At 37.7% G+C, this 121,896-nt stretch overlaps 3 protein-coding genes across 9 annotated transcripts; all 3 read right to left on the bottom strand.

Annotated features, from left to right (window-relative positions):
• Window positions 1-4,987: 4,987 nt before the first annotated feature.
• On the bottom strand, window positions 4,988-99,576 carry LOC306865040 (septin-9-like). 6 transcript variants are annotated; one of them, XM_079409384.1, is made up of 15 exons: window positions 99,449-99,576; window positions 98,418-98,726; window positions 97,674-97,819; window positions 97,309-97,409; window positions 86,735-86,812; window positions 58,989-59,669; window positions 21,558-21,758; window positions 17,711-17,839; window positions 17,402-17,483; window positions 16,927-17,064; window positions 14,733-14,850; window positions 9,736-9,831; window positions 9,554-9,650; window positions 8,398-8,449; window positions 4,988-7,471 (listed from the first exon to the last, which is right to left on the bottom strand). In XM_079409384.1, the coding sequence occupies exons 6-15, from the start codon at window positions 59,548-59,550 to the stop codon at window positions 7,339-7,341; spliced, it is 1,608 nt and encodes a 535-aa protein (XP_079265510.1). In that variant the 5' UTR covers window positions 59,551-59,669; window positions 86,735-86,812; window positions 97,309-97,409; window positions 97,674-97,819; window positions 98,418-98,726; window positions 99,449-99,576; the 3' UTR covers window positions 4,988-7,338. The 6 variants fall into 6 exon arrangements, with proteins under 6 accessions (XP_079265510.1, XP_079265506.1, XP_079265509.1 ...); XM_079409380.1 differs by lacking the exons at window positions 97,309-97,409; window positions 97,674-97,819; window positions 98,418-98,726; window positions 99,449-99,576 and adding an exon at window positions 94,015-94,311; XM_079409383.1 differs by lacking the exons at window positions 86,735-86,812; window positions 97,309-97,409; window positions 97,674-97,819; window positions 98,418-98,726; window positions 99,449-99,576 and adding an exon at window positions 80,337-80,709.
• Window positions 99,577-102,581: 3,005 nt separating this feature from the next.
• Window positions 102,582-107,269, bottom strand: LOC306868896 (uncharacterized protein). Of its 2 annotated transcripts, none has more exons than XM_079415358.1 (4): window positions 106,988-107,269; window positions 105,914-106,222; window positions 104,885-105,026; window positions 102,582-104,644 (listed from the first exon to the last, which is right to left on the bottom strand). In XM_079415358.1, exons 1-3 carry the CDS (start codon window positions 107,100-107,102, stop codon window positions 104,914-104,916), a joined length of 537 nt encoding a protein of 178 aa, XP_079271484.1. In that variant the 5' UTR covers window positions 107,103-107,269; the 3' UTR covers window positions 102,582-104,644; window positions 104,885-104,913. The 2 variants fall into 2 exon arrangements, with proteins under 2 accessions (XP_079271484.1, XP_079271483.1); XM_079415357.1 differs by having other exon boundaries at window positions 102,588-104,647; window positions 106,988-107,205.
• Window positions 107,270-117,899: 10,630 nt separating this feature from the next.
• LOC306861314 (nicotinamide riboside kinase 1-like) lies at window positions 117,900-121,827 on the bottom strand (the record flags this gene model as incomplete). Its single annotated transcript, XM_079403511.1, is given in 10 exon segments — window positions 117,900-117,962; window positions 118,047-118,144; window positions 118,234-118,273; window positions 118,275-118,286; window positions 118,290-118,341; window positions 118,428-118,499; window positions 121,166-121,331; window positions 121,461-121,509; window positions 121,625-121,715; window positions 121,799-121,827. Coding segments are annotated over 10 exon segments (672 nt in total).
• Window positions 121,828-121,896: the final 69 nt, after the last annotated feature.

Here is a 121,896-nt window from a genome sequence, read left to right as displayed (position 1 = left end):
AATCACATTATGCAAATATATCAAACTATTTGCATGATTCAGTTTGAGTGTTGCAGTTCATTAGTGTGGTCCAAACAAATGCTGGCTGCCTACAACATGACTGAGGCGGTTTCCCACAGTTAATCAAACAAATAGATATACAAAATGGAGAAAGTTTAGGGGAAACGGTAGAACGGTGAATGTCTAATTCTAGTAATATTTTGAAATATGCACATATTCACTCTTGCTGTTGTAAAGTTATACAGCTACAGTTATGTTGCTGGGTTTTTAAAGCAGGTTTGATTTTTTTTCTTCCTTATCACTCTGTATTTACAGGATTTCACTGTCCACTCTGTTCAAATGTGGATGAATGGCTACACATAGATGTGTGCACACTGTCAGAGCTGTGCGAGATCACTACCATCCTGCTTTTGTGGGGGTGGGTAGGGGTGTTAAATAATATTTTTTGTTTGTTGTTTTGTTTTTTTCCCCACAGGTTTTTAACATTCTAAAAGCTCTTTACTCCAAAGATACTACAAGCTAGTCAGTGTTTTCAGTCGGTGTAATGTATTGTAAGTTGCTTCAGCGGTATTGCAAGTATTGCATACAGGTGCATCTCAAAAAATTTGAATATCGTGAAAAAGTTCATTTATTTTTGGTAACTTATTTCAAAAAGTGACATTTTAATATTTTCTAGATTCATTGCATGTAAAGTAAAACATTTCAAAAGTTTTGTTTTAATTTTGATGATTCGAGCTTACAGCTCATGAAAGACAAAAATCCAGTATCTCAAAATATTTGAATATTTACATTTGAGTTTCAATTCCAGGTATCTCTTGTTCTTTGAGACCACAATAATGGGGAAGACTGCTGACTTGGCAATGATCCAGAAGACGAATATTGACACCCTCCACAAAGAGGGTAAGTGACAGGGGGTCATTATTGAAAGGGTGGCTGTTTACAGAGTGCTGTATCAAAGCATATTAAATGCAAAGTTGACTGGAAGGAAGAAATTGTGTAAGAAAAGGTTCACAAGCAACAGGGATGACCACAAGCTTGAGAATACGGTCAAGAAAAGCTGATTCAAACACTTGGAAGAGCTTCACAAGGAGTGGACTGAAGCTGGAGTCAGTGCATCAAGAGTCACCACGCTCAGACGTCTTCAGGAAAAGGGCTACCAAGCCACTTCTGAACCAGAGACAACGTCAGACGCGTCTTACCTGGGCTGTGGAGAAAAAGAACTGGACTGTTGCTCAGTGGTCCAAAATTCTCTTTTCAGATAAAAGTAAATTTTGCATTTCATTTGGAAATCAATGTCTGGAGTCTGGAGGAAGATTGGAGAGGCACAGAATCAAAGCTGCTTGAAGTCCAGTGTGAAGTTTCTGAAGTGCCGTGACGTCTGCTGGTGTTGGTCCATTGTGTTTTATCAAGTCCAGAGTCAATGCAGCCATCTACCAGGAAATTTTGGAGCACTTTATGCTTCCATCTGCTGACAAGCTTTATGGAGATGCTGATTTCATTTTCCAGCATGACTTTAGCACAAAGTGCTTTGCTGACCATGATATTACAGTGCTTGATTGGTCAGCTAACATGCCTGACCTGAACCCCATATGGAATCTATGGGATATTTTCAAGGGAAAGATGAGAAACAGTCGATCAAATACTGACGAGCTGAAGTCTCAGTAGTGCCTCAGCAGAGCCACAGGCTGATCGCTTCCATGCCATTCCTCACTGATGCTTGAGTTTGTGCTAAAGGAGCCCTGACAAAGTATTGAGTGCAGAAATTAACATACTTTAAAGAACTTGAACTTTTCTGTTTTGCAAATCCTTTTTTTTGATTGATCTTAGGAAATATTCTAATATTTTGAGATACTGGATTTTTGACTTTCATGAGCTGTAAGCTCTAATCATCAAAATGAAAACAAAAAAAACTTTTGAAATGTTTTACTTTACATGTAATGTATCTAGAAAATATGAAAGTTTCACTTTTTGAAATAAGTTAGCAAAAAAACCTTTTTCACAACATTCAAATTTTTTGAGATGCACCTGTACAACAATAATAAAAAAGGAAATACTTTTGGTACTTAAGTACTTTTAAAAGCAAGTACTTCTGTACTTTTACCCAAGTAAATATGTGTCTTCACAACTTTCACTTGTAATGGAGTAATATTTGACCTGCAGGATCTGTACTTTCACTCAAGTCATGGATTGTGTACTTTGTCCGCCTCTGTGCTGTTGACATACAAACTGAAAGTAGAAGACAAACAAGTGGAGTTACTTGGGTCTATATACATTGATGGTTCTCAACTGGTTTGGCTTCATGACCTACAGTACATAACACACACACTGCAGGCTACTTAAAATCAGCGATGTAATGTATTAATAGATGCGCAATTATAGGCCTATCAGTAGCCTACCATATGTTACATTGTATATGTAATAGTTCATATTTCTTTCGTTAGATCACCTTTGCCATCACGTAATCTTAAAAAACACAAATTTAATAACATCGTTAAGTGTGACCTTTAGCGAATCTTTTTTCATACCGAATATTATAATGTTATGATGCCTAAATTCACTGGTCGCATTTATTTTAGATGATTCTATTTTTAATTTTAGACATAATGTAGCATTTTATTGTTATTAGCCATAACATTAAATTGATTGAACTTTTATTGGGACTGTGCAGAATTTTTATATTGGCTCATCCTTAATAGGCCTGTTACAGTGGCCTTAATAAGCCCAAAATACGCTAAATTACTAGCATTTTATTAACATTAACACAAATATAAATATTATGTTAGCATTAGCCACAGATGAATTGGCAAATGACATGAATTTTGCATCATGGTAAGAGTTTGATGGCATTCGACCTCAACAATAGATATGGGCAGTGTTATTTTATTATCATTTATACAGTATACTAGTATTTATTAATATTTTGAATTAGCTTTTATTTTCATTTCATACAGTAATTTATTGTACAATGTTTTGTAATTTTTACCTTTTTTATTTTAAGTTTTAGCAATTTTAATACTTGTTTCAATTAATCGCCAAAGCATAATTAAAAAAAAAAAAAATGTATCTAATATTTATCTTTTATTTCAACTAATGAAATTTACTCTAAAGTGCTGTAGTGTTTGACATCAACACAGAAAGCAAAAAGGAATCTTCAGATTTTTAGCAGATTTTTATATAAAAATATAAAAAGCAGATTTTTATATTTATTTATTTATTATTTTCCAAAATGTAGATGAGACAAGACAGCATATAATTAGAGTGACAGCAAATACAAACATGCGTGATCATGCCCCCCCGATAAAGTAAAACTGCACATTTTAGAGTGGCCTTTTATTGTGGCCAGCCTAAGGCACACCTGTGCAATAATCATGCTGTTTAATCAGCATGTTGATATGCCACACCTGTGAGGTGGATGGATTATCTCGGCAAAGTGCTCACTAACACAGATTTAGACAGATTTGTGAACAATATTTGAGAGAAATAGGCCTTGTGTACATAGAAAAAATCTTAGATCTTTGAGTTCAGCTCATGAAAAATGGGGGCAAAAACAAAAGTGTTGCGTTTATAATTTTGTTAAATGTAGTTATCAAGGGTGAAATAAATGTGCCATCTTTAGAGCTTAGTGACATGTAAACAGTGGGGGCTTTTCCCACTAATAAGTGCACTCCAAGGGCTCTCTCGTCCTCATGAAGAGGGCATCCAGAGACAAACTATGCTCATTCAAATGGCAAATTAATTTAATTACAGCAACATGCAAAAGCGGTGCCACACATAAAGGGAGGAGCAGGAGGGAGGGAGAGCAAACAGACACAGTGGATAACAGATGCCTCGCCATCTTATTCCTTGGGAAACAGGAGATAAGGAATCTGGGAAAGAGTTTTGTTAGCTGAGAGGCAGAGGTGTAGACATAAGGTTCAAGCAAAACAGGGCACCATCTGTTTCTTGAAAGGTGAGAAAACAGGGCGCCATTTTAAGAGTGATAAGAACACATCTCCATTTTGAGATGATAGCAAGGGAGATACAGTAAATACAGACATGCAACATCACAATGAAGTGAAGTGTGGCCAAGTATGGTGACCCATACTCAGAATTTGTGCTCTGCATTTAACCCATCCAAGTGCACACACACAGCAGTGAACACAGCCAATGAAGCAGTGGACAGCCAATGCTTCGGCGCCCGGGGAGCAGTTGGGGGTCTCACCTCAGTCGTGGTATTGAGGGTGGAGAGAGTGCTGGTTATTCACTCCCCCCACCGACAATCCCTTCCGGACCTGAGACTCGAACTTCAGGTTACAAGTCCGACTCGCTATCCATTAGGCCACAACTGCCCCTGTAACTGTGTAACTGTGATGACAAAGATGTTAGTGAGGACATTCCTTTAGCCTGATGATACTTGGGGCAACTTTTTCTTTTTTTTTCCCACTTTAATCGTATTGAATCTCAATCTTATTCCTATAACACTTGAGTCTCATACCTACCGGTATACGGATCTCATATTCACAAACTCGTCAGTCTTGGTCATTAGACAGAGGTGACTGACTAATATTCTAGACGGCTCGTGCAATACTTTGCTCATTCCAGAATACTTTTTCAAGTCCCCAGAGATCCGTACGCACCTAAAGTAAGACTATCTAACCAGAGGTCATGACCATTAGCCAACTATAGAACCAAGTTGACCAACTTAACTTCCTCTAATGTAACTTTATATAATCATGCCGTGACGTCTCACCTACACTTAGTTAGAATAATATTGCAACAACCAGAGGTTGAGGGTGACCCAAATTTAGGTTGGTCAACAACACACTGTTGCTCTAAACGGAAAACCCCAATAGCCTCTATGGTCTAAGTATACGTAATTAATGGCAATGTGTTAGTCGGAGCTCTAAAACATAATTTTAGTCCGTTACTAACCTGAGCGCAGAGACTAACCTGAGTGTTGTAGACTTAACAATTAACTAGAGTCAATAACCTCAGAAAAAGTCAGAATAAAATCAGATGTAACAATTTATTATCAGTCAGGTAATGTATTAGTCTATCCAATTACATAGCCAATTCAAAGATATTAAATCAATACAAGACATCAAATTCTCAAAGATGAATCTAAGAGTAAGATGCATACCTGACATTTAGAAAAATACATAGTATGAAGTATGCGGACACATTCTGGCTGCAGAATCTTCTTGCAAGATTTCCTCAAGTACTCAGCCCAAGACAAAACATCCCCCGAAATGGAGACCGGAACTAACAGTTTGAATTTGTATTGATCAAGCCGAATTAACACCATTTGGGACAGATGGTAATTTGCATTGAATGCCACACCCTTTACAGTAATCAAACTCTCTCTTAACTATTAAGATATGCATTATCTTTTAGTCTACTTTTGTAAGATTGAGACCATTGTCCCACTCGCCCTGAGACAATTCAAATCATACCAAACATGACTGTAAATATTACTTGCATTCATGTATTGACCATTCTGAGTGAACCAAGTGGAGGGAGGATGGGTGAGGGGAAGCAAGGGGGTGGAAAGGAACTGATGCATATGTGAGATGCGTTTTCCCACATTTTTTTTCTCAGTGGGATGTGGAAACAGATGTCTGTATATTAATGCACTGTGTGTATTGTTCGTTTCAGAAGATAAAAGTGTCTGAGGTTGTGTAAATCTTACAATCTTCAAAAAAAAAAAGTATGTATGAAACAGCTATTTAAATATCATCATCATGGTATAAAGAGCATTGCAATATATATGATCAGTACTCATACAGATACAAATAATGTATTAGTATCTCCGATGTATTTACTGTAATACACAATATCCTTGTTAATAGAATTAGAAAATAAGCAATTTTCACATACTTCTAGAAGAGCAAATGTCAAATGATTGTCAAAATTAAATGCCTTTAATAAAAGCAGTTTATTTAACATGAATGACAATTTAATTTAACACCTAGATGGAAAAAGTTGCACAAAAACAGTCATGAATCATGGAGTGGAAAACAGGACTCATTATTAAATGTTTCCCATTACCACAAAATGTGTGCAATTACAAAGTCTAGACACATTTAGGAGTCAATTAATCATTTATAAAAAAAAAAGTCAAAGTAATTATTTACCATTTAAATCTTTATTTCTTTAAAATAACAGGATATCAAAGTTATTTGTGTTACTCTGAATACCAATACAAAAATTTAAATCACTATGAATATACAGCACAGGACAAAACAAAGATATTTTCCCAATGACGAGCATATATAAAGGGGCTTGCAGACAAGAACAAAGACTGAGGAATCTGACCATTCTTAAAAGTGGCTCCTCATCAGATGTGGCAGGCAGCTTCAAGGCACTTTAAGTTCCCTCTCCTGTAGGCCTTTTCCTCGAGGCTAAGACAAAACAAGACACTTAAACTGCCTGGAAGGTTTAAGATAAACGGCACTGAATACTGCCTGATAAAAACTGTGTACCGGGTTTATACGCAAAATTAAATGATTCATTAAAAGCCTATTGAACCCACTGCGATTCTCCTTCCAGTTCAGGTCACATTCTGCAATAAATAAGATCGTTTATGTAAAGTACATAACAATCCCATTTAATCGACATAAATACTATTCAGTTTGCATAATCTTTCCAACACAAATCCCAAAGCTGTAATTTCAATCATTACTGTTTTTATATTGTACCAGGGATCCAATGAGTCAGTTTTCCTGTAATTATTTGCACAGATGTGATAAAACAAATAGCAGGAACAATGGCACACCAGGTTCTCCACAATGCTGTAGGCAACCAGTATTAATTTTGTAGGGAAAGACATCAGATCACCTGTAGTTTTATAATGGTGCTGCCACATCAGCTCTGGTTTCAGAAGATGACTCACCCTTGTTTCTTATCTGTCTCACTCAAAATTAAGTATAAATATTAAGAGAGCATTCAACAAATCACATAAAAAGGAGCCTTCTGAGCAATCTCCTGTAAAAAATCAAAAGGAAGAGTGATGCATGTGAAGAGCTTTTCGCACAGCTTGACCAATCAGAAACCTGCCTCATAATCAACCTCTGCACACAGACCTGGAGAATCAACAGAGCGAGTCAAACGCATGCAGTATATGGAGAAGCTCTTTAGCAGTTGTATTTCTGACCTCTTCGGCCCTCCAGTGCCCATGCAGCGGGCGTGAGGGTTTAAGGGCACTGTGCTGGAGTTTCTGGGAGGTAAAGTCATTATGTGCTTCTCTAGATGGACCTCTTCACCTCAGTCCATGGCTGATGGAAGGGGTCGGGACAGATGGAGGGTTGGGGATTGGAGAGGAGTGAGGAATGGGGGTGGAGGGGTTGTTTGGATGGGGAGCTAGATTTCGTGGCAGGCCGGGTGGTGCTCGCCGACGCCGTTGGCCTGGGTGTTGTTCTCGTTGAGCCGACGGACGCGGTACATCTCGTAGTGGATGCTGCTGGTGATGTCTTTAATGTTCTGCATGTGGGTTCTGCAGGACATGAGCCAATCACACGTTAGAATGCCAAAAACAAGCTCAGCATGATGGACAATGAATAATGCAGATGTCACTAACACATTCACTTAGAATTAAAGTGACAGTTCGCCCAAAAAAGACAATCATCATTTACTTGAATAAGATTTTGACTTTCACTGTATGGATAAAACAAGGGTGACAAGAAAATAGCAAATGATGACAGAATTACATTCTTGGATAAATCATCTAGAATTTAGTGACATAGCTGTTCACTTGTGAAAAAGAAGTACACTTTAGCATACTTTTAAAAAGAGTAGTTACGGAAATAATATACTTTCAAACAATATACAGTAATGTTTTCTGACACTTAAATCCATGTTAATTTCAATTAAATGTATTATAGTTTAAATTTATAGTAAATGCATTTAGCTGAACTTTAGAGTGCCCTTTTGACCATCTTAACTGGGACTTCATTTGGACAAAATAACCTTTACAGTATATGCAAATTCATAATTATTTCTAATGTCTTTGAAATATGGTTAAAGTGTACTGTTGAATATCCTGATTAGGATTTAAACTAAAATATAATTTAATGTCATTTCTATTGAAACCTGTATATCACATATTTAAATATATTTGTAATAAAACATTTATAATGAAGTTGCAATTTAGTACATCAAAAATATACTAAATTTAAATGTCAAATAACACTTCAGTTAAAATTATAAATCAAGTACATGTGCTTTTAGTATGTTAGTCGACAAAAAAGTAGTGTACATCTTTGAAGCATGATTATTAAACCATTTAAAATCTACTTTTAATAAAACTAATTTGACACATTGCAAAGAAAAAATTTGCAGTTAGCAATTAACACCACTTTTTTTTTTTTGTCACAAGTGTATACTTGTAATACTGTTTGTTAACCACAGACACAGACTGACCTTATGAGGAGGTCCCGCAGGTAGGCAAACTCACAGTGGGCAATATTCTCAACTATAGACACCAAAACAAAGCAGAAAAATGAGTTACAAACAGAAGACAAAGAGCAATAAACAGATCAATTCAGTTCTTCCTCTCTAGCCATTTGGAGCAGCATAAAGCAATAACCGCTTGTTCACTAGGTGGAGTTGTTGCAGGTATACTCAGGGGGAGGTGGACAGAGATGAGACACAATCACCTCAATCTCTAGTAATTCAATTTAAACCGAAGCTTTCCAGAAAGATAACCCTGAGAGCCTGACAAATTCGCTGTGACAAATCCACAGCTGCAGGGATGTGAAAAAATGTTTATGAATTATAGATCACATCAAACTACATGAAATAGAACAAGAAAGTCTCCACGGAGTAGACATCCAGTACAGGAAATGAAAGGTTTTCAAAGAGAGACTTTGATAAGAGGAGTCAAGCTCTTCAGAAAGATTACAGGATAATTACAGAGTCATTTGATTCTCAAAACCTCTCACCAAAAATGAAAGAGTTTTTACTATGTGAGCTGCTAAGTACATCAACCGCCCAGATAGTTACTATTCAAACAAGGTTGTATTTTACTCTACAATGGCAAGTCAACAAGTAGCAAGCTTCTGACAGCTTCAGTGGCATAATGTTGATTATAACAGAAAATAACTAAGACTTTAGTCTGTATAAATTATATAACATAATACATCATTTTAACAATACTATAATCTAAAATTCGACATGATATTTATAATGTTACAAAAGATTTCTATTCCAAATAAATGCTTTTTCATCTTTCTATTCATCAAAGAATCCTGAGGTAATAAGGAATATTATTATATGTAATTAATTACTTGAGGAACTGGGGAAATGGTGAAGTCCCCATCAACGAGGCTCGGTGATAAAGGCATTTAACTGTCCAGCAGTACGCTGACTCACAGGCAATATGACGCACTCATAATGGTCTTCTGAGTGGGTCCTCATTTACCGAGGATAAGGCTTTCTGATGTTTGACTCATAGCCGTGCATCTGCGGTTAATGAGCTCCCTTGATGTGCTTCTGGAAAGTTGCTGTCTGCATAGTCTGCTAATCACTTTCTCTCTCTCTTCTCTAAAGAGGTTTAGAGAGCAAAGAGTCACAATACCTTCAATGGTTCCCCATTTTGTTTTCCTTCCCAATAGCCTTCTCCCATTGACCTGGTACTCCTGGTCACTTCCTACTACTGCAAAAGGAATCATCTCCTAATGGACAGAGGAAAGAAACCGATAATATCAGCATGTTCTTTAATGAACTACGGGTGTTTTTCTGAATGTACTGCAAACTCACTCTTATTTTCTCATTGATTGTTCTGTCCTCTGCATCCTCATCGAACTCTTTTTGTGGATAGACGTCAATGCCATTGGCCCGAAGCTCTTCCCTGATCTATAAAAAAAAATGACAGTCCTTCAGGAGCAAAGTAACCTATGTATATATTATGGATAAATAATTAAAAATCATGTTCTCTTTAGAAACACTTCATTTGAACCATTCATCAAGGACATTTCAAATAGCAACATAAACAAATTTATTATGAATGCATCAACTCTGTGCAATACTGGAAGTGACATCAATGTAATACTTTTCCTGAAAAATAAAAAAAATACCCATATTTTTTGTCCCTAACTGGTTAGAGAAGAAATGCTTTTGGAATCTGTCAGGAGCTTTTTCCAAAACTGAGAAAGATCTATGTCTGTGCTCCAAACAGCATGTGTTCCTGCTGTAAGAGGCACGCCAGCACAAGGAGCCGTTGAGGTTGGCGAGTACTTTCTTACTGCTATGTGAAACGCAACTAACAACCCCAGAACAGATGTTGCTTACCTACACTTCATCATGCCATGTGTCTTGGACTCATACCAGTGCTCTACAACGGCATAAACAAGTCCACTGCGGCATTGTTTCAGAATAATCAAAAGCAAAGAATAAGTTTGAGACATTCAAGGTCCTTGTTTTTTTTAGCCATGCCCTTAAGTAGTCTTAAGTAATACACCATCATATCGTAAATAAAACTGCATTAGTGCTTAGACAGGGCAGTAGTGTTTCTGTTGAAGCTGTAGAGACACCACCATCTGCAGTCTTGGAAATCTCTTAGAGAAGAAAGAGACTCAGTTTGCCAGCTACAGCTAGAATAACAGCATGACAGCATGTACTAGTTCTTCCACACATCAATGCACCGGTTTGTAGTATTCACATTATTCCACCGGGGCTTGCCGCACAAAGATCCACATTGTATTTCATCTGAGTCTATCTCATACAACATGCCTGGCACAAAAATAAAATATGAGTGTCCACGATAAAGGAAATGAATACCCTGAAAAATAAATATACTTCATTGCATTTAAAATATATTTATTTCATGATAAGTATACTAAATATAGATTGACATGTCTATACTAACTGAAAATACATTCTAAGTAAGGAATAATTGACTCCGGGCCATTGAATTATTAGAAAAATAATGCACACCCGAGGTGTTGATGCGGCCACGACGCAAAGTGTCATCAAATAATTGGTCGTCAATTATTCCTTACTTATTTCATGCTTTCATCAGGCACAAACTTAGTGTACTACAAATTCATTTGTAAAATACTATAAATGCATTTGGGGAAGGATGAAATATATATATATATATTTGTGTGTATATTTGTGTGTATATATTTATTCATCTTTAAGAAAGTACACTGGCTAGGTTGTTAATTCCATCTACAATATGTTTGAAACTTAAGTGATTTTCACACACATACCCATATACACTGACTGTTGTCATATAATTTAAGTAAACAAGGCCGCTGTATGAGGTCTCACCTAAGACTATGGCACAAGAGACAATATCACATTCTGTGTAGTGATATTTGTTTGTTCCTTCACCCCTTAAAAGTGTCTTAAGTATTTTAATAATGTGATTTTAACATCGGCCTTAATATAGGCTACAGTATGTTCAGTGAAAGGAGCTTGATAAGTCAGTCTCTCCTCACCTTATACTTTCATGAGCTCTGAAATTCACCAACAACCGGTTTTGCTGTACTTTAGCTAAACATCTGAACTCGGTAGAGTGCACACTATTGGGAATCTGTGTTTCAGATTTGGCACTCTTTTTGGGCAAGTCAAAGAAAATGTGAGGTATGAATTGAAACATCCAGTATGTTCCTGCTACTGTAAGGGCAGAGTTTCCAAACACAACTTTTGCCTACAGCACAAATGTAACAATGGGGGATTTGCAAATAAAACAATTTAATTTGTTAAATATTGAAGTAATACTTCAGTAATTTATTTTAGTTGAATCCTCCGTTGGCCGGTTATGATTAAATGTGCAATACAATACACTGTATTTCAGTTCTACTTGAGTATAAAAATGGTTTAGATAAAAATAGATGTTTTGAGTTGCAAATAATTATAATAATAATTCATAATGATGCAGTACTTTGTATAGTTATTAACTTTACCTTTTCAATAATTAAACCACACTTCAAATAGTGAACTCAATTTTTTGCATAATTTTGCATGGTTGCAAAGCAGCTTTACATACATATGTGACCCTGGAGCACAAAACCAGTCATAAGTAGCATGGGTATATTTGTAGCAATAGAAAAAAATACATTGCATGGGTTAAAATTATTAATTTTTCTTATATGCCAAAAATCATTAGGATAATAAGTAAAGATCATGTTCCATGAAGATATTTTGTAAATTTCCTACCGTGAAAAAAAATAAAAATAATAATATATATATAAAACTTCATTTTGAATAGTAATATGCATTGCTAAGGACTTAATTTGGACAAATTTGAAGGCGATTTTCTCAATATTTGGATTTTTTTGCACCCTCAGATTCCAGATTTTTAAATAGTTGTATCTCGGCAAAATATTGTCCCATCCTAACAAACCATACATCAACGGAAAGCTTATTTAAAAACATTGACCCTTATGACTGGTTTTGTGGTCCATGGTCACATATAGAAAGTACTTACAAAAGTAAAGATACGTAAACAACATATAGTCATGGATTTGAAATGGTGAAAGAAATTCACGAACTTAATCAGAAGGTTTATTACTTTAGTATTTTCCAAATACACTCCAATACACCTGTACCAACACACTTTTTTCCATCAATGGTTCTTTAATGTCCTATACGGACAACGACAATGTTGCACTTGGAAATGTGGACTGCAGCTCTTTGGGCTGTCAAAATATTATGACTTATTAAACAAATTATTAAAATAATCCTGACCAGCCCTCAAAACTACACAAAAAGTTAAAATGTCAAATAAATTCAGAGACGTTAACTACATGAAAAGTAACAAAATGTATTAAAATAATTTCAATTCATACGTCACATATAAATCTGCAGCGTACTGCGAGACCGTCAAACCGCCAAAACATTTCATTGCATTTTACATTAATATTTGTGCAGTGCATTGAGAGTTGAAGCGTGCCGTGACAATGGGCAGAGATGTTACGGATGGTTTTATTCCTTCCACATGCACTGAAACATAAGCAATTCTGCACGTTCACATTCTTCCTCCAACTAATGGAACTGTCTGTGTTTTAGTGCATGTGCAAGAATAAAACTAATGTTATGCCTGTTTATCCAATTGTTTCCTGCTGCGTTAATGACAAATCATGTCGGGTAAAAGGGAAGCAAAACATTCTGCAGATGAAATTTAATATTGTGTCCGCTGACTAACGGCTTCTAGTTTAACGCACTTTCGTGTTTTACAGGCACGTTTATTTCCACGTACCGCTTCCTGCACCTATATTAAGACTTTTCATATAATTTGTGCTGTCATTAATGGAAAAAAACTGTTTACTTATAGTAGTATTTGTAACAATAGCCTATAGAAAGACTACAAAGTAACCGTAGTTTATCACAGTTCATGTCTGCTTTGGTGGCGCATCTGGTAAAGTGAGTACTTGTGTGTGGCAGTGACACAGGTTCGAATCCAGTCTGCAGTGTTTCCTTCAGCTAATGTTCAAATGTCTGTGTCCAATGTTCCACTGATGTTCTCTGGATAACTGAGTTGGCAGGTATGCTGGGAGTGTTAGTAAAAGGCAATTTCTTAAGCTGTGCCATTATTTATAAAAGTTAATTTATTGCATTAGAAGCACACAATAATTGTGCCATTAGCACACTTCACGGTTACTTGGAATGCCATTGCAATGCATTTTAAAATCACTAAAAGTAAGTGATAGTATGACCTCAGTTTGTTATTAGTATAATATTAATGTTCAACACTCTTTCAGTGTAATTGAAATGCAATCGTAACGTCACCAAAATACATTTGAAGTTTATGTTGAATGAATTCTGCATTTTAAAAATGAAAGAGTAGATATTTAAAGTGTACTTAAGTATACTTGGAATAGTTCCACTTTAGCACAAACAAGTATATTTAATACAACTTTAGTTGAACTTCAGCACTGTTTGTACATAAGTATACTATTTTTTCACAAGGGTAATCTTTTAAAAATATATGTGGCAAGTTTTTAGAAATGCACACCGAAACAGAGTTTTGAAAAACAAAGAAAATGTCAGTTTAATGACTCAAAAAGTCGCGTGTAATGTACTATTAAAATATTTTCCTTACACCTTGAATACATGCGAGTGTACAATCCTTATTTCATTATTTTCGACAAAGTATTAATAAAATATATGCAAATATTTATTTATTTTCCCTATATTCAATAAAGAAAAATGTAGTGTGGCCAACATACCAACCAAATCATGACGTGACATTTTAAAACCTGAACTAACTTTGTCTTATCATAAAAATGTTATTTAAATATACTCTGCACCACTTCTATTTGATTTGAAAGCGTTTTTCAAAGATTAATATGCAGTGAAGCGGTTCTGTTGAAGCTTTTCATTTTTGAGAAATAATAACATGCTAAAAGGATATTCATATAAAGAAGAAAAGATTGTCAAACTACTTAAGGATTTCTTTTTAAGAATTTCATTCGGTTCATTTTTTCTTTCGATTTGTGATATTGGGACAGTTGTACCATTCTGACATTTTTGACTACAAAAAGATTTAGCAAATCAGTCACTTTTGTATGAATGGAATTTTTAAATGTCTTTTTAAAATAAATGAATAAATCATGACAATAAAGTCATGTCACTGAGCCATCTAACAAAGACCAGCAACACAACATGGCAGTCAGTAAAATTAACTTCTTATTCTACAGTATCTACAACATTTTGTCAAAAAAAAAAAAAAAACAGCACATGAACTTGAACTCTGTAAAGAAGAAAGCAACAACAATTGTTCATTTGTAAGTCAAACTTTAGCTAACCTTCTTTTTGAAGAAGTCCCTCTCCTCCAGAGTCAGGGTGTCAGCCTTAGCGATGACAGGAACGATGTTCACCACCTTACTAAGACGTCTCATGAACTCCACATCCAAAGGCCTAAGACTGAGGAAAATTACAAAGGAGAAAGAGATGTGATGGAGTGCACTTCTTAAAAGCACAGTTGTGAAACCTGTTACTACCACCAGAGGGCGAAAACCACCAAAAATACACTTGCCTTGAGATGTGACACACACAGACACTCTAAAGATGCTTGGGCATGGAAAGATTATTCACGCAATGCTTTTACAGAGGTGTAAGGAGACCTTTGAAAGTGAAATGGAAAAAAAAGTGAAAAGGAAAAGGCAGATTTTTAGAACTGAACAAATGTCCTGCCGGCGTGACTGCAGCAGACCCAGTCTGTAGTCTCTGTGGCTGACTGTTTGACTCTAACTAACAGAGCTGTTCAAAGTCAGAATGCAGCTGCTGAGCAGTGATGTCTGCAGAGCTGGATGGACATGAAACAGTCAGTCATCCACAGCGGCCCACAGAAAGACCTGCACCACACACTCTGGACCATCAAGACACCGAATCCATGGGTGTGTGGTTGGCATGTGTGCTCAGGGTCCTTAGATCTTTTTCAAAATAGGTTGGAGAGATGGATGGTGTAATGTCTCATACACTGACATCTCAAATTGATCAGAAGTGACAGTAAAGGTATTTATTACAAAATATACAAAATATCTAAATATTTCTATTTCAAATAAATTGTTGAAATTTCTGTTCATCAAAAAAATAAAAAAATAAAAAAAATAAAATCCTAAAACAATGCATCAAAGTGTCCATACAAATATTAAGCAGAACAATTGTTTTAAGATTCATGTTTCTTGAGCAGCAAAAACTATTCAAATAGAAAACAGTTATTTAGAATTGTAATAATATTTCATAATATTACTGTTTTATTGTATTTTTCAACAAATAAACACAGCCCTAGTGAGCATTAGAGACCTCTAGTGTGTATATATATAATATTCAATTCATATATTCATGCTTTTATTAATCTTATGTACAGGTCATATACTACACTGTATTTCTGCTGACACAAATTAAGCCCGGAGAAGGCCGATTTTGTGGTATAAACTCTATTTAGGTGGTCTGCTTTACACTTCTTAGTCCAGAAGTCTCTTAATATTTACTCTGCTATCAGATGTTAGACAGACAGAAAGCATCTTGGCTAATGCGTGTCTTGCCTCTGTCAGGATAACTGAGCATGTGTACATGTGCATATACACATTTTATTGTAAAGGCCACTAAAAACTATCCTGCAGTATGTGAAGATGAATGCAGAAAGCCTGGAAAATCATGCTGGCCAACAGCAGCTATAAAAACAAGCATACACAAAGATTCTCCATCAGAGAGAAACAACAGCACAGACCACCCACCTAATCTGGCACTAAGATATTATTAGATGTAACAAGGAAATGTGCTAATGGTAAACAGTGAAGACAAATCCCTGATGTAAACAGTAGCTGCTCAGGAGGGCAAAGCGCATTTCGATCTATAAAATGTTTTAAAATCCCAAAGAACTACATACTGAAATGAAGATGGAAAAAATGCTTTTTGGCTTGTTAAATGTTTCTGTAAGAGTCAAATTGTTAAAAGCCTGCCCTTCCAGCCAAGGTCAAGCAGTAATGTGTTATACAAGGCCTTGTTAAAATAAGTGTGGTGACTCTACTCAACACCAATTTTACAAGCAGGTCAGGTTTTAAATCTAAAATTATTAAAATAAAAAATGTCCAGCCAGTTCCTTTTTCTAAAAAAGGTCATGAGAACAAGTCTTAGGTGGTATTTATATCTGGTCACAGTTAGCGTGTTCAAGTGTAAATTGAATGTGCAAAAATGAGAAATCAAGACACCTTGTATAGTTCTACACACTGTGTAGAACTATACAAGTTCTATACACTGAACATCGCCCTTATTCTACATGCACTGACACATTCCTAGTTTTCCCCTTTTATTGTACATAATCGTTAGGCAGGAAATGTACAACACTTTCATGCTGACAGAGCTGATATTAGTTACTAGATATTAGGTATATGCAGCACAAGTCCTTTAGAGTGATCCAAAGTGCACTTATGTTCACATGGATGTTTAGGTAAATAAGAATCTGTTTCAAGTCACTTCTAAAGTACATTTACTAACCAGTGTCCTGTGGGTGGTATGAAGTATATGCAGCAGTGCACCCGTGAGTCTGGGATCCTCTTCTTCCTGTCAATATTGATCTCTTCCTGCAAGTACTGTTCATACTGGTCATTGATGAACTTCATTATGGGCTGCCAACTGTTGAAAGAAGATAGAATGAGAGAGAAATGTAATCCTCAAAATATCTTTAGACTAAGAGTGTTTAACGCTATATTGATCTCTCAGGATTTTCCAATCAATGAAGTGTTGATCAGGATCACTTTGATGGTTGGGGATGTTGGCATGCGGGTTTATTTTGGCGAGTTTGATTGTTGTTCTCCAAGCATTGCTTCACAGACGGCGCAGAGCGTGCCCAGAACAACTATACCAGCCAACACTGACAGAACTGATTTAGAATGTCATTTATATTTCACAGAAGAGGACCTGAGTGAACTAAGCGCATTTTAGTCAATATCAAAACTGGGGGCTACTTTACCAATTCTCGTTGCTGATCTGGTCACCAAACCCCGGTGTGTCTATGACCGTCAGCTTCATTCGAACTCCTTTCTCCTCGATATCTGTGTAAAAGATGACCAACAATATTAACACACACACACACACACACACACACACACACACAATAAAGCACGTGCACTTAAGCTTGATGAAATTAAGATTTTATTAAATTCTAGTGAATTTTAGTCTCTTTTAACTTAAGATCAGTACGGGTGATGGCCATGCATGAATGTATAAATGACACATTAATCAAAAATGACAGAAAATGGATCTAGCTGTGCAGCTTTACCATGACTGATGGACTTGATCTCGATGGTTTTGGGAATCTTTTCCTCAGCTGTGCCCAGGAAAGACTTACGGCTCACCTTAGACTTGAAGAGCGTGTTCATCAGTGTGGACTTCCCCAAACCACTCTGACCTGTACACATGTACAACAATTATAGCAACATAAGGCTGGAATACACTACAGTAATTCTGCCCAGATGAAAAATCAGAGCCAATCTACAGATTTTTGTCAGTCAGAATTGACAATTTCATAGAAATCACAATGTATGATGGGAACAGACTGATTGTTTTTGAACTTCAGACTTTGTTGGAGGAAAACATACATGTTTGATATTTTTTAGCCAATTTTATAACACATTGTTTTCATTGTTAATTTGTCTCACAGCAACAAGGTGCGTTTCTGCTTTAGTTTGATGTGTTAAGAACAACTTCAAAGTCTGGGAGTCTGTGATTCTTGATCGTTTAGTGTATGATGCCCACATTTTTGTTACAGTAGGAAAGTGTATGATGGCCAGTGTTTTAAAATTTTCTCAAATTTTTAAAAGTCATGTAGTGCACTATTCCAACCCTAAGATGAATGCATGAGAGCACAGACTGAGAAACAGATAAAAGAATATTCACTTCAGGCGTTTCAAAATGGCACTAGCATTTGCCGAATTACTGATCTTTAATGTCAAAGTTAAAACGTATCTATACAAAAATATCTAAAATAATTACAAAAATAATTACATTTGGCAAACTCAATTAAATATCCCTTTGAGTATATGAGTAAATCAATCATTAAGGAACAGAAAGAGCATGGCAGAGCTGCAAATCTTCTCCAAAAACTGAGACTAATGAGACTCTGAAAAGAGCTCAGCTTCAGTGGCTGAGACAGCTTTATGGGAGAGTGGCAAAGAGAAAGCCACTGTTCAAAAATGTCACATGGCATCTCAGCTACAGAGTGCCAGAAGGCATGTGGGAGACTCTGCAGCCAGCTGGAAGATGCTTCTACGGTTTCATGAGACCAAAATTGAGCCATTTTTTGGCTGTCAGACTAAACAAGCCAAACGCTGTCCATCATCACAAACACACCGTCCCCACTGTGAAGAGCAGCGCTGGCGACATCATTCTGTGGGGATGAAAGATGATGCCTGCACATTAACACAAAGCTATAGTACATAATAATGGCTTACAAACAACATTAATGAGCCATTAAAATACATTAAAGTCAGAGTCTAGATCTCAATCCAATTGAGAATTTATGGTTGGATGCCTATATTGACTAAAAGGGCGTGAATACTTACGCATATATTTTTTGTTTTTAATAAATGCAAATCAATCTTAACAAATTTGTGGAATTTCACTTAGACATAAAACAATGTAAATTTACATTACACAGAAGATGGTTTTATATAACAAGACTTACAATTGAACCAATAATATTCATTAGTAAAAATATACTTATATATTAAAAATATACTAGTAAAAGTTTAAATTAGAATGTATTTTTGTACACAAGCTAGAGCAAAGGTAAAATGCATTTTTATTTTTAAATAAATAGTTACATTATTTATTTGATCACTGCCAAAAGACTAAATAAATCAATGTAAAACATCAAAACACAAAAACCTCCAAGGATGTTGAATACTGTTTAAATGGCCTTCTTCATTCACAGATCACGAGTAATGCTTCCACTCGAGCTGTCCTGAGGGTTGAATGAAACTATCATTTCATTGGCTCTTGCTAACAGAAGCTTGTGTTTAACTGTGGTTTTCTTCAACCTCGCTAGCTCAAATCCGTCAGCCTTGGTCTCATCACACTGTAGTAATGAGGGCCTGCTCCTTTCGGCAAGAAGCAGGGCTGCTAATTCTCTCTCTCTAAACACCCTGTCATCCAATCCCACAATTGACATTGGATTCAGATGTGCCTTGCTGCCTTCCTTTCCCTGTATACTGCCTACAAAGGCAACACTTTTCAACTTACTGACACTTGTTGAATGGAGTCAGAACAAACGGGCTGTAGCTGGGAACGGGTGAGGGTTGGTTCTCTAAGCTCTGACTGGGTTAAGTCAACAGCAGGTTTGGCCACACTGACCCAAAGAGCCACGTGAGAAACCAGCTGCAGCCTTGCGCAAGTACAGGTTCATTTTGCTGTCTTCAATGGAGCTTGTAATTATTTCCTCTTGTAAACACTACATAAATCATTCAAGGTTTAAACAAGGACTGCGTCCTCTGGGATGCTAATGCTGAAATGGAAAAATACCACCATGTGATGCCCTAAACGTTTTGCCCTATCAGATTACTCAAAACACACATTGTTCCTTACTTTACATTCTTATTTCCTCATTCCAAACTCCACTTGTCTTAAGTTATTAACCCATTTTTCACAAGCGAACTGCAAGACTTCAGCAACTTAATTTCAAAATCTAAACAACAGAATTCTGTAAAATCAAACTGGATGTTTGCCTGTTCACATTTTTTTTTTTTCAGATTCGAGTGTAAACTGATCACGATCCTGAACTGACTCCTATGTGCAAAAGAACAATAAGAAAGATGGCACACAGCATGCTGTTATACGGAGGTAAATTATATGAAGGCCACTGAAATCAGTGTTTATGCAAGCCAGCAAATTCATGCACATGAAAAAAGTAGGATACAGGCGAGGATGTGCGCATTCCGACTCATTTTGCCAGCATGGGTCACATATGCATGATATTTTTCCCAAAACCATTTAAATGGAAATTGCAGCCAATTCTAAAGATTTCATTGGTTGTATCAATCACAGTGCTGATTACCTACTCAATGCTGAAACAAATAATAAACCCTAACCTAGTTAGTATAGAATTGGTAGCCCATCCTGACCGACAGCATTACTGTTTGTCACTCTGAACTCTTAGCTGAATTCCTGAAGTCTGAAATTTTCTTGACAGGTGACTATGTGAGTGAGTAGACCAATGAAATTGGCTGCGAGCGTTATTTGCAAAAACAACACAAGAGTCATACCACTATTAATCAATGCACCACATCAAACCATCATTTCAAATTACAAATATTTCAGTCTCCTAAATTACTGTATGTGGCATGTCAAGTATTGCTGACTATTACCATTTCTGAGAATGTACTGTAAGCTAACACTAAATGACACATTCAGTGCACTACAAAGATTATGTAATCACTGAATATGTCAGTTCATGAATGTCAGTTTAATTACAGCAGGTTTTATTTTTAATCTTCTGAAGATGTGAATGTAATTAAACTCATTAACAGACTAATGCATCTAACAGATTAAAAACAGAAACTGCAACAGATATGCAACCTCATGAGTCTAAAGATAAAACATGAACAAGCGCACACAGGAACACACTAACATGTAAAAATGAACATAAAAATACACATGAAATAACACAGCCTGACTGGTGGCATTTAATTGAGCACTGCTTATGAAAGCCTGCGTGTAATTGCCTCGCGTAGGTGTGTGGTTGGAAGCGTTATGGACAATTGAAGCTTTGATTACCATAAGATTGTTTTATTAAAGGTTGAAGTATTTAAATGCTTCTCTACAATTATAATTTATGGCACTTTCACTTAATATAAAAAAAAAAAAAAAAAAAAAAAAAAACTTTCACCAAATGCCTAAATTACAGAGTATTTTTTATAGCAAGGCTATTACTGAAATTACCAATGCGGGGAGAAAATGACACAAAATTTGATTAAAATACAATTTTAGACTTTAAAATATCTGAAATAAAGCTACTAGGTTATCAGAAAAAAGAACACTCTACTGATCCAGCACCACATAATAGTGCAAGCATTTAATAGAAACGTATCTGACTGATTTCTCAGAGATCAATGCTTGAAATGTTGACTCACCCACTACCATGATGTTGAGTTCAAAGCCCTGTTTCATGGCCTTCCTCCTCATCTGCTCCAGGATGGCATCGATGCCCACATAGCTGAAGTCAACGCTGGGCTTCTCCAGGCACATGGCTGGGGGCATCTCTGGTATGACAGACTCTGCCATGATGCTATTACTGCTGCTACTGCTGCTGTAGCTGGAAATGACCTCTGACCCTGCAGACATGAAGAGAAGATAATATATCATGGGGTATTGTGTTTTAATGCTCATATGCACTCAACAGAATTACACTGCAGGGTATTTTATAAGCTGTTATAGACACTCTTGGAGAGAATTTGCTTCTACACAGCTGGAGAATAGACATAATAAACAGGGGACTCTTCTCCAGCCTGGAGCCAGCTAGCACATTTTTACTTCTCGATTTAAATAAATATCCATTTATTTGAGGCGTATTATTGGGCCAAAAATGTTCTCATCTCTCTTCAAATGCATCCATCATGTGAAAGAGCCCCTCTCCAAATCATCTAAATGACATTAGAGTACAACAATCTCATGACCCCTCAAAAATCAGGTTGGGATCACACTACATTACGCCAAAAGCCAAGGCGCATTGCGTCTGGAATATGATCGGATCGCGTAAACCACATGGAACAGATTTTGACCACATTTAAATGAGGGTGTAAATGCATATGCATTGTCGTTCAGCTACGAAAGTAATATGTAACAAGGTTGCACTGATGAATAAATCACGTCACCCTGACAGACTTGGAATGAGAAATGACATTTCTTATCTTTTCTGAGGGGTTGAAATGAAAGGAAATGCAAAACATGACAAAGTATTTTGAATGCATTCCTTCAATGTTTTTAAAGTTCCGTAAATTACAGAGATGCTTCAGTTAAACGCAACCCGAAATCAAGTGCGACAAGAACGATCAGATTTCCACCCAATCATGCTGCAGACACACTGGAAAAATATCCACACATTATCTGAATAAGAAATGCTCATCAACTCCAGGTCTAAAAGGCACCATTATGACAGATGCTAAACTATAGGTCTCAATAGATACATTTTAAACCAAAAGCATTTTATTTATTTTTTATTTACAATTAAAAAAAGCATTTTTTCTTCCATACAACAAGATTGTGTCACATGTGACTTCACAAGAACTAGATAAGAAATACCTGACATTTAAAACAGAAACTTCCACCAGCCTCCTTCATGATGAAAAAGACAGGAAGCACTTCCTTTGTGTGAGAAACATCCATAATCAGTGAAAAGGCACTCATGTAGAGATGATAACACTGGTAGCAGAGAAAATTCAGGCTAAACAAAAGATGTTTGTACAACTTTCTTGTTTTAGGCAGAAGATGCAAACGGAAGTCAAAAGAGCCCCATCTTAAAGCCTGCAGCCCCACAGTGAGCCCCATAGATCAGTGGGTCCTTCCAGCAGACAAAGCAGTTAAAAATTCTTCAAGTCAGTAACCTGATCCACTGGCAGCTCTCAGGGCTCGGTACAGTTATTCAGAAAGTCTATCGGCTTCTCTCCTCCCTGACAGGGCGTCAAGCCGACAAACCCGCAGCCACTGGATTCCTAGCTTCACAAAAGACCCGCTCTGCCCCAGAGACTCTCCAATGTTACATTACCTTACGTTACAGGTACGGCAGGGAAGCCGTCAGCACAGAAACTTGATCTGAATAGTAATTGATATGTTTAGAATGCATGTTCACAGTTGACAGGGTGACAAAACTGAACCAGTGAGTAGAAAGAGATGCTTATGTCTCACCTTGACTGTAATGAGAGAGAGGAGGACATCCGTCTTTTATGACACAGAGAACAGACAAGCAACTATTCAAGTTATTTGGAAAAATGATGTGCAATAATAGCACAGTCATTTGATGATAACATTGATGCACAGATATTAAAATAGTTCAATAACCAATAAATGTCAGATATAAGAATTTTATAATGTTTTTCCCTCTATAAAATAATGTCTAAAATAAAACAAATAAATATAAATAGATATACAGTGCACAGCATAAATGAGTACACCCCCTCTAAAACTTAAATCCAGCAATTACTCTTTACTTAGATGATGACATGTTAGAGTTCTTTGGAGATATAATGTTCCGTCAAGCCTGCTTGATCATTTACCAAAGAAGAATGTCAAAATTATTCAGCAAAATAAGATTTTATCATCAAAGTGATAAAATGCTGTGTTGCAAAATGAGTACACCCTCCTGAACGTTACTAAAAAAGAAAAAAAGTGTATAGGTTTAAGGTTATTTTTGATCAACAGGTAAGTATATTGAACGAAAAATGTTAAAGACAAGTAATTTCCTGACAATTAAAAGTGTTATATAGCACACTGAATCATACTCAGACTTAATGCTGGCAGCAGTGGAACCACTTAGGAGAGAACTGCCAGGTGACTTATTTCTTAGCATAAAAGAGGACAATGGTACAAGAGGAATACCAAATTATTGTTTTAAGTGTGAAAATATAGCAGATGTAGCACCAACATTCAAAAACAGTGGATTGGTGACAAGGCTCCTGAAATAATCAGGTCTTCACTTTAAGTTTTCATTTAGTGATTAGAATTTTTGTTAGAAAAAGAGCATGAGAAATAACATGCAAGTGTCTCAGAGCCAGCAAAAGCTCTGAAAAGAGTGACACTTTATCTCACAGAGTATGATCAGCCTGCAGAAGTGACATGCATGGTTGTTGTCACCACTAGAATTACCTACTGTAGCCAAAGCAAAATAAACTCATTTAACCTCTTCCAAGGCCAATATTCACAAAATAGAGACTTCTGGAAATCCATACTCTGGTCTCAAGAGACCAAGTCAATCATTTCGGATCCAAAAGTATCCAAAATGTTCTGGTGTTGCAAGAGGAGGAGTACAGTGAGAAGTGCTTGGTACCCACATTGACGTTCAGTGATAGTAAAGCTATTATATAGGAATGAATGAGTGCTAAAGTTGCATGAAATTACTCTTTACTCTCCACTCACTAAATTGTTCTATTCAGCGTCTTTAGTCAAATATCTCCATGTACAATTCTTCCCAGACAGCTGATCTAGCTCTTTCTGCTCTGATTAAGTATTCTGAAAACAGATGGCAGGCATGTGGCAACAACGCTTTTCCTATGAAGAAGGCTGTATGAATAGAGAGTCATATTTCCCTTACACTGTTTATATTGCAGTTACACTGCAGCCGGTGAGGAGACACACCTAGCTTCCACCTCTAATGACCAACAGACCACTTCCTCAGTTCATTTAGATCCGTTCACATTCCCTCTTACTCTACATTCAGTCAGGTCAAGGCAGGAATCACCTTCCCCTTTACATTTCACTTCTTGGCATCTGCCCCAACATCCTCCTCCTGGGTAAATACAAAGTGATGAATGCAGAGAGTGAAAGAGCACTTTGCTGGTGGACTTTACAATGAAAAAGTCATCTCTAGCCTCTTTATACCATTGTCAATAGAAGTTAAACTGAGGTAAAGCAGCATCAAAATGGCCCATGCTGACTTTGGCCGAAGCCACTGTATTGTCAGTAAGCATAAATGACCAATACAAAAACCTCCCTCAATGGGAACAAAGGACAAACAGTTCCAGTACCAGAACAGTATTTAGGCCTATTCCTGACTAAAATGAATTGATCTAATATACATTACAACATGCCTTTAAGAAAAAAGAAAGCAGTTCCTGGCAGGGTGCCGGAAGCAGGGTGCCGGAGCCCAATCTAAAGCCTTCTCACACATTTCCACCACAGAAAAGTTCTGGGCCAGAGAAATCGGCTACCAGAAACCACAAACATAAAAAAAAATAGATACACACATCCTGCCTTTACATCTGTCATTTTAAATATATGGCATGTGTAAATATATATATATATATATATATATATATATATATATATATATATATATATATATTTATTTATTTATATTTATATATACACCTGTGTTGCATTTATTTGACCAAAAATATAGTAAAGACAGTAACCGTAGTAAGGACCTATTCTCACTATTAACTAGTTGCTTATTAGCAATCATATTACTAGCATATTGACTGTTTATTAGTAATAATAAAGCACATATTAATGCCTTGTTCTGCATGACCACATTTTAGATCTTTTAAACCTACCAAATACCTAAACTTAACAACTACATTACTAACTAACTATAAATAAGCAGCAAACTAGGAGTTTATTGAGGGAAACCTCTCAGTTAATAGCGAATGTGTGTTTGCTATTCTAAAGTGTTACCATAAAGACAGTAAGATTACTCCAGTCTTCAGTGTCACCTGAATTTTCAGAAATCATTCTTATTTACGGATTTGCCGCTCAAGAAACATCTATATCAACTTTAAAAACAGTACTGCTCACTATTTTTGTGAAGATGGTGATACATTTTATTTCAGGATTCTTTGATAGAAATCTTTAACATTATAAATGTCTTTACTGTCTCTTTTGATCAATTTAATGCATCCTTGTTGAACAAAACAAAAAAAGTATCTTGCAAATGAATAAAGATGCAGAATCAAATTATGTGTTCAATGTTTAAATATGTTGATGATATTTTATTTGGTTCAGAGTGCAGCTAGTATCTACAAATGGGATCTTCTAGAATGCAGTTCTAGACAAGAGCATTCACTGCCCTAAGGGTGATTTGGAGGAGATCCTCTTTGGCTCACAATAATGTCCGGCATCTTAATACCCTCAATCAAGGAGAGTGTTTTACAATAGCTGGATGTCTCTAGAAAGCCCACCTGTATTGACGAAGGAATCTACAAACAGCATAAAGCCTGATCAAACACAAACATTGGGTTGTTTTCTCATCACTGAACACACTCAAGTAAGCAATTTAAAACCTTTTTTCACTTACGTTTTTCCCTATACAGAGAAGAACTTATGCAAGTTTATCAAGGATTTCTTGGCAACGTACTAGAAGTTCTTCAGAACTGTTTTGTAGAAATTATTGCCTGTGACACATTTTTGTACCCATCTGTTCTTGGATCAGCTTCAGCATCTAAAGTAAAAAAAAAGTAAAGTATCTAATGGAATAAACCCATCAGCCATCACTATGACACATATTGAAAGCGTATAAACTCCCTGACAACAGACAGTCACAACAGAGGAAAAAAGCTGACCAACGAATCTATGATTTCCCTTCATCCAGGACCACGTGCGATGTCTTTCCTGAGTGATACTGTGCAACTCAGAAAAGTAAATTGACCCCACGTCCTGTCACACAGAATGGAAATCTATGCCTGTAAAAGGAGCTGTGAACACAGGTGCTTGCACACAATCAGAGTGACCCCATAAATCTCCAGTGCCATTAGCCTGAGAGTTACAAACTTGCCAAATTAGCAAAACAGCTGGAAGACATTAAAATCCCATTATAATAGAGCAAAAAACCCACTAAATGAAGGCTAAAATGGAATATTAGAGCCTGCTTGTGTAGATTATGTCCCAACAGAAATTTATTAGACAAACTAACCTTCAGTTCCTGGTTGCAACAAACCCCGTCTTAAGTCTCCCCTCAGTTCTTAATTATAATATTAAGGGATTATCACTATGGGAATTATTAATTTATAGGCTCTGTACAAATAGCTGCAGTAAGTTAAATGAACATTTTACTCAAAAATATACATTTTGCCACCATTCACACCAGTGGCAGAGCGGCCACCCTGGGTACCACCCCAAAAATGTATATACTATGATTTCATTTTCTTTGTTTAATCGTACTGAAATAAGCGTTTATTTTAGCCTCGAACTCAAGGATGTGACGCGTTTGGTGTGTTATTATATGCTCTCGCGCCACACATTTATTTACGGAGTGAAAAACATCGCAGAGCAGAAAGGACCGAGACAACGAGTTGACGGACACGACAGAACAGGTCACTTATAATAACATGAAACAGTCTCAGCATTCAAATTCTGTTAGTTTTATTAGGAATTTCAAACGATAAAAAACAGTTTTGGGGCTGTTTAGTGGCTGGCGTGTTTTTAAGTTCAAGCGAAGCAGGAGTGCATTCTTATTAGGGGTGTAAGAAAATATTGATACACGTATCGCGATATTTTGTTTGGCGATACTGTATCGATTCTCCAAAACGGCATATCGATATTAAAAAATAAATAAATAAAAATCATACAAGATTCATGGCAGTTGTTTCGTTTTGAGTTCATATCCCGACCGCTAGATATCAGTCTTCATCTCTGAACTTAAACAGTGACAGGAAATACTAGCATCAGGGCACTCCACTAATGTTAGCGTTAATATGGTTCGCTGTCAGTAATGGAGGATGAAAGAATTGTTCCAGCTCTCGTTTCGGTGTACAAAGCTGAAGTGTGGCGCCATTTGGGCTTTTGTGGTAATGTCCGCCCCGGGACGGCGGTGCGAGTGCAACCCTGGTTCTGCCACTTGCTGCGTCCCGTGTTGAAGAGCCTTTGCGCAGGGTGCAGCGGGCGTTAGAGTCGCCGCGCGGCTGCAGCTTTCTCCCGTAATTCGGGGGCATTTTGTGCAGTTGGGGCGTTTCTCGCGTCGCAGTCTTGGCGATTCCACGCAGAACATAAACACAAACTGAAAAACCTGTGAAATCCAAGTTGAAAAGTTCTGAGAATGTTTAACATCTGTATTTATTTGATTGTTTTACAATTGTTTTCTTTAGGAATCCTGCAAGCACTTTATTTTTCATTGATATTAAGCAGATGTAATTTTTTGTTCAGATCAAATGTTATGACATTGTATGTCACAATTGTAAACTTAAACTGTGAACCTTTAAAGTAGAGTCTATAAATATACATTTTTCTTTTTATAAAATACATTTTATACATACATTTAACTGAAGAATCATGCAAGCACTTGAATATTTCCCCCTTTACTCGTAATGCATAAAAAGTGGTTCAATAATGTTGAATGTTATAGGGACTGATTATTGCAAATGCAGATCCCAGTGTGTTCTATTTTTTTTTTATTTTTTGCTAAGGTTTTCCTAAAAATATATATATCCTATTCCTAAAATAAGAGATATCCCAATATATCGCCTTGCTTACAGTATCACAATGTATCGCAATATATCGTATCACAACCCCTGTATCGTGATACGTATCGTATCGCCAGATTCTTGCCAATACACAGCCCTAATGTGAGTCCAGTGGTTTAACCTCAGTTTTATGAAATAACTTAAGTGTTATTTGAGCAAAAAACATACTTGACCACTTTATTCTCTAAAAATATTGATCTGCAACATGCACTCACAAGAGCATCATGACGCATGTGTGTGGTGTTCACGCTAGAGTTGACATTGTAGCATGAACAAGCTTTGAATAAAATTGTATTGTAAATAAAGTGGTAAATATGTTTATTTAATTATTTTTGCACAAACAAAGCACTCGAGTTGCTTCATAAAATTGAGGTTAAATCACAGGAGTCACATGGATTACTTAAATTATGTCTTTCCTACCGTTCTGGACCTTGAACGTGTCAGTTGTGTTGCTGCCAATGAAGGGTCAGACAGCTCTCGGATTTCATCAAAAATATCCTCATTTGTGTTCTGAAGATAGACTAAGGTCTTATGGGTTTGAAATTATATGAGGGTGAGTAATTGATGACATTTAATTTTTGGTTGAACAAATCCTTTATAACATTGTACGTGTATTTACACACAGTTTTTGTTTTGTTTGTTTCCACCTCATCGCGTTTATTTATAGTAATCAGAAAGCCAAACCTCTGTCACACCTCATCAACAATCTACCCTGCCACTGCTGCCATCATGTTTACTACTATTTATTAACTTGGCGAAATGTTTGCCGCCATAGCGCTTGTAAAGTGCGGTCATACAGCTTCAGCGGCCCTTGTTGTTTAAACCGTATATCTTGATTTGTTTACCATCTCAATCAACTTGAATCACATATTTGCATCGATATTCAACCGACTTTGAGTAAGTGGTTACATCCCTGTTACTCACAAAAGCAGCATAGGGACATTTTAAACCAGAGGTGTCTAAAATCGGGTCTTGGATGGCCACTTTCCTGCAGAATTTAGCAACAACTTGCCTCAACTCACCTGCCTGGAAGATTCTGGTATGCCTAGTAAGACCTTAGTTAACTGACTCAGATGTGTTTAATTAAAGGAGGAGCTAAACAATGAAGGACAGTGAGCCTCAGAGCAGAATTCGACACCCCTGCTTTAAACCATTACTTTTTTTTTATTCAAAATATTGAATGTGTTTAAAGTATTTGTGTAATTTGAAGTTTGTCAGTGTGTAATATATATAGAATAACCAACTGTTAGTAATTTTTACTCCCGTTATTTTCTGATTTTAAAGGCTCATGGTGAGACACTTCATACACACAAGAAGGGCATGCAAGCTGGTCTCCTAATACGAAGAATACGATGGTGCACTGCAGGACCTTTCTCCTTTTTATGTGCAAGAAAAGACTGTTATGGACATTTGTGGGTTGGGGGGGTGTAGCAAGCTTTTCTCAGTGGCTGTTTCCCATGAGGTATGAGTATATTTTCAGCTTTGTATGACAGTTCTTAGGCAGTTTTTTGCAACTTTTGTGTCCTTGTTGTATACATATACTGGCATTCACAGGCAGGTTGTGTACTGTTCTTAATATTAAAAAACTGTTTATAAACACTGCAAGAAAAAAAAAATTAAATGTTTCAAACAAATGTAGTGTATTTTGTTTATCTGTATCTAAAATAAAGTTTACATTATTATAACTAGAAAATTAATGTTAAAACTTTTTTGAACTTAAGTTGAAACGGCAAATATTGTGAAATCAAATGAACTTCAATAAAGCAATTCAGCAAAGGCAAGATTTAAAATGGTGAGTTGAAACGACTTGTACTTTTAAGTTGATTTATCTTCAAATATGTCATGCAGCTTCAAACAATGGCATAAATCTGTTCAAAAATTATTAATATTCACAATTACAATCTCAAGGGAATAATCGACAATTATGATTTTTGTCAAAATCGTGCAGCCCTAATATATATATGCATGCACACATTAGACAATTACTTTTGTATTTTAAAGAAAAGCAACCTGACAGTGAATAAATTATGTTGTTTCTCATTTTCAGATTAACACGTAAAAATGTTAAAAAGGCACTTTAATAACTCAAGATCAAAGGCCGTAGTGAAAAAGAATGCAATCCTCTCTCATTCCAATGAGTCATCACTAAGTGAACTGCTATGACAGACACGGTGTCGACAGACAGGTTTGGGGGCCTCCACCGCTAACAGCCTCTATGCCTGAGGAGATAACAGTTAGACGGGCCTACTGAACACTGAAACTCCCGCAGAAAAAAACAATGTAAGGGTGAGAGGAGAGGTGAACACAATAGCTGTTTCCTGGATTGGAGAATGTTGGAACGCCGAGACTTGTTTTTAACCAACATATGATCCCTACAAATAACAAATCTGTTTCCAAGCCATCACCAGAACAGCATTTTACATTTTTGACGTAATGAGAACCAAATCACAGTTCCGGTCATTACAAACAACACAAGCAGCTATTATCAACAACAGTGAAAATCCAACTACGGTTTACATTGTTATTTTTTAAATTAGCCTTTTGTACAACACAGTGATTTGTTAAAAACAATCCAACAAGATACCAAGATCTCAACGGACAAAAACAAAACTTTCCATCAGAAACTCGAGAGTTGGACGGTATTAGTCCCTCTCTGTTTTCAATTACAGGCAAAAAACATCTCTCTTCTAACGCTGTCAAGTCTCCAAGCATTCAATAGCTTTGTAAATAGTTGCCAGTAAAGAGAGTACGAAGAGAGGAAGTCAGACTGAGCGACTGATTTATTCCTCCCAGCCTGAGGTAAAGGTTGCAAATCACGGACTGTGTCCATGGTGGGACACTTGTAAAGCGGTCCCAGAGGATTTGCAAGAGCATACGGAGAAAGAAACGGTCTCATCCCAGACTAAGCGGAGTCCACTGTGCTCAGATCAAGCTGTGAGACCATATTTCATGAATTAGCAGCAACTTCCTGTTTGGGCCATCTGTAAAGAAAGGCATCTTTACAAGCACGAGTGGTCTTCTAACTATCAAGACTAACCGATTATATTTAGCCGAAGAGGATTAAGACAGTCTGTTAGTAAGGAAAATTATGTTCAATACTGATAAGCTCAAAATTATTTTCATGTTAACTGCTGAGCTAAAATTATACACTATTTATTCTACTTGTCAAAATAAATAAAAAAAATATACTTTTATTCTCGAGAATGCATTAAATTGTCCAAAAGTGATAGCAAAATACATTTATAATGTTACATAAGAATGACTTCATTTTTTAATGAGGTATTTAATATTTTAATATTATTTCACAGTATTACTGATTTTACTAAATAAATGCAGCCTTGGTGAGCATATAGAGACTTCTTTCCAAAAATAAAAAGACAAGAATAATGTACTGACCTTTTAAACAGTAGTGTGTATCCAATACTGAGCCACAGATTAATTTACAATATCTAATATATGTTGATAACCAATATAGTACAAATATGTGGTGCACCTCTAGCCCTAATTGAAGGACCTGTATGATTTGTCAGAATCAAGCAGCCATCACTGGAGAGGAACCCCAGATGGCCAGACAGGCATGAGCTGTATAAGAAACCCATATATACTGTGTGTAAAATATATAAATTAACTTTAGCTGATAAGACATTTCCTGTGAGCTCTGGAAAAAATGGTCACAACTCGTTCAATATGTCTGTTCTTCTCCTTACACATTCCCCAACATTATTCCAAAGAAATAAAAATAAAATGGCAAGATGATTCATATATCTTGTCTTCTACACTATATTTTTGTCAAACGGTACCATTACCATTTCAAAGATTGCGGGGAGAAAAAACGCCATTACTCAGGAGAGCCAGTCACTTTGCTAAAGCCTTTACTTCTCAGAAGTAAATGATTCCAGAAAAAAACAAAAAAAACAACCACTAAGTACTGCCTGGAAGATACCCGAGGATATGCAATATACAACGAGATACATACAGTTATCTGAAAGATTATGATCAAGCTCCGGAAAACTACAAAAGAAACACAGAGGCAAGATCCAGCCAGTTAGAGACTTACAGAACGATTCAAGCAAGGTCATAGTGGGAAGATCAACGAGAGAGAGAGAGAGAGGAGAGAGAGAGAGAGAGAGAGAGAGAGAGAGAGAGAGAGAGACAAAAGGAGAGAGGGCATAAGCAAACTGTGGCCTCCCACAGAGAGCAGCTCAATGCAGAAGGGAAATTGATGTTAACTCTACACAAACACAGTGTTAGACCACAGAGTGTTGGGGCGGTGAGGATGACCTCTGATGCTCGGGGTTGTAAAAGCAGATGGTGTCATGCACACAAAAGGAAAAACGTCTGGAAGTGAGGGATATCGTACTCCCAAACTGGCAAAGGACAGCAGAAGTGTGAGTGAGCGATAAGGACGGTGGATAAACAATATGGAACAGGAAACATTCCTAAATGGTATGCTCATCCACTTTTACGTTTGATGAAACCAACTCCCAATGTTGGTATAGTATGCGTATTAACATTCCTGACTGCCAAAATATTAAATGCGCAAAGAGGAAATGTTCTGCCAACAAGCTTTTAGTCGAAATGAAGTCATCTGCAATCTGTTCCTCTGGCTAAACAGATATGAGCCACCTGTACAGCATAGCTGGAGTGATAGGACCTTTGGAAATCTGTCCCTAGCATTCTTAACACATGATCCAACGGTAGTCTTGAGGGGTTAAAGTGTATCTGTGGAATGACTGGAATGACCTTTGAAAGATGGATCATGGATCTGACCTCAAGGTGAACGAACCGGATTTGATGACAACCAGGAAAAACACAACACCTGGGAATCGAGGCAAAGCTAATACAGCACAGTGACCTCACTTCTGCAATGTGGAAGATCAGTGAAGATCACATGAGAGATCAGATGAGAGCTAGAACGTGAGCGATTCCTCAGCATTCCTGTTGCAAAAGGGACTTTTAAATTCTTCAGTTCTTCAGAAACAGGCTCAAATAGAGATTCCTGCACGCTATCTGTATTGAGATAAATGAACACATTCACATAGCTCAGTCATATGATTGTCCAAATATGCTCAGAAACCATCTTGAGTTGTCGATCCTTGAAATAGGTCTCATGACCAATGTGATCAAGTACAGTAAAACCGCCAGATAATACTTCGTGAACAGACCAGAAAAGCAAGCTACTGTTTATGAAAAAATGAATGTTTACTTATGCTTAAATAGCCTAAGGTGACTTTTATTGTTTATCTTGAAATAATTCTCACTCATAATTAGGACTGTGTATCGAGTTCAATACTTTTTAGGCACTGACCGAATTGCCTCAATACCATCGAGTATCGAAAAATGCCTCGTCGTTCGGTACCAAATTTCGATACCTAAGGGGTTAATCTCATCAGCGTCAGTGAGCCAATAAGCCTGCAGCACTAGGTGTGTTTGACTAGAAGCGGCGCGGCGTAGATCGATCAGTGTTTGACATCCGCAAGAGCGATTCGAAAGTGTACAGAGCAGTCTGCTCTCTATAGTTCTCGTGGTAATGTAATACACTGATCGGTCTGCACAGTCGGTCCGCATCAAGTCGAACACACCTACTAGTTTACACCGGTTACAGTCAGAGATGTGGCTGTAGTGTGAATGCGTCCCAGCCCCCCTTAGATGTAAAGCTACATTTACACTGGTGCGTTTTTGTTTTAAAAGGAAAACAATCCTCGTCATACTTGTGCTTCCACTGCGTTTCAAGCGGGCTTTCCACTATCTCAGACAAACGACAGACCGGAAGTAATTTATTTCCAATGGAGAGTAGTGCAGGAGCTGCGTGGAGTTCTGATCGTATGGAGATGTCCGTTCATACTACATGACCGAAAGTGTGTGTTACGTGACCATTCATTGACACTGTAACATCATGCTACATAAGACAATAAATAAGATTTATATTCCGCTTTTACTCAAAACTCACTTTAAACCACCATCGAGTGTTTGTAATAACTTCCGATTGCCATCTGTGTGTTTTGCGTGTCAGAAGAGCGATCATGGAAGAGAGAACACAGGCAGACACCGCTGGAAGCTGCTAATGCTCATCAGTAAATCAGTGGAAGATGAATAGAAATGATGATTCTGTCTGAGCTATGCGTTTTAAAACAATCACGCACTAGTGTAAATGTAGCCTAACAGATGTGTAAACTTAAGACTATTTGAGCTTAATTAAAACTTTTACTTTTTAAATAATGTAATCTTGTTAAAATTGATTTCATAAAATTGGTATCATTCAGGAACCAGTATCGAAGTCAAGGTATCGGTATCAAAAATGTTTAAATGATACCCAACCTTACTCATAATGATGGTAAACAGGATTCAGTTGTTCACAGGAACAAGAATGACCACTGAAAGAGTACACTGAAAGAAATAATTACAGTTGGAGGCATGAATTTCATTTCTTACCACCCATTAAATCTAGACATTCCCCAATACTTTGCATTGCAAATCAGTACTGGCTATACAGGTGTGATGACAGACACTAGCAGTGCCTATGAAAGCATGTTTGTGATAACCTCATGTGCCGGGCAGGTGTTTATGACACTTAACCACGTGGCTCTCCTCACCACAGAAGGTACAGGGTGACCACGCTTCATTACTGCCAAAGACCGAAGGGTTTAATGCTAGCAGACATATACAGGAAAGCAGAAACACACACACCATGAATATTCCCAACAAAGCCAATTATGGAAAACATTTCCATCCCGCAAGAATCCTTCTAAAAGGCCTGTGGAGTTTTCAGTGGAAGTGGGCTGAAACCCTCAGAGGTCTGCTGCTCTGGGTTTGGGAGAGTATGAGTATGTCAACTGTATAAATAGAGAAAGGGCAGCGAGGAGTTTGAGATGACTCATCAAAATGAGGAAATTCTCCCAAACGAGGAACGAAATGTGCTGTAGGAAAGACAGTAGAAGTGGTTTCACTTTGTTAGCAGTGAACACCTCTGGCTTTCAAACAGTCTCTGACATGCTCCAAATGGCCACCTACAATGAGACATAGAGAGTGTGCTAACGATTCTTGGCCTAAACTATTTATTTTTAGTGTTAGTGACTATTTCATATCAAGCTCTGGCTGTATGTCAAACCTGTTGACAACAGAATCAAATGCTGACTTTGCTGTTACTCTAGACAGCTCTTCCCATATTTTTAACACCACAACAAATAGTGACATGTCTGTGAAAGTGTCATTGGTAGCAAATGAAATGGGCTGAAGTAAATGGATGAGAAAAACACCTGGGGGATTTTCACACACAAACAAACAGATAATAACAGACATGACAGGATGGAGAGGCAGAGAGTGTGTGGATTTCCTCCTGGACCACTGCAGGAAATATTCCTGGTCCACTGCAGGAAATATATTTTTAAGAAAACGAAGCCTGTTTTTAGGATTAAGTTTTTTTGCATTGTTATTACATATTTCTTTGAGTCAATTAAGCAAATTTACCCAATTTCTCATATATATATATATATATATATATATATATAAATTATAGAATATGTTTCCATTTAAATCAGCATGAATAAAAATATTATAATGGCACCCAAATACAATCAATCAAACATGCAAATAAAAAAAAAAAAAATAAACAGTGCTAAAAAGGCTTCTCTTCCTATAAGCAAAAAAATTAAATAATATTAATTATATATATATATATATATATTTTTTTTTTTTTTTTTTTTTTTTTTTTTTTAATTCTGGGGTGAAATAAAACCCTCCTACCTACAGAAAAATTACAGGAAAAATGAGTCTTTGAGGAGGTGAAATTACACAGGCCTAGTGTGTCTGGGTCTCATGCAGCCCTGTAACCTGCACACGTTTAATTACAGGGCCAAGACAGAAGGTGCAGACAGGGAGTAAAGGATGAAAAAGGAGAGCAGAACAGGCAAACACGCCCCCTCTGCAAACTCACAGATGCCTAAAGAGACCTAATAAATCTTCCCTGCTCAGAACTTTCTAGTTTAAACATCCGTGAAGCTCTAACATGGAAAACAGGCCGAGTCTCAGGCGTGAACAAGGAAAAATCATACTTACACAGACATGTATTTACAGACACACCTCCATATACACACACACTAAAGTCCACCTTGTTTTTAACTTAACTTTTCTACAATGTTAGTCAATGCTTGTAAAGAAGCAAGAGGCAGCAATACACAAACAGAATGGGAGATATTGAGTGAAAGAAAAGGAAAAAGCGAGGAAGAGAGAGTGAAAGTGTGTTGACCTACCCTCTGCTCGTCCCTGCTCAGCCTTAAACCTCCAGTGTGAGCCTCAGCTGGAGTCTCTGGGCTTCTCTCTGGCTCCACCTACACAGTGTCATGTGACACTAGCTCACCACACCTCTCTGCAACTCCAGAGAACTCAGTGAAAAGAGATGGCCAGAGGAAAGAGAGAGAGAGAGAGAGAGAAAGAAAACAGGAGGCCTATCTGCCTGACAAAGCGTGCAAACAGACACACACACACACACAAAGCTAAGCGGACGCCTGTCTATCCCTCCCCAGTCCTGAATCGAGAGAAAACAGAGCAAGAGTTTAGACTGTCCAGCACCAATGATTTATGAGTTCTGAATTACCTGAGCTGAGCTTTTGTTCTTCTAATTCTTCCAAGAATTTGTGGGATCTCAATTATTCAGTGAGAAATATTGAGAGATATTATATTATTTACACACACGTCTGGTTTACTATCCTTGTGGGGACTCTCCATAGGCGTAATGGTTTTTATACTGTACAAACCATACACTCTATCGCATGGAAAACTTACAGAAAACTGTCTGCATTTTTACATTCTCAAAAAAACTCATTCTGTATGATTTACAAGCTTTTTTATAAGATGATTTATAAGCTCAATTTATTGTGTGCACGCATGTTATACATATTCACATTATTTACTTAAATAATATTGAAATAAATCTGAAATGATAAACACTTTAGGATTTTATGAAATTCACGTCATAACTAATAAAATCAATTCTACAACTTTTTTTTAATGAGATTTATTTCCAGCAATGCATTATTAAACCGATTTAAAAATTGTGCACTATTTGAGGCCACTAATCAAATTGTTGTTTCCAATTTCCAGCACAAGATCTCAACCCTAATAATATAATTTGTAAAAAAATAAATATATTTTATACATTTAATAAATAAATACATTTTATAACCCCACTGTATCTTTTTATTTTTGTTTAGTCTTGATCCAAACCCCGCTAAAAAACACATGCTTGTCGATCAGTGTCCCTAAATCAAAAGCAGATCTCTCGTCATTCCTCACTGAGAGTTTAGAAGGAAAACCACACCTTAACTTTTACAGAATCCATCGACAGTACAGGGAGGCTTAGATTACACTCTTAATCTATGAGTCCATCTGTCCTCTTTTCAATGACCCATGTATGGAAAATTACTGTGCATTTCTATTTCATGTCTAGTCTCATGCTGCAAGTTGTATGTTGGAGGGAAAATGAGTAAGACTAATAATAACCTTGTTTACTTCATCGAATCAGACGTGCCAGATTATTGTGGTCACTCCAAACGTGTACCATGAAACTGAACAGGCAGCATTCATGGCAAATCCTGGGCGTCATAAATTGCAGGCCGGGGCTCTTGACAATAAGCCACTTCACTTCTTTCCCCCACCAGAGGGGGGGCTCGAGTTTCAACATCAGTTTTTATTAACACAGAGCGAAAATAAACCCTTCTGATGTTTGGCTGGGTTTACAACAATTTCAAGAGCCAGCGTTCCCGTTCTCTGAGGGCAAATCCTTCGCTCTCTGCGCTTTTTCGGGAAGCCTCCTTTTTGCTTTTCTTCTGAAGTGCTTGTGAAAGCAACAAACTCTGTGTTTAAAAGGAGACCGCATACTAGATAAACCGCTCAAACCTGTGGTTAGAACAGCACAGGCATTTGCTTAATTGTTTGAGCATTTTCTCCCCAAATAAAAAAAGAAACCCACTCATTTGCCAAAGTTTTCCCAGATGCTACTTGTGGGAACCCATCGAGATCTGCTCCTCTCCTCCAACATAAGAAAGCAGGAAATCTTGTGAACATGCAGCCATCATGCAATGATTGATCAAGCTCAACATGCACCCATCTCCAGTGTTTCTGTCAGACAAACAGCATCTACTGAATTTCTCCAACTACGTTCCCTTTTCAGTTTCTGGAAAGCCCTGCATGCAGATGTCAGAAGGAGAGAAAGAAGCTGGAGGGGAGAGTGAGACATTTGTTCCCTTGCTAGGAGGTCTTACAGCAGATAAACAATGGAGCTGCGCCATCTTTGTTCCCCAGTGCTGAGAAAGAAGGGCTGATTTATTCTTCTCCTAGACTAATGCAAACCATTTGTCTTAAGGCTGCACTTTTACAGTGGTCACAAGTGCACAGTTTACATGGCTGTGAGAGTATGTAATACATGAGCCCCTCTGAGATTGTGTTATGACCAAAACACCTCACAGAGCACATGGAGAAGCAACTTTCAATACAAAGTCACCTGTGAATTCTAGCTAGTAAACAAATTCCAATCAGGAATTTTCAGTCTCACTATAATAAAGGTGGGGTATGTAATTTTTCAAAAACGCTTTAGAAAACTGAGTCGGGGCAGAGTACCAAAACAAACTTGTAGCCAATCAGCAGTAAGGGGCGTGTCTACTCATGATGTGGAGGAGAGAGCGTTCAGTGAACAGCCGAGCCGGGCGACAGAAAGATAGAGATGGCGGATAAAAAAACAAAAGAGGAAAACTTCTGCGGAACGATAAGGAAAGAAGTAGGACCCGTGTAAATATCTGATCAGCTTTTCAGCACTGGAGAGAACTCAAGGAGCGGAAGGCCTGTGATCGGACGCTGAGGTTGCTTTGTTTATTCTCGATAGGTGAGTAACATCTAAAAAAAAGTCTGCTTACACTGGACGTGATAAAACGACCGTTGAAAATCATTTGAAATTTGTGTCAGCATGTCATAAAAAGAACGCAACAGCAGTTTTCTGTCGGGGATTTGTCGTGTGGAACCGTGCAGCATCCAGTGTAGTAGACAGCATCAGTGTTGGGGGTAACGCATTACAAGTAACGCGAGTTACGTAATCAGATTACTTTTTCAAGTAACTAGTAAAGTAACACATTACTTTTTAATTTACAAGAAAATATCTGAGTTACTTTTAAAAAAGTAACGCCAGTTACTTTATTTTCTCATTTATTGACTGACAGCTCTCATGTCCCCATGTTGGGAGAAATCGGAAGTACAGAGGCGTTGTGTGCGCTGTGTGAACATGATGTTACTGAAGTTCTAGACTAAATGTGAATGTGCATTAATTCATCTTACTCGCAAAAAAAAAAAAACAAACAGATTTAGTATTCATCAAAATAAATTAAATCAGTGAAATGCCAACTCAATGACGAAAACCTGCAATAATTAAATATGTTAAATAACACAAATGTATCTAATCCCATTTTATTAATGTCTTTGCTGCTGACCTTTGACGATCCAGTTCAACCATACTAATAAGCAAAACTAACAATTGTGCTTCATTTTTATTTATTTTTTATTGCTGAAGAGTATTTAACTTTCTTCTCCTGCATTCTACTATACAGACGTGAATTTACTTTTCCTTCAGCCTGAGGTTTATTCATTACACTTTTTGGTGTGAAAGGGCTTTTACATTTGCTATAAATAGAACGTCTTATATTAAAAACAAACAATCAAGCCCTGCTCATATTTAAACAGTAACGTGAAAGTAACGCAAATGTAACGTAACATTACCTTCCATAAAAAGTAACGTAATTAGTTACTTTTTTAGGGAGTAACACAATATTGTAATGCATTACTTTTAAAAGTAACTTTCCCCAACACTGGACAGCATCACTGATTATAATGACTTACCTCCGTGAAGTTGGCACCCCATAAAAATAAATAATCACAAAACTATGCCATTCGTTTGTGCTGATTTGTGCCGCAAAAATGAGTTTGTTCTGGTTTGGTGTTCGAGATATTAAACATTCTTTTTTTGACCCTGTGACGTCACTCTCCACCCCATGCCGTCCCGGTGCCATTCGTTTGTGCTCGATTTGTGCTCGTTTGTGCCGTTAAAAGAAGCCCTGTAACTATGACCGCTTCTTTTATATAACGAAAATAAACTTTTTACGAACAGTGACGTCACTCTCCACCCCAGTTCGTCTAAATCGCACAAAACTGGTGTTCAAATTTACATTGTATTAATTTCCCATCCTCAGAAATAACAACTACAAAACGGGCCAGTGACGTCACTCTCCACCCCATGCAGAAATCTCTCCAAAAAGGTGTCATTCGTTTGTGCTGTGGAAAGAAACACAATAACTTATTCACTTCTTGAGAAATTATAAAATCTCTGGAGAAGTGACGTCATGCAAGCCGTTCTCCATCCATCCATCTCATCTACATACCCGTCGCGCTCTTTAGTTGCTCACGCGGTGCTGGTTTCTGTCATTGGACAAAGCTCGTCAGTGACTTAATCAAGCTCAAAATCAAACGAAGGTGGTCAGTATTTGTTGACGTTTATCACATTTATTCACATTGTGCGTCACAATGTTTAAACTAGTCCTACTTACTATAACGCCTTTCGTTTGTTTGTGATGAGGTTTATCGTTGAAACAAATATTTAATCTCCTTTGTTATCATTATTCACCTTTTTCTTTCTTTCTTTTTTTTTCTTGGTCTAACTTTATTTAACGGACTAGTCTAGTTTAATTTACTGTATTAACATCTGTTGTCAGGTAGGTTTGTTTTAAATGTTTGCCTATTGCTTTACTAAAATTATAAAATAATAGAAGCATAAACATTCTGCAAGATACAAAGACAGCTACAACATTTTTCTCTGAAGAAGATGCATAACCAGTGAAGCAAGCAAGGACAGGTGAGGTGTGTTTCTTTTTGTTCAAAATATTTTTAAAGCAATACCTGGAAGAATTGTTTAATTACCTGTCGACTTGATAGTGTTCTGGTTTGTTGTCAGCATGATTAACCTTGCCAACATAACATTGTACAGACAAACCAGTTAAAGGAAGAGATATACCCAACAACGAGAATTCTGTAATTGTGTACTTGCCCTCATGTCATCCTAAAATGTCTGTGCATTTCTTTGTTCCCAGCAATTGTTATTTATAAGAAGGGGAAATATATTTGACGTTCATTTCAACAGCACAAATCAGCACAAACCTAGCACAAACGAATGACACCAGTTTTGTGCGATTTAGACGAACTGGGGTGAAAGTGATGTCACCGCTCCCGAAAATATTTAGTTATATCTAAGGAAGGGAAATAGATACAGTGTTCGTTTTAATGGCACAAACCAGCACAAACGAACTGCGCTGGTTTGGAGCGATTTGGACGGCATGGGGTGGAGAGTGACGTCACACGGTCAAAAAAAGAACGCAAAAAAAGAGCACAAACGTAGCACAAACGAATGGCATAGTTTTGGTGATTATTTCTTTTTATGGGGTGCCAACTTCACGGAGGTTAATGACTTCTATAGTATTTTGTTGCGCCGCTTGCGTCCGGTGTAGACAGTGTAACATCGGTTTTGCTTTGTTTCACAGAACTAATTGTTGCCTGAGTTGCGTAGGCTACGTATATGTGGGGTGGAGCTATCAAAATAGGGGCGAGACCCTTTTGGGATAGGGGCGTGTTTGTTTTGGTGATTTCAAATATCAACACTGGCTTCCAGAAATCGCTTACCCCACCTTTAAAACCATGCTTAAAGCTAGTTTCCTTCATTGTAACATTATTAACCATCTTAAGTGAACTAAATCATCTGCTCAAATAATTATTATTTATTTGCATCTTTGTTGCAGTGGGAAACCCCAGTCCACATGAAACAAACAAGAGCTTGGAATCAGATCATTATTAGCTCCTGATTTGGCATGGATTACTCACTCACATCAGGGTCCCACTGGTTATTTTAGATTTCTTCCTACTTAAACCACAAGAGTAAACAGAGGGAGTACAATTACTTTATATAAAGTCAAACAGATAAGATAACCATAAACCACTCTGCATTTGATAACCGGGTCTGCTGGGAGCTGTGCTGAGAAAGCAGGTCATATGCATTACTGTAGGCAAGGTAAAGGGCTGCTACAGGATGAGGATAAATTCCCTTTAGGATTTTTCCCAAAACCTTTGCCAGGTTACTGAAATCTTTAAAAAATATTTGGTGCTTGTCTCTTAGTAGCAAGTAAACTAGATATCATAAGAACAGAAGTGTGTATTCTGCTTCCATTTTGCATCAAGTTTTGTCTGTCAAACAGCCAGCATGTATTAGTCTTACACAGAAATTCTGTCTACACACGTCTACCAATTTCTTTCGTGTATAGCCTTTAACAAAGTAAAATGTTTTACAACAGTTTATTATTGTGTTGTCTAGGGGTGTGCAATATAGAGTAGTCAACATTTGAAGTGGATCAAAAAAGTGAATCAAAGTTGTCCTAAGACAAGAACGCATTTTGGTTTTAGAACAACTTTGATGAAAGGTTCCTGAATGGATCAACAGTTTGAATGATTCGGTTCAATTGCAACGACTCACTTATTTACAGTGACTTGCTGCCACCTACTGGGGGTTTTAATTTCACATTTAAAGTATCTTTTTATTATTTAAATAAATTTCAATTATCAGCATTCAACATTTCGTGCTTAATATATCAAAACATTATTTAGGCATTTGTTACTGCAGGTGAAATGCATTCATGTCCTGCATTAAACAGTGTGTAAATGATCAAGATCAAGCCTCTTTTGCATTATCTGATTCACTGATTAAATATAAGAATTTGACTCTATAAAAGTGTCCAAGATAATGGACACTTTTAGAAAAAAAAAGGCTTTATAAAGGTAAAAAAGCCCATAAAACTTAAAAATCATTTTAAACTTATTGAAAAAGATTCATTTCTATCAGTGTGTGAAATGACCAAAAATATCAAAAACCTTAGGAGTCAGTTCAAGAAACCAGCACAATATCACACTCAGCAAAAGTCTAATTATCGTAATCTATAAAATCTATAAAAATATCATGATTTTCTTTGTAAATATCGCACACCCTAGTGTTCATATTCACCTGCAGCAAAACGACACATAATGCTCACTTTATCTTTAAAAACACTTAATTTAATAACACTTCAAAATTAATATACTTTTTCATACTGTACCTTATAATGTTGTGATCAATTATTTTAGTGTATAATTATATTTCTGTCATGACAACTCTCAGAGGGATTGGCGTGGTAATCAGGGCCGGCACCACGTCGCCCCCTCACTCGAGATGAGTGTGAAAATAGATTTTATTTCTATGAATAAATCTCTGTCAGAGACCCCTATCAGCTAATCACTGTGTGCATAGTTAGTAAGCATGCTGATGTCATGCATAGCAACAAGGTCAAGCCCACCCCTTACTCTTAGCTTAAGACTTCTCTCTAAGACTCTATTCCTTAGTAAAAGTTTGTCTCAGCAGCTTTGTGAATAGGTTTTTCTACATATTTCATATTTCCTTTCACAATAATGTTAGAAAACTCTTAGATAAAAACTTTTACTGCTATTTAGGAGAACTCTTAGTGATAAGATAACATGTTTTGTGAATACGGGCCCTGATCTCAAAAACAGGTTTGTCAAACCTGTAATATCTTCACCTGATGGAAAAAGGTAAGACTCGTGTAGAACAGTGACTCCTACTGGTCCTCAAAGCAGCTGCAGAGAGGGAGAGAGAGAGAGAGAGAGAGAGAGAGAGAAAAGAGAAAGCGAGCAAGTGAGAGGTCCTTTGATAACATAGCTTACAACTCTAATAGGAATTCAGCAGAAATGTAACAGCACACAATAGCCATCAAAACCCCATCCTGCATTTATTACTTCCTCTCACAGGCAAGTGGTTCTCGATTTCACTCTTTCTTTCACTTATTCTTATATATATATATATATATATATATATATATATATATTTTTTTTTTTTTTTTTTTTTTTTTTTTTTTTTTTTATATATGTACATCTGGATCCAGGCTAAGCCTAAAGTTGGTCTAAATGAACTTGATGTGGATGTAGCTGGAAAATATTGCCAGCACCTTTTTTAAAGAGATGCAAAATGTTATCACAAAAGGGGACTATTGACAGGAATAGTTCTGGACTTAGTAATAACCAGTGTTGGGGGTAACGCATTACAAGTAATGTGAGTTACGTAATATTACTTTTTTCAAGTAACTAGTATATCTGAGTTTATTTTTTTCCCATTTATTGACTGACAGTGCGCTGTGTGAGCATGCTGTTACTGTAGTTCTAGACTCAACGTGAATGTGCATTAATTCATCCCACTCGCAAAAAACAGATTTAAAATTCATCAAAATTAATTAAAACAGTGAAATGCAAACTCAGAATATGACACAAATCTGCCATAATTAAATATTAAATAACACAAATATATCTAATCCCATTTTATTAACCAATGTGTTTGCTGCTGACCTTTGATGATCCAGTTCAACCATACTAATAAGCAAAAATGACTTTAGATAAACTAACAATTGTGCTTCATTGTTTTTTTTTTTTTATTGCTGAAGAGGTTTATTCATTACACATTTTGGTGTGAAAGCGCTTTTACATTTGCTATAATTAGAACTTCTTGTATTAAAAACAATCAAGCCCTGCTCATATTTAAAAAGTAACGCAAAAGTAACGTAACGCATTACTTTCCATAAAAAGTAGCTAAGTAACAGTTACTTTTTTAGGGAGTAATGCAATATTGTAATGCATTACTTTTAAAAGTAACTTTCCCCAACACTGGTAATAACTACCTAGCAAAGCCAACTCAGACATCCAACACTGTGTCTGTGTGTGTGTGTGTGTGTGTGTGTGTGAGACTAGTGGAAAGTTTGCTGATGTGACGAAGCCTCAAAATTAGATCAATATGAATGGTTCAAGAATCCTAACATATAAGAAGTAACTTTTCATTTTCAATCTACTCGTCTCTGGCCAAAGAGCAGGAGAGATGCAGCTGAAAATGTGACACACAAAGGCCTGAAAGCACAGATGTGGTCAGATACTGTGATCGCTTGACAAACCATGACATTAACCGCTGCATCAATAAGCAGCGCTAACCTCCAGATCAACCTTTCTTGCTCTCTTTTGTTTCTCAGTCTCCTCTGTAACATCTCACTCAAGAAAAAAGAAACAACAAAAAAAAAGGCTGGAAACTTCTACATCAGGCATCCTCAAATCTGGCCCACTGCTGCAGAGTTTAGCTCTAACCCTAATCAAACACACCTGAGCATTCTAATCAGAGTCTTCAAGATCATTAGAAAATCACAGGTAGGTGAGTTTAATCAGGGTTGGAGCTAAGATTTGAGGAACCCTGTTCTAGATCATCCCATCGCTGACATTCACAGGGCTCTCTGAGGAGAATGCATGTGCCAAATACAGTAAAATTAAGAGCGCTTCTAGCATTCCACTCCTCTCAGGAACTCACTCCTTCAGCCCCCCTAGAAAAGTTGCATGGTCTTCTAGTGTACTTAAAGGGTTAGTTCATCCAAAAATTTAAATTAGCCTGTGATATACTCGCCCTCAAGGCATCCTAGGTGTATATGACTTTCTTCTTTCAGATGAATCCAATGGGAGTTATATTAAAAACTGCCATGGCACTTCTAAGCTCTATCATTCAGGCATGTGATCAGCCAGAGACAAGAAAAGAGGGAAAATCTGACCCTGCCCCAAGCCACACCCCCCAGCACTTATTAAAAATATATATTTTAGCACATTAAAAGATACATCTTATATTGTAATAATACATACTATTGTTCTGTAAAAACTAAAAAGCAGCATTTAATAATCATGATAACAATATTATAGTAAAGTATATAGAATTATTATTATTATTAAAGTACCTGCCAAAAGTTTGAAAACATTACAATCATTAATGATTTTGAAATAAATATGTTCTGCTCATCAAGGCTGACTTTATTTGATCAAAATAAAGTAAAACAAAGCAATATTGTGAAATATTACTATAAAAAAAGGTTTCAATTTTAATATATTATAAAATCTAATGTTATTCCTGTGATGCAAAGCAGAATTTTCTTAAATTAATAAGCCCGATATGAAAAATTATGCTGATATGTCTTGCCAATAAGAGGAATGGGTTAACTCACATGTGCTAGTGATTAGATTATGTCAGCAGTGTGGCTCATTCTTGAAGCAAAGTTTTGTCTGAATGATGATTGGATTCACTGATTTGGATCGCTGCATTTAAAATGAGAATGCATGTACAGAATGACGCGTTCAGTGTGTGATAGACTAGAGTAAACAGTAATAGCACTTGTAGTGACAGCAGCGGCAGCCTCCCCGGGTCCTAATGCCCGTTCGGTAACACCGTGTCTACACCGGACGCAACAGTTGTCGTGCCGCAACAGCTAAAGTCTGCCTAGACTGGATGCGAAAAAGCGACTGTTGAAAATCATTTGAAATTTGTGTCAATACGTCATAAATAGAACCTAGCAGCAGTTTTCTGTCAGGGATTTGTAGTGTTGCGCCACACTGACAGCAGAATAGGTTCTATTGTATTTTTGTCGTGCCGAGCTACGCAGCGCCTCTTGCTTCAGGTGTAGACAATGGCTGCGTCCGAAATCGCATACTTCCCTACTATATAGTATGCGAAAAACAGTATGCGAGGCGAGTAGTATGTCCGAATTCATAGTATTCGAAAAACAGTAGGCGAGAATTACCCGGATGACCTACTACTTCCGCCCGAATTCTGTAGTAGGCATACGATGGACACTTCACTATCCCATGATGCCACGGGAGAGGAGGCGTCATATTCGAAAAATGGCGGAAAGCGGCGACGCGGCTGTTTTCAAGTGCAAGTACCTCAAGGAAAAACATTGTTCATTGTGATTAAATTGCACTTGTTTAAAATAATCAAAGTAAACGGCCGACTTATTAAAGTTTAAACGTTGTAAATCGATGAGATGACTTCATGAACATGGCGGATGTAGTACGTCCGAATTCCATTCATACTACCCTCATTCATACTATATAGAACGTACTTTTTTAACGGTCGAGAAGTACGTTTGAATTCAAATGTAGTACCTACACAAGTAGTATGCGATTTCGGACGCAGCCACGGTGTAAGGAGTTTTAATCTGTAGGGGGCACTGTTGGCGAACTTCTAATTAAATTAAAAGTAAGATAGCCTAAACAAATAACATTTAGACTGTGTTTCTGATTAAATAGAGCAGTAATTGATGTCATAAAATAATGAGTATGTTTCGATTTAAAGGTCAGAAGCCCCCTTTGTTAACCCCCCGCAGGCGTGTGAGGCACGTTTTTATAATGGATACAATTTTTATTTGACTACTTTTGGACTAGTGAACAAAAACACCCACCAACTGCAATGATAACGCTTGGAATAGCCAGGATACATTTTTAATATAACTCCGATTGGATCCGTCTGAAAGAAGAAAGTCATACACACCTAGGATGCCTCGAGGGTGAGTAAATCACAGGCTAATTTGCATTTTTGGGTGAGCTAACCGTTTAATGAAGAAGCAAATGATATTATGCAATAAAAAAAAATTCCCAAAAATAAGAGTGATGCATGCAATTTTGCAAAGTTAAAATAATTTCTATCCCAGTTTAAAATGCACAGAAAGCTTTAACTAAACTATTCATAGGTTGAATCTCACACTGTGGTGCTATCAAAACATTGCTCTATAAGAATCCAGACCCTACTGGTGTGAGTTTGGGAAGGTCAATCTGTTTGGTGACCAACAGCAGACGCAGATAAGTTCAGAATACCTGTTTGAAACTGAAAACAATGGATCAATGGAAAAACACATCTGAGGTGGCATTTCCACAAAATTGTTACATTGCTTCCTGCACGCTTTGTGACACTTTAAAAGTGAAATGTCTAGTGAGAGGCATTAAAACCCTGTTCAGTTCATTTGAAACAAATGGACATGAATCTGGCAAAGTTTTATTACATTGGTTGCTGTACAAATTAAAGCAGTAGGGAAATAAATTGTTCTGTTTACGTTTGAAAACAAAAACACTAAACCTAGTAATAACAAATGCAAACATGAGTAAAGATTTGCTGGAGCAAACTTTAGTATACTTCAACGATGCGCTGAGCTCTTTTATTGTGACTCATACAATGCTGTACGAGATGAGATATGAAGCAAGTTTATTATGTTAGAAATGCCATACATATGGAGCTGGTTATGCGATACGAATGTTAAAATGTCTGAGTTTACAAATCATGCACAATAGTCAAAGTGTTTTAAAGTGCCCCTATTATGGGTTATGAAAGGTTAATATTTTGGTTTTGGGAGTCCCCATCAACAGGTTGACATGCATGCAAGGTCAAAAAAGCTTTCATTTTCCTTATTTGCTCAACAACTCCCAAACAATTCGTTCAACGATTCATTTTTTCCAAACCCCTCCTTTGCGTGACGTTAATCTGCAGTGATTGGTCTGATTGGTTGATTTCATTTCCATTTCATCATTTCTGTAATGCCTGATAAAGCATTTGTGAACGCAGTTCAACTTTGTGTACAGCGTTACCAGGAATACCACTATTTTTAACGCTCCAAAAGCGGCACCTAGTGGCAAACAATGAATCCGCATTTTCATTCAGACCAACGAGAAAATCAAGTTTTCCCAGGTCAGCGCGTGCAACAAGTGGGCAGGCAATATGCTAATGTTTCATGTTGATGTCAACATGAAACAGCTTGGGATTCATTTAAAAAAAAAAAGACTCGTTTAAATCAATCAGAGTCAACTCTTTATTTTGAGAGACAATGGCCACGTCCACACTGCAGCTAAATTCGGTTGTAAGTTCACCTTTTACTCCTTAATCACATTCTGTACACTAGGGCAGCACAATTAATCAAATTTCTAATCGCGATTATGATTATGGATGCCACAATTACATAATCGTTCACGATTACAAAAATAAATAAACAAAAATGCCCACTTGCATTATTCTGTGTGCTTAAGAGGTGTTTTCAGCGCGGGGTTTAACAAACTCAAACACACTGGATAAAATACATTTTGTCTAACTGATAGTCATTGTCACTCTGTTGTGCATGATAGATATGTTAAACGCCAAACGTGTCAAAAGCGGAATAAAATAGCGGTACTCGTTTGAACTGCGCGCCACACTGACCTTTTATCCGCTTTGCCTCAAAAGAAAACAGCGCTGCGCGAGCGTATGCGTTTATTACAGTGACCAGTCGCGATCACGCACTTAGGGATGTAACGGTATGAAAATTTCTCATCACGATTATAGTGACCAAAATTATCACGGTTATCAGTATTATCACGGTATTGTTAAAATGTGCTGTAGATGTTCAAAAAGTACCGATACATAAATCTATTCACCAAGTTTCATACTTAAAAATCAACAAACAGCAAATAAAACTGCACACAGACAGAATGTAAATAAGTGTCTGTAAATCCACTCTCTGACAGCAGGTGGCGCTTTATATGGAAAAGCTGAATTACAGCTGATTCCCGTGAACTCCGCGAACACTTCCTTTAGGTATTACATGGAGCGAAGATGAAAACAAAATGCCATCGAATCGTTTCTGAAGACAGTTTATCCTTCAGAGGTACATTCATATAATTAATTCACTGATATATTCATTTGTATAATTCCCTCAGCACTCTTTTAAAACCTCCCAGCTTTTCCGCCCTGTTTTCACTCAGAATGAAACTACTGTGCGCACGTGAGACTGTTAATTAACACTCTGCTTTATGCCGACAGTATTTATTTATCGCGAGTTGTTCAAATCACGGTAATCGAATACGGTTTTAATGATAATTAAAATATGAAACGGTAATACTAACCGTGGGGAATTTTATCATGATTTATCGTCAAACCGGTAATCGTTACATCCCTAACTAAACAACGCTGTGAAATCCAGTAAGAAGCACTCGAGTTCAGCACAGCGTTCTCCAAAACAAATCACGTCTCTTTAATTTAAACTAGTTTAAAGCCAATAAATCAGAGCTGTTATTCTCATCAACACTGATGACAATTATGATTTTTGTCATAATCGTGCAGCCCTACTGTACACACATAATTCACTAAAATACGGGAGTGACAACCGCATTAGACAACCGCATTAACTCCTGAAACATAGAGGTAGTGACAACCGCATTAACTCCTGAAACATAGAGGTAGTGACAACCGCATTTACAGGAATTCTATGCAATGTATACGGAACTGAACTGAACAACTAGTTGTTAATGACGTATTTAAATGCACATCAGAAATGTGTCTTCGTCTGTATGTGAGATGCAAGAAAATAACTGTGAAAGAAGTCTTAACTTAGCACATGTCTATCAGCGGTAGTTTAGTTCAAATCGACGGACAAAAAGAGTTTTTAGCCAAACAATGGCAGATACCAAACGGCTAAATTCTTATTCACTCCCGCAAGATGTCAAAATGTTGCTATGGTTACAAATGCGATAGTGACAGCTATTCCGTACACACACGGAACGATAATTTACGGGACTCACTCCCGCATTTAAATACGGTTGTCACTCCTGAAACTTGCAGTGTGTATAACTTTACACACGATGCACTTTCAGATTTAAAACTGCGCAGAATGTTTTCATTCACTTAGAGAGGTGTTACACACTGCATGAAAGGTCATTTTCAAAAATCTATAATAGGAGCCCTTTAAGGTTATTATAACAGAGTATTGTGCAACAAACCACACAAAATAAACTTATTAATTGATAATCTGCTAATATAATGTGTGAGAAAAGGAAGAAAAGAAATAAAAGTTGTAGGGTAAACGTACCTATTAAACTCACCAAAATCTACATTGAGACATTTTTGTGCATAAGATATTGGTTTCAGTACAAAAAGTTATGTTAAAATAAAATATTAATCTCTCACACAAAAATATTTTATTTTATTTTACATGACAAAATCATTTCAATTAAGATATATCATTAAATTCAAGAAGTCTGGCTGTGCTTAATGGGTACATTTTTGTGTACATTCAGACTCTGCAGGACACCGGCCCTCCAGGACTGAGTTTGGACAGCTCTGCTTTAAAGGTTCAGAGTCAGAGGTTTCTGCCACAGTAAGCAGGTCTCTACTACTTAGATGTGTCAGCAGATTAATGGATAGTGGTCAGTTCCACAGAAGAAAAAGTCATACAGATTTGGAATGACATGTGAATGAGTAAATGACGACAGAATACTCTATTTTGGGTAAACAATCCCTTTAATAGTTAATACCTTTAAACCCCTTCAAACTATTAGCATGCCATTTAAAGGGCTTTGGTCGTATAAAACATGGATATGCCCAGACTACTTCCTGAAGTCAGGGTGGAGGTCACTAAAGTAAAAAAGGAGGTAAATGTGTCTGAACAATGTCTGAATCATTAAAGCACCTCTTAAGAAACAGGAAAGTCTTTTGCATCATTTTAACAGCTTTCTCAATTCATCTCAGCCTCTGCACCAAAGAGCAGCATGACAGCGATGACCTAACTGTGACACCTTCTCTCTTCCTGTCCCCAGCTCCTTGGAAACAATCGCCACAATTTCCACATGCCTGTGAGCAAACTTAAAAGCCTCCAACAAATGCCAGGAGCAGTTCTGCACCGTTTACCCTGCTGAGTCCAAAGGAAATAGAGCAAGGTCAACCAGTCACAGCTGATGGCTCAAGGAAGGAAGCTTGTGTGAATGTGCACATGAGTGTGTGTTTGTATAAGAATATGAACTCCACTTTAGATCACTTCCTGATAAAGACTACAAAGCAAAAGAGCTTTTCTGTAATGTTTCCTCTAGGAAATGGGTGTTTCTTCAACTAAAGGCACGTTTATGTCCAAATTGTTTATTTTTGTTAAAACTAAAAAAAAAATACTTGTTTACCAAGTAGACAAGACTGTCAATGAACACGTTTGATTGATAGATATGTAATCTTAAACATTCGGACAAAAATCAATGTTAATATATTAGTATTTTTGGGATATTTTTAGTATTTGCATAATTTTCAATATAGATGTAATTTTGTAAGATTATCTAAAAAGTGTGTATTTTTATGTTTCATTTATTTTATTATTTAGCTAACAAAAGGTTTTTTTTTTTTTTGTTGTTTTTTTTTTTAATGCCATTTCCACAACATGCACGCAATACATAATTTTACTATGTAATTTGTTGGAAAAGTTAATGTGATTTTAGTAAAATGCAAAAAAAAATTACAGTTGGGCATTTTTAGTGGACAAAACTATTGAGAGTGTGAAAAAAAGGTCAAAATCCACAGTGCTAAAAGATGCAGATAGTTACAAAAACGCACACATATGAAATGAACAGACATTCAAATGCTCAGTGATTCTCCAGGTAATAAAAGTGCAAGATCCAGACAGCCTAAATCTACACCATAAACAATAATTATAATGCCGCAACAGCTCCCGCAATATGCAAATCCAATTTGGAAATGCTTGCTGATGGTCCTGTATCAGCAGAACAAATGCAAGAGGTCCGTCCGGCTGGCTGGGGTCTAATCAGAGGTCACACCTCATTTAAGAGAAAACTGGCATGACAAGAGTCAGTCCCTACGGGGATATAACTTTCCATTCGCCTCAGGGTTGAGGGAGAAGGAACAATTCCCACACAATGACTTCAGTGAAGGTCTTCCAATCAAATTCTCAATGACTAGTCAAAAAGGTATGCTATCTCTGACTAATACATGAAAACTCTCTGAAAAACACATGCTATAAAAACTGAGAAAAAAGATACGTCCAATAACCTCACTTTAAGTTATAGAATAAACTGACCTCACAGTGCACTATTCCCACAGCAGAATATTCAATACAGATCAAACTGTTTCTATTAGACACACTTTTAAGAAAGATGATCCACTTTAAGATGGGACAATTTTGGGGAAAATTAATCATTGCACAGGCAATCAAAATGGTTAAAGATGAAACTTTCAATGACAAAAAACGCTTTTGTGTTAGAACTCTTTCCTTTTGGGGTGATCTGAATCTGAAGGAATTTTCCCACAAACATTCACAGGGGGAAATCATACAGCAGGATGGCAGAAACAGACGAGCGGTCACCTGGTGAATGTGTCATTCTGTTCAGTTCATTGTGAAAGCTCAACTCCTTTTCATGCCTACGGGTCACAACCAAGTCATCCAGCAATCACCATTAAACCAATAAATGCTATTCATGAGTAACACAGACATAAACCACAAACTAATGAGTAAGCACTCTTCATCATCTGTTAAAGGTCACGTATCAAAAGAAACAGTAAAGCCTTTTTTCCAAACTCATGAATGATGAGTGTGACCTGGACTAACAATTGTAATATCAGATGTATTAGTATATAACCAACTAAATCACGACAACACACAGCCATAGACAACTGATGGAATGAAATTAAACTATTTATTTGAAATAAAAATCTTTTAAGTTATCATTATCTTTTCTATCCCTTTTAAATACTTTTGTGCATCTTTGATGAATACACACGTACTCAAGGAAAATTACAGAAGTTATAAATGTCAAATTCTTTTTTTAAATGAATCTCATGCATCAATGCATTGTTATACAATTCACATCACGCTTCCTGAACTGCAAAACATATTAGTACTGGAGTATTTTTTCTAGTTTAAAGTAAAAACCCCTACTCAGAGGTCAGTTCATTTTCACTCTTTTTTCCCCTCATCTAGACGCTTTACAGAGACTTTATTCTGCCTGGCACCTAGTGCTTTATCTCTCTCTGCTTCTCCTTATCTGGGCTTTGTTAGCAGGGCTCTGCTCGCTGCATCCACACTGGGGCTTGAGCAGGAACATTAATTAAACCCAAATGTGCCGCAGGCTTCCTGGATCACATCCTGAAAAGGTTTTCCATCTCTTTTAGAGTTTCTGTCTTATTTCATACTCAAGAAAAGTAAAAATCCTTTAGGGCCAAAGGAGGACAACAACACTCACAAAAACAGAAAATAGAAAAAAACGGTGTCTAAAGCATGCACTTGCTTTTTAATGCAGTGAATTAAGCATTTCTAGGCAAACACATCAGATGATAGATAAACCATTCATGTTCTCAACACTGTTTGCCACGCTGTCTTCTGTATACAGTGTAAAAGCTGAAATTTAAACGGTGTCTATTTTTATGCAGCACATTTTATGAACTCCAGATCTGGACAGACACACCCACCAGCTGAACGCATGTGTCGCAAACCAACAAGCCCCTTAGCTAGGCTGCAAGGCTCTCACTCGTAACACTTGTGCCAGAGGGGAGAGAAAAGTCATCAGAGACTTATTTATCTTTCATATGCAAATGTAGAATCTGATGGGGGACACCTTGGACCAATAACACCAATAAGAAACAGATGCTTAGTAATGGAAGCGCTTGATCACACATAGAAAACATAGAACAGCACCAGAAATAGCAAGTCTTTGTATGCAGTTCACCCAAAAATGAAATCTGTCATCATTTACTCACCCACGTGTCGTCCCAAATCTTTGACTTTCATTTGTCTTCGAAACACAACTGAGAGATTTGTTCCTTCATTTAAAGGCCATGCAACCAAAATATTGATACATTAAAAACTAAAGGTCAGTCATGCTTGCTTGATGCATGAACCAGTGACTTTTAAGGACGAGCTTCCAATGATGAATGTTTATATGTGAATAAATAAGTCTAAATTAAATATATCCATTATGTAAAGTGATTAGGAGAAGACTTGGATTAAGCCACTGTTTCAAAGATGAATAAAAGTCTCATGAGTTTGGTATGACATGAAGGTGAGTAAATGATGACAGATTTCTTTTTGGGTGAACCTTATAATCTTGAGAGTAATGTAGAAAGCTAATGAGAGAGAGTGCAAGAGAGCAGAAGGTTGAGAAAAACTATTGTGTCCATGTCCAAGATTTAAATAAATGTTTCTTTATTTGGTGCTTTAAAGCTTCACTGTTCTTCTCAGATTGGCTCAATGCACAGTTTTTAGTCATGACTTTGGAATACGGTTTCTGAGCCAGTGTTACACTCAGAACTAATACTGTCCCAAAAAAACAGGCCTCTTCAGTACGAGTGCAAGAATAGCTATTGCTTGGTCTACATTAGGGCTGCCACTAACGACTATTTTTATTTCGATTAATCTATCGACAAATTTTTCGATTAATCGGTTAATCTAAACGATTAATATCCGCAAAATACTAATATTATTATACGCAAAAAATAGCAACAATTTTACTTACAAATATTTTATTAAACCAAATGAAATCCAAATTTATATGAAATCCTTTTTTAAAGCAAAAGTAAAGTGCAACAGAGTACAAGAAGCAAGTGTTCATCTGTTAGTCCAAATCACTGAAATCAAAGTTCAGTATTATAGTGTAAGAATGACAACATATCCACACGTTCTAGTCTAATAATAATAAAATTATAATTAAAAAAAAAATCTTTTTAAAGGAGTATTTACCAGAAATATTATTTACCAGAATTAAAAAAATGTAAATGTGCAGTATTTCTGAAAAAATACTTTTTTTAAATATAAAATCAATTAATTGGAGATGCTTTTTATTATTAAAATTTAATGGAACAATTAAAATTGAATCCAGAAAATAATGGAAAACAGAATTTGGTACAGATAAAACTATAAAACTCAATTAATTAGACAATTAATAAAATTAAAAAAACTGAATTTGGAAATAAAACGGATTTCATAGGGCCCCATAATATTTTTTTTTTTTTTTTGTGGTAACAAAAATGGATTTAAGTGAACAATAATAGCTTTAAAAATGACTTAAAGTACATATATAATAGCAATGATGCAATAATAATTAGTTCAAATAAAGTATCAAAAGCAAGAAATCATATGGTTTTATTGAACAAAACTGTTGAAATACATAATGTATTAAAAACAATAGAAATAATGTAGATTATACATTACAACAAAGGCCTGCAGGGGCGCCGACGGCCTGACGATTATTTTTACACATTACTGTTTAATATTGACCAAGCACCATTTAATTCAAACGTACACTTAATCTTTTATATTTGGCTATTTCTTTAGGACAGAAATGCTACAGCCACTTTAATTACATGAATATGTGGACATCAAACCGTCTAAACTCAGAGTGAGGGTTTGAGCTTTTATTTAGAAACTGTCATGTATCCTCTTGTGTTTGTGTAGGTTTATAAATGATTTACCTCACAAATCTGATGAAACGGCGCACGTTGCGTTCCCAGATTAACGTTATAATAAACACAAACTCACAACAACATGCAAAAATGAGTTTGAGACTCTCCACATGTAAATGATAACAGTTTCTGTGGAACTACTGTGAACGGAGCCACTGTCACGCATGGAAATAATTAAAGAGCATATACTGTGTTAGAACTGCATCGCATATAATTATTTAATTAAATCATAGTGTTTATGAATTCACAATTATGCTTGGTTATGATTGGGTTTAATATATCATGCAGCCTTGGAAAATAGTCTAATAATGTGTTTTATGGATTCTCATCTGTGAAATACGCCACTTCCGGTATTTTGCCGGTTAGTCGACGCGAGCAAAATGAAGTCGACGATTTTTAAAAAAACAGCAACTTCAAAAAAAAAAAATTCACATTAACAGCCTGACACCCTGTCTATCTGAGTGGAGAGACAGTAAATGGGGTTATATGGAAACTTTTCATATTTGTATTACTGCCTTAGATGAATCCTGATAATCTCAGTGTTGATCAAGTGCTAAAACAATGCATCAGATCTGTTGACCTCACTCAATGATACAGCTCCAACATTCTTTCCTATGAGGAAGTTCTGTTTTTCTCATTACCATGTGCTGGATTCTGTGTGATTTTATCACTACCCAACCTGAAGTGTGCTTAGTTAGGAAGACGACGTTCTCAGGGGCCCCTGCTTCTCAAAACACAAAGCTTCTGCGAACCTCGATTTCAAAAGAAATGACTGTGTATAAAGTGGGTTTCAAAGGTTATGTCACTCATTTATGAAAAACTTTTAGTTTATGCTTTCACTGTCTGATTTAGCATATTAGAATGCCACCAAAAATAATTCCAAACAAAGCGAGAGCAGAATCATTTTGCATCTCCAAGCGAAATTAAAACAAACAAGAACAACAAAAAAGACTGTTTGAGTAAATGCTTCAATGACTGGCTCGATAAGACAGGGACTTGCCGCCACCTACAAGTGCATTTCAAAATAATCATTTATTTCATATTTCAGTAATCAAAGTTTTTCTTCTTTTTACTTTAAAAATAACACAAAAAACTGAACTTTATCAAACAGTCTGTGTTACGTTTATTTTATAAGGTTAGAAAAAAATGAATACATTTTATAAAGTTAATGCCCCTATTAAGGTAAAAATAAAAAATAAAGTAAGGGGGCATATATGACCCCTCAATGAAAATATTATTTTGTTTGTGTTTAACGCCATGCCAGCTTCTGTGGCTATTTTCATGGTGAGTTACAGTATATTATAATTATATTATACTATTATATAAGGTTTTAAAAATGTATTTTCGCTAAAAACTCTAAAACTGTATCTGGCTTAACTCTGTAAAAAAAAACAGTTTTCTTAAAAACCAGCACAATCTAGTACCACAAGCTTCAGAGATAAAGGGTTTCTGTCACAACTTTGAACTGAACAAGGGGGGCTAAGGGGTTGGCGATGGCGCAGTGGATAAGACACATGCCTTTGGTGTGAGAGACCCGGGTTCGAATCCACTGTGAGACACCAATGTGTCCCTGAGCAAGACACTTAACCCCTAGTTGCTCCAGAGGCGTGCGACCTCTGACATATATAGCAATTGTAAGTCGCTTTGGATAAAAGCGTCAGCTAAATAAATAAATGTAAAATGTAAATGAACACAGAAGAATATGAAAAGCTGTCGAGGCCTACACCTGCTAGGATACCAGTACAAAAACACACTTGGCGAAATGCTGTCTAATTATCTTTATCGATCAAATCCCCCCCCCCAAAAAAAAATATCAAAGATATCATTTTTTGTCAATATCACACACCCCTATCTGGAAATAAAGAGGTTTTATGAATTGTCAAAATTAGCATTTTTATGCAAAATTTATGCTTCTGCTTAAAGAGCAAAATCGTGTGAACTCCTTTGTTTTAAATGTACAGACAGATGATCTATAGAAAGCAGTGCTGAAAATTCCCTTTTTTTTTACTCAAATTGCTATGCTGATAACATCATTTGTAAAGAAAAACTGTATTTAACTAGAAAAATTTGTGAAAATGGTCACGCTTTTTCTCAGGTTTATAAACCCCATTGAATATAAAACATCATCAGACACTCCAAGCACACATCACAATGTAAATATCAGATCTAGATCATGCAGGCATCTAACCAGACAGCAATTTAGCAATGAAAAAGCACATGTGACTTACTCTCTAGAGGCCTTAGGGGGGCTTCATGTACTGATGGAGGGGTTTTGTATTCATTGAAGGTAGGAGTGATGCTGGCTGCGGAGGTGAAGCTGTTCTCTGACTCCCTTGCAGGAGACGGTGTGTCCAGCTGTCTGTTAATGTGCATCTCAGCCCGTCTAGTCGGCGCTGAGATCTCAAGAGGGCTGGGAGGCTCCGCTCGCCTCTGGGACAGGTCAGGGATCCGGGACGCAGATACTGGTGGGTCGGCTCTCCTAGGGGGTGTTGGAGGTTCCTGGGGTCTGCTGTGGTTACCCTCAGCCCTTCTGTGAAGAGGCCCATCTGTGGCTTTACTCTGGAGCGAGACCTCAGGTCTCTTTAAGCCGAAGCGGGTGATACCTGGACTGGGTGAGCTGTCCACCTGCTTGGAGGAGATGTCGATGGAGATCTCTGTCCTGCGCGACACAGTCTCTGGGACACGGCCCCCCGATAACTCCATGCGCCTCAGACTGGACTTTGGAGAGCGCTGGTTGGACGAGGAATCTGAAGTGTGCCTGGAGGTGGACTCGGAGTTGAGCGATCTCATGTCGTGGAAACGGCTGCTCGCAGAAGAAGTGGTGGAGCGCAGAGGATTGGTTGTTCTACGGGAAAGAGGGGATGGGTTTGTGGATGTGTCCTCTTCCACTTCAAATGACCTCTTAAGTGCTGTAAACAAATATAAATAAAAATCAGGCAACTTTCAAAGCTTTAAACAGACACACTTCTAAAAATGGATAATTAATTAGTACTTAAACATAACCATAAAGAATTTGGTTTAGTTAGAATTTGCTAACTAAACCTAAAACAAATCAATTTTATAACAGAAAATTATTTCCAAAATTAGGCCATATAAGCAAGAACAATAGGAGTTAAATAATTAAACAAATATAAGCCTTTATACAAATAAAATAAGGCAGACTGATAGAATCAACATACGATTAGAGGAATGTGTTTCCCTGAATGCACTGGTACAGAAACTTTGAAGGTATTTAACTTTTTCTACCGTGTTAAAAAATGTTAATAGCGTTCGCATGGCCTCTCTGTAACATAAAGACGTTACTAAAGTGACTTTTGCGCCGGTGGGGATATAAAGTAAACATAAAGAGTAGTTGTCTGTTTGACGTAAAACCCATTTTTGGTTTTATATTTTTTTGAAATACCTGATTTCACGCGCTTCAAATGTTTCGTGAACATAGCTGCAGCTTGAGAGCTCACGGCACGCCTGAATGAACACCGCCTTCACCTGAGACCTGACTCGAGCGCAATGGGTTTAGACGCGTCCGGTTCGTTCATTTGAGTCAAATCTTTTCAATGAATCGGCTGAATTGGTTCACAAACGATATTGAATCGGTTCGAGCGGGAGCCGAGTCGTTAAACCAGAACTGTCTATTTTGAACACGGCTGACTCGCAGTGATGGTGGATTTTAATTCGTTTCCTGTCTCATCAAACAGAGAGCGGCCTCTTTCTAACGTGTTGAAGTGAACAAAGAAGGAGCTGAAAGAGATAACGGAACCTATTTGACTGATTGAAGTAAGTTACTTTAAACGAATAGCAGAAATATTTAGCAAAATGTAAACATTTAGGTAACTTTTGACAGTGCAACTCGCATAGGAAGCGAAACATTTGTAAATAGAATTTTATTAAATGTTAGATTCATATAAGGCTAAATGGACAAATTGTTAGGAAACAGAAAAATCACCTCTATCTATCTCTCTGTTTTTGCCTCTACATATGATGCATAAGTTATATCAATAAGCTTCAGAATTTGTTCTACCTCATATTGCTGCTATTTACATACCCTGTACAACTTTTTGCACATTCCTCTTATTATTATCTAAGTCAACAACATACTGACCTGCACATTTATATTTATATTTTTTATCTTTATTTTGTTTTATTTTTTTTTCCTACTTTTTCTTAATATTTGTATACTTTATAATTGCACTGTCCTTGGAGCGGACCTGACCTACATTTCACTGCTGGTTATACTCTGTATAATTGTGTATGTGACAAATAAAAATCTTGAATCTTGAATGATGCATCAGGGGCATTTTGTAAATTTCAGCATTTTTGCCCTTAGCCCTAGTTCATTTCTGACCCTAGTGCAGTGAGAGATAGATTGCTGGCATTGCATCAAGGAAGAAAAAAAAAAACGTTTTCAGTTTCACCCACAGCTACGAGTGCAAACATTGATGAGGTTCTGAAACTGGAGCTGGGCAGCCTTAAGATTTGATTAGTCAATTATCTGCAATGTGGCGCTTGACGGAAAGGGACACACAATGGCATGCTTGGGTCGCTCAGGACATTTCTCTGCATTAATCCCCGGGAAATTTCTAGACACTTGAGTCATGCACAGACACAGCAGTCATATTAATGGCCAACAGCAGCGCTATGCCTTTAAGTTCTGAGCAGGTGGTTGCTATTCCATCCAGTTTGTCTGTCCAAACATTAAACCACATATCAATCTCTCTCTCTTGTAGAACGGCATGGCCCCTTGGCACTGCTGTTTGTTAACAACATCCCATCATTTTTTTTAAGCTGGTCCTGGCAAAATATTGGACATGTGTAAGTTAAGTAATTTCCAAGTGGCTTATTTTAGCACATGGTTTTGAAGCTCAGCGACTATTTCATGACTGAAACAGCAGTTTGGCCTAGTAAGATTTGGCATAGGTGCCCATGGCACATTAGCTAAATAAACAGTACAATCTACTTACTGGAAACTTTTGTTGGCATCTCCCTGAAACAACTCTGAAATCATATTTTAGCAAATTTTCTTTCTGTGGAGCTAATAAATGCTGGATGGATGCAAAGGGTCTTTGCAAATCTTGCCTTTTTGTCATACAAACTTCAAGGCATCCAATTCACAGCTGGATCTTAGTTCAGTGTGGGAGACGATCAGTGTTTGAAGTTCTATCGGCAGCCTTATTCATGAGAAATAAACGATTGCTGCGATCACATATGCATCCAGCTGTGGGACAAAATAGGAAAATTAAGAGTCTATCCCTGTAGATCCTAGACTAAAGGTGGCTATGTCTATTCTAAAGCTCATGAAAACTTCATGCATTGAATCAAATCTGAAATAAAACAATATATAAATGAAATACTTAAAATTAAGCTTGAAAAAGATAAATAAATTATAAATGTTGCCTTGACAATTAACTGAAATACTAAAAACACTAAAATAAAATACATTAATGCTAAATAGAAATATATATTTTTTTAAATGACAAAAATTAAAAAAATTAATTTGAAAAAACATCTCTGTCTTTGGAAGGTTTTATTATTATAATTATTATTATTAGTATTATTCTGTACAATGACAGGGAGAACAATATTGTTTTGGACCCTGCTGACTTTCATTTGACAGATAGGTGAACTATTCGTTTAAGAGCAGGTAGGAATTCAGATCTTTCAGCAGGGCAGGTCCATGTTTCTCAGGATGTCCATTGTCTCATTTAGACTAGGTGTCCATTATGTACCTCTGCATTTTATGGCATGCTATTCAGTGACATTCTTATCGTAACACAGCACACATGGATCCATTTTCTTCCAACACACAGGAAAACTGACCTCCGTTCAGCAGGAAAGGATGGAAGCCGATGGTCCTGTTTTACAGTACCCTTGCATTTGGATAAGGAAAAGAGGCCTGCCAGGCATTTGTTTTATTTTTGAGTGGTTGAGTGTTTTTTTTTTTTTTTTATTAGGGGCCAAGCCCAGAATGGGCTGTAGCCCCTATTGTAATTGTAAGTTTTATTATTATTTTTCCCCAATGGGAGTCTATGGCAGCCCTATGAACGAAACATAGGAAAATTATTAAATTTGGCACACTTGTAGTAAAGGTCATGAATATTGATCTGACCAACTTTGGGGTCTCTAGAATCAACTCTATAGCGCCACCAGCAGTTAAAAAAAAAAAACTTAGTACACCTGATTACTCTCTTCATGCTCGTCGTGGCCTAATGGATAGAGAGTTGGACTTGTAATCTGAAGGTCGTGGGTTCGAGTCTCAGGTCCGGCAGGGATTGTAGGTGGGGGGGAGTGAATAACCAACACTCTCTCCACCCTCGATACCACGACTAAGGTGAGACCCTTGAGCAAGTCACCGAACCCCCAACTGCTCCCCGGGTGCCGCATCATTAGCTGCCCACTGCTCCGGGTGTATGTTCACTACTATGTGTACACTTGGATGGGTTAAATGCAGAGCACAAATTCCGAGTATGGGTCCGAGTACTTGGCCACACACCACTTTCCTTTCCTCTCCTTTCCTTTCCTTTCCTTTCCTTCATCACACTCAATAGCTTACAGTAAGACTCCACTCATTACAGTAGCGGCCATTTTGAAAAGTACAGTATTCTGTCTTTTTGCTACTACTCCTTGAAAATTGATCCAATTCTTCCCAAAATTGGCTCAGATGATCTTTGGACTGAGCCACACAGAAATGACGGAACATTTTTTTTATTCATCTTTGTTCAAAAGTTATGATTTTGTGAACTTAAAGTCGACCAAAAATTGGTTCAGAGGCTGTATCTCAGCCAAACTTTGATCAATCGAAACAAAACTCGGTATGCTTCATCAACACCATGGTCTGAGGGTCCATGCCAAAGTGGGGAACAGCGTCACCTATGGGTCGTGAGATACCAAAAATTCACATTTTCACTTATAACTTTTGAACAGTCAGTCAGAAAATTATAAGGTTGATGATTTTGCCAGGATTGGTTGAACCACGTGTCCGCCATTTTTAAATTTGTTGACTTATACTAGTAATCTTAGCATTCTTCTAAGTTACAGGCTAAACAATTACCATTCTGTTTAATGTGACTCTTCAGCTATCGAATTAACCATAAGCTGCGTTACAATTAACTTTGTGTTACGCTGGTTAAAATGCTAAATAACTTTTTTGTCAGCTCATTCTCACACCTAAACCTCTCCTCGGCAGCCTGTCAAATGTGCAGTGACCGAGTAGCACAGTCTGCTAAGCATCCAGCCCCGAACCTTACAAGTCGAGGGTTCGAAGCCAGGGTGGCACATGGCCAGACCGCAGGAAGTACCGTGGAAACGTTGATTTTGTTTCGGTCGTTGGATCTTCCGTGCTCGTTCGTCTTGAAACAGAAACGCGTGTTTGGTCATTCTCATCTGAACTTCTGTACTTCTGAACCTATCTGTTTTTTCCATGTATGTTTTATTTCAGCTTCTTATGCTCTTCCCACTCTGCGCCATGCTACAGCCCATTCGTGGGCTTGGCCCCGGAATCGCTGCTTGCAGCTATATTTATTATTATTTCCTTACACTTTGAAGCAAATGAAAAAGAGTGTTTTTGCATTATGATTGGATATGTGAAACTCTCAATTCAGGCTCAGAACATATATTTATTTTGAACTGCTTTGCTTTTTCTCATGAGTCAGAGGAGAGAATCACCATTTTTCTCATGAGTCATCTTCAGAGGGGGCTTTCTTTTAAACTGCGCCCTGATGGTATCATTTCCTGTCATTTCAAAGTGTGGCTGGATTAAAAAGGAATCCTGCATGCATTGTGCATTCTCTGATTAGAGCAAACATAGTCAACAAAACCTTAGTAGCAGTCCACACACACACAAAGTCCCTTGGGCAGGATTATGGCTCAACTGAAAATGATTGTGAATATGTGTTAAACAGGAAGAGACATTGTCTGTCTTGTTCCTTTAGTCCAGACAATAATATACTTGGCACTTTATGCTATATACCTGTAGAGGCATACACAGATGAATCATAATAGTTTGATATACAACAGGATTAATCTCTCTCAGTATCTGTCCTCAAACAACCCTTTCATTCACTGACGGGACGTCAATGATTACTGGCATGTTTTACTGTGTAGTCCAATCACTCTGTGCTTTTGGACTCTATAAAGTACAGTATAAAAACCATACAGTGCACTACAGCCAAAACAAGCACATGACCTCTTACATAAGAATCTTCATCTCAGTATGGTGCATGTGTATTTCTGACAGGGTGAGCTGGCTAGACACATTTGATGAGAGCTTCAAACCTCTGTCTGTCCGTGGTTTCAAAAACTATATTGAGCAACTAAAAGATCTAGATCACAAAATGCACTGAAATGAAATAAATTTAAGAAAAAGCCTATAAGTTAACTACATTTGACTGACACGGAAGGGAAAATTTATGAATAAAGTCGTTATGTTTGTTTTCTTTGCACACAAAAATTATTCTCGTAGCTTCATAAAATTACGGTTGAACCACTGATGTCACATGGACTATTTTAACGATGTCCTTACTGCCTTTCTGGGCCTTGAACATGGTGGTTGCATTGCTGTCTATGGAGGGTCAGAGAGATCTCAAATTTCATCAAAAATATCTTAATATGTGTTCCGAAGATGAACGAAGGTCTTACGGGAATGGCATGAGGGTGAGTAATTAATGACAGAATTTTCATTTTTGGGTGAACTAACCTTTTAAGTAGCATTGTGTACTTGTGCATCGTTCTGTGCCATTTTGTAGTATGAATAGTGTGAGTGATGTGTTCACCCTGAAAATTCAAACAAGAAGTGCACTTCACAAATACTGAGGTGATGCACTCATCCAAAAAAAAAAAAAAAACATGACTGAAGGGGATGGGCTTTCAGACTGAATGACAAAATAACCTAAAAATCATACACTTGATAGTAGAGTACATTTTACTTTTTTTTTGCATGAATATGGATCATATGAATGAAATTTGGATGTACTATATCCATCATGTTGATATGGTCATATGACCTACAGCATCAGATGTGTTGCCTCACTTCCATTTATAAATTCTCCCCCATGGTGTGTTCATCAAATGCGTATATAAAAATGTCTCCGTAAGTAGTAGGTCATACTGTTTTTCAATACTATGAATACGGACATACTATTCACATACTGTTTTTCGCATACTAGCCTACATAGTAGAAAAGTTTTAGATTTCTAATGCATTGGCTCTGTTCTGGGTTGTTGCAAGGTGGTTGTTTACTATAAGTCTCAGTCGTTGCTATTCTAGTCCTCTCAGTGTAAATCTATGGGATTTTTTTCCATTTTAATATTGTGTTTGTGTCTTGAGTTGCACGCCAAAGTATGAGCAATTGTGATAGTGATGCTTCCCTGAGCAAGCTCCACTAACTAAAATAAAAGTGGGTAGTTTGATAGATATTTGGTCCGTTCAACTCTAATCTCAAGAGCAATCTGACGTAATTATCACAGTCATATCTGCCCATCCAGAAGAATCAGAGGTGTATGAGTTATGTACCGGCAAAAACAACAGGATACAAACAGAGAGTTATGATTCTGCTGTAATGATATGTTTGGCCTTGCTGATCTGTGAGAGTTTGGGAGCTGTGTGACGCAGCCTCAGGCTGTGGTGGGAAATGGGCCGCACGAAAACACATAAGAGCCCTCTCGCTCTCTCTCCCACAGTACACACAGCTGCAGCTTTGAGTAAACACGTACATACAAACTCACACAGATGCATTTGCTTTCACACAACTCTGTGCTTATGCACACAACACATGCACATCTATGGAAGCAAGAGCGTGTATTTGGTTGTACGTAATATGCATGACTTCTCATCAATTAGTATCCAGAACTAAACTACAAATAGAGGTTTACCTCAATACGCAGTGGAGGCAAGTCCAATGCTGTGTTAGCAGAGGTAATGCAGGTGAGAAACAAATGTGTGTATATCTCTCCTGTTAAATTCATCATGGTTGAAAACAGTCATGTCCCACTCACTTAAAGTTTTGATTAGCCTCAGGGTAACTGCTGATTAGCTTCAGAGCAGTTTGTTTATAACACGATGCTCTGGGTTCACTTTGATTTGACTTGTAATTTCAGGTTATAAGTAATAGTGCAAAACTATGGATATGCAGCCACAGTGCATGGGGCATACAGTATTTGAGGTGCAACTGAAGTGCAACTAGTTGATTACAAAGTTAGAAAATACAGTTTAGGGGTTTGTTTCCCAAAAACACCGTTAACTAACTATGGTCACAAGTAGGGCTGGGTATCGTTCAAAAATTTTCGATATCGATACCGATACCTTGAGTTCGATACCGGTTCCTGAACGATACTTTTTTCGATACCAGTTTTATGAAATCAGTTTTAATAAGATTACATTATCTCAAAAAACTTTTTTTTTAGCTTGTTGATATTTATACAGACTCAAAGCCTCATCTCCTGAGCCACTGCACAAAAGGAACAAAATATATCCAACACAATAAATAAATAAATAATTTTAATAAAGTTCAAATAGTTTTCAGTTTACACATCTGTTAGGCTATGTTTACATTAGTGCGTGTTCATTTTAAAACATCATCATTTCTAGGTTGTTAAAGACTTCAAGAAATTTAAAATCTTCATCCACTTTCATAAGTGGGTGTTTTATTTTCTTTCACCATATGTTTTATTGTTATTAAATTCTGGTGTAGTATGTCTAATTATTTGAATGCATAAAAACAACTTAGTTTATTTAAATTTATTCTTAAAATAGCCTTATGAAATGTTTTATTTTTCCTCAGAAATTCTATGTTCTGTATCTGGTTTTCAAATGAAGACATAAAACATTAATTTATCTTTTAAATTATTGAAAAAAAAAAAAGTTTATTTATTTTGGCAAACAAAGGGGGTTACTATTAAAATTAAAACATGGAATAACTGTTGTGTGATCATTACTAAAAAAAAAAAGTTTTAATAGTAGCAGTATGTACTGTCTGCTGAACAATATTAATATATTTCTGCAGCAGTGTCTTCCAAGTTAAACCGAACTTTTATTTTGACGGGTTTCCGGGAATACCTTTACAGTTCTGTGTGTATATGATATGACGCTATAGTTTTACTCGAATCAAACGGTAAAATGCTCATGAAGTGAGTCTCAGAGCAGGTCTGGAGATGTTGTTCATGTGTTTATGTCCTCATTTAGTGAGGCGGCAGACGCTGAAATGACCGCGCGCTTCAGTCTGTGTATAGCTAACAAACCGCGCGATATAAAGAGCGGACTGCTCTGTGCGCTTTCGAAACGCTCTCGCGGATGTCAAACACTGATCAATCTGCGCGTCACCGTTTCTAGTCAACACACCTAGTGCTGCAGGATTATTGGCTCACTGACGGTGATGAGATTAACCCCTTAGGTATCGAAATTTGGTACCGAACGACAAGACGTTTTTCGATACTCGGTGGTATCGAGGCAATTCGGTCGGTGCCTAAAAAGTATCGAACTCGATACCCAGCCCTAGTCACAAGTGCACAAACAGTGTACGCTGTTCTGTGTCAGCCGTGCCACACGGATACACTGTTTTCATTCAAATCAAAGCTTAAATAAACGTAGAAGACGTATCCGTGTGGTGCGGCTGACACAGAACAGCGTACGCAGTTTGCGTCCAGTGGATACTCTCCAAAATGGTGCTACGCTGACACAGAGGAGACAAATTGTTGAATAAAGTCGTTGTTTATTTTTTTCTTTGGAAAAAGTATTCTCATAGCTTCATAACGTTACGGTTGAACCACTGATGGCAGATGGACTACTCTGGCGATGTCTTTCATACTTTTCTGGGCCTTGACAGTGTTAATTGTTTGGCAGTCAATGGGACAGTCACATGCCTCCCGGTTTTCATTCAAAATATATTAAATCGTGTTCTGAAGACGAACAAATCTTTTACGGGTTTGGAACGACAAGTGATTAATGACAATTTTCATTTTGGGGTGGAGTAACCCTTTGATTACTCACCCTACGTTGTTGTAAACCTGTTTGACCTGTTCTATACGTTCTGTGAAACATAGAAAGGTGTTTTGTCCATACAATGGAAGTAAACGGACATCAGAACTGTTTGGTTACCAACATTTCTCAAAATATCTTCTTTTAGGTTCCACATAACAAAAGTTAGTCAGACAGGTTTGGACTGACATGAGGGTGAGTAAATTATGACACAATTTTCCTTTTTGGGGTGATTTTTTTTCTTTAAGACAGGAAAGCTTTATAATTATAGCTTTATAATATATATATATATATATATATATATATATATATATAATTATAGAATGGTGGCTGGTGAACCAGCTAATGACTAGTTTCGACCAACTAAAGCCAGATACCAAAACTGGATTTTCAGACTATAATCAACTAGTCTATAAGTTGACTAGTTAATTCAACCCCAATGATTACAGATCTCTTTTCAAGGCCATTTCTAAGAAAGGCAAAAAAAAAATCACGAGACTGGGGAAAATCGTATGAAAATGCATGTGACACAACTGTTATCAATAACCTCTCTTTCTCATGCACCTATCTTTTATCTCTTATTTTAATTAACTTTTCCTGTCTCTATTTTACCTCCCCTACCAGACTGTCACCCCTCCCATACACACCCACACATCTACTTGAAATGATTGTGAAATATTTGTAAGACAGTAAGTGCATCATAACCAGTCTTAACCAGTCTCAGAGTTAAACCAACACTCATAACCATAACACATTCACATGTACTACAGCTTAGCAAGGGTTAACTGGTCAGGCTTATTATGATAAGCTTGAGGACATTCATAAAGTCAAAAGTGAGAACTTTTAATATCCTTTCCGTTACAGATGGCCATAAACTTCACAGTCATGTGACCTGTCATTGTAACACATGCACATAGCACATGTTTCAAGGGAGTATATCAGTTTGTTCACACTTCAAAAGTACAGTTATGAATTTCAGAAGTTATGAGCTTCATATATTAAGCCAATTTCCTTGTGTGGAGGCCAGCATTGAATAAATTTAAGTCATTTATTGCTCCGTTCCCAACCACAAGCCTTCTCTGAAAGTGTAAAAACAGCATTAGGCTGTAAGTGATGTGTTCGGTCATTGGCAGAACAGTGCTGCTGGCATCTCATTGGTTTTCTTTGGGAGCAGTTAACCTGATGAGAAACCTAGCATTGCTAACATAGCATATGTTGTGCACTGCTTTCCCACTAGGATTCTCAACTAGCAAGACGTTGCTCTAGTCATCTCTCTTTATTAAAAAGAACATGCTGGTTGACAAACATCACCAAGGTTTTGAAATTATGCTAGTTCTTCAATTAGACCTGCTGGTAAAATCATACTGTCTAAACTCTTTTTTTAAGCAATAATTAAAGGATTACCATATCTCCATGTGAAAATTAGCCTAGAATTTGCTTGTTTATTTACTAGCCATTAACCATAGCTAATGGAATTTGTGAATATACAGCTGTGAGACGCTTTTCCCTCCCCGAGGTAACATTGCACAGAACCACACTATAAAGTGCATTCTTCTCTTTATGGTGTGGTCAGTCCTGCCTATAAGCTCTGCAAATAGCCACGCTTGATGATGACTTTAGAGACAACATTTAGCTTTACATGCAACAACATGAAAGTGGTTTGGTCGCAGTATAATGAGTGTTTTTCCCCTCCTGATGTCTGATTTGTTAGCAATGTAATGAGTCCAAGTATGAAATAGTTGACATGTATCCATGAAATGACCAAAAGGTGCCAATTTAGGTCATCCAGAGTACTCCAACAGGACCCATTTAGAGACACATAAATACTTGGCTGGACTGGAATTGTTGTCTGAAAACAAACACATAAACAAATGTTTCTATCTATCCCGATCATCTAAGTAGTCTCACTCCACTGTTTACTTATGAATGACACTGAATGTGTCTGTATTGGTTTAGTCTCAGCCTGAGACCGCTCACAGATGGTTCACTGACAGCTTGCTGCATACTACTCAAAAAAGCTGGGGGGAAAAAAACTCTCTCTTGATTTGGCAAGCTTTCACTGGATTTGCAGGCTTACTAGTAAGTGCACATATATCCACAAGCAGAACTGTATATACAGTTGCTTTTTTCAGTGTTTTTTTCCATGTAAAAATGAAAAAACAAAAATATAAACAGGACTGCTGCATCTTTATTTAAATAATTTTTTCATACCAGTCTATTTCGGATAACTCCACCCCTAAATTGCACATAACTAAATAAACTGTGGTTTGTTCATTTACATATTATTTGGGGTTCACAATATATTGGTACCATATTGTTATTTACCAAAATAATTTTTTAAGTGATTTTATCCTTCCAAATTATATATTTAATTGTTAATGCTCATTTCCATAATTTTTTTTAACTCAAGTTATTCTTTAAAAGCACCAAAAATGTATTAACACTGTTGCTAAATGTAACTTCATACTTTACATTATAATGATGCCTAAATTCACCTGTAGAGTTTAAAACAACTGATTTTAGTTTTAATGCTTGGTTTTTCATTTATATAGATGAAATAGTATTGAAATTTGATATCAGCTATCTATTATTATTATCATCACCCATATCATAAAAAATAATTATTCGCTTATCAGTATTGCCCAGAATTTTTCCTGTCAAAGTAAACAGTTCTTAGCTACAATATGCTGCAATGTGGACCAGACCTTTTGCCGTTTAGGCTTTGTCAGAAAAGCTCCATTCAGGTCTGTAAAGACACCTCTAAATTGAGATGAAACTCCACGTCTGGCAAACCTGCCATTTTCGGCACCCACAGAATTCTGTGCTTTCTGTGGAATTTCCTCCTTCATTCTTCTGTAAGTTTTCGCTCAAAGCCAGAGCAAACTGTCTGGCTTTTTTTCTGTCTGTCCCTCTCTCATCCATTTAAGTATCTCTTTCTCTCTGAGACAAAGTGTATATCCATGAAGAAGCAGCCAGGTGCACAGCTAAAGCTTCTTGTCTGGGTGAGCAAGGTCATCAGCTGACATATGAAGACCACCCTGCCCTGACCCGCATGCCGTTCCTTGTCCTCTAACCTCCTGATATTTGGCACAAAACGCATTCCGAGAAGTAATAACACAGAAAAAGCCAGACAAGTGGGAATGCATCTAGTGTATGAGAAGCGTGTGCGTTTGTCAGGGTCTCTCGCAGCTGGATGAGAGGTGTTGAGAGAGAAAAGGGGGAAAGGGGGATGACAGAGCAAATCAATGCCAGGAGCACACCGATGGAAAAAATGAAAGACAGAAACACAGACTTGACGCTCGAGGAGGTGAGCAGGCGGAACAGCAGCAGCCAGGTATGATGGTCAGTGTGCTGATGGTTAAAGTTGCTTTTGTGTTAACAGTGAGGACGTTTCCTGTCATACATGACTGTTTGTGTGTACATCCTACAGAAAGAAGTGAATAGCACGTACTGTGTACGAGAAATACACACACACAGATCACTAGACGGCCACATGACCTGCTTGACACAACCACAGCACACTCAGCTATAGAAACAGAGACTCCACACACACACACACACACACACACACACTAATATAAAGATATTGACAATAACTCAGATTTATGTTGACTCTTTGCGTTTTAAGAGAACATTTATAAGTTATAGAACCATTTCAAATTATTCTGATGAATGTTTTGAACTTTAAAAAACAACTTTTTCTTTATAGAATGCAAAGAACCTTATAAAGAGAAATAAAAACAAACCTTCAAAGTCTGAGATAATTCCCTCCAAATGCGCATTGACATTAGAATCAGACATTTTGAAGCTGACTCTGCGGGATCAAAGCAACCTTTCCCAGCAAGGCAAAACTCTCACAGACTTTGTGCTCTCCAGCTCCAAAACAAATTCCAAATTAGGAGGTAACGGGGAGGAAAAAAGAGAAAGCGTTCGGAGCGGTCCCCAGATCCAAGCCCACGACTTTCTTAAAGGACCAACTGAGTTTTTCCCACTTCCTCCAGCTCTCTGAACGCAGCAGACCTCAGAATGAGAAACCGATGACAACCCCCCACCCCCATTCGCTCTCTTTCACTCTCTCACTCCTTCCCTCTCTCCTCCCTCTCTCTCTCTCTGACCGAGTCGCTTGTCGGCTTCTAACTTGAGTTATTTGAGTCAATGCTCAAATTTTACTTTCCAACCCGCCCCCGAACGTGCCGAAACTAGACTCTTTTGCAATCGTATAAGAGATAACGTGAGTATTTCTAGATTAAGCTCATTCAGATTGGGTGCCGTGGGCAGAGAAGTTCAGAAGAGTTCAGTCCGTGCGAGAAGTGGAGAGCAGCGGCAGTACATATTTCATCACAATCCCTGAGGAGAGCACGTCTGCGCTTGCGGCTTCCCCAGTAGTTTCCTGAATTTGAGCCTGAGGCCACCAGCGCTCCTCGTAGCAGAGTGGAGGACGGGCTGAGGCCATGGGGTGTCATAAATCAGTGACCTCATCTACAGCTCGGACTCCATCAGAGCTGCTTTTCTCCCCACACCTTCTGCTAAACACGTTTTCGTTTCATTCAGACATTATCAGCTCTGGCTACAGTTGAAGAGCTGGTTTTGTTTACAGATTTGATCTGCTAACTGCAGATATGGTGCTGCTGTGTGACTGGTTTGTTGGGTTTTTGACGGAAACCTCTCTGTTTGTAACGCTATGACTGTTGGGAAACACTATGAGATGGAGGGTATACGTGTTGCACTGAGGTCTTAAGTGTCATGGGCCAAAGCCTACAAAAACAGGAAAGTCAAGCTGTATGCGACTAATCATACAGCAGATTTCACAGCTCTTCAGGCATGTCTAATGCAAACACCAGGCCTTCTGTATACAGACTTGCAAACACATACACACACCACACAAATCCGGTAAGGGAGGAGATGAAGAGAGTCTGTTAGAGTAATAGGAATGATCTGAAAAGTTTCAGAAAGGACATACAGTGCCCTCCATAAATATTGGAACAGTAAAGACAAAATTTTTCTGTTGGCTGTGGAGTCAAGACATTTAAAAATATTAAAAGATGAATATGAGACAAAACTACAGGACATCACATTTTATTATTAGCCATTTCAACACATACATGTTTTACCAAATAAAAAGAACAGCACTTTTAGAGTTCATCCCACTCATTGATGTGAGCATAAGTATTGGGACAGTTGAACATAAGGCAGATATAACAGATTAAAAGCTATTATTTAGTTGCAGATCCCTTGCACACAATCACAGCAGTGAGTCTGTGACCCATAGACATCACCAGACTCTTGGTCTCATCCTTTGAAATACTTTTCCCAGCCTTTAATGCAGCCAATTCCAATTGTTGCTTGTTTTGGGGAGTTTCTGCCTTTACTCTCCTCTTCAGCTGGTGAAATTCATGTTCAATCGGATTTAAATCTGGAGATTGACTTGGGCAATCTAAGACTTTCCATTTCTTTGCCCTTATAAATTCCTTGACTGAACTGACAGGGTGTTTTGGGTCATTGTCCTGATGCAATATGAAGCACTTCCCAATGAATCTGGTGACATTTTCTTGAATATTGGTAGCAAAGATGGTTTTATACCCTTCCAAATTCATTCTGCTACTGTCATCATACATTACGTCATCAGTAAAGTTGAGAGGGCCTGTTCCAGAGACAGCCATGCATGCCCATGCCACGACAACACCTCCACCATGCTTTACAGATGAGGCTGTATGCTTGGGATCATTTGCAGTTCCCTTTTTTTCTCCACATTTTTGCTTTCCCATCACTTAGATAAAGGTTCATCTTTGTCTCATCGGTCCATAAACACAGTTCCAAAACTCTTCTGGCTCACCTTTGTGCTTTTTTGCAAACTCTAATCTTGCCTTTCTATTTTTGGTGCTGGTCAGAGGTTTGCATCTTGCTGTGTAGCATCTGTAATTCTGTGTCAAAGTCTCCTGAGGACAGTAGATTGTCAGAGCATCACCCCAGCTTTCTGGAAGTTGTTGGTGATTTTACAGACAGGTCTTTTAGGGTTCATTTTCACAGCTTTTATGATTTGTCTGTCATCAACTACTGTTGTTTTCTCAGCCGATCAGGTCGTTGTTGGTTGCTGGTGTCGCTGGTGGTTCCCAAACTCTTGATTTCGACATTCCCTTTATTTTTGCTATAGCTCTATAGCTCCTCTTTTCTTTTAGCGTCCAAATCGCTTGCTTTTCTCTCAAAGTCAGCTCCCTCATCTTCATCCTGGTTTGTGTGTGTCATCATCGAATGCAAGATTCAGAATACAGAAGTAATGGATATAACTGATACGACACATTCCCTGCTTTTAATATCTGAAGGATTAATGCAACAGGACACAGCTGATCACGCAGAAAGACCTGTGAGGTAACTGTTCCAATACTTATGCTCACATCAGATAGGGGGATGAAATTCTGTGCTGAACTTCTTAGCTGGTAAAACATCTATGTGTTGAATCACCCAATAATAAAATGTGACATTCTGTAGTTTTGTCTCATATTCATCTTTTAATCATATTAGTCAATGTCTTGACTCCACAGCCAACAGAGCAATTTTGTCTTTACTGTTCCAATACTTTTGGAGGGCACTGTATATGGATTAACCTTGTCAGACTGACTCATGAATATTGATTTGATGAAGTAACATACACCCAGACGTCCTAAATAATTTGCTGCTTATTCAGAAAGATTACTCAGAAGGGAGCATAATTAATTTTATATTCCTGGTTTGACAACAATGTACTACTGAATAGGTCATTTAAGGTAGCCTAAATATTTGTGACAACAGTAGGATTAAAAAAAAAAAATGTATTAATACTTTTATTCAGCATTATTCTGCATTAAATTGATCAAAAGCGGCAAAGACATTTATAATGTTATAAACCATTTATTCTTTATCAGCATATTGGAGTGATTTCTGAAGGATAATGTGACACTGAAGATTGCAGTAATGATGCTGAAAATTCATCTGTGCTGTCAGGAATAAATTATATTTTAATATATAGTCAAATTTCACAATATATCAAATAAATGCAGTAAGTATGAAGTATAAGAGGCGTCTTAAACTTAGCTTGTAGCATATAGCTAGCTACTTTTTCTAAAGCATATGTGACATGCAAAATTCTGGACAACATTCACACACCACCATAACACCATACAAAAATTCACAGAAATGGCTCATTCATAAAATAAATAAAAAAACAATATAACCACTAGATGTCGCTGTAACACACAATATACGCAAACGGTTGTGGAATTTGACACTCGTGTAAGCATTCCAGTTTCTAGCACCAACACTTGCATGTAAAAACTTATATGAAATAACTAACACTGGCATAATTCCTTCAGACGGTGAGATCTCACATGCTGTGTTATGGAGAGCTGTACCAGGCTGAAAGAGGCTTATGTAAACAAATGCTGTCAGAAGCCATAACTCATTCCACACTGACATACCACAGAGAGAGAGAGAAAGATCCCTGACACTGGAAAACATAAACAATTACTTGAATATTAGCTTCTATTTTGGTGGGACCTGTAAGTAGCATGTGATTTACGTTACATTTGTGTTGCTAGTTCTCCAGATGTGTATGAATTGTCTGTAGAACTGTGAATTTAGAACCTAAGCATAGCTGCAGTGTCGTCCTCCTCCTCCCTGAGCCTCTGCATGTTTACACACTGCCTCAGATCACCAGTCAGGCTATCTGCACTGGTGTCTCCCAGGACCCCATTACACTCTCCAGCAGCACAACATCTGGAGAAGTTCCCTAACACCAAGGGAGTCCACTCAGATTTACTCTCTGTGTGTTTCTTTGCCTGTGTGGTGAGAAATGTAGACGAGCAGTAAAATGTGCACGGACCTGTAACCTTTGTTCTCGAAAGGCACATAAATCTGGCCAAAATCATCATTCAGACGTGCCAAGTGGATAGGGATGAAAAGTCTATTGAGAGCAACTTCAGAAAAATATAATTAAAATAAGTTAATACATTTCTAGATGATCCATGAGTTATTTACATGTATAGAAATACATATTATTTTTATTTATTTATTTAGTTCATACACATACACAGACATGTAGGCTACAAAGTGGCCAAGTATTTATTAGTTCACTTCACACCCCGATCAAAGCTTTCCAAATGCATGTGTGCTACCTTTAGCAGATACAGTTTGCATGTAAACAGGAAGGCCGTCTCTATTTTTTTTCTTTCTATTTTAATCATGCACACTCAGAAGGTGTCCTGCTGAAGGTTCTTGTTATTTCCGTTTACTTCCTGTTTTGACCATGTGTGAAGGATTTTATATAGTACATGTTTGTGAGGCACTGCTGACAACGCCTGCTCTTTGGCTGTTGACAGAAAAGCGAGATCGTTAGTCCATGAGGTTCTAACACCCTTGATATATTTATAATTTAATCAGAGAATAAATAATAGGATTCAATGATAATGTATATGGATGTAGTTATATATCCTCAGAGTATGAGCGTATGCTATATACACTATTGAAATGCAGGGTCAGCACCTGACTATACTGCGTGAGACGTGTTTACCCTAGAGGTGCGGTAACGCCACAAAACCAACGAATATGGTCAACAGGATATGAAGTCATCATGCTCTAACTTATTTATTTATTTTCATTAGGTTACTGTTTCATGCACTGGCATTTAGATCTTCTAATGGTCCTTTAATTTTGAAAATCAGAGTTAATAAGAGACGTCTTTGCATGTACTTACATGTCCAAACTAGAACTGAAACATAAAAAAAAATTAATAAAACTTGACTGAGATTTGCTGCCAGTGTAAAAACACTTGCAAATTATGTCTCTTAAAAAAACTGTCTCTTCAAATGTCAGAGTAATTAGAATTAGAGATTCAGTCTTAATTTTATATGTGCCAGACACTGATTCTTATGCAATCATTAAACACAGGCAGTTTTCTGTTTGGGTGGTTCTTTCCAATTAATTGATTTAAAAAATATAATTCACTTGACACATTTGAGTCATCACTGAGTAGTGTTTGTAGTAGTCCTGCAAATACTTGAAAAATGATTAAAAATGGGAGGCGGGGGGGTAAAAGAACAACGTTGATCAACACAGAACATGTTCAGTGAGTCAAAATACAGCAGGAGTACAGTTTTTAGACAAGACTAGACCTGACACCATCCCTCGAACAGATCAGTCACATCATCATATTTCATTATTTGACTTATAATGGCTGTGAACCCTGTCATTCTTCATGGTGTTCAATGCTTTTGTTTTCTATTATCTATCTTGATCAAAATACAAAAGAAAGGAAGCCACAAATGTCAACTGTGACATGCAGACTGTTGTTTTCTGTTAAGTGATGCACAATCAAGTAAAGATGTAAAAGTATGCTGTTGCTTTTTGAGGAAGTGGCACAAGTGTATGCATGCTTTCTCGGAATTATTCGCTGTTAAATGCTGTGACCAATGCATTATGGTTACTTGGATGGCTGTATATAGTTCTGAATACTTCTGTCATCACACATCGTGTGATGAAAATGAAAATGATAGGCATACTGAATTTGAAGTATGTCATCCATCAGTCTTTCATCATGTTATCCCCGAAAATTGCAGTGGACAAAACTTTGAGTTGTGAAAATAGTCCTAAGACACTAAGAGAGTGTGAACCATTAAACTGCACTTTTTTCCCTCATACCTTTGTTCAATTAAAAAGCATAAGGTGCATTCTTACATTGTTTCTCTAATTCACCACTTCCTGTTTTCCATTCCCCTCTCTCTCTCTCTCTCTCTCTCTCTCTCTCTCTCTCTCTCTCTCTCTCTCTCTCTCTCTCTCTCTCTCTCTCTCTCTCTCTCTCTCTCTCTCTCTCTCTCTCTCTCTCTCTCTCTCTCTCTCTCTCTCTCTTCAGTTTGTCCATCCGTCTACACAGCTGTGATTCAATGTTCTAAATTAATTTGTTCATTCTGTTCTGCTCTTACACTACTCACTAGATTTCCACTAACAAAAAAGTACAATGGTATTATCAAAACTGTACAATGGAGTGTCCATTTTTTGTAAAGACTATTCTTTGTCCAGCCTGATCTCATTAGTATACACTAATGTAATGTAATAATTAGTATACACTACAATGCGCAATATGGACTTAATGACATAATATAAAACATTAAAGTATTTATCTATACACAGATTTAGAAATGTAAAAAAAATCACCAAAACTCCCTGATATACTGTACTACATTTCACTGCTGGTTATACCCTGTATAATTGTGTATGTGACAAATAAAAACTCTTGAATCTTACTATCATATTTTACAATTGAATAGATATTTTTTTAGCCCTACCCCTAAACCTAACCATATCCTGACAATATAAAAAATATAATATGCAGATAAATGTATTAAAATTTTAGTCACAATATTATATAGATTTACAGTACTTCAGGATTGTTTCTGAATGCCATCAAACAAGAAATACAAAAACAAACAAACGAAATGATTAAATTCTGATTCAGTTATAACAATTAATTTGAGTAATTTACAGCTTAGGTTTGAGTAAAGTGATTGAATCCTTCAAAATGAGTTTAATCCTTCAAAATTAGGCACATTCGTTAGCATAAATGATAGCACCTCGTTAGCACCTCTGCTCTTGTGTTTTTCCTTGGCTTATCCTTATCTTTCTAATAAACCTGGCATTATGCACTATGAATATTGTTGGCTCTGTGGTATTGGTCTAGTTCCTGTATTGTGAGTCACTTGTCTGCTAAAATGCATAAATTTAGAGTTTAATTTTGATGCATTTCATAAATTATACATTAACATGCAATATATATACATGTGTGCTAGAACCACATTTAACATTCAAATACCTGATTTCTAATAATATCATGCTGATTTGCTGCTTTTATTTTCTCCAGTTCCTGCAAAATCCATTATAGACCCACCTGGACTGATGGCTAACTATCTCAGAAGTGATCTGGGACCTTGTGCTGTTAGATCATGGAGATCATAAGGGTCATTCCTCATGTATTTATCCTGGAACTGGCTCTCTGTCAGGGCACCAGGTGTGACAACTCAGATAAAGGATAAAGGCTTGTATTATATACTGTACTAGCTTTTTTTCTGTACAGCTGAAACACAGCACTGTTATTTTCTGGCATCTAGAAGCTCTCAGGGTCCCTGACACATTTACAAAAAGCCTGTGTGCTGACAGTGCAGAGCACACCACAGCACTGATACAGAGCATTTCTTCCACACACACAGCTCTATTTATTGGCTGTTGTCACAGCCTGATGAGCGGGTTCCGTCTTCCAGTCAAAGCCTATGGAAAATCCAGCCCTGTCAACGGAAAATCTTACAAACGCAGGCTGCTCTGCAGCACCAACGCCACCAGGGACTAAAGTAGTACAGCATAAATGCTCTGTCTGGTGGAAAAGTCATAAAAGAAGCTAAATGAATTCAATTTAAACCACAAAACATTTGTGAAGATGCAAGTTTTTGCATCCGACTCAAGTCACAAATCCCAGCTAAAGCAAAAAAAACAAAAAAACACTGCCACTGAAATCTTATAGAGCAAGTTAAAAGAGCGGAAATTAGACTCCAGCATGGGAGAAGCGTCCCGGTGGTGGTGTGCCGGTCTCTTACCTGCGATTTTATCCCCCTCCATGGCTAAGCACACACCCTCCTCTGCCACATGTAGCCTGTCTCACTTCCAATCTTTTTTTGTTGGACTTCCTCTTTCTCTCCCAGCGCACCAACACTTTCTCCTCCTTGTTTGCTTTCCCTCACTCTCTTTTGGCTTTTCCCTCCCTCTCTCTCTCTCCTCCTCTCTCTTTAACTCTACCCCAATCTTCTTGATTTAATGTCTTCCGTGTGCTGCAATAATGAGCGGATGCAGAATTACGGCATACCCATGTGCTGATCATATGGAGCATTCATGCTCTTTTGATTTTATTGTCCTTTCTTTTGTGTCCGTCTGTCTCGAAGTCTCTCTCTCTCTCCGTCCTCTGACACTGAGGCAGCATTGTGTGCAAGATGGAAACCCAAGGCCATGTGATATGAGCGTTTCTTCCCAAAATATCTCCTCTCGGCAGCTTGTGGAATCCTGGACTGCCCTCTGATTTTCTTCAGGGCTCTGGTGAGTCACGAGAGAAAGGGCCAAGGAGATAGACATGACTGACACCACACCCCTGTGATTGAAAACAAACATCTGAACACTGGCTCAGACCGTAGACAAACATTTTCATACGCCGCTTGCCGCTCCTAATTTCAAGTACGGCCAAGACACACAACACAGATTCCTGAGTTTTCCTTTGTGTTGCTCAACGAGAGCAGATGCAGACCCCTGTCTGAAAGCATTTGGATTTAGGATGATCTTTGTTCATGAAGTAGGACTGATCTTTGGCTTTTTCTTCTGGGGGGGTTGCAGGGTCTTCTGGCGAGCAGACAGCTGGGAGACGAGCCTAAATACGTGTGAAGAAATACACTAGCCCAGATCAGGCACTCCAGACTCAGAAATGTATAGCAAAAATTTTATATATTTTAGCTCTAATTAAATGAGCTATAGATCAATTATATCCATATTGATGTATATAATACAGAAAATAAAGCAAATTCATTAAAATTGATCAATAAATGCCAATACACAGATATCTTGTGCTAGTAGTGATAAGTAGTGATTTGTAAAGCATTCTCTCCTCAGGCCTCTTAACAAAGGAACAATACTGCCTCTATGAGAGTGTTCATAGAGCTACACTCACTGCCAGACTCACAGCCTTAAATTCCCAAACACATGACATTTCATAGACCTCAGATGGAGGTTGAGTCACAGTCTTACTGTTTCTACAGGCTTTGTTAGCAGCATATTCATTCAGAAGAGCTTACAGATCAACAGTGCTGTTTAAAATCCTCAGAAATGTGGTCTTAATTGATTACTAGGCTTAATCGGTAAATAATTGAAAGTAATAGTTTAAAAAAATAATCAGGGATGGGAATAATTTGTAGGAAAAAAAGGATAATCTCCAGGAAAATTATCAGTACATTTTCCGTTAAATTTACGGCCATTTCCTTCAATCCCAAAACACTACAATTCAACTGACGTCAAATGCAGAATTTAAAATACTGGGTAAAGTGCCTGTACAAAATCAATGATGAAAATGATTTAATATTAACACATTACATTTGCTAGCCATATTTTTATGGAGTTTCCTGTAGTCATACAGATTTCTGTATTTTTCATCCTCAGAAGAGTGACCAACATGAACTGTGAAATGGCCTTGAACAAGTCCAAAATGGACACTTGCCAAGCCCAAATGTGAGTAAAATTCAGCACTGACTAGTATATGAAACAGCACGTGGTGTGATTATTAAATCACAAAGGCTGTAATTAAATTATATATATATATATATATATATATATATATATATATATATATATATATATATATATATATATATATACACACAGTGTCACTGGAAGACTCTTTATGCTGAATAAAACTGCTTTTCTGAGGTTTTTGCATTTTTCTGCAAAAAAATAATAGCATAAAATGGTATAAAATAATAAAAATAATTATTATAATAGGTAGATAGATAGACAGATGGACGGACGGACGGATTGTCATAGAGTGTAGCTCTTAACATAACACTGGAGCAGAATACACACACATTAGTTGAATATCTCGTTTTAAGCAGTCATTCAGACTCTGTTTCGACTAACAGACGCCAGGATGTACTTTCTAACCAACAACATGTCATATTTGTTTAGTGCATAACATAAAGACAGAACATGTTGACATATTCTACAGCAAGTCAGTGACCAAAAGTCAATACAAACTATACATATTCTTAAAACCATAAATGGAGCCACATGCCTGAGGCCATTTAAAGGGGACCTATTGTGCAAAGATCACTTTTATAAGGTGTTTGAACAGTTGTGTGGATGCAGTGTGTAAAAACAACCAGCCTATAATGTTAAAAATCCACCAGCTCATTTTTTTTATAAAACCAATAAATCATGAACAGTCTCTCCAAACGAGCTGTTTCAGATTCTCCCTCTGTTCACGTTACTGAGGGGAAAAAGTCCCGCCCATTTGTGACGCTCTCTGCCCTATTAGCATAAACACAGCCCTGAATGAGAAGCTGCAGTCTGTCATTACTGGAGATATACATTGTCAGTGCCAAAGAGGCTTTACAAGTGTTGTGTTTTGGGATGCACTAATGAACATAGGAGTCTCCATAATCTCCTCCGATCTGAGCCGCTGAGGACACTGTGGTTAAATTTCATTTTCAAAGGAAATATCCCAGAAAAAAACGGTAAATTCCCCTAAATGTTTAGGAATCAATACCAGCGCTTTGTGCGAACGTCAGCTCCAGACAAAGTAAGTACCACGCATTTGTCTGTAAGGCTAATTGCTAAAGCTATCATTGTCTCTGCCTGTTTTCACTGATGCTGCCTTCAAGGGCAAACAGAATGATTGTGAATAGGAATGTGGTAGTTAAAAGTTGCATATGGAAGCAATGCGAGTCGACCACTTGAAGTTGTCGAGCTCATAATCAGAAGTGGGACTTCTAAAGCTTGTGATAGCATGAGTTATTGGTTATTGGCTATTTCCTGTTATTTTGTTTCATTACCTGTGTCCTGTCCTGTTACTGTCTTTCTGTTGCACTGTGGAGCTTCTGTCACTATAACAAATTCCTTGTATGTGTAAACATACTTGGCCAATAAAGCTCATTCTGATTCTGATTCTGATGAGACCAGCTATGTTGTTATTTTTTATCCCGCCGTAATTCACAAACGCTAATTTATTATGCACAGTATAATCAGATGACTGACTTTGAAACAGAGTACGTTTTCTGTAAAGATAACAGGCTTGTACTAATCGTGGAATGTTTATTTGCAAAGGCTAGCACTGCTATTGCTGACGCTTGAGCTCTTGAAGCTCCCCTTTAAGAGTTAACAGTTTGTCAGAGAAACTTTTAATCTCACTATCACAAATTTCTTCCAAGGCCAAATTTGCTATGCAAAAATACATTTTCTAATGGACTGTATATTATCATGGTCACACTTGAAGGTCCAATTCTCACTAATAATAAATTGCTAATTTGCTGCTTATCAATAGTTATTTAGGTAGTTGTTACGTTTAGGTATTAGGTAGGATTAGGGATGTAGAATATGGTCATGCAGAATATGTGCTTTATAAGTTCTAATAAACATATATTTTATATACAATATTCATATAATATGTAATAAATATTATTTGTGACCATGGACCACAAAACCAGTCATAAGGGTCCATTTTTGTATTGATTTATACATCATCTGAAAGCTGAATAAATAATCTTTCCATTGATATACGGTTTGTGGATATAAGCACTGTTGTGGAGAGCAATTTAACATTAACATACACTTGATTGTAAGTACTACATATTTACCACGTGTATACCAAGTACAGTATGTGTCTTGTTTGTTACCACATAATAGCACATTTTTCTGTAGGTGCTACACATGTATAAAGACTGCACTTAAGTGTACTAGTAGCTGTGTAACAGACTCGGCCTGTTACATAGGTGTAACAGTAGCTGCCTATAATTACAAACTGTACGTACAGGCTGTTCTATAACTTAGTTACATGGTAAGTACATTTTGTTTCATGTAAGTCCAACGGCTACTACTAAGTACTTAATTAATTAACTTAAGTAATTACTATGTATTATGACACCTTAAAATAAAGTGTTACCTAATAAGGTGCTACCAGAAAGGTCGATAATTTTGACCCATACAATGTATTTTGGGCTATTGCTGCAAATATACCCGTGCGACTTCTGACTGGTTTTGTGGTCCAGGGTCGCATACAGTAATAAATATAACTTGTTTATATCTATAGTATACAGTACATTGCTACGTATGTACTCCCAAGAGGTAAACAAGACACGGCAGGCAGGTATATCCAAAACAATAAACTTTACTCACAACGATTCAGGCTGGTGTAACACATATAATAGCAGACAACAGAACCGGGGAGAACACAGGCTTTAAAGGCAGACCACAATCAAGGGGGAACAGAAACAGGTGTGGAACTAATTAACTAATAAACATGGGCACAAACTAGAAAGGCTGAACACAGACCTAACTAAACAAAAACAGATCATAACTGTGAAATATTGTGAATTTCAATATTTCATGCAATACAACATATATTGGGGGGGGGCCTTAGTATATAACACATTCGTAATTAGGAAGTTTTACATGCAAGACAAAAAAAAATAATAATAATAAAATATTTTTTTAAAGTAGTATTACAGTATGCCTCTTCTTTAAAGGGTTATTTTTTATGTTGTCTGATGGCTGACACATGAACACACCAAAACATACATGCTCATGCACATGCCTGTAACCACACAAACACACACGCACACAGTATGAGAAAATCAGTTTTCTGTTTTATGTCAGAGTAAAACTGGGGTTTTAAATGTAAGAACGCCTGGACAGCACACAAACAAACATTTGCTTTAATTAGCATTCTTTTTCCTGTGTGCATCATTTGTGAACATGTGTTTATCTGTATGCTTTGTTTGTGAAGTTTGTCAAGCAGATCTCTGGATCTTCAACCAGCCCCCATATGCAGACGTGCTGACAGTACAAAAGCAGACTGCGCTTCCCGCTGTGAGAGGATGCTTCAGAGGTGAGATATCACCACACACACACACACACACACACATACACACAAGGTGTGAATGCTCACACAACCACATATGTTCAAATAAACAATTCCATAAATGTAAACATCAGAAGTAATTTGCTTTGTCCACTGCGAGAGAGAACGCTTCCAAAAATGCACCAACAGATGCACAACAACTGTGCCGCTCTTTGAGGTTTCTCTCTCTCTAGATAACCTTCTTCCACAGAAAACAACACAAATAGACAGCTGCTGTAACCACTGTCCCCCAAGACACATGCGCACACATTTAAAAACTCAATTACTCATTACAAATACACACATTTGGGTCTATTTATCTTTAACCAGTATGACATGTTCTCTACTGGTTCCATATGTCCATATTTCACTGGACATCAATTGGCAATCCAACACGATACCAAAATTGTTTATCGTGCATTTGTTTGAAAACAACTTAAATGTGGTTAATATGATTTTTGTTGATTTAACATTCAACAGTCATACACAATGACGTAAGAAATGTTCAGTAGTCACTTTTTAAGATAAAATATGCACAAAGATTAATTAAGATCTATAGATCTGTTTTGTCTGTGTTCATGTGTGTCTGCGGAGTTGCTACTCAAGGCTTCTCAAGCTAACACTAAACTAAAATTAAGTATTTATTTATTTCATTTATATTTTATATTTTTTTAGCCAGGAACAGGATGTGAAAATGAATGTGTTATGAATGTAAAACTAAATGCCTTTTTTTCCATTAACTGTATGTGTATCTTCAAGCACTCCATAAACAGCTGTGTTTACATGCAATGTCAATCATAATTCAGAGCCTAATGTCTGATGCAGCAAATGCTTTTAGCAATGCATACTTAAGTTTTATGTGCTCTACTATAAATAAAACTAAAAACAAATTAGGTTTATGATTATTATCATCATTATTATTATTGGTGTTGTTATTGTTATTATTATTATTAATAATAATAGTATTAATGATAATTTTAAATAAGTACTTTTATAAATGACAGTTTTATAACTTATAAAATGAACAACATGGCTTTCAAATGTCTTTTACATTATTTTTTCATTAAATAAATTTTCATCTGGCAATAATTCACCACACAAAACTGTGTACAGCATAAACCTTGTTAACCCTTGCTGTATATATTGTAGTCTGGATCTTTTTTTTTAGGATAGGATTGTCCATGGTTTCTTACCACATAACTTGTCCAGGATGGCATCTACCTAATTTGGCTGCTTCTACCAAAATACTGTACAGTTTGACTGAATGCACAGCTTTTTGGACAACCACTGATCTGTGTATCGCAAAAATGAACAACAGCAAACCTGCTTGTGAATGTGAACACTTACCAGACCCAGTACCAGTAGGACTTGTTGCCTCTCTTCTCTCTGGCCTCCTCACCCTGCCGCTGGTGGACCTCGCAATGCCTGTCAACATAGAAGACATAACAGAAACACTTTTCAGAATGATCTGATTATAGGAGGAAGGATATAGAGCAAGATGTATCCAGAAAAAAATGGAGCAGAGGAAAGCAGATGTGTTGGGAACAGACATCAGAACAATGAAGCTCGGCCCACTCAATTATGTGCCGCATGTGTTTGTAAAATCAAGTCAGATGGGTCACAGACACAGAAACAGATCAAATACTGCTTCTTTTGAAATCTGTGCTGCCACTAAAACCCTTACGATCACCAGGAGGGTGTTTAAGTATCAGACAACATACAAGAAAAGTGATTCAGTTTGGAGTTTTGCAAAGTGACAGTGTTTAAATGTCACAACAGTGAGATACAGGGATGACTCTAAAGGTCAAACTATAAAGACCAAATTGAAGTCCCCTGTTTGCACAGGTTTGGACTGCAATGTAGGTCATGCTGTATGTCTTGGTAGATGCTACTGGTAAATGTGATCACATAAAGAACAAAGATCAAACAAGCTGCATGCCTTTCCATAGATGGGCTCAACTCACAAAAGAGTATGTTTAGATGATTTTAATAAAATTATAAAATTCCAAATTAAAATGTAAGATTTTTTTATCTTTCTGTCCTGTGCCGGTTCGTCGTCGATGTTACCCTGTTTGAAGTCCTGTCCTGCCTTGCCTTGCCTTGTCCAGCCTTGTCCTGCCTTGCCAGTCTGTTTTCCCCTACGGGGTAGTTTTTGTTGTTTATTTCATTTTTTTGTATTAATAAAGCCCTTTTGCCTCCTGCAATTGAGTCCTTGCTCTATCCCTTCACCCACACCTGACAGAATGAATTTATGTTGAAAAAAAAAAAAAATCCAAAGTGAAAAATCCAGATGCATTATGGTCTTGGATTAATGAAAATAATATCACAATGTTAACCCTTTGTTTTTTGATTTAGAGATTAAATGGGATCTCAAGCCTACTCACTCTGATACTGAACTGAGAACAAAACATAATGGCGATGAACCATTATTCTTTACACTGACATAAAAAGTGAAGTGAAGTGTGGCCAAGTTTGCGATACATACTCGAAATTTGTGCTCTGCATTTAACCCATCCAAGTGCACACACACATACACACACACACACACACACACACACACCCGGAGCAATGGGCAGCCATATTGCTGCGGCGCCCGGGGAGCAGTTGGGGGTTCGGTGCCTTGCTCAAGGGTCTCACCTCAGTCGTGGTATTGAGGGAGGGAGAGAGCGCTGTACACTCACTCCCCCACCTACAATCCCTGAGACTCGAAGCAGCAAGCTTTGGGTTACAAGCCCGACTCTCTAACCATTAGAGTTGGGAAGCAAATAAAAATGTTCAGATGTGTTCAATTCTTCTTCAAGCAAGAGACAGAAAACATCTACATATCCCCCCAAACCAGACACCATCATCATGAACCTCACCACACGTCACTATACCCTTAGATCACAGAACAGCTTAATACATACAAGAATCACTCAAGTTAAGAAAAAAAACATTATTTGTTAATAATAGTTTTCACAACTAAAGCAGTTTGACGCAACTGTCTGCCGTTTTCTCTGAATTTATCACTGAGATACAGTATACCGCTATCTGTGTCAGTGTGAATGCACGTTCTTACAGGTCAGAGATTTTGCTGATACCAAGAAGTTGAAAAAAACAAAGGCTTTAAATGTATGAATTTCCTGTGTGCCACTTACATAGGAAACAGTGAACCAGCTCTGCGCCAGTCCCTACAAGCATAAAAATTATTGCGATTCACAGGTGACGAAGCACTAATTTGTTTCCATTCAGATGTGCAGGTTTTTTTAATAATTTCTGGCAAATCCCTGCCAGATACTCTTTCCTGAAACTCTGTGGTGAAATGCTGAGTCAGTTCACTCTTCCTGCAGAGGAATACATGTTATGTGGTTGAATGTTTTGGCACCAATAAAACATTAACAGGCATGTCTGTTAAAGACTAACATCTAATCCAGACTCTTGTTAGGGGCATGCATCACCAATATTACAAAATCAGTCACGCAAATGTAGAGATAGCAAAGCAAATCTAATAGATCAAATTAGGCTGAGAGGAGCAGAGGAACGATTAAGAGGAACAGTGCCCTCCTGCTGTTTCCAGCACAACATTGCCAGTTCAGACTAAATAAATCAAGCCCAGAGCAACATTCAGTGCTTTGGTTTGCCACATTGGCCACCTAATCAGTATTTCATCTCCTCTTTGAGTTCATTTAGCATTATAAACTCAGGATGTATGCTGATTTAGTTAGTAATCCGTTGTTTTCTTACATTCATGATCCAAAATAACATTACAACTTTTTTCTATCAAGCCCTGTGAAACCCAATTCAGCAAGTCTGAAGATAAAAGCATAATGGTGTTGACATGCAGCACGCCACAGGCTAAATTACAGGAAATATTCACACAATGACGTTAAAAGGCTGAGTGACAGAAATAATGTACCAGTTATACAGTGTATATCATGTAACACTATATATATTAAATTAAAAACTGCCTTCGGGGTAAGTTCATAGATGACTGTGACTGACAAGCTGACAAAATGGACTTATGTGTTATGAACTGCCTGAAAATATCCTCTGTTTTATTGACTGACTACAGAGATAAGAAAGGGTGAGATCGTTTGAGTTGTTTTCTGTGTAAATATGAGGGGTCTCTGTGCATTGGGACATGACTGAACAGGCCAGCATTGCTAAATACAGTACATACGCTCAAATGTAGGTTGCATCACATGCACTGTGGCCCACCACTTTAAAAAATATATATTTTACAACAACTGTCTTTATTTATTCATGTTCTCACAATAACTGTCATTTTGTAAGATAATTATTGCCAGTTTCAAATCAATTTTCTTAATCAGCAAGTAAATTCAGATTCTTTTATTAGGATTATTGTTAAAATAGAGTGGTGTGAAAAAGTGTTGGCCCCCTTCCTGATTTTTTATTTTGTTGCATGTTTGTCACACTCTAATGTTTCAGATCATCAAACTAATTTAAATATTAATCAAAGATAACACAAGTAAACACAACATGCATTTTTTAAATGAAGGGGTTTTTTTAATGAAGGGAAAACAAAATCCAAACCCACATGGCCCTGTGTGAAAAAGTGTTTGCCTTTGCAAACAGCTGAGTGCACAGGCCTTTAAAGTATACTCCTTTGTCAGTCTATGTGAGAGACGCGTTCAGAATCAGCACATGGTCACTGTTTAGTGGGCTGTGTTTTCAAGTGCGCAACTCATGGCATTCGCTGTTCTTCTGCTGGCGGTTATCAAACAGCGTTGCATTGCTGCGAGCGCCCCCTTCTGGATTGAAGGCCTCATGCACCGAACTGAGATGCCCGTAACGTGACGTTTCAGTACGAATATATGTATCGTGCCACCCCTAATATATATATATATATATATATATATAAAACACATTTTATTACTACTGTGGTACCACATTGATTTCACTTAAACTGAGAAGGCAGAAATTAAGCTTAATTAAACTAATATACTTTAAAAAGGTTGCATTACTCATATATACAGGTATAACATTTTTACATACTAAGATTCTAGTCTAGGTACTATCTAATGCTAACTGTCTATATGCAGGGCTCGAATTGAGGGGGGATGCGGGGGGGATGACATACCCCTGGTCGAAAACATCCCCTCTGTAAAACCACCATCCCCCCTTTGGATTATTAGTTTTGTGTATTACGTAAAACTTATCATGCACATGAAATGTTAAAATTCTCCTATTTTGATCATTTGCTAACTAAATAACGGCGATTGGCCAATCAGAATTTGGTACTGTATCAAGCTGCACACAAGCAGAAACAATTTTGTAATTTTTCGCGCAAGATGGTTCAAGCGCAACTTTTGAAGTTCCTTAAAAAGAGCTGATTATCCAACTTTAAGAAAAAAAAAAAACACGTCCAAAAGCATTCACTGGGCGATGAAGCCCATTAGAATACAGTTAGCACGCCCTAATTCCAGCAATGAAAAAAACATACCCATGTATGAGCTTTTACATTTTTACGTTTTATTCTCTGCACAAGCAATGCACTTTCTGTATATCAGCACATGTGCGCGAGGCCGCAAGCACAAATGTGCTATTAGTTTTATACAACAGTATATAGCAACACTGTGTTTCATTCCGTGAATGAATCAGTTTTTGAACGAATCGAGTGATCCAGTGATTCAATGGTCCATTCAGATTTTCTCACTTCTTTCGTTTCTATTGAATCAGCCATTTCGAACAAATCGTTTGATATGAATGATTCAGTAAGTAATTTATTAAAACAGGGACTTGCTTTACATGCGGTTTTATTGTCATATTTATTTACCCATGACAGAACTAAATCAGCCAAGGTGACAGCACAAAAATACATTCAGCAAAATATTGTTTAATTATCAACATTGACCAAAATTCCTCTATTTCAGGCCCCAGAAAAACAACCAACACTCTCTCCACCCTCAATACCACGACTGAGGTGAGACCCTTGAGCACCAAACCCCTAACTGCTCCCCGGGTGCCGCAGCATTGACTGCTCACTGCTCCGGGTGTATGTTCACTACTGTGTGTACACTTGGATGGGTTAAATGCAGAGCACAAATTCCGAGTATGGGTCACCATACTTGGCCACGCACCACTTCCCTTTTTAAAGCTTAAATGTGTCAATTTATCTTTGTTAAAATGTTTATCCAACTACTGTGCAATTAAAAAAATGTAGGTTGATTCCCCTGAAAAATGTAAACACTCAAATCAAAACATTCCAGCCTTACAGCAACACCCCCTCAACCAATGGTGTGAGATTTGGGCGGGGCTATATGTTTGACTGACCAATGACAGACAGAGGAGTGTTTGGGGAAGTTTGTTTGAAAACAGTCATTATTTTTGCAGTTCTATGAGGTGATGCTAGCAGAAATACATAGCTTTGCAAGACGTTATAGTGCCGGTAGATAATCTTTAACTCCTCGCCTGATTCTTAGCAGTGCACACCCTGTGAGACGAAGTGCCCATTATCAATCCATGACATTCCTGTGTCCGCATTCGGTAATCACTAAACTAACAGTCTTGAGTGATGAAGACAAAAGCAGGGAGACTTGGAGGAGGCAGGAAAAGACCAAACCATCTGTCAATTTCAGAGTCAAGTCGAGTGCTGTCAAAGGAGATGTTTTAGCACATGTGAAATGTGTGACATGGTACTGAAAATGACTGTGATCAGCCCTCCAAGTCGACATGCCTCTGGAGCAAAGAGGAATTTCAAAGCACTCTCGGCCTGGGTTAATTTCACAGGAGATTTGTGTTGCCGCTGACTCACCTGTCAGCTTGACTGTGATGACAGGGCAGGGCAGGTCAGGAAAGGGGAGGGAGGCAGTGAAGGAAAAGGAGCCAGATACTGATAAAAAAATGTGCTATAGTGCAAGAGTCTCAATTGCCTCAGTAAACTCTGTTGGGCAAGGATCCAAAATAAAGGATTAACAAAGAGATTAATTCATCCGCTCAAAATTATTCACTTCCAGATGAGACATGGGAGACATTTTTTAGCATTAATTCTTACAGAATTCCACATGGACAGTGCAGCATGCAATCCAACATGTAGAAATATGGTTTTCACAGATAAACATAATGCTTAACGGTGCCCAATAAACAAACTGGATGTACAAAATGACTCATAACGGTTCATGAATCAGAAGTTCATCCAAGCATTAAACTGTTGCAGAAAGAGCTGACAGTGAGTCATGATTAATAAGTGATCTGTGTGATTTACGCCATATATGCGTGAACATGTCTAGCAGAGTCTTATTGTGCTGATGTTTGATTGCTTCTCATTGTGAGTTACTGATTTACCTCAAGTGCTCAGGGCGTGTTACACGACAAAGCACACATGCACACGCAATTCAAAGTGTTGTGTATTCTCTGAAATACGTAAATCAATGAAACTTATGATTTTATCGAGGTTCACACAATGAAAATAATAATCATGTCATTCTGGCTCTGTATGACTTTCTTCTGCAAAACACATAAGAAGATTTTGAAGTATGTCACTGTGTTTTTTTTGTTTCAACGTCATTAACTTTCCTTCTATGCGCAAAAGCAGTTGAAAAATATCTACGTAAGTCATACAGGTTTGGAATGACATGACGCTGAGTAAATTATGACAGAATGTACATTTTTGGGTGAACTATCCCTTTAAGAACCATTGTTCTCGCAGTGGAGGCCAAGGTTGTACTTGAGGGATATTCTCTGAATGAGATCACATACGCTGTGTGCTGCCAGAGAAGGAAAGAGAAAAAGGACTGATTACATGATCCAACATGTGTGTGCTAGGAGTTGGGTGTGCTGTGACAATGACTTTGGCAGGCCTGAGGAAACACTACATTCCTGTCAAATCATTGTGTACACAGAGAGTTTGTCTTATGCGTCCAGATTATAGGGAAGAAACATGCGGCTGTTCTCAATGGAAGGGCTCTATGTAGCGCCGCAGGCTCCATTGCACAATGAAGAGGAAATAGTGTGGGTAAAGTTGAGGGGACAAGAAATGAATGTAGCCACTACATGATGTCTAAAATCTAGGATGTTCAGTAAAAATGGATGCACAAATGAGTTGCTGCATGCAATCACCGTAAACGTGTTCTTCAGGGTCTTTTCTTCTAGGGTCTCACCAAAAGGACTTCCCAAAATATACTAAACATCGCTTTCATTCTGATTAGTTGTGTTCAAGTTCAGGGAAAGTAATTAATACAATTATTTCAAAAAATATTATAATTATTACAATGCTAATATATAAATCCATTTAAAAAGGTGAAAAATATGGTGGATTTGGTGGTGTCAGACAATCTAATGCTTTCTTTTTTCAATTGGGGAGGGGTGGGGTGTCAAACGTTTCTGTAAATGATTACATTAGGGTAGCCTACAAGTTTAGTCAGTGCGCATATTTTACATTATCAAAATAGACCAAAACAGATTCCTCATATTTTCCCCTAAAAATTTGCATGCATATTGTGTAAGGGTAAATTGACTGTTTAAAATAGGAAAAGAGGATATCACAGCGCGAAAGAACTTTTCAAGTTTGCTTTCACTTTTGCATAATGATAAGATCTTATAATGCATAATGATAAGAAGTTGCTATTGTCTAAGAGTAAATTTCACGTCAGTTGTTGACATGAAACTTTCGGTGGTCCTGTACTCACCGGAATATGTTTTCTTCATGTTCATGGGGTCCTTTTTATCCTGAGAATGTCGACTTTAGTCTATTAGGTAAGTATCTGAGATTGCAACATCTGAAATATGATCGATCGCTGCGTAGAATTTCTCCCCGGCTCTCCGCCAAGCACATGTACCACGATCAAAATCTATGTATTTAAATCGTCCTTATGCTATACCAATTAAATCGGTTAGAACTAAACTCCCATACACCTTCAGCTTTACCTGTCCACACACACCTGTGGATAACTCCGCCTTATGGATAGAGACAAGACTACAAACCTAAAGGTTAATCTGACGCTCGAACTGGAAGAGTAGCAGACAAATAACATGGGCATAAATTGTCCTTTTTGGCGAAATTAGTAAGTAACGGAAAATGTAATATTTTACATTAAGAGTTAAAGATCCACATTTGTTTTTTCCAAATAATTTTTATACAGTTAAAAAAAGTAGTAAAAGCAAAATTATAAAACCAATAAACAAACAATTTATGAAGCAGCAAAAATGTAATATACAAATATCAAATATATATTTCCAGGCGATCAAACATGAATAAATTGTATACATTTTTAAGATTTAAAAACAATCAATCTGAATAACAACCCATAAGAGGCCCATGAGGCGACTATAGGAACATTGAGAAACTTCCCAAAGCCTACTGATGTTCTCGAGAGTGTTCGCCTGGTGAGAACCAGTCAGTGGGGTTTTCTATAGGGCTTAACAAGAGCACCTGCTGTGAATTTGTGTTTAAGGTTTTGAAAAATGGTTTGGAACTTGTGTGAAATGTCACTATGGTTTGAGATTTTGGTTACTGTTTTTTCTTAACAACTGAAATACGCATCACACCAGAACTCGTTTCCTATGCTGTTAAAACCAAAACCTTTCACTGGTTACACATTTCCAGTCACTGTAAGTAAACATTACAGCAAATATTAGATTTTTTTATTTTCCAGAAAATACTTTTGAAACAGAGCTGATGACAACTGCATGACATTTCCCAGGTACAATACTACACTAAATGTAGTTAGGACTAACTGTGCAATTGATCCCACACATTTTCTCACACACCCTCTTGTTTCTGGTAAAGGTATCACAACAGTTCCCCAAATGCAGTGTTTATCACTTTGAGGTTTCAAACGCCACTCATATCTAAATAAAGCCCTCTGAAAATTGCATGCTGGATGACTAAAGTGAGAGAGGTGACATTCTCTGAAAAAGGTGCAAGTTTCCTCCAAAGGGGTCTTGCACAAATGTGCTCCACCACAGGAGGAAGTCTGCAGCTTTGTCTCAAGGAAGCAGTTTGTGCAAGCCCCCAATATAGATTAAGAAGCCAAGGCAAATAAAAGCACGGCCTGAAACTAAGGTGACATTATTTTCAAATCCTGTTTTTCTGTTGTCTGTCATACATTTGCCATTATTCTTGTAAATCAACACTTGTATATTATGTATGTATAAATGTACAGTACTGAAGCTATACATTGAAGTCATTAAAAAATTTACACCAGCTGTTTAAGGGCAACCTTACACAATCTGTAGAGCATACACAAATTCATTCATTAAAAATTTAATATACAATTGCATAGACAACACAGCTAAAGATAAAAGAGAATCAAAGTATCTACAGCTAAAACTGAATCACTCATTAATGCTAAAGTATTTGAACAATCATGCACAGCTGAGATAAATACACAAAATACTAATTCACTGAAAATTCAATTCAAACAAATAGACATTTAGAAGAGATTAACCCATTTCTCTTCTATGACCATATTTCAGTCGAAATACGTGAGAAAAACAACCTCAAAACCTCAATCAGATTGAAATAAAATGAGTGCTTAGGACTGAATGAGTCACAGCAACATGCAAAACAGTATAAAAAAAATATATATATTTTTTTGTTTATACACATACACATAAGTTGGTATAATATATATATATATATATATATATATATATATATATACACACTCACCTAAAGGATTATTAGGAACACCATACTAATACTGTGTTTGACCCCCTTTCGCCTTCAGAACTGCCTTAATTATACGTGGCATTGATTCAACAAGGTGCTGAAAGCATTCTTTAGAAATGTTGGCCCATATTGATAGAATAGCATCTTGCAGTTGATGGAGATTTGTGGGATGCACATCCAGGGCACGAAGCTCCCGTTCCACCACATCCCAAAGATGCTCTATTGGGTTGAGATCTGGTGACTGTGGGGGCCATTTTAGTTACAGTGAACTCATTGTCATGTTCAAGAAACCAATTTGAAATGATTCGAGCTTTGTGACATGGTGCATTATCCTGCTGGAAGTAGCCATCAGAGGATGGGTACATGGTGGTCATAAAGGGATGGACATGGTCAGAAACAATGCTCAGGTAGGCCGTGGCATTTAAACGATGCCCAATTGGCACTAAGGGGCCTAAAGTGTGCCAAGAAAACATCCCCCACAACATTACACCACCACCACCAGCCTGCACAGTGGTAACAATGCATGATGGATCCATGTTCTCATTCTGTTTACGCCAAATTCTGACTCTACCATCTGAATGTCTCAACAGAAATCGAGACTCATCAGACCAGGCAACATTTTTCCAGTCTTCAACCATCCAATTTTGGTGAGCTCGTGCAAATTTTAGCCTCTTTTTCCTATTTGTAGTGGAGATGAGTGGTACCCGGTGGGGTCTTCTGCTGTTGTAGCCCATCCGCCTCAAGGTTGTGCGTGTTGTGGCTTCACAAATGCTTTGCTGCATACCTCGGTTGTAACGAGTGGTTATTTCAGTCAAAGTTGCTCTTCTATCAGCTTGAATCAGTCGGCCCATTCTCCTCTGACCTCTAGCATCAACAAGGCATTTTCGCCCACAGGACTGCCGCATATGGGATGTTTTTCCCTTTTCACACCATTCTTTGTAAACCCTAGAAATGGTTGTGCGTGAAAATCCCAGTAACTGAGCAGATTGTGAAATACTCAGACCGGCCCGTCTGGCACCAACAACCATGCCACGCTCAAAATTGCTTAAATCACCTTTCTTTCCCATTCTGACATTCAGTTTGGAGTTCAGGAGATTGTCTTGACCAGGACCACACCCCTAAATGCATTGAAGCAACTGCCATGTGATTGGTTGATTAGATAATTGCATTAATGAGAAATTGAACAGGTGTTCCTAATAATCCTTTAGGTGAGTGTATATATATATGAAATACCAACTTGTGTGGTTTTTCCAGTAGCTTGCCAAAAAAAAAATATATATATATTCGACCCAGTACTAGGGATATTTACGTGAATGTACACTATGTCCTTTGATGAACAGTCATGACCTCGTACACTCCATTGTTACACCTTTTCTCCTCTGCTTCGCTTCTTCTGATCAGTTTCTTTATCTGAGACAAAAGAGAGGAACAATTTAGCTTGTTTATTAACCTCTAAACATATTTGCTGGAAAATGCCTCTTTGATATATAATACAAAAGTATGGGTCATAGTCACTAAGTGTGTAAACATATGGCTGGAGGTAAACAAAAATACGGCAACAGACAAATTTGAAATCTGCACTTTCCAGGTTGCATATGTGTAATGAATTTACAAAGTTTCTGATGATCTTCGGATGTACAGACATGCAACAAGTTTTAGGTGTATGACATTCACCTTGGGCACCAGCCACACTCCACACACAAGGAGTAAGAGTAAGAGCACACTGCCAGCTGTGAGAAGCATCACTGGGATCAGTAAGTCATTCATGCCACCCGACTTTGGATTAGCACTTGTAGGAGGAGCCAGACTGATCTGTGGTTCTGTAAAGAGAAGTACAAATAACTTCAGTACAGACAAAGTACAATGCATTATTTATTATTTTTATAGATTCTCACTCACTTTACCTTTTAATTGAAATAATATTGGTTTAAGACCACGTTTGAATATATTTTAAAATGTAATTTATTCCTGTGATGCAAAGCTGAATTTTCAGAATCATTACTCCAGGCTTCAGTGTTACATGATCCTTCAGAAATCATTCTCACATGCTAATTCGCTGCTCATAAAACATTCCGTATCACTATCAATCTTGAAAAAGGTTGTGATGCTTCATATTTAAGTGAAAAACAAAATAATTATTAAAAGTTCAAAAGAACAGCATTTATTTGAAATGTATATTTTGTAACCATTTTAACATATTTATTGATACTTTTGATTAACTTAATGAATACTTGCTGAATAAAAGCATTAATTTCTTTCAAATAAACAAACAAACACATACATACACCCAAACATTTGAATGGTAATGGACTGTATATCTTAAATAATACTTATCAATACAGGTATGGTAAATTCTAAATGGTCTGTAATTAAATACTGAAAATTCCATCAATAAACAAAACATTAATTTACACTCACCGTGCACCAAAAGAAAAACACCTGGCTCATCAATTGTACATATCCCAAACGTAATATTGCATGAGCACCAGTAAGCCCCAGTGTCTGTCAATTTTAAGTTAATGATGTCTATAGTCAGACTCTTGCTATCATATTCGACTTTAACACGTTCTTCAAAGTCTTTATGGACAGATAATTCCTTGGTTCTGAAAAAGTAGTAGAAGACTTGTCGGCTGGTCTCACGTCTGCTGTATAGATCTACACCCTGCACTTCTTTCTGAGGTGCAGGACACTTAATGGTGAAATTGTCACCTTTATATTTGATCTCATCTGAAAATGATGAAAGAAACAGCCTTGATCAGATCACAGCATCCAAACAAACAGAAGTTAAGAAGTTAAATTTGATATAAAGGGTTTAGAGAGAAAACATTGAAGAATCAGGTGTTCCTGGCACTATAGTTCAGACATCAGAACCAACACCTGGACAGATGATGAGTATTCCTGCATTAAGTCAAGTGTTTTCTTAGCATTATGAGTAATTTAGCTTATTTCTACATATCAGGTAAGTGCTACGTTGTAACTACATTTGACATTGATAGTTTACAAGTTTTATGCCTTAAAGGGATAGTTCACCCAAAAATTTAAATTCTGTCATTGTACCCTCACATCGTTTCAAACCTGACTTTCTTCTGTGCAACATACAATATGATATTTTGAAGACTGTTGGTGACCAAACAGTATTGGTGATTATTGGGGACGCTGACATTTCTCATAATATCTTCTTTTATGTTTCACAGGAGGAGGTTTGGAATGACATGGGAGTGAGTAAAGTTTTTAACCATCATGAGGCATTTTAGATGCACTCACAAATACAAATACAAATAACTAAAATGAATGTATCGCTGTCTAAAGATTATTTCCACTTCACATATATAACCCTAGCTGTGAAGTGACTGAAAGTAGGTCAAACCTAACTAATGTAAACACTGCTGCAATGCTTTATAACACACAAATTACCAAAATGTATAACATTAAAAACACAAGGCACTAACCTGCACTTGCAACAAAGTTGCTGAGACAAAGAACAACCAACAACAAGAAGATGATTTGCAGAGACCGCATTGTTATTGCCTTCAGTATATCTTAGTCAGTGTTCTCTGTCTAACACAGGAAATAAAACAACTTCTTTCTGCACTGCACAAGTGTGTATATATATATGAGATCCAGCCCACAACTGCTGATATCACTGAGCTCTTAGTCAGCAAACCTCAAATCAGTGAAGTCACACCGATACTAAATAACTAAATAAAAAACATTTCCAAGAGTTGCTCTTTTTAATTGTGCAAATTGAAAATTGTTCCATTCATTTAATTTATCATTTGAAGTGAAGGCACCAGAGTTACAGTCCTCAGGATCAATCTGACTTCAGCTGACAGTTATGGACGCACTATAAATATTAGGTGGCAGGACAGGATGTAAAGCATGCATCATCAAATAGACATCATATAGGACCATCACATATTCAAGTCAGGGCCAATTAAACAGCACAGCCTTGTCAAACACCTGTCATCGGGCCTGTACAATAGGGCTTTGGGATTTTTTTCAAGTAATCTTCATCTGAACAAGAAGGCCATAGACCCTAAAGGCAACTGGCCCATAAATCTTGACAGCTTCATTGCAGTTGATTTAGGAATATGTCTTCAAGCAATAGTTCACCCAAAAAATGAAAATTCTGTCAACAATTACTCATCCTCAAGTAGTTCCTCTTTGGGTCTCATGCACCAAACAAGCACTCCTGACCTTCCGTTTACCATATTTCATAAGCTCGATATATACAGTTAGGTCCATATATATTTGGACACAGGCAAAATATTTATTATTTTAGCTGTTGACCAAAACATATTCAAGTTACAGTTATATAATGAATGTAGTCTTAAAGTGTAAGGGACCATAAGTACTTGGACAATTGACTCAAAAGCTGTTTCATAGACAGGTGTGGGCTATTTTTTCATTATTTCTACATCAATTAAGCAGGTAAAAGGTCTGGAGTTGATTCTAAGTGTTTTGCAATTGGAAGCTGTTGCTGTGAACCCACATCATGCAGTCAAAGGATCTCTCCATACAAGTGAAACAGACAATTGTTAGGCTTCAGACACAAAACAAATCCATCAGAGAGATAGCAGGAACATTAGTCGTGGCCAAATCAACAGTTTGGTACATTCTGAGAAAAAAAAGAAAACTGGTGAGCTCAGCAACATAAAAAGGCCAGGATGTCCACAGAGAACAACAGTGGTGGATGATTAGAGAATCCTCTCCATGGTAAAGAAAAACCCTTTCACAACATTCAGTCAAGAGAAGGACACTCTCCAGTAGGTAGTGCCACTGCCAAAGTCTACAATTAAGAGAAGACTTCACGAGACCAAATACAGAGGGTTCACCACAAGGTGAAAACAAGACCAGGTTAGGCGTTTGCCAAAAAACATCTAAAAAAAAGCCAGACCACTTCTGGAAAAGCATTCTTTGGACAGCTGAAATTAAGATCAACCTGTACCAGAGTGATCGGAAGAAAAAAGTTTGGGAACCAAAAAGAACCTGGGCAATTTTCTTCCTGCCACTAAGGGTGCTAGGGTGTTTTAGGTTTCAAGTAAAGCCATGTGGGTAGAGGGAGTTAGCAAACCGAAATAAAACTAACAATAAAGTAAAATAAAATATGAATAGAGACGGGACTATCATCCATGTATGAATGAAAACAGTAGGTGGCGGTATGTGCCTATGGTGCAGAATATGCCAAAATCCCAAAGAAGAAGGAGAAGAAGAAGAAGAAGAGGGAGTTAGCAATAGCAAGCAGCAGAAGCCAGCATTTGCAGAGATGTTTTATGTATATATGGCCTATGTTAGGATGGATGCTAAGAGTTTAAAACAGTGTATTTGTATGCATTTTAGAAGGACTCTTTATTGGTGAGGTCACCACATCATGGTCCAGTTTGAATATGGATTTTTTTATATATGAAGTTTGTTTTGTTTTTTTCTGACATGGTGGTGGAAAGAGTACTGAAAATTTGTACTTAATTACAAGTGTTACATTGCTGAAATAATACTTAGTTACAGGTATAAGTGCTGGTGACAAAACAGTACTTAAGTAAAAGTGCAAATTAACCACTCAGAGTACTAGTTACTGTTAGCCGGCAATATTTAATGAATTGCCAAAAGATATTAATTCATATCAAAGATCTATGTGAATGAATGAATGATGCATTTATATAGCGCATTTATTGTGTATTGCCGTACACCCAAAGCGCTTTACAATCATGTGGGGGTCTCTCCTCAACCACCACCAGTGTGCAGCATCCACTTGGATGATGCGACGGCAGCCACAGTACAACGGCGCCAGTGCGCTCACCACACACTAGCTACAGGTGGAGAGGAGAGTGTGATAGAGCCAATCAAATGGATGGGGATTACTAGGAGGCCATAATTGATATGGGCCAGTGGAGGGAATTTGGCCAGGACACCGGGGTTACACCCCTACTCTTTACGAGAAGTGCCATGGGATTTTTAGTGACCACAGAGAGTCAGGACCTCGGTTTAACGTCTCATCCGAAAGACGGTGCTTTTTACAGTATAGTGTCCCCGTCACTATACTGGGGTGTTAGGACCCACACAGACCACAGGGTGAGCACCCCCTGCTGGCCTCACTAACACCTCTTCCAACAGCAACCTAGTTTTCACCGGAGGTCTCCCATCCAGGTACTGACCAGGCTCAACCCTGCTTAGCTTCAGTGGGCAACCTTTCTTGGGCTGCAGGGTGATATGGCTGTATGTGGATAATAGCTACTTTGAACAAAACCCACTTTTATCTTATTGACAAAGTAGGCCTACGTGAATTAGTGGTCATGATACAGGAATTTCTAACTTCAATTGAACTTTTTTTTTATTGCAGCTGACTGTAGTTGTTTGTGGGTCTTTCTGCCTTTCGTTTTGTCTTCAGCAAGTGAAATGCATGCTCAATCGGGTTGAGATCAGGAGATTGACTTGGCCATTGCAGAATATTCCACTTCATTACCTTCAAAAACTGCTGGGTTGCATTTGCTGTATGTTTTGGGTCATTGTCCATTTGTACTATGAAGCGCCGTCCAATCAACTTTGCTCCATTTGGCTGAATCTGGGCAGAGAGTATATTCATTTCAATTCAATTAAAGTTTATTTGTATAGAGCTTTTCACGATACAAATCATTGCAAAGCAGCTATACAGAAAATGAAAGATTCTACAATATATTAGTAGTAGCTTATCAGTGATGGCTGTCAAGTTGATGTACATATGGCAGAAATGTACAGAAAAAAAGTCAGTTAATGACAATCAAACAGATGATGAACACTATTAACAGCAAGTATTATACAGTGGGGCAAATAAGTATTTGATACACTGCTGATTTTTCAAGTTTTCCCACTTACAAAGAATGGAGAGATCTGTAATTTTCATCGTAGGTACACCTAAAAATTTGAGTGACAGAATCTAAAAAAAAAAAAAAATCCAGAAAATCACATTGTATGACTTTTGAATAATTAATTTACATTTTATTGCATGAAATAAGCATTTGATACAATATAAAAATAGAACTTAATATTTGGTACAGAAACCTTTGTTTACAATTACAGAGCTCAGGCGTTCCCTGTAGTTCTTGACCAGGTTTGCACGCACTGCAGCAGGGATTTTGGCCCACTCCTCCATACAGGTCTTCTCCAGATCTTTCAGGTTTTGGGGCTGTCGCTGGGCAACACGGAGTTTCAGCTCCCTCCATAGATTTTCTATTGGGTTCAAGTCTGGAGACTGGCTAAGCCACACCAGCACCTTGAAATGCTTCTTACGGAGTTGCCCTTGCTGTGTGTTTGGGGTCATTGTCATGCTGGAAGACCCAGCCACGACCCATCTTCAATGCTCTGAGGGAAGGAGGTTGTTGCCCAAAATCTCACGATACATGGCCCCATTCATCCTCCCCTCAATACGATGCAGTCGTCCTGTCTCCTTTGCAGAAAAGCACCCCCAAAGCATGATGTTTCCACCCCCATGCTTCACGGCTGGGATGGTGTTCTTGGGATTGTACTCATCCTTCTTCCTCCAAACACAGCGAGTGGAGTTTATACCAAAAGTTCTATTTTGGTCTCATCTGACCACATGACCTTCTCCCATGCCTCCTCTGGATCATCCAGGTGGTCTTTGGCAAACGTCAGACAGGCCTGGACATGTGCTGGCTTGAGCAGGGGGACCTTGCGCGCGCTGCAGGATTTTAATCCATGACGGTGTAGTGTGTTACTAATGGTAACCGTTGAGACTGTGGTCCCAGCTCTCTTCAGGTCATTGACCAGGTCCTCCCGTGTAGTTAAAGGCTGATCCCTCACCTTTCTCAGGATCATTGATACTCCACAAGGCGAGATCTTGCATGGAGCCCCAGTCCGAGGGAGATTGACAGTCATCTTGAATTTCTTCCATTTTCTAATAATTGCGCCAACAGTTGTTGCCTTCTCACCAAGCTGTTTGCGAGTAACGAGTTCAAACAGGTGCAATTAATACAGGTAATGAGTGGAGGATAGGAGGGCTTCTTAAAGACAAACTAACAAGTCTGTGAGAGCCAGAATTCTTGCTGGTTCTTACTTATTTCATGCAATAAAATGGAAGCTAATTATTTAAAAATCATACAATGTGATTTTCTGGATTTTTTTTTTAGATTCTGTCTCTCACAGTTGAGTTGTACCTACGATCAAAATGACAGATCTCTCCATTCTTTGTAAGTGGGAAACTTGAAAAATCGGCAGTGTATTAAATACTTATTTGCCCCACTGTATATAGAAAGCACAATTAAAAATACAATTTGCAATTCCTTTTGAAAATAGTCCAGGATACCCTTCCATACTGAATATGGATTGCATTGTTAATATAAAAATATAAAATATTATTTTGTTCTTCCTTTTTTTTTTCCCTCTTTTCTTTCTCTGATAGTGTAAGTAAGATGACGTGGCTGGGACATGAATTTACATTTGATTAAAATGTTCTCATTTCAGAACACCACCGCACACCACTGATATACCACACCAAATTATTTGGTTTTCCAGTAGCTTGGTGTTATCCAAAAAAAAAAAAAAAAAAAAAAAAACGGTACAGGGGATATTTATGTGAATGTCTCATATACACTCGGTCCACTCCATTGTTAAACCTTTTCTCCTCTTCTTCTACTTTCTCTTCTTCTCTTATTCTGCTTAGTTCGGGACAAAAGAGAGGAACAATTCAGCTCGATTATTAACCTTTAAACACATTTTCTGGAAAATGCCTCTTTGATATATAATACAAAAGTATTGGTCATAGACACTAAGTGTGTGAACATATGGCTGGAGGTTAACAAAAATACAGCAACAGACAAATTTAAAATTTGCACTTTCCAGGTTGCATATGTGTAAGTTTCTGATGACCTTTGGATTGACAGACAGACATTCACCTTGGGCACCAGACTCCACACACAAGGAGTCAGAGTAAAAGCACACTGCCAGCTGTGAGAACCGTCACTGGGATCAGTAAGTAATTCATGCCACCCGATTTTGGATTAGCACTTGTAGGAGGAGCCAGACTGATCTGTGGTTCTGTAAAGAGAAGTACAAATAACTTCAGTACAGACAAAGTACTCAGCCAAAGCAGCATCACCAGCTTCAAAACTACAGCAATAAAACTATGCATTATTTATTATTTTTGTAGATTCTCACTAATTGTACCTTTAGGACCAAGAAAAAAAACACAATATAAATAAATAATACCGTTGAAAAGTGTTGGGGTCTGTTTTTTTGGTTTTAAAATTAGTCTCTAATGCTCACCAACGATTTTATTTGATAAAAAATACAGTAAAACTATAATATCTGAAATATTTAGGCCCGGTTTCATATAAACCAGGATTAGGCCATAGTTCAACTAGGACATTTAAGTAATTTTTATAAACATGCCTTAGAAAAAAAACATTACTGGTGTTCATCTTAAGACAAAACAAAGGCACTGGCATGTTTTAAGATCAGTTAGTGCAAGTTTATTTCAGTTTAAACAGCTCAGATTAGATTTGAGTCTAGGACTAGGCTTAAGCCTGGTCTGTGAAACCGGGGGTTAGTGTTGCATGATCCTTTAGATATCATTCTAATATGCTGATTTGCTGCTCACAAAACATTTCTTATTATCAATCTTGAAAATGGTTGTGCTGCTTCATATTTTAGAAAACCATGGCAATTTGGATTCTTTCATGTATAGAAAGTAAAAAAAAAAAAAAACAGCATTTATTTGAAATGTATTTTTGTAACTATTTTAACATCTTTCTTGATACTTTTGATTAACATAATTGATCACTATATAAATACATAACCCAAAACTTCTGAATTAAATATTTATGTCTTAAATAATACTTATCAATACATATGGTAAATTCTAAATGGTCTGTAATTAAATACTGAAAATTCCATCAATAAACAAAACATTAATTTACACTCACCGTGCACCAAAAGAAAAACACCTGGCTCATCAATTGTACATATCCCAAACGTAATATTGCATGAGCACCAGTAAGCCCCAGTGTCTGTCAATTTTAGGTTAATGATGTCTATAGTCAGACTCTTGCCATCATATTCGACTTTAACACGTTCTTCAAAGTCTTTATGGACAGATAATTCCTTGGTTCTGAAAAAGTAGTAGAAGACTTGTCGGCTGGTCTCACGTCTGCTGTATAGATCTACACCCTGCACTTCTTTCTGAGGTGCAGGACACTTAATGGTGAAATTGTCACCTTTATATTTGATCTCATCTGAAAATGATGAAAGAAACAGCCTTGATCAGATCACAGCATCCAAACAAACAGAAGTTAAGAAGTTAAATTTGATATAAAGGGTTTAGAGAGAAAACATTGAAGATTCAGGTGTTCCTGGCACTATAGTTCAGACATCAGAACCAACACCTGGACAGATGATGAGTATTCCTGCATTAAGTCAAGTGTTTTCTTAGCATTATGAGTAATTTAGCTTATTTCTACATATCAGGTAAGTGCTACGTTGTAACTAAATTTGACATTGATAGTTTACATGTTTTTATACCTCAAGGGATAGTTCACCCAAAAATGAACACTTAGACATTTTTCATAATATCTTCTTTTATGTTTCAGAGACGGAGGTTTGGAATGACATGGGAGTGAGTAAAGTTTTTAACCATCATGAGGAATTTTGGATGCACTCACAAATACAAATAACTAAAATGAATGTATCACTGTCTAAAGCTTTCCTGTAGCTCAAATAGTAGAGCACGGCGCTAGCAACGCCAAGGTCATGGGTTCGAGTGAAAGCAAGAGCTGATAAAATGTAAAAACTGTAACTTGAATGCAATGTAAGTCGCTTTGGATAAAATCGTCTACTAAATGCATAAATGTAAATGTAAAGATTATTTCCACTTCACATATATAACCCTAGCTGTGAAGTGACTGAAAGTAGGTCAAACCTAACTAATGTAAACACTGCTGCAATGCTTTATAACACACAAATTACCAAAATGTATAACAGTAAAAACACAAGGCACTAACCTGCACTTGCAACAAAGTTGCTGAGACAAAGAACAACCAACAACAAGAAGATGATTTGCAGAGACCTCATTATTGCCATCTGTGTATTTTGGATTACCGTCTCCATTGCGGTCATAAGTTATTACTTAATCACTTAAGTGATTTTAAGCAGTTGAAACACAAACAACAATGAAATGCCCGTCTTTGGAAGTATTCTCGTAGCCTATACACATAGAGATCTTAAGTAAAAGCAAACAGCTGAGTAAAAGTGAAGTGAAAAGGGGAAAGGGAAAGGGAAGTGGTGCGTGGCCAAGTATAGTGACCCATACTCGGAATTTGTTCTCTGCATTTAACCCATCCAAGTGCACACACAGTAGTGAAGTGAAGTGACATACGGCCAAGTATGGTGACCCATACTCGGAATTCGTGCTCTGCATTTTACCCATCCAACGTGCACACACACACAGCAGTGAACACACACACACACACCGTGAACACACACCCGGAGCAGTGGGCAGCCATTTATGCTGCGGCGCCCGGGGAGCAGTTGGGGGTTCGGTGCCTTGCTCAAGGGTCTCACCTCAGTCGTACTGAGGGTGGAGAGAGTGTTGGTTATTATAAAACACTTGTGTAACAGAATATTGGATCCGGTGTTGTGTAATATCCTGTTCCAGTGAAAAACTGTGGATGGAGCAGATATAGTCTTATTTTTGAGAGATGAGAGGGTCTGTATTACCTTACTTACTGCTCTCCTCTTTTTGTGTTACAGTGCTCAGTGACTTTGTACAGGGCCGGGCCTGCATTGACACTAAACCTCCTTTGGTGTAGGTGATTTGGGTGGAGTGGCACTGCTGTGTGGTATGTACTAGAAAGTTGGCACTGCAATGGTTATTTCTTTGCGGTGTATGCTGTGGGTTTTCTTTTGTCTCTTACAGGTGGTAGTAAAGTAAAAAGTAAAGTTGTGACGTATTGTCAAGTATGGTGACCCATACTCGAAATTGGTGCTCTGCGTTTAACCCATCCAAGTGCACACACACAGCAGTGAGTAGTGAACAAATGCACACACGCACACACACACACACCGTGAACACACACCCGGAGCAGTGGGCAGCCATGCTGCAGCGCCCGGGGAGCAATTGGGGGTTCGGTGCCTTGCTCAAGGGCACCTCAGTCGTGGTATTGAGGGTGGAGAGAGCGCTGTACATTCACTCCCCCCACCTACAATCCCTGCCGGCTGGGGACTCGAACCCGCAACCTTTCGATTACGAGTCCGACTCTCTAACCATTAGGCCACGACTTCCCGTAAACGACTTCACAACCTCCTTTTTTTTAGGAGGTCCATAAAAGCAGGCCCTTCCCTTTTGCAGTCTTGAGGAGAGCCATTTCATACTTTTGTGGATTTTATGGATACGTTTTAACATTTGATGGTCTGTGTTGGATAATAAAACTGTTGCCCAGAATCAAGTGTGATTTGTGGAGGGCTCCTCCTGCCTTATTTAAGGTGGTGGCGTAGTCAGCTTATATCTCCTACACTACACATACAATGGCAGTGATGTCAGTGGCCGGCTTTCACAGTTCTACCAGAGCCGTTGAGAAACCGTCACACCCAGCTAACAAAAAAGGTCCCCAGGACGTCCCCTATATGGAATCTGCGAACATCCCCTGGACGTCAGCTGTAGGGTCATTAGGATGTTCACAGGACGTGCAGCGGCCATTCGGGACGTTTAGGGGACTTTCACTTTAAATTCTCTGAATGTCATTTTATTTTACTAATCGTAGCCAACAGACTCGTTGTATGGAGCAAAATGTTTATTTTAACTAAACAATTGTAAAGTTGCGGTGCTCTTTCCGTGTGTCAGCTGTGTGGTTAGTCTGATGCTATTCTTCCCGTCTTCTAACCTAAAACAAAATGAAATCATTAATTGTTTTATGTTTGGATGATCGTTTTTCCATTAAAAGATTTGTAAAGATTGACAATTTTGATTTAGACCAAGCGGTCCAAATTTGCACACGTATGATGATAGGCCGTCCCAAGACTTTTGCTGCATATAGGCGTCTCGGTGTGTATTTTTACCATATGGAAATTCAATGTTTAAAGTTAAATATCTGTCAACATATACATTTAATAATTTAAGCTTTACATGCTAACGGTGAGCAGCTATACGCGACTGACACGTTCAGGAAGCGTTTTAAAAGGTAAACTTCATAAAATGTAAGCATTACGAGATAGACAGTGGTTACGGTAGCTAATGTCTACAAATATAAAAGTAAACACACCTTTTCGACCGAAAGAGTAAACTCAAGGCCGTCTCAACCGTTAACTGTCACTACAGAGCTAAACGTTGCCATGGATACATGCAGCGTACCCAAAAGGGATGTCATTCGATCATGTGCTCATTTGTGCGACACTTGCTTGTAGCCTGTCTCCCAATGTAGCTATTTACTTTTCCTTTTTTTTTGAGCTGCACATGGTATAGCAGTCTTAAATGCAATAATTAAAATAATTATTTTATCTAAATAACTTTTTTTTTTTTTTTTTTTTTTTTTTTATAGGTAGAATGAATTTGTCTTACCCGTTATTGTCAACTTGTTTTCCTTGGCTGCATTCATCACTACATAACATAAAGCTCCTGGGATTCAACCTTATTTTCTTCATGCATGAGTAATATTTTCATGCTATTTTCATTTTTAATATTCATTTTCATGCATGGGGAAAATTCATTCATGTGAATTAAATTCAGACTACTTTTTCACTTTTTGCAGACATTATTATGTTGTAGATTTAATTAAAAACTTATACAGTTTAAAAATGACAAAAAAAGAAAAAGGTCTATAAAAATTTGGGCACCCTGCATGGTCACTACTACTTGACCACTTACAACACCCTGACTCAAACAGTACAGCAAAATTAATCTAAAGATATTATGTCCTAGCACATCTGATTACAATATCCTAAAAGAAACCATATATTTACACATCTACTCTATAGCAAAATATAACATTCAGTTACTTGGCACAGGTGAACTCTTTTCAGATGATCTTGACAAATCTGACACAAAAATATAAAAAAGCAATCACAAAAATATTAGAAGTGCAGCGGGAACATTATTACACTATTCACATAATAGGTTGTGTAATTAAATAATTAAAATTCACTAACAAACTACAAAATACATTACTTTTAGAACAGATCAGATGATGCTAGATTATAACTGCTGCATGACATATAGGGAAGGGGAAGTGCTGTGTGGCCAAGTATGGTGACCCATAAAAAAGACAAACTAAGAACTTGACCTCTCAACCTAGTTATTATAGTATTAGGGGCAGGGCCACGCTCGAGCCACCGTTTTAGCCCACAATTTAACTCCACAATTCGGTACTACATAGTTCAGAGTCTCTGTAATGTGTTTCAGCAATACATTTCCAACATGTGTTTAGAAACAATTCTCAGAATTCTCTTTACACGGACTTTAAATCTGAAAATATTATTAATGATAACTGTAAAATGAATATATAGCCTCTATTTTTTTAAAACTAATGTTACCTTGACCGACATGAATGTGAAACGAAAGGAGGTTTTCTCAATTCTAACAGATCTGCGCAAATGACGTCATACAGATATAATGGCATTAACGGTGCCGAAGAGCGGGCCGTAGAAAATAAAGACTTAGTAGGCTACAGTAGTTTTAGTAAAGTAGGCTTATAGTACATTTAAATGACAGTCCGTCAATTTTATACTTTTATACTTATGTACACAAAAAATACTTCACCTCAGGAAAGCTCTCCATCAGGCGATGTACGGCTGTGCGCGTGATGTGAGCGTTGCCAGATTGGATGGACGATTTCCAGTTTCAAAAGTTTACAAAAACCGCCAAAAACTTTAACTGTCAAAATAATCTGATAGAATGTAAATCAAAGTTGATAAGAGCCATTTTAACTCCTTATAACAAAATAATGACAATAAAATAATATAAGTAGATAAATTTCCCATGGATCAAATCGGGGCAAATACATTAAAGAGAACTACCAAATATGATTAAAATATGCAAGCAGACACTGTCAAAACAGCAATCAAGAAATTAACAGATACCCTCGAAAAACACATGCATCGTTTTCAATGTCAACAGTCAGAATTTAAATGCAAAAAAGTGCTCAAAGTGATCAGAATAAGCAACGTAATTATAGGTATTTCACACTCGTTCATGCACACACCATGACAGTCAAAACTGTGTCATTCTGTATGATAATCCAACAATATATATATATTTTTTAACAACAACAATAATGCTCTTACTTTTGTGTTGCTCTATAATTTCACACAGAACTAAGTCTTTCATGAAGTTCATATTGAACATAATATAGAATTTTGCAGTCAAAATGAACAAGTCCAGCATCTTTAAAGGATATCCCAGATAGCACACGCACATCTGCAAGATGTCTGTTAAAGATCTCTTGATCTGGAAAGCATCTGCTGTCTACAAACGTCTGGCAGACGTCTGTAAGATGTCAGTTTTACATACATTCTAAATCATAAACATCTTAAATACATCTAATAGACGTCTATTTGACATCTAAGAGGAAATGTCCTAAAGACGTATTGCAGATGAGCAAACACCCTAAAGAAATATGTCTTGTAGATGTAAATGCAGACGTCCAATAGACGTCTCCAAGATGTGTGTGTGCTATCAGGGATACCAATCTGGACCGTTCAAAAGATAAAAGACAGGATCGTATAGATATAAATAATTTTTGATTAAATAATGTAACTGTGCTCTGATTTCGGAGTTGCAGTGATGTAGCCTTCATGTCATCTCCCTCAACAGGTGTAATGAGAGTTAAAACACTCCATCGAACTTATATATAGGCATTATGGTCACTTATATAGTTATACATTCAAAATCAGATCCGTTATCGCGCTAAAAACCCGTCGCTCATGAATCATCACGTCTGTCTGCTGATCCCTAAATACTATAGTGATTGGCTAAAAGTGTGGCCGAGACGTCAACATCAGCACCAGTCTATTTGCAGTGTGTGTGTGTGTTTAGTAACCTGTATTTAGTAACCTGATGACTGATTGGATGCATGCAGTAGGCTATCTATGCATACTTGGGCTTATTTGTTAACCAATTATTTGCTATTAACTTGCTAATCATGCTAGAAACAGGCTAGCAACATGCTGTTAACATGCTGGTAACTTGCCATTCATGCTAACAGCATGCTAGTCACATGGCAATAATGCTAGAAACATGCTAGCAACATGCTAGTCACATGGCAATCATGCTAGAAACATGCTAGCAACATGTTAGTTACTTGTTAATCATGCTAGCAACATGCTAATCATGCTAGAAACAGGCTAGCAAACATGCTAGTCACTTGTTAATCATGCTAGCAACATGCTAGTCACTTGCTAATCATGCGAACAACATGCTAGTCACTTGCTAATCATGCTAGAAACATGATAACGACATGCTAGTCATACTAGCATCATGCCAGTAACATGCTAGTCATGCTGGCAACATGCTAGTAACATGCTAGCCACTTGCTAGTCATGCTGGCACCTGCTAGTCACTTGCTAATCATGCTAACAACATGCTAGTCACTTGCTAATCATGCTAGGAACATGATAGCGACATGCCAGTCATTTGCTAGTCATGCTAGCATCATACTAGTAACATGCTAATCATGCTAGTAACATGCTAGCCACTTGCTAGTCATGCGGGCAACATGCTAGTCACTTGCTAATCATGCCAACAACATGCTAGTCACTTGCTAATCATGCTAGAAACATGATAGCGACATGCCAGTCATGCTAGCATCATACTAGTAACATGCTAATCATGCTAGTAACATTCTAGTCATGCTGGCAACATGCTAGTAACATGCTAATCATGCTAGTAACATGCTGGCAACATGCTAGTCACTTGCTAATCATGCTAAAAACATGTTAATCATGCTAAAAACATGTTATCAACATCTAATTATCTAAATGTTCAAACTTCAGGCTTTTACAACTGCTTTAAACTTTCAGGCTAGGCTTTCTCAAGCCAACCTAAAGTTTGTCTTGACATCTTGACAAATGTTTTATCTAGTTATGTATCTAATCCACTATTATGATTCTGTGTTTGAATAAGGATGTTTAACACACAATAAGCTTAAAAACTATTGTTCTCTGACCGGTTTTATATTTAACAGCTGTCAGACTTGCAGTGCTGTCTAAAAAACTAAAAAGGGATACCATTTTGGTCCTTCGGGAGGTGAGAAACCACCAGCTAATCTTATTTGAAGGTCACGATGTACGAGGTCGTGACTGAACTTTGGAAGATGTTACATTTGATGAAGAACAGAGTTTTCTTCCCCTCTGATGCATAGAAACAGCTTTGTTTAGCACATTGGCCGTCTGTATTTAATCTGCATATCTGATCTTGCAAGTCTAGGGTATAAGAAGAGAATGTACTGCACCCTTCTTATTACTTCTTCCTTTCATTCTTACTTCTCTTTTTGGCTTCACTCTATAACTGTTCGGGTGCACCTCAAACTTAAGATCTTTTCAGAAGGTTTTTATTCTCTTCAGATTTTTGTTAATCCTTCCAGGTGGTCGTTATTCATTCCAGATGATTTTTATTAATTATAGATTGATTTTAATCTTTTCGGATGGTTCTAAATATGTTCAGTTTGACTTATAATGGTTCTCGACTAAAATTGTACTAACAGTTAATGTGCATATGCTGTCATTGCATATGATTATTAAAATGTAATGTTTCATTTTCAAGTTATGATTTACGTTTCTCTTTTTTGAAACTTTTAAATAAATTTGCATATTCCTTCAACCCAACCGTCTGAGGTGGATTTGATTTTGCACAATCTCCAGCAACACAAGCAAGACACTTAATTTGCCAAAATCTACTTTAGCCTTTTATTTTAAGTAAGAAACATAGAGGAAACATAAGTATAATCTCAGGAGGGGGTTATGCCAAAACAATAAACAAAAATTAAACTCTTTCTATGGTTAAGGAAAATCTAACTTACCTGCTTAAAAGAAACAAACAAATGAACAGAGAACTTCCCTCTCCTTTACTAAACCGAGAAAACTATTAAACAAAAGTAGGCACCCACCTCCCTACTCAAAAAGTAGTAATGTTTTATGTTATACACAGCACACCAATCACACAAAAGATTCAATCTAACGTTATAAGCAGCAGCACCAACCACCACCACAACTTTCTTCAAAATATCTTCCTTTGTGTTCAGCAGAACAAAGAAATACAAACAAATACAAACAAACATTATGTCCCGGGACGTAACATTACAAAAAATTGCTTCAAATATATTAAAACCCGATTAAAACCATTCAAACTTATCCACCTTTTTACTGTGTTCTCATGTTCAAGTCTCAATATAAATCAATTTTAAAATGGGGTAAAAAGATCAACTGAATTAATTAAACTTAAACTTTTTAAATGTAACTAAATAGAAACACCAAAAATCGGAAATGTAAAGCATCTTTCCGATATGAGGCGTAGTAGACTTCTGCGTCCAGGAAAAAGGTGGATTCAAGCGCACGGAACTATTGAGAGCTCCATGAACCATGTGACCGCGTAGAGGCGAGATCAATTTAAGATTAGGTTTTATTCTGTAAATTAAAAAACAGCATGATTGGGCATACATAACTGATACTTTTCACTAAAAATTTAAATTTATTTTGTTGAAATCTGGAAGCCATAGAATGAATAACATTTTATTCATTAAAATATTGTTTACCTTTATTCATTAAAAAGCATCATATCATTATACCATCATCATACACAAGTCACAGTGTATTTATTGAAATTTGGAAGCAATAGAAAGAACATTTTATTTTCATTAAACAATATAATGCAATAATTTAAATAATGTCCTTTATTCATTGCAATGCAATATTCATAAGGCATATGGTCACAAATGTAAAATCCACATATATTTCCAAATGAAAGTAGCTACTATTACTACCACTACTAACTAGTAGCTACAACCCACCACATCACCTCCAAGAACTAATAGATTATAATATACTAAAGGTATAAGTCCACTGATTATTATATATATTATATAAGGACAGGCAGCTCTTAAAGTGACAGCAGTCTAAATTCCTATTGTCTGTCATTCATGTTAATCAAACAACAAAAGAGAGAAAAGCTCCTTGGTCAAAATATCTCAAAATATTAGAATATTTCCTTTAGATCAATCAAAAAAAAGGATTTGCAAAACAGAAAAGTTCAAGTTCTTTAAAGTATGTTAATTTATGCACTCAATACTTGGTCGGGGCTCCTTTAGCACAAACTCCAGCATCAGTGAGGTGTGGATTGTTGGATCAACTGTTTCTCATCTTTTTCTTGAAAATATCCCATAGATCCCATATAGGGTTCAGGTCAGGCATTTTGGCTGGCCAATCAAGCACAGTAATATCATGGTCAGCAAACCACTTGGAAGTGGTTTTTGGCACTGTGGGCAGGTGCTAAAGTCCTGCTGGAAAAAGAAATCAGCATCTCCATAAAGCTTGTCAGCAGATGGAAGCATGAAGTGCTCCAAAATCTCCTGGTAGACGGCTGCATTGACTTTGGACTTGATAAAACACAATGGACCAACACTAGCAGATGTCACCTTTGACTTCACACTTGACTTCAAGCAGCTTGGATTCTGTGCCTCTCCAGTCTTCCTCCAGACCTTGATTTCCAAATGAAATGCAAAATTTACTTTCATCTGAAAAGAGGACCACTTTGGACCTCAGCAACAGTCCAGTTCCTTTTCTCCTTAGCCCAGGTAAGATGCTTCTCACATGGTTTCTGTTTCAGAAATGGCTTGGTAGGCCTTTTCCTGAAGACGTCTGAGGTGGTGACTCTTGATGCATTGACTCCAGCTTCAGTCCACTCCCTGTGAAGCTCTTCCAAGTGTCTGAATCGGCTTTGCTTGACAGTATTCTCAAGCGTGCGGTCATTCCTGTTGCTCGTGCACCTTTTCCCAATTTCTTCCTTCCAGTCAACTTTGCATTTAATATGCTTTGATACAGCACTCTGTGAACAACCCCTTTCAGTAATGGCCTTCTGTGACTTTCCCTCTTTGTGGAGGGTGTTATTGTCTTCTGGATCATTGCCAAGTCAGCAGTCTTCCCCATTATTGTGGTTTCAAAGAACAAGAGATGCCCGGAATTTATACTGTAGGTATTAGGGATGCCACAATTCTCAATATAATATTGAACCGTTCGGTACGCCATCCACGGTTCAATACGCGCTTGTGAATTGCGGTTTTTTCGGTTTTACGTTTAAATAATTTATGTGCGTTTTATTTCTCTCCGAATTGACTGTTTGTGTGTGCCTGTAAGTCTACGAGCTGAGATGAGGAAACTCCTTCCCGCGAGTGAATATTCAATCATATGCTCTAAAGTTAGGGGGCGCTTAACCATCATTCCACACTTTAACATGGCGAGCGGCGGTGAAGTGAGGCAACAGTACGAGGAAGCGCCGGCGTCTTTCAAATCCGCGATGTGGAGACATTTCGGTTTTGCCGTTGAGTATAATCAAAGACTATAATACCTAAGACATGTCACTCGTATTGTTTTAAATGGGGAAAAATGCAACGCTCAATATGGCCGCTCAATCGCAGGAAGCCCCGCCTTCTGAATGAAAGAACCAATCGTTAATCAGTAAAGTCAGCGCGTCACTGCAGCTGCCGTTAGAAGTCCCGGTTGCTATAGAAACAGTCAGCGCTCTGAGACTCGCGCTCAGGACTGCGCATGCGCACTGGCTGATCTAGCCTGAGAAATAAGCTTTTTATAACGCTATTTGAGCAAAAGAAACAACAAATTTATGTGTTCCCCAGTTTGTACATGGGCTACCAGCAGCTCTAAGATTTCAGTGTTAATTTTTTATTTATTATACAATACACTAGGAACTAGTGTAGGCTACTGTTCTTGGCTTTTAAGTAAAATAAAGGAGCATTGCAATAAATCGTTTTTATTTTAACCTCTTACTGTTCCTATTGCCTAAGCATAGAATAACAAAAAAAAACACTTATGTGTCAAGCCATCAGAACCGAACCGAACCGAAAACCGTGTTAAAAAACCGAGGTATGTATTGAACCGTAGGCTAACTGTATTGTTGCATCCCTAGTAGGTATGTACTCAAATGTAAATGTAAATGCAACTGCAAATATTCGAATATTTTGATATTCTGTTTTTTCGACTTTTAAATTAAAACAAAATAAAACTTTGTGTTCTCAGGCACAATCTGACTTCAGCTGACAGGTATGCACTCACTATAAATATTAGAGGGAGGCAGGACAGGATGTAAAGCATGCAGCATCAAAGAGATTCAGGCTTCAGGTTCTCTCAAGTTTCATTAAACATTTTTAATTTGTGTTTCAAAGATGAATGAAAGTCTTATGGGTTTGGAACGAAGGCAGAATTTTCATTTTTGAGCGAACTATCCTTTTAATTCTTGTTTGTTAATCTGCCTTAATCTTTTGTGAGTGTCAATAGAGAATAAATGAAGATTTTTGGCTGATTCTGTTCATTCAAAAGATTACCAGTACGTCTGTAACATACTGCTCAAAGCAAACATAGGAATAAACAAAAGTATTTCATTCATTGAAGACTTCACAAATATATATTGTCTCAATATTTCACATAACATATACATTGATAATCATCTCTTAAATTAGTTTTTTGTTCTCCAAAACAAATAAATACATTTGTAAAAATCATTTGTCTGTCATTGTTTACATTTATTGTGACGCATGTCAAGTGAAATCATTTATAAACATGCACTGTTCTGTTAATTTATTTATTTTGAGTAATAATGCACATGCTTCAGATTGTCTTATGACAGTCGCATAGCTTGCGGAAAATCAACTTTAATGAAGAAGTGAAATAAGACATGTTATGAGGAATTCGTTGATATATTCATAATATGCTTGCAGAAAACACTGCTGACTGCTGGAAATCATGGTCCTCAAAATCTCGCAGCTAAATTCAGACAGAGAAAATGTCTAAGAGTGTAAATGGCCAAATTATTTAAGTGTGCTGCATTATTACTGCTGAACTACTCACGTGACAACTCATCTTCTGTGTAACCATAAGCATTTCCTGAATGTCTGCAAGAACAGTTGACAGCAACATCTCGCTCTTCTGTGTGCCATCCAGAAACACTGTATAAAGTGCAAATACATCACTCACACAATTCACCACAATAGAAGTTAAGTCACTGTGCTTACTGAGTGTCAAAATATTTCAGTACCAATGTTATTTGCAGTTTCTTTCATCGCTTTTCTGTTTTTCCAAGTACATGGGCTAGACATATCCATCAAAGTAGCCTGGTGGATACGGAGGCACATAGACTCGTGAGCTATCGATTAGAGAAAGGGAAAAGGCGACAGACTCAGTCAAAACATTAATGGTCAACAAACCACACTCATCTTATTTCGCTCGTACCTTCTTCTCTCTTTAAATATCTCATAAGGGATCTGCAGGAAGTACCTCTTGTTGAACAATGTATTAAGTGGCCTGGAAGTACAAAATGGATCCATGAAAACATGTAAACTGTTCCTGATGGTGCAATCCAAACTCAAAGTCAAGCATGTTTAAGTGATCGAGAGGTCATTCACGCAATAGATACTTGTTGCAATACTCACTGAACTGATATGACTGTAAATAGCTCAACATCTTAAACATACAGATTTTAAGATTGTTCAGTGATGATCTAAAGCAGTGGTTCCCTCTCGAGAGCGGTCTCTCAACATGGCGTAAACGCCTTGGGGACTCCCTTCCTTCCTAACCTACCTGAAATCTTATTGCACAACGCCAAAGTTGCAACTCTCACTGGCCAATGCCAGCCAAGATGGCTAATAGGGGCGGGGCCCCGTCGCTATATAATGCGCTGTTTTGGCGGCATAAACTCAGAATCTTCCTCTTTCACACATCCTACTGAAGACAGCTGTGGAGAAGACGCAAGAAGACGGATTTCCCTCTCGGCGTTCCAGCATGTCCAACGTTTGCACGCTGTGTTCGGGACCCATCGAGGCCCCGGACACTCACGAGTTCTGCATACTGTGCCTGGGTCACGCCCATGCGGAGGCAGCACTCAACGGGTCTGGCTGCCCGCACTGCGAGGAGTTCTCAGTGCGGGTGCTTAGGGCCCAGAGAAGCATCGTCCTCTGTGATTTCCCTCGGCAACGTCCCACCGCCGCCAATGAGCCGCTGGTGGGGCGACAGCCTCACGTGGGCGACCGTGCAGAAAGGCGCGATTCACCCCTCGCTCCCCGGTGTGCTTCGCGGAAGAGAGTCTTCGCTGGTGCTTCGGAGATTATCTCGTTCGGTGTGGAGGACGACGACGATCTTGATGAGGCACCGTCCCTAACAACGTCCGAGAAGGACTGGGCCCACACTCCAGAGGAGCGCTCTGAAGTAGAGGGACACGCCACGTTCCAGGATGAGCTCGTTAGGATTCTCACCAAGGCTGTGAGCAATCTCGCCCTAGAGTGGGAGTCCACTGACGAACTGACTAAGAGCAAGCTGGATTCGTGGTTCCTTCACTCAGGCCGCCGAGCTGCCGCACAGAGGAAGCGAGCCCCTTTCCTCCCCAACTAGGTCGCCAAGGCGTGGGCTGCGCCCCAATCGGCTCACACCCACGCAGGCGGGTCGGAGATTTTCACCAGAGTCGACAGAGCGGAAGCCCAAGGATATACGCGCATTCCGCCCATCGAGGAATCCATCAGCGCGCACCTCTGCCCCTCCTCCGCCTCCCTGAAGGCGGGTGCTATGCTGCCATCAAGACCCTGTCGTTTGACCGCACGTCTCGTACAAAGCGTATGCCGCCTCGTGGGAAGCGGTCTCAGCGAGATTTGTGTTCGAAGGCATATCAATTCACGGTGATGCCGTTCGGGCTAGCACTGGCACCACGTACTTTTACGAAATGTGTGGATGCAGTGCTTGCCCCACTGAGAGCGAGCAGGATACGCATATTAAATTATTTGGACGATTGGAACAACAGCCACAAACACGCTCTATTACTTCACCTAGAGAGCCTAGGTCTCTGCGTGAACAAACAAAAGAGCGTGTTACGCCCCAGCCAGTCAATCATGTATCTGGGGGTACAGTTGGACTCAAATCTCGATGCGATCGATAAGTCAGGAGTGCATACGAGATTTAATGTCCATTCTGAATGCATTCAGATTGGACCGTCCCGTGGCACTGAAGGAATATCAGAGGTTCTTGGTGAGGATGCCGGCATCCACGGCAGTTTGTCACCTCGGGCTGCTGTATATCCCCTCCAGATATGTCTGAAAGCACAGGTGTCGAGGAGGGCGTGGAAAACAGGCCGTGCCCGCGTTGTGATCACTCACAGGTGCTTGAACATGCTGAAACCATGGCAGAACCCTGACCTGTCCCAGCGCGGTGCCCAGATGAGTTTGGTCACGCGGCGGAAAGTGGTCACAACGGACACGTCGACGACGGGCTGGGCGTACCGGCCTTAGGCTACTGGACGGAGTCGGAGAGAACGTGGCACATAAATCACCTCAAGCTGAAAGCGGTATTTCTGTATTTTTATTTTTAGAGACTTCTCTCTATTCCTTAGTAAAAGTTTGTCTCAGCAGCTTTGTGAATATGTTTTAAGAGAAAACTCTTAGCTAAAAACTTTTACTGCTATGTAGGAGAACTCTTAGTGCTAAGATAAAATGTTTTGTGAATACGGGCCCAGGTGCGTAAATTACGGAGAAGTGCAAAATGTGCAGAGCTGTGGGTCCCCAGGAACAAGTTTGAAAACCACTGATCTAAAGCACTCCTCTTTGCTGTGACAACCAAAAGAGCAAACATAAGGTAAATTAAAGGCCCATTTAAATTTGCACAAATAATAGGATTGCAATTCTTTTAACCAACGATTAGATTTATGTATGTGCATTGACTGGTTTTATTATTTTATGTCAAGTAAAGCCGAAATTAAGTATGTTCATCATATAAAGTAACTGTCTATTCAGAAGATGACTACCAAATTATTTTGGGTGAACTATAATGTCACAACAAGTTCGTCATTAAAGATCTTTTGCATCTGATGAGGAGCAAGATAGATAGAGTTCTGTCCTATCTTGCCTTCTAAAAGTACAAAAACTCCTGTTCTCCTGTATGAGTTCCTCTTCATCCTACATAAACGGTAGTCTGTTGAACAAAATTACCCATGATTAAAAATGAGGGATCCCTCCACTATAAGAACAAACACATTGGATGGCCCAGATGCTGTGGCTTTCAATGCATGATCACGAGACGTCATGAAGCTCTGAGGATCCTCCTGCCACGAGCCAATGTCTGCCATCATCCTGTCCATGTGCAGGGCATCCAAAGCTGAGGAAGAGTTTTGTGAAAATAATGCATATAAAACACACTGTTTTGCAAAACAGGAAAACTGGCAAGTTGACAGACATTAAACATAGAAAAGCAAATCTAAGTATCAAATAACAGGACTGTTCTTACTGTCATATTGCTTAAAGCCATTGACATCAGCAGGAGCCACCGAATCATCCTGAGAAATAGACACAAATTAACAAGAATTCGACATCAACAGGTTAAGGTCTAAATGACTAATCGATCTACTAAGAGAGTGACAACTAAATTAACACATAGAGTGGGTGTAGTACTTTGAAAACGTTGTCTTGAGAGATAACGAGGCTGTTATGCAGAAGCTCCTGGAGGCTTTTACTCAGAGTGGTCTTTCCTCCATTTGTCATCCTGTCTATTCATGTACAATTCACATAAGCTGGGACTGAACATGGGACAATATTTGAACTATTTACACGTTTAGGTTTACTCACCCACCAATTCCTATAATTCTTTTTCTCATTTTAAGTCAATAATGCAGTTTTTTCAATGTATGTTAACATTTCAGCTTTTGTTAAGCAGCGGGAGGCAT

The sequence above is a fragment of the Barbus barbus genome, assembly GCF_936440315.1.
Source record: "Barbus barbus genome assembly, chromosome: 4".
Taxonomy (NCBI): domain Eukaryota; kingdom Metazoa; phylum Chordata; class Actinopteri; order Cypriniformes; family Cyprinidae; genus Barbus; species Barbus barbus.
The sequence above is the reverse complement of the archived record's forward strand: the minus strand, read 5'-3'. Positions and strand labels throughout refer to the sequence as shown.

Coding starts and splice junctions, on each gene's coding strand:
- LOC306868896 (XM_079415358.1), bottom strand. CDS start 107,102: ATGACCGCAATGGAGACGGTAATCCAAAATACACAGATGGCAATAATG. Junction 106,223..106,987: donor CAACTTTGTTGCAAGTGCAG/GTTAGTGCCTTG, acceptor CATCATTTTCAG/ATGAGATCAAATATAAAGGT. Junction 105,027..105,913: donor TGTTTTTCTTTTGGTGCACG/GTGAGTGTAAAT, acceptor TTCTCTTTACAG/AACCACAGATCAGTCTGGCT.
- LOC306865040 (XM_079409380.1), bottom strand. CDS start 94,039: ATGAACATGAAGAAAACATATTCCG. Junction 59,670..86,734: donor TCCTACTGGTACTGGGTCTG/GTAAGTGTTCAC, acceptor ATTTGTTTACAG/CACTTAAGAGGTCATTTGAA. Junction 9,651..9,735: donor CAATCAATGAGAAAATAAGA/GTGAGTTTGCAG, acceptor TCTGTCCATTAG/GAGATGATTCCTTTTGCAGT.